This window comes from Poecile atricapillus, chromosome 11 (assembly GCF_030490865.1).
Source record: "Poecile atricapillus isolate bPoeAtr1 chromosome 11, bPoeAtr1.hap1, whole genome shotgun sequence".
NCBI classification, from domain to species: Eukaryota; Metazoa; Chordata; class Aves; order Passeriformes; family Paridae; genus Poecile; species Poecile atricapillus.
In genome coordinates this window covers 8,570,591-8,714,769 of record NC_081259.1, presented here as the reverse complement: position 1 = coordinate 8,714,769, position 144,179 = coordinate 8,570,591, and the positions used below count along the sequence as shown (strand labels likewise).

Here is a 144,179-nt window from a genome sequence, read left to right as displayed (position 1 = left end):
AATATTTCCCCTTTTTCCCCCCTTAAAAACCCCAAGTTGTGTCATCCCTTTGAGCCTCTCTTGCTCACAGCTTTTTCAGTCCTACATTTCACTATAATTTCTTGAGAGTATCACAACCTGCAGTGCCCAGGCAGCAGCACCTATGGGGAGTTTCAGAGATAGTGCTGCTGTCTCTGGAGCATGTAGTGCTCACTTCAACAAGTGAAACCCACATTCAACAAGTGCCTACCAGCTCCATTTACAGGCTGGAGGGACAAACTCCTCCAAAGCCAGTCACAAGACTAGATTACAGATCCTGAATGAATCCATGTCTAAACTCAGTATTAAGGAAATTTAATGCAGGCACTTTCACTTACAGACTTTCTTGCAATGCCTAGGATCTATCTGACTTTCTAAAAAGTGAGTTTTTAATTATGAGCAGAGAAACAATAGCTCATTTCAGCATGGGAAAGAATACAACCACTATTTTTCCATGCTCTGTAATTTAAAAATAGGTCAACTCATTAGCTTTAAAGCTTTCAAAAATACTAAAACTGAAATACAAGGCTCAATTTCTTTTTGTTTTTTAAGCCAGATCCAGAAATTGAAGAGTTTTAGACCAATGACTACTTTAAAATGATGAAAGAGGATAAAGTTTTTGAACTACAAATCTAATATAGCCAGAACAGATTGATTTAATAGTAAATTTTTAAACAGAAAGTAAATTTTTAAACATTGACTAGATTTGAAGCATTTAAATAAGACCAGAGCATTAACTGCACGCCAATTCAGAAATGCTGCAGGGCCTGTAATTTGTCACTCTGCACATATAGATCAGGATGACTTTTCTCACTTTTCTCCATCGTGTGCATGTTCAGAATGCAAACAGGGGCCAAAGTGCACCTGAACAGCCAATTGAGAGACTTCCTATATGTAATGTGAACCAGACAGAATCAATACATACTGCAAAAAATTTACTAGGAAAGGGCAATTTTTTACTCTGTACTTAAAAACATAACCCTGAGGTTGAGAATTACTCTCTTGACATTTTGTAAGTCAACAACAACAGAATTATGATTAGTGGGACCCTGACTCGCAGTGCTTCCCAATCACCTTGTGCAGGACCTGGGGAACACCTGGAGTGCATTCAGTATGAAACACAAGTTCATCAGTGCCAGTGCCCAACAGGCTTCAGGGCTGTGTTCTCTATGCCCAGACTAAAGTTCAGGCTCCTGCTGCCCAAACAAAACTGGAAAAAAACTGCTGGTTTAAGATCTTGGTAGGCAAGTCAGACAAAACCCAACTACTCTGAGCCATCTCATACTTCCAGTCACTTCACCTGAAAATAATTTGATTTTAAAATTGAATTTAAGCAAGTTGTTAGTAATCACTTTTCAAGTATTTATTTTACTGAGGGAGGGAGGGAGGGAGGAGAGGAAAATCAAGCTATTTAGCTTTCCAAGTATTTAACATAAAACCCAGAAGAGCTCCATCTGGCAACCAGCAGGATTTCTAAATAATCTAAATAGTATCTACATAAGAACCAGGCTGTCTATGGAGTGAGACAACTTCAACTTTTACAGCCACAAGAAGTCTTTATTAACATAAAAGGAAATTATAAAGAATTACGTTAGAGCAGGAACAAGAGCCTGGCAAGCTGACAAAAGACCCCAGGAATCTCTGCATTAATCTCAAAATGCTGCTTTTGACTTGTTGGAATAGAGCATCATACTCTGCGTGGTTTTAAAAAAACAAAATAAAAAACCCTTTTAGGTTCAAAGGACTCCAGTACAATAAAACCAGCTCTAGGAAAATATTCAGATTAATGAAAATCAATATGTAATTCCTTACTTTGCCACACAAAAAACAACCCTTAGCATTTGAACATAGTTTGGAAAACATTAGTATTTAATTAAAGTCACGGACAAGGCCCTTCATGTCCACAGATGTCTGTCTTCATTAAGAAGATGGTTCTGAGTAGTGCTGCTAATTATGTAAATTAAATAAACTTTTGAACTAGTCTTACATATAAAAAAGATGATAATTCTAATTCCCAAGTAAGTAAACACCTCAGAGTATACAGTATTTAATTTTCTGATTTATTAATATGAAGGATCCGGCCTTGCACTTCATACCTAGCCCATATACTTTTTGGATCATTTGTGAGTGATCCAAACCTGGTGGTGGTTTGGTGTCATATGGGAAATATTTAACTGGTCCTCAATGCCCTTGTCAAGTTGCCATTGGGATTTTCTGTCAGTTTCTTGGCAAAAAATCAAAGAGTGAAACAGTGGGCCCAAAAAAACACGTTATGGTGAGGATAGGGCAGCCTTGAAGCTCTGCGTTTTCCGCTATCCCTGGGCTACAGGAAGAGAATTTCTATCTTTATCATTACCCATCTGGCACCTTTCAGAGGCAGCAAGAACAAAGAAGTAAAATGTACTGGCCCCTACCATCTGCTTCTGCTTGTGAAGCCTGGAAAGAGCCCGATAGGGGAGAAAGCAAAGAAAGATAAAACCCAACCCCTCTGTTTCCCACCAAACTGTTCTGGCAGGTACACGTTGTGCCTGTACTCCTTACATATCTCAGGGCCACCCTGGAGACCTCTGGTTCCCTCCAGCAGCACAGCTGCTGAACACAGAGCATCCCAAACACTCCCAGCCCCACGTCCTCGCTCCCAGCCTTCTGACAGCCCCAAAAGAAAGGTTGTGCTGTCTGAGATTTGCTTTATTGGAACAGCCACTGTTTTATCTAGAATAGCAAAATTCCTGTGGGTTTAATAAGAGGTATTGCCCTACGGATTTTCTCTGGTCCCACCTCCTTTCCCATCAGCCACATCCCCGGTTACTGCAAGGCTGCATACACCATGTGTTGGCTGGACCCCTTCTGTCTCTGACAGAAGTTTGGCCAAAAAGAGCAGATTTTCTGCTACTTTGATCATTTCCTGTGGTAAAAAGTGAAGGGAATTATCTGACCCAGGGTCTTTTTTTTTCTTTCTTAGTTTTGAAAAATAACATGGCTTTACATTTGCAAGTTCCCTTAAATAGTGTACTTGCTTTCCAATAGCATTTTGCTGCTGGCTTACTGGTTGCCTTACAGAACTTACTTTTTTTAGAATCAGAAAACACATTGCTCTGATCTCAAACTCAAACTCAGCTGCTGTATTACATCAATAATGACCTTCCCTATGCTGAAGCAGCAACCACAAGATAGTATCAAATTTACAGACAATACAAAGGTGGCAGCTTCTTCCCTGTTAAAAAATGGTTACATTTAAAAAACAGCTTCTCTTGTGGTGGGAATATCGGGTTTTTGGCTACAAATGTGCATTGCATAATGTCTTTAGAAATAAGTTAACCATTTTATTAAGTGTACTGTTAGAGTAGTCTATGACATATGTGATATAAGCACCCTAAAACCTTTTTTCCCCTCAAGACTTCACATCACAAACCATCTCATGCTTGTGTAAGCCCATGGTGAAATAGTCACAGTACCTGCTGACCTAAATGGTGTGGAAGATTTGGGAACAGGGACCTAAGTATGGTGCCAAGTGATAATCACTGACCTTGATGGGCCCTGCAAGTGCACCCTGAAAACTCATCCATTTTGTATTTTTTCTGGCCCAGAGAGTACAAAGTAAACAAACAACATAGATCTACTTAACTGAACTAATGTCTTGTGTCAGAATCAATATTCTATAGGAATAAATTCCAAATAAATTATCACAATATACATTAAGTCTTTATAAATGTGGCACTACAGCATTTAAAATAGACACACTTAGTAGTGGCACTCCACTTTTTTCAGCTCAGAAGAATGCCATAATGTGCAAGTTGTGCTTGTTGGCAACAGAACTTTTTTTTTTTTTCAACTTTTCTGTGCTAATTACATGAGTAGCACAGATTTTGACAGATACACTGTTGAGCTGAGGCCAGGGTGCAGTGTGTGCCTCCCTTTGTGCGAGTTGTATTCTCAAAAAAAAATGACTGAACATTTTTAACTGTTAAAATTACTATTGTTTTAAATTTTACAGGAAGCTATTTTGGTGAATTTACTGTTTGTGTGTATGTATTTTTTTTTAATCAGCCTGTTAAAAAATCATGGCCTGGCTACATTTCCCACTTTATTTATAAAACTGAATTCTCCCAGAACTCACACAACTCAAAAGCAAAGGGAGACCTGGGGCAGTCTGGTTTCTTTCAGTATTAAAAAAAGAAGATATGTACTTATTTATATATGTATGCATGTACCTCACTTAAAAATATAATAAGAAAGGGGAGGAAGAATCTACAGTAACCTTGTTAAAACAAAAATTGCACTAAACCACTTCAAACAAGATCTTACCACAACAAAAATCAGCATTATCATCATTAATAATACAGTGCCTTTCATATGCAGAGGTAATAAGGAGGCTGTACCGTGATCCATGTAACCTCAATAACGTATAAATGAATCAAAAAGGATCTAATTAGTTCAGCAGCACCAAAAACTATTAAGTAGAAACATCAAAAGAGCCAGTGAGCCATTTCTTTTTGTCAGACGTGCTGCAGAGTTGCCCTTCAGAATTCTCTGGTTTGTATCGGGAAGGAGGAGGCGTCACCCATGGAGGTGACAGTGAGTGAGAAGAGCTGGAGCTGAAGGATGCTCCCTGTACCTGCACCCTGCAGCTCCCCAGCACCATCCCTGCACGTCCCACACGAAGCCCGGCCCATCCAGGATCCGTGCAAAGGAAGGGTGGAGCGGGTTCCTCTCCTCGTGTCTGGGGCTGGAGATAGCACATCCTGAACGCCTTGCGCTTGCTGCTGCCCCTTTTCCTCCTTCCCGCCGAGCCACGGAGCAAAAGGAGCAGCGCTCGCCTGGGAGGTGCCTCAGCTCCCACAGAGACACCCACGAGGGAGGAGATGCAAAGGAGAGCTGAGCAGATCCTGCAACCAGCACAGAGCCACAGGAGCTCCCTGGAGATGGCCTTGGCCTCCTCCGAGTCCCTCCGGACTCTACAGCTGCTCCTGCCGTACAGATGGGAAAATGTTTGAGTGTGCACACGTGAGAGCCTCTTAGGAAATACCTGTGGAGGCATCTCAGTCAAAATCAGAACACTGTGTGCATATATTTATTAAAAAACAGTGAGAGGACTTCTATACTTCACCACATAGCTGTGGGCACCCGTGTCTCAGCAGCACACACCGCATGGTGAGAGCATCACACCCCGCAGGAGCGTAGCCTGGGCTGATTATGGCAAAGAAAAGTCTTGTTCATACAATCCACTGAAGTCAGACAAGTTCCATTTAAATATAAACAAAATCTAACACAGAGGTCCACTTAAGGAGGTCCAGAGGTCCAATTAAGGAATCCTGACCCTGAAGATACGGATATAGCTTGTATCTCCTCCAACAGATGTATCTGTCCACTACCCAGTAATGTTTCACTCCACTTAAGTAAAAGCATCATATGCAAGAGAAACAATAATGCTATAAAACAAAGACTTTGACTACTCCAGGTCTATTCCATACCCAAAATCCCGAAGGCTTCCTTCTTCAAAGGAATAATGATCTCAGTATTTGTTAAAGTTTAAGCCACAGTAAGAACATTAAGGTGCTTCCTCCAATAGCTTTCAACATGGTTCGATCTGCAGATCTATAAAAAACCCCACAATTATGCAATGGAGCAAGACACAGAAACAAAACCTCCTTTCCTAAAGACTTGCTCTTCCATTTACCTTTAACAGAATATATAGAAGGCAACAGATCTCACAGGGCCACAAAGACCAGGCTGACAACATTCATCATTGCAACTCTGGGAACTACTGCAGTATGTACTAAGCTCCACTCACACCTCCCAAGGAATTCAACTGGAGGTCAGCTGCACCTCAGAAGTTAGCCATGATCTCCTGTAATCTACAACATCAAATTCAAACTGCTTTGGTAAAAATCTCTACTGAGGAGCTCCAACACAAACCTCTGAGGAATTAAAGCACCCACTCCAACAAACCTTCACAATCCCAAGAAGACAAATGGCACACACCGGGCTAACCAGCAAAGTTTTCCTAGAAATAACACTGAAACTCATAGACTTAACACACAGATAACTGACAATTATCTGCAAGAATTAAAATACAAAACCTTCTCAAAAGGTAACACTGAATGCTGATAAAGATAAAGCAAGCCAGGCTGTGCCCTGCTGCAGCCATCACCAGCGCTCTGCAGAGCAGTCCCAGTGCAATCCCAGTGCACAGCAATCCCAGTGTGTGCAACACTGCCCAGCTGTCCACAGATACAACTGCAGGAGCTCTGTCAGAGGCTCCTGAGGAGGAGGGGTAGTACTGGGAGAGGGACAGTATTTATGCAAATAACAGAACTGAATTGAAGCCTGTATGCTGCTGTCTAGAACTTAGTTACGTTTGTACCACCCATTCCCTGGAGGAAATGACATACAATACAAACAGGCCTAGTTGTTCAATTCTTCAAGTAGTAAGAGATTCACAGAAAAGCATCTGAGAAACATAACATTTTAATAGATGAAATAAATACTCCAGTACATGCAAGATAAAAACTGACATTGGAAAAAAATTAAAAATCACTTTTGTTATAGTGTAATTTTGTTTGTTTGTTTAAACACTCACAGTAGCTTTTCCCCCAGTTTGGAAATCAACACATGGAAAACATAATCACAACCTCCAGTCCTTCCACTCCTACACACCAAATGCACCTCTAACCTAACACTTGATGCAAAATAAAAAAAGTCATACAAAACAAAAACAAACAAAATAGTAGCTACATCCATCATCTATGTGTTGTTGGGTTTTTTCATTTTTTTAAATGAGTAAGAACTGAGGTAACCTTTTTCCTGCACAACCGAACAGCAAAATTTAGAAGGGAAATTTCGGAAGACAAGACAAGACAAACTTTAAAAACCGCACCCAGCGCGATTAAAGCTCTTTTTTTTCTCCTTTTTCTAAGATACCCCCACCTCCCCAAATATAAAAAACTTTGAAACAGTTTTACCACTTGTGTGAAGACCTTGTTGAATAAAGGAAAATTTATCTGCAGGTATTTGCTTAACTTTAAAGTAAAATAAAAAGAAGCCAAAACTGGCTACCTTTATTAGTACATATAGTTTGAATATGTTCTGCTTCTTCACCACATGAAATCAAAGGATTGGGCTCATCCAAGCAAATTCTTTGGTATACAAAAAAGGGGTGAGGAGGTGGGATATTATTTTCCTTTAGCAATGACTGGGATCTAAACAGAAGATGTGGGGGTTAATTCACAGAATTGGAGTTCACTGGCGGTAAAGTCCTGGGTGAAGATCTTTCTCTTAGTGCCTGAGATAGCAGGTTGCAACCATCCGAGACGGCGCAAGCTGAGTTCCTCAACCTTTCCCTGTAATCGCTCATTTTGGTGCTACTTTCGGGGTGTTGGGCTATATCCCTGAGGCATTGGGTCAGGAGCACACAAGCAGATACCACACTCATGGCTCCTCCTAGGATGGCAGTTTGCACAGCTTTGCCCTCTGGATTAATGGTGGCAGCTTTACCCAAAAACTGGGGCTCAGTGGCAAAGCCCACCAGAGCATAGACAGACTGCACCAAAGGTCCACTGAACAAGACGCACCGGTTCCTGGTCAGCTCGCTGGGCGAGGTCTTGACCTCCTTGACACAGGCCAAGAGGGCAGAGGCGCTGGTGCTCATACACTTGACACTGAGTTTGAACTGCTCCTTAGCAAATTTATCCTTGGATTTCTCACTGGCCAGCACGCAGGCGTCTGTTAGGAATTTCAAGTTCTTGGACATGTTCTGAGAAACCTCCAGCAGGAGCTGAGGGCTCATATCTGCCAAAGGGGTGGTCTTCAAGACCCCGCAGCCGTGCTCCACCTCATGCCTACATCGGGTCACCTTGTAGCGATCCACCAAGCCAGGCATGGCAGGCTGGGCCCCCGGAGTCTCCACTGCAGCCAGGTAGGCAGCGTGGGCAGAGCACTCGGTCAGGGAGACCACCAGCTCCCCCATCTCCATCAGGCTTTCTCCCACCTCCCCGAAGCGTCCCATGTTGAGCTGGCTCTGGACGTCATGGGTCAAGATGGAGAGTCCTTTGGTCCTGGCAATGATCGTGTCCCTGCACTTCTCGAAGGACTCACCGAAGACAGACAGACTCTCGGTGTTCACCGGCCTGGTCTCGCTCGACAGCAGAAGCAAATCGGCCACCAGTTGCATCTTGATCTTGCAGTGGTCGCAGATAGAGATGAGCTTCTTCCTCTGCAGGGAGCTGCTGCTGGGGATGCCGCCGGCGGAGACCTCGCTGCTGGACTTGCCGGAGCCACCGCTAGCCATAGCGCCGGGGGGGCACTCGCATGCCGCTCGCTACCCCGCTGCCGCCGCCTCCGCCGCCGCCCGAGCAGTCCCGACTGAGCCCGGCAGGATCGCTCTGCCTTTTCCGCAACATCATTCCATTAATCGCCGGGAGGCAAGAAAAGGCTCTGGGCGCCGGGGCTGCCGCTGCTGCGGGAGCGAGCTCGGCCGGGGCGCCCGCCCCGCTCCGGCGCCAGCCTCCGCTCCTACGGCGCTCCCGCGGCGGGGCGGCGCTCGCCGGGCGCCCCCGGGCCCCGGTCTGGCATCCTTTAGCTAAAAACACGGAATTTCTTTTTTTTTCCTTTCCTTTTCGCACGCTGGCTCCCCTTCCTTCCACCGCCTCGTCCGGCTCCCCGGCTGCGGGATCCTGCGCGAAGTTCCCTTTACCAGACGCAATAGCTCAGGGACGCGCCGCCGCCGCGCGGAGTTGGGGCAGGGGCGCAGCCCTCCAAGTTGCTACCGCGCCCCCGGCGCCTCCGCTCGGGGAGCGCCCGCCGGGCGCAGCTCGCAGGGGCCGGAGGGGCGGCGGCTGCGCACCATGTGCCGCCCCCGGCGCCCGCCGCGGCCCCGGCTCGCAGGAAGCGCCGCGGAGGGTGTGGCCCGCCCGCCCCGCACGGCCCCGCCGCGCACCCGCGGGGAGCCGGCCCGGGAGGGGAGAGGGGCACGGCGGGGAGCCGGGACGCGGGGGACCGCGGAGGGGAAGGGGGGGGAAAAAAAAAAAAAAAAAAGAAAAAAAGAAGAAAGAGAGGGGAAAAAAAAAAGCTCCACCGGATCCGGGTGCTGGGGCGGGCGGGTGGATCCGTTCCCCTTCCTTTGCCGCTGCCTCACTCCTTCCTGCCGCGATCATTCACGCGGCCGCTGCGCGCTCGCTCCCCGCCGCCGCGGTCCATCCCCTGCGCCCCGGGCCCTCCTCGCCGGCTCCCGCGGTGGCCGCCGCCGCACCAACTTAGGCTCTTCCCGCAAACAAGGGTGGTGGCCGCGGGCTGCAGCCGCGGATGCTGCGACCCGCCCGGCCTTGCGCTCCTCCTGCCATCTTCCCTGGCTGAGCCGCCAACTCCCAGGGAAGAAAAAAAAAAAAAAAAAGAAAAAAAAAAAAAAGAGGGCAAAAAAAAAGAAGAGGGGGAGGAAATCTTCGTTTAAATTCCCTTTCTCAGGCTTTCAGACAAACTACTGGGAAGCGGCGGCTGCGACGGCGCTGCCAGCCAGACGCTGCACGGCTCTGGGGGAGCTCCCCCGCCCCGCTGCCTTTGCTGTAACCTCACTTGAGCCTATCGAAATCTTTTGTGCGGTGTCACCGCCCTTCGTTTAAATCCTGCCCTCCCCCCGCCGCCGCTCCGCGCCCGCCGCCGCTCGCTCCTCCCAGGCGGAGGGGGAGCAGCGCCGGCACCGCCCGCCGCCGCCGCCGCTGCCCCGTCCCCGCCGGAGGGGCTCCGGCAATAAACCAACAGCGAGGGATGCCGGAGCGAGAGGCCGGTGGGAGGAAGGCGAGAGGCAGCCGGAGAGCGGCGGCCGGGGGAGCGCGGCCCGGGTGCGCTCGGATAGCGGAGAGCGAGGAGCCGCCCCAGCGCCGGGGCACGGGAGCCCGGGAGCCGCTCCCGCCCGGGCCCTGCCCCGGGATACCCGCCAGGTGAGTGCGGCGTTCCGCTCGGAGCTCCCGGCCCGCAGGGCAGCGCTGTGTCGGGCTGTCCCGGTCCGGGTGGCGGAACCCGTGGCTGTGCCAGCCCAGTGACAGAGGCCGGGGCAGCGGCTCGGGGCCCGCCGCTCCCATCCCGCGGTACGGCTGCCGCAGGAACCCGGCCCGGCCTCGGCAGCGCTGGAAACGCGGGACGGGCGATTGCTGCAGCTTTCTTTACACACAAATAGTGCTCCCAGCACTGGCCTTGACCCAGATTTTAAACCAATGAATACGAATTTGGTCCGTCGCTCTCCCGTTTCTGTCGCTGTTTTTGAACGCTGGTTACCGTTTATTTGACTTTATAGGAAGATGTAAACCTACTGACACTGCTGTGTAATGAGTGCTCTAGGAAGACTTTCTCTCATCTGTTTCCATTCTGCAGCACACCGAGAACTTTTTGAGACGATTCTTGTCCAAAGCAAGATGTTACGCTCAGTAAACCTAAGGCACACATCAGACTCTGTCCCATTGCACATCAATATAATTCTGGTTAATCAAAACCCATGTTGAAACCACATCTTACATTTGTTACATATTTTGTTGCAGCTTAAGCTGCAGCCAAATAATAACATTATTTTGCTCCTTTCAATCAGAATTCTAAGTCAGCTGCCTAATTCTAGGCATTTACAATGCATTTAGCAGGTTACAGAACTCTAGAAGTACATTTGTCCCAATTCACACTTAATACCCTGCTACATTCCTACTACTATAGAAGTGACCTTGAAATAAACAGAAATTGGACCAGATTCCTCACTTGAAATTGCAGGTCAGATCCAACGATGTCCTGGCACAAATAGAGCCCACCTAAGGGATTCCACACATCTAAAGAGCTTCAGACAAGTTTATTTGCACATATTCTCGGCCATTAGCTAAAAGAACCTTTGGCCTTCTACTTATAGAGGAGGATGTGAGCAGGATGAACACAGATGTGAAAGTGGGGGGGTAACAGGGTGTACGTATCTGGGGGGCAGGGGAAGGCTTGCCATAAAGCCAGGCTTGAGGAAAGGGGTAGATTCTGGTCTATGGGTGTGTCAAAAATATGGCAGTTCTCCACCCATCCCTCCTCACAAAAACAGTGTGAGGGAAATTCTGTTTACTTGAGTCAGATTATAGCAGTTTCAAGGAAGGTCATGATTTGGGCCTAAACAATTTTGGCTTACTGCCAGCAACTTGTTTTCAAAAGTATAAATAGAAATTATTTCAGAGTACTCTGAAAAATGAAAATCAGTGGGCAGGAGAAGCCAGCTGAACTGTATTTCAAAGTATTTCCAGATATGTCCTTAAATGAGGTGAGATAGTATGCAACAAGGAATGTCTCTCATAAATATTAACCTAGTTTATCTTTAATGAGGTTTGACTACATTTAATTAGTTTGAAAGATTTCATTTTAGAAAACGTAGGTCTCATTCCTGGCTAGAAGAGGTGTTACATGACCTAATAATCTTTTCCATTTTTAGATGCTGCTGCCTGCCATGATGCTCTGTGTGATTTGTACCATTCCCCAAGGACAAAGCAGAGCGATCCTTGGTTTGGACAGGTGCTGCAGTGCCTCCTCCACCAGTCTCCCTCCACAGAAACCCAGCTGGGCCTTAACCATGGCAGTTCCTACAAGGTGACAGGGCCACAAAGCTCTTAATAACTGCTACAATATAAAGCAAATAGTTTTCTAGCTCTTATAACACATCCACAAGAGTGATCCAGTCCTTCTCTGCCTTGGTATTAGCAAGAGGGAAAACTCCTAATTTTTGTCCTGTAGTAGGTGCTGCATGTGGACAGTGTCCAAGGAAGCCTTGCCAAATGCTGTTTTCCTCCCATAGTAGCCCTGGGTGTTTAGCTTTTCTACATATTAAATGATTGGGGAAGAGTGACTTGGCTTTTGCTTTTTGAAAAAAATAATGTGGAAAATACCACCGTCATTAGTCGTTTTTACCATGGAAGTGGCATTTCCTGGAGCAACTCCCTGTTAGATCCATACTGCAGGGCTGCTGCCTAGGTACACCTGGCCTAGCTGGATTCCCTCTCAGTCTGTGTTTCCATGAACATACAGTCTCATCCTAAAAGGCAGCCTTGGAGGTGGATTCTGTGGGGCTGGTAACCTGAGCAGAGCTGTCAGGAAGGTGTGTGCTTTAAGGTGCCAGTACATGCATCTCTGAGGAGGAAACTTGTACCCAGTGATGTTTGGGGTGGCTAGTTTCTTCATAAGTCTTCTGTGCCTCTCTTTCAAGGAGAATGTGTTCATACCCAAGTGTTTCACGGCTGCTGAGTGCAAAGGTGATCCACAGGACTTGGGCAGCTCACTGCCTTGGTATAAAAACTTGGAAGATGTGAAAATCAGGTGGCCATGCTTGGCTTTAAAAAGATTTCACTGACAGTCTGAATGAATTAACTCTCTGGGGTTCAAACCAGCAGGCATTGTCAGATACAAGGGATTAAAAGGCTTTTTAATGTGGCTTAGTAGTGTACAGAAGATTGGCTTACTTGTATGAGCTCTTCTTTTGTCACATTGATCTTTATTTTGCATTGTGCTTAGTACAACAGAAACTGGAGGCTGAAGTCTTCTTTCCTGAATCATCTGACAGGACTTGGCCCTTTTATTGCTTAGTAAAATATTTTTTTTTGTGAAGGAGGAATTGATTTTTGCCAGTGTAGCCACTGTTGAGTAATAGCTGAAGAATACCAAGTTGTAATAATTTCATGAGCACTGTATGTGGCCAGGTCGGTGAGAGGAAGTTACTATAGGGTGAGTTGTACTTCTTTATATTGCTTTCCTCTATAGATGTATCGATCTAACCTAATAGGGAGCTAGCTGATGAAGGAATAAAAGGCAATTCAGCGGTTCCCCTGTGTCACCTGTATGTGACTAAACCCATGAGGTGGTAATTATGGGAATGATAGCTCCAGTTCTGAGGGATGCAGCTGGTTTGCCAGGCTGTAAACTAAAAATTATAGGAGGATAAAGTTGGCAGTGACTGATGGAAGAAATACTTCAACACCAAGGCAGACTTTGCAGAAGAGTGTGGATGAAGATGAGCCTTCCTCTGTGCAGCAGTGTAAGTCACACAGAAGGAAAGGCAAGTGTGTTGACCAGCTTACTGCTCTTAAGTTCTATTTTGTCATAAATGTTTTAGTACTGAGTAAGTGTTTTGTGGTCAGTACTTACAGCCAATACTTCATGAGAGACTAAATCTGTGAGGTCTGGGTCTGTCTTGGGTCTGCAGAGGTATCCATGGTCGATGCACTGGGGGTGCAACCCGAGAACTGGTGTGCTTGGAGCCAAAAACACAGATCTGGAGGAACAGTTAACTAGGCACTCGAGACAGCAAAGTGCAAACGCAGTCACAAGGTTTTTTTTGTCTTTTGTCTATAAATAAATAGGTTTTAGAATAGTGTGTGGGCTTTCACATACAGGTTTAATTAACCTTGGTGTTCTGATGTGGTGGTTTGTGTTTGTTCTTTTTTTAATATGGTGTAGTCAAAAACACAGTATCAAAGGTAAGAACAAATTTATTACATAGACACCATTGACATAAATATCCCAGTAGTGGGATGCTGGTCAGTCCCTGTTTCTCAACTGAAAGGTAATACAGCAAAAGAGGTTTTCCTCTTGTCCTTTTATTCACCATTTATTGCACTGTTTTCACCACTTGCTGTCTATAATCAATTGGTTGTCCCCTGCTGTTACCATGGATATTTAATGCATTGACATGGAAAAGAGACAAATTTTTATGAAAAGGAAAATGCAGCTACAAAACTCTTCTTTCCCTGAATGGACAGTTGTGCCATATTTTATGTGACTACAGCCAATAATGGCTTTTTGCTTCTTGTTCTTGTCTGCCATCTACACACACAGACATCCCTCCTGCACCTCCAGTGTCATGAGGCTGGTGCCCAGGAGGTGCCTGTAGCTCCTCGTGTCCATTCTCCCTCCCTGGAGCAGGTGAGAAGGGCCAGAGGGAGATTTTGTAGCCTTGGAACTCAGAAGAATGGCAAGTACTGGCAAATGCTGTTGGTTGGAGTGGTCCAGCATAAACAGGAATCCAAGACCCTCCCTTAGACTTACGTCTGGGTTTTTTTGAGATCAAAGGAGAACATGGTATTTTGAACAAAATGTGCAAGGGCCCACCCTTCCTGAACTGCACTTCTGGTGGTATATGCTGTCCTGCAGCTGTAATACTCCACAGAACGGTTGGGTTTCTCCCCTCCCTGCCCTCTTTTAATATGTATCATGAGAGAAATTCAGTAGATGTTTTCACAGGAGTCTCTGATCCTACACTGCTCTCATTGTGCCTCTGTGTTCTGTGAGCAGGGCTGCTGATCAGTAACAATTTACATCTAGCACCTCTGATTCATCTGAAGTTCATGTAATGTATTACTTACACTAGATGGAGGTGCCAAAACTGACCTGTAAACCTAAAATGAAATTGGGACTACAAAACTAATTTCATTTAGATTGTGAAAATTAGACTATAAATGGAATTCCTGTGGGAACTGTGTATATCTTCTTTGACATTGTTTTAATGTAATTCTTTTCTTAATGGGGTAACTTTAAATTGCATAACCAGTACATAGTTTTAACTAGCACAGATTTGTAGCAAATCTTGCAGTAAGATGAGGAACATTCTGTGGTGTTTCTGAATTTAAGGATCACACTGTATAGCTTTAATGGAGTTGACTAGACAGTCAGGCATCAGACACCTTCCCCAACCCTGAGCAGAGAGGCAATGAATGACACAAAGCTGGGATGTCATTTGTCAAATATCTCTGTCCCGTCAGTAAATTTTAATTTATAAAATGCACATGGATGTACGTACAGGATAACACAAATTCAGGGTGAAGATTTGTTCTATGTTCAAAACTCGAGTCAGAATCTGAATTTTAAGGTTAGTACCTGGATCAGAACTCCATGTCCAAATCACAGTAGTTAATCCCTAATCTGGGAAAAATTTGAATTAAAGACCTAGTTTTTCAAATTGGATCCAGGAATTTAAGATCTGACTAGCTCCATGTCATTTTATGTTCTCTTAATTAATGTCAACACAAAATTTGTGTTCTCTTAATAGATGGCAAGTAAGTGTGCTTGTCTTATGCATGAAATTAAATTAAGGACTGAAATTATTCTAAATAATTCAAATGCTCATGCTCCAGATGACAGCATATTCTGCTTGCTGTGCTGCTTTTTTTCTTAGACATGTTCTTGTTTTTAAAGATAACATGTTCAGGTCTGATTCTTCAAGTTTAATTCTGCCTGTGAGCAAATTCAGAGGGTTGGATTAACACGTGCACTATCTGTGCATGAGAGCTCAGGCATTAGATTCTCTCTTCAGGGGAACATTTAAGGTACTTGAGATAATTTGACTAATGAAAACAATAATTTTGAATGTTTTACTGCAAATAACTCATAATATCCTGACATTCTGTAGAATGTATAATAGTGCTTTTAAACAGAGAAGAATATGCTGAATGCTGGGACATCTCTAATGGCTCTCTTACTCAACAAGTGTTCTGTACTGTTTAAAACAATATTGTCCTGGTCCTGCTCTAAGCCAGTAGGTGCAAAAGCCTTTCAGGTAGTATAAGAGTCAGATATCAATCATTTTTTATATCCAAAATCACTACTACAAGGCTGCCTTGCATAACACTTAATTCATCTAGGCCTCTGTTAAACATCCTTTTGTGTCAGTAAAGTTCTTGAAATGAATTGATTCTTCCAGACACAGCGAGTGCTGATTGCAGGCAGCCCTTGCATGTTCCTTCTCCCTTCTGCATGCTTAGGGCTGGTCTTCTGTCTGTCTGTATGTCCTTCCAAGAAGGCAGGCACTGCCTTTTCCATAATGAAGTCAAGCTCTTTGTTCTTTCTAAGGTTTCATTCCAAGGAATGTCAAAGAACAAACTTTAAAATTCTAGCATACTGTATTTGTAAATAAAAGTAAAATGTAACAGATAGGAATCCACTTTAAAATAGAAAATTGCACATAAAACTGTACCACCAGCAAAGACTTGAGAGAGCTGTTGGCAGTTAAAAATTCACAGTCTTCTCCCAACTCATAGAAAGAGTGGTATGGAAAATACATTTTGAACAAATATAGTCCTAAAAATAGGAAAAAAAAAGAGGATCTCAAACTTCATTAGCAGAAATTTAAACATCCTGAATTCTCTCATATTACAGCTTGACCTAGCCCTGCTCAATAATGAAAACAGTTTACAAGAGAAGGTAGATTTGCCTTTCTGATGGGTATAACTTTATAATTAAAGGTACTACTAATAAAACTTGAGTGTTGCAGAAGCAAAAATGACAATCACGGCTTGAGACCTTCCCTGGCATGACTATATGGGACTTTTAGCTACAAGGTAAAGCATTTACCACCTTACTCTTGCAATCTACAATGAAAGTAGCTATGTATTATTTAATACATTCTGTATTGCAGTCCTAATAGTGTTAGCTGCTAGGACTATAAAAACTGCTAAGAAATGTGAAAATGCTTAAGCTATAAAAAGCATATTGGCATGATTCAATAGATGCTCTGATCAAAACACAATGTGCTTCAATAAAAAGAAAATGCAATTTAATTTGCTCCTGTCAGTGGTATGTGCTGCATTGCGTTTGTTTCTTGCATGGGAAAGAGGAACAGCAGAGAACAGGGGCTGAACAGGTGTTTGTCCTGCAGCTGACCCCACAAGCAGCAGACTTGAACGAGTCTTCCCAGACACAGAATTTTGTCTGAGCAGAGGTAGTTACAAAGTCAGAACCAAGCATGAAAGCTACCTCCTTTTCAAATTAAAGCTTTTATTGGCATGACAAGGATATGTATAGTGTTGTTTGGTGCAGTTCTGGGTATACTGAACAACTTGTTCACCTACCAAAGGGAATCGGGTTACTTTTGAGATCTGTATCTGAACGTAGTATCAGATACTAAAGAAAGTAAATTGGCTTGGTTTGTTCTTATAAGAAAAAATAGAATTGAAGAAAATATTTCTTAGTAGAAATTCAGTGAAAATATTTTATGCTGCAAGTCCAGCATTCCAAGATAGAATCTTTATTTTCTTTTTCCAGTGAATGTATGCACGATCCAGTAATAACAAAAGTTAGCAGAAACCTATTTTAGTAAAACCTCATTAATCACAGCAATCTGATATAGTATACCTGATGTTCATTATATTTAATGAGAAATCACCGAGCAAATGTGCTCATTAGTGGCTCTGGTATTGGACAGCTCTGTGAGAAGTACTTGTCTAAAGCCTGTTTCAGTTATGTGCATTTAACAAGCTCCACGAATAGCTCTGGGCTGCTTCCTGTTCCTCAGGCACTGGCAGCGTGTCTGAAACGTTTTAAAACACATGGAGGCTGCAGCCCAGGCTGGTTGTTTATGGGGGTGCTGAAATCTTGGATCCCACATCCTCCTCTGCTATTTCTCATGGTACGTGTGCTTGGCGAGCTGCTGCTTCGTGTGCCGTGTCTCCCTGGTGTTCACCAGCTACATGGCCCTGCAGTGCCTGCTCCCTTCAAGAGTTATTCTGGGCTCTGGAGGGCCTCCCCAAACCCACGCCCCTGCCTCCTGACTGCTTTTGTTTTCAATTTGCACACCTTGCCCATAAAGGCAGCAGGTTCCTGGTTGATTACACATCCAGAACTGGATCATCTGGGGTTGAAACTAAATGATCTGTGAAGTGCCTTCCGACCCAAACCGCTCTAGGATTACAGGATTCTGTAACAGTAATAGAATTGGGGTTGAAGAGTTCTCTCAACAGAATTAGTTCCTCTGTTCTGAACTTGGTCTGCCTTCAATGCTGGAATGGAAAAGCAGCCTGACTGCAGTTAATATCTACCAGCAGCAGTAACAGTGATGCTTCCTTGAATTCTCAAGTTTAAACTTACTGGAATCCAAGGTGAGAGGTAGAACAGAACATTGTGCTGTTTGTAATTAAAATGCTACCACGAGGAAAAAAATGAAGACTGGAATGAAGTAAGACTGTGCTGACATCCATGCATGTAATTTGGTTTAGATAATGGAAAAACAGCCTGTACAAAGAAAAACCCGTATCTCTTATTTTTTTGTGGCGGTCACATGTTCTGGAATTGTATTTTAGTAACAACAGCATTAGTTTTAATAATTTTCTTTTAGAAACCTAATGTTGCTGAGACAGTAATCAAAATCAGAAGACTTATGCAATGGGCCCAGTCAGCAAACCCGGATACTTTCCATCCTGTTTCTTTAAAAAAAGCAACAAGAAACAACCACATAGTTTAGATCCCAGGCGCTGGGCCCAGCATTTATCGTTTTAACCTCTCAGTGCCCAGCGTTCACTCCCTGCCCGGGCCCTGCAGGACCGCACCGGGGGCTGCAGCGGGGCTTCGTGCGGGGACATCGGCAGCCGCTGGGGACCTGGCAGTGCCCGGCAGCTCCGGGGACCCGGCCCGGGCCTCGCCCAGCCCGGCCCGACCCATCCCGCCCCGCCGCCCTTCCAGCTCCTCCTCCCGGCTCCATCCGCTCCTCCCCGCCGCTCTTCCAGCTCCTCCTCCCGGCCCGATCCGTCCCTCCCCACCGCCCTTCCAGCTCCTCCTCCCGGCCCTATCGGTCTCGCCCCGCCGCCCTTCCAGCTCCTCCTCCCGGCCCTATCGGTCTCGCCCCGCCGCCCTTCCAGCTCCTCCTCCCGGCCCGGTCTCGCTGCCCCCGCCCATGAGGCGGCCGGGGCCGCCTTCCCGAGAGCAGAAGATGGCGGCGGCCGCGGGCTGGGCGCTGCTGGCCCTGGCGCTGTGTGTGAGCGCGGCGGCCGCGACCGGCGGCTCTGAGGGGAAGCGGCGGGAGGGGCCGCCCAAGAAAAAGGACATTCGGGACTACAATGACGCGGACATGGCCCGGCTGCTGGAGCAGTGGGAGGTGCGGGAGTCGCCGGGGCCGGCGGGGTCCGCTCGCACCACGCGGAGGGAACGCCGCGGCTGCCGGGGGGCGGCGGGGCCGGGCCGGGGCAGCTCCGCGGGCAGCGGCCGCTCTGCCCAGTGCTGGGAAGGCGGGGGATCCCCGGGCCTGGGCGGGAGGGATTCCCGAGCCTGCTGAAGGGTGGCCGGTGCCGTGTTCTTTCCTCCGAGGCTCTGGCTCCGGGTATAGGGGTTTCAAAGTCGGGGCGAGCGGCCCTCGGCCTGCGCTGCCCGGCTGGCCCTGTCCCGCCTTCCCAGAGCCCCAGCACCCAGCCTGGTGCTCGGTCCCTGCCAGCAGCCTCGTCTGGCTGAAAAGTCGGGTTTTTTCGAAGTATTGAGCCATACACATTATGTGACCGAGGGTGGATGCCAGGCGGAATATTCATTTCACGTTTACAGGGTAGATACGTTATTGTTTTAGTTTGGTGTGTCTTTCTTGTCTTTCCTCATAGTAACAACTTCTAATTCCAGCTCTCTCTTATCGCCTTCATCCTTATCAGCCCACTGCCTTAACTTTCCTTGGCGGTTTCCCATCACTCTGTTCTCCATGTGATTATCATGCCACTGTTAGGTTCTTTTCACTCTGTTATGTTCCATCATCTTCTGACAAATGCCAGAGAAGTCCTCACTGTCATTTATTTTTTCCCGTGAGGTTTTTCCCTGGAATATTTTGCAAAAATCCATAAAGGTAATAACAGAGAGAAAACTTCTGATCATGTAACACCAGTTGCAGCTGTAAGTCAAGATGGAAACTTGTGCTTTATATGTGAATTATAGATACAATAACAGGAAGTATGGATGCCTGCCTTGGCCCTGGTTGGCAGGTTATGGACTTATTCATCCCTTGGATTGTTACTGTGTGTATGCCTTTAGCAAGGGAGGTTCTTAGAAAATTGAGTTGAAATTTTAAATAAAATTAGTAAAAGGCTCAAAGTTCACTTTTCCTTTAGTGGTATCAGCCAAAGACCCAGCAGGCCCAGCTGCTAAAAAATCAAGGGTTAATATTGCCCAACTTGAACCAAATTTAGCCTTGTAGGAAAAAAAAAATCTTAAAAGGTGACCATCTCTTTTTAACGAGATGGCTGAAAGGGAGGCTCAAGTTAATGCTGTTGTAACTCTTGATTGTATATTCTACTCTAGCCCTAGTGGGCTTTTGAAGGTTTTTGCTTTTCAAAAAAGCTGGAGCAGGTCCCTGATTCAGCTTACAGTGTGATGCACAAATGCAGATGTGGCAGAGCAGCTGGGGAGTCGCTGCTCGGGCTGGGTGTAAAAGTGGCCAGTTCTTTTCCCCAGGATCGAGATTGACGAGCAGAGAGATGGCTTTCATCTTTGGATTGAGGATGTTTATTTTTCTTACCTATATTCATTCTCACACAGAGTAAGCACTTCTATGTACTTACCTAACAAGCTACAAATGGTGACCTGTCTCTGTCCACAAGGCCTTTTAAGCATAAACCATCCAATTATCAAATGCCAACTAATTTATTTTTACTTTTAACCCAATAACCAAACACCCATGTTCCGCACTGTGTACCTTTCTGTCCAATCGCCCGATACCACCCAAAACCATGAAGAAGAAGGAAGAAAGGCAAAGACAAGCCAATGCCTTAGAACCTCCATCTTGTCCCTCATTCACTACTATATCTCAAACTATAAAGTCTAAGATTTTCACCCAGTGACTTAACATAATTCTGTCTAACTCACGCATTCACATTCCCAGTTTCTCTACTTAGTTTTAGAAGCCTTCTCCATGGTCCAGTGTTCTCTCAAGTGTCTGAGCCTGTCAGCACAGATAAAGAGGCATTTTCAGTGCCTGGGGCTCCAGCAGCTGGGGGTGTCCCTGAGGAGATGCACACAGAGCAGAGCTCAACAATTAGGGGTTGTTTGGTCTCCTGGCATGGTCAGTTGCGGGGCCTTTTGCCCTGCACACAGGAAACATGAAAGGCTTGAGGGGGTGGTGGCCTGAGGGTGGAGAAGAAGGGGTATGAGTGCACTTGATGGAGTGGGATGAGAAACAAAGGGGCCACTGTTAATTCGGTAAGAGCAGGAGCTACGCTTGGGAATGAGGGCCACAGGGCATAGATCTGTACAGAATCAAATGTCATTACTTTCAACTGAATGAAATTATCCCAAATATTTTTTATTTCCGTGGCAATTAGACTAAAACCATTGGAGGATGGTGGTTGTGACATTCTTGGGTTCAGCCGCAAGCCAGAGCCTGTGGCTCCAGCAGCTTTCCCAGCAGGAGCAGCCACCTCTCTGTGCAGGAGCTCGTGCTGCCCCTTGCTCCCTGTGCATGACTGCCTGGTGATCCGGGAGAGTGATCTGCTGGAAAACAAGGATGGCAACGGGGCAAAGAGGCAGAGGTGCTTCAGCAGCTCACTTACAGCCTGGAGGAAGCCACCAAGGGATTTTCCTCATGGAAAGGGACTCTCCTGAAGCCTGGAGTCCTGGGGAGCTGGACACAGAACGGAGAATCTGGGCTGGAGGTGTCTGAAATGTCTGGTGCTTTAAATAGTTCATTACTGTTACAAGCTCAGGGTTTCTCAGGCTTGACTCTGACCATTGAATTGGCAAAGCGGTTAAGTGGCATATGTTACTAATGTTTTTAAAAATCAAAATGCAGTGCATTTATGAGAAATTTCTGAGAATGGGAGCTGAGGGGAGGAGCAAGTGAAGGAATATGCAGTTTTTCCTGTGTCTGTGTAACACTTTCCCTCTGGAACCTCATGTTACTGTTAAAGTGAGTGAGTCTCCTAGACTTTTCAAAGCAAAAGCTTACACTTTCCTTTCACTTTTTTACCTTTTAGGTAGCTTTAAGCACAGCTGCATGACATTTTGTACAGAAAATAAGAAAATAAATGCCATCTAGGGGAGCTCTTGGCATCTTCTGATAATATTCCCATTCAAACTGTAAGAATACAACTTCAGGAGCATTAAGTTGAATAGTTAAGAAAAAAAAGTAGGTAATACATGTTAGCAGCTCATTTGTTGTCACAAAACCTAAAGTCAGTTTCTGTATTTTACACAGAGTATTTGGAAATGTTTCTTTTTGCCTTTTTCTTTCAAAACTAAAATAAGTTTGCTTTGTTCTAGTTAAACCACACTTAAGTTTCAGTTTGCTCTTATTTGTGGAGAATGTTTTCAGTCAATCACATGAGATTTTGTATTTTTACTGTTCTTTATCAATTTGACCATTCTCAGGCTTTCTGTAAGATAAGTAATGTTCCCACTTAGTGATGGTAGGGACTTGGGCTGTCCTTCCCTCCCAGTTCACTCATTTCAGAAATTTCAAGGCGTGTGAACTACTTGAAAGCATGTTTCAGACTTGCAAAATTGAAACAAAGACATAATTAGTAAGGAAAAAAAGGATAAAGTTTAAGGCTCCTACAGCTTTTGTTCTGTGGTCCCTAAACTTTAAACTGTTGTCTGGAAGAAGCTGCAGAAGTGAGCTGGGGAAGGAACGTGGGTCACTTGTGTGAAACCTTAGCCTTTGAGGAGCGTGGGATGCTCCATGGGTGTGTAGGAGGATGCTGCTGGGTTTGTGTATAAGCATTTGCAGAGATGTGAGGGTGGTGCATTCTGAGAGCTGGAAAACAAGCTCAGCTCCTGACCTTGGAGGCCTCTGAAGGCGAATGTCTTTGCCTACTGCTCCAGGTCATGTTCCCAATGGTGTGATGCATTTTGAAATCACGACAGCACCTAAAATATCTGCCTTAATTCCTGCTCATTTAATGGTGCTTAGGTGGATGCCAGTGTAAAACTTCTGAGGGGTTTTATTCTGTTTTTAGTACTTTTTAATTCTACAGTACAAACACGTTACAGAAATCAGGTTCTGGCTTAATGTAAGTTGTCACCGTATTCAGCTCAGTTGTGAGTGGTTTTAAGGGGTTGTTTGATTGTGCTTTTCCAAATATTTAAATGGTTGTCAGCCTCAGCAGAAGCATCAAGAGGTTAATTTTTTTCTTTTTTGTAGGAGTGATTTACTCTGGGTGATTATGTTGTCAGGCTGTGAGTTACATCTGTGCATTAGAACCTTTAATCAAAGTCTTTCTGTGGCATAAGCACGCAGAAAATCTGAATTCTTGTGGGTTTAATTGTTTAAAGACACAAAGTAAGAAAACTTAAATTCTCAAGCAATCACATGATTCCCAGAAGTGAATTTTGACCTCTGAAAGCAATACCAGATAAATGATTTTTCATATATGTGTGCATGAGACTTTTTATTGCAACTTTCCCATTTCATCTCACATGCATAATAAATATTTGTGAAACTGTGAAGGAAAAAATACTATTTTATCAGTTTCATAGGTGGAATTGAAGTAGGCTGAAATATTTCTTGGTGTGAGATAAAATGAGATTCCACCTGTCAATATGAAAATGTGCATCATTTTCAGGGGAGGGTTATAAATTGAAAGAGGTGAAGTATCTTGAAACAACAGTCACTATTTTGGTTTCACAATCTCCATCATTCAGCTAAAAATATTTTATCAAAGCATAGTTATTCTCTAAAAAAAGAGGAATTAAAAAAACAAAATACCTAAAATATACTTGTGGAAGAGTTGAGTTTAAAGCTTCCTTGTCATTTTTAAAACAGAAAGATGATGACATTGAAGAGGGAGATCTCCCTGAACACAAGAGGCCTCCAGCACCAATAGATTTCTCAAAAATAGATCCAGGCAAGCCTGAAAGCATCCTGAAGCTGACAAAGAAGGGGAAGACTTTGATGATGTTTGTCACAGTGTCGGGAAATCCCACAGAAAAGGAGACAGAAGAAATCACCAGCTTGTGGCAGGGCAGTCTCTTCAACGCAAACTACGACGTGCAAAGGTGAGCTGTCATGCACAAAGATAAAGTTCTTGCCCTTGCAGAATCCTTTCTTTCTTCCTGAAAATCTTTTCAGCTGTTCATCCTTTGCTGTTCTCCACCTTTATCATTCATTACTATTTCTGTTTCTTTGTCAGTTGCGACAAAACTTTGGTGTGGTACAGAAACCTCTTCAATGCTTATGCATGATGTGTGTGTGTGTAGCCCAAATTTTATCTCACTAGGGTTCAGCTATGTATCAGTTCTAGCTGCAGTAGTTTGCCTCTGTGTGCTTGATAGAAAACATCACACTCTGAAGACTTGTCACCACAAAAGGCTTTCTGTTCCCCTGCTAAAAAATGTGACTCTTTTTCTCTCTGAGAGAGAGCATCTCTTTATAACAGAAGAATGTTGTGCTCATGTATTGAGTCTGAGAAAGGTTGCAATAAGTGTATAAAGCAAATTTAATCCTCATTAGTGGATTTTACATAGTGCCTAATGATTTCTAAGTTTGTTTCCTTATTCCTTGGTTACTTATTGATATACTTCATACATTTTATTCTTCAGTGTCCTAGAAGATTGTTCTCTTGTCCCCATCCCCAGGCAACAACTAGACCAGCTTCTTGCTGTTAAACATGTGCCTTAGTCATGTAGGCTCTCTGAGCAAATGCTGGAGTATTTGAAAAGCACAGAGTTAACTGAAAAAAATACGGATTTTTCCTCTAGGTTTATTGTTGGCTCCAATCGGGCCATCTTCATGCTGCGGGATGGTGGCTACGCCTGGGAGATCAAAGACTTCCTGATAAATCAGGAAAGGTGTGCAGATGTTACTCTGGAAGGTCAGGTTTATCCTGGCAAAGGAGCAGATGAAAATGAGAAAGTGAAAAACAAAACAAAACCTGAAAAAGCAAAGAAGAAAAAAGAGGCAGAGAAGAAATCTAACGGCGTCAAAGAGGACAACCGAGCAACCAACCAGAGAGAGGAGCTATGACAGCCACAGTGCCCAGACTGAACCCTGCTCTGCTGCTCCTTGAGGGGAACCTGCTGATGAGTCCTGGCTTTTGGGGAGGAAGGAAGCAGAGACTACTGAAGCTTAAATTTGTGTTGAAATTCACCAGTTTACTCATTGCTGTTGGCCATTTGTTTAGTTACAGGAATGGTAACGCTTCATGCTGGCAATTGACTGCTTTAGTTTGTAATTCTTTTATGCTTTTGTTGTTGTTTAAAACTAGCATACAAATCTGTGTGTTTAACATTGCAAACTTAATTTAAGTGGAAAAGAAGAATTATGGTCTCAGAATACACTGATGCTCATCTGTAATAGCTGTGTCCATCTTGGGTGTGTAAATCATGGATTCACAGCTTCTGTCAGAGAGCCAAGTGCAGTGTGAAAAGATTCTCTTGGAAGATGGTTTGATAGACACAGTTGGCACAAAACTGCCCAGAGTTACAAAGAATAGTGGGCCAAAGATGCCTGAAATTACAGGGTTTAGTACATGTTTGGTTAGACTGCCTTTTTCTTTAAAATAAACTCAACTCATTGTGTCCCAGGAAATCTGTGGCAGTGCTCAGGAGCATGATGGACCAGGTAGGAACTCTGCTAATGCGCTCCAGATCTGTACAGGAGGAACACTCTGTGCCCTTCAGAATTGAATGGAATTGTAGCACCTGCACCAGCAGTGTCAGGGTGAAAAGTGAAGACAAATCCAGGGCTTTCAGGTTGCTCCTGCTGCTAAAGGACTGTGCCTCTGTGCCTGTGGAAGCAGCTGTTCTGTGTCCCCCGTTACTCAGGAAGTGAGCTGGAAGAAAAAGCTTTAACTCTGAAGTTAATTTGGTTTACTGATTTAATGGTTTGTTTAAATATTTGAAAAAGCACTAGTTACAGCGCAGAGTTAAACTTGGAGTTAGACATATCACTTACTGATGCTGATCTGGATAGAGTTTGGTGGGTGTTTTTTCTTGGTACAGATGCCTGACTGACGTAGTTAACTGTAATGACCATTTGATTAGAATACAAGAAGTTGGACATATGGGAGCCAATACTTTGTGTAATTGGGAAGGGTTTAATATCACTCGGATTGTCTTCAGTCAGATGCTTTGCTTAGAATTGTTTCCCTTCTGCCTTACTACCAGTTAGGGACTAAAGGCACCGAGTAGTGTGGTCCACATCATTTTGCAGAGGATGAGCACAGTATCCACTGTCTTCATTCAATACTGGTATGGTGTTACTTTTTCTTTAAGGTGCTAAAATCCAAATATTGGATAAAAGGTCCTAATTGAACCATAATGGTTGATCTTGTGGAATACTTCGGTATCAAAAGTATGAAACTGTGACTGAGTCTTTGTTCTAAAATAAAAGATGTCTCTAAACTTACTGTTTTGAAGAGCAGTAAAGCCTTTTAAATAGATCTGCATTTGGTTATGTATTCAAGAGGCAGACCAGCTCATCTTTGGTTTCTCTATGTAAGGACTAAATGATGTTGATGAAGGTTCCAGTTGATTCATTTTATTTAATTTTAATTATATTTGTATGAATTTAGATTAAAGAAACCTTTGCAACTACATTAAACAGGCCTGTACCTGTTTGAGTGGAAAATTAAAATTTGTTTCTTCAGGATTAACTATTACTTTATATTCTACTACGAATGCAGATGTTCAGTGGAGTTGAGAACAGTCTCAGTAGATATTTGGATAGTTGAGATGTACAGTCCAATACTTGTGCATAACTAATTTATCATTTGGTCACATACTCCGGGTTAGCACCATCATTTGTAAACAATATTGTTTCTCATCTCAAGGGAAGACCAGAGGTCATATGAAACTATAAAAATGAAATATTAATGAGTTTTTGCTTTTCACAGTTATGGTATAGAGGTGACAATTCAAATTTTGATCAGAAAGACATGGAAGTGCAGTTTTATATTCCTCTTAATGTTATTTCCTTTTTGATCAGATTGGGTTTGAGACTATTGGAGAAACAATTACTACACTATATAGCCCAGCTTTTAAATATGGATATTTCAGTCATTCATAAATCTACATTTACAGTAGATTGGGGCTTTCTCCTTTGTAGTTAAAAGGAGCTTTGTTGAAATTGAACCAGCCAGTTGGCTTTTTTTTTTGGTTGGTTGGTTGTTTCTCAGTCAGTTGCCCATGCCAAATGCAGATATGTCTTGTGCCACATAGCTTAATCAAATTTCAAAGTGTTTGGGGGTCTTTTTGGTTGGTGGTTTGTTTTTTTTTTTTTTAGGTTTTTAATCTGTGTGGTGACTTGGCAGTTGTTTTCTTTGATATAAAACACAAAATGCCACCTTCACAAAATAAGTTTCTTTTAATCTTCCATTTTTCTTCTCCCTTTTTCATGCTTTACACTAACCAAATACTGAAATATACCAGTATATATGGGAGGAGCTGCTTTACCCCAGCCAATTTTTCTCAACAGTCAGAGTTCATTACTCAAGAATAACCTGAACTGCCTTTTAAATCTGGTAAAGTCTTTGAGACAGTTGCACTTGTCCTGGAATGGTGTTACATTACCAAATGTTTGGTGGTGATTTAAGAAGCCCAAATGCTATCACATACATGAATATATACATGTGTATATATATATATATATATATCTATCTCAAAATAAATATCCTCCAAAAGTTACAAAAGACCAGGAATGTTCTATGAGTGCCTCAGAAGATGGAGTCTCCTTTGGAGGCTTAGCAGGCTTTTAATAACAGATTTTTTAGTTCCACATACAGGACATTCAGATACCTCCTTTAAAACTAAATTCAATCAGTTGGGTGGTAATTATAGCTCTTACTATTTCCTTCTTTTTTCATTTCTATACAGAGGTACATGGAAAATCATCTGTTTTCATGACAGCGAAATGTCTGCTGCCTTTCTCCTCCCAGCATAGTGGTTTCTCTGTTCTAGTGCTATAACTTAACTTTTCTGAGCTACTGTTCAATTTTTAACCCAGCTCTCCTACTCAGAAAAAACAGTTTGTCAGTGATGCTACACAGGATGTGGTTGCACTTTGTGGAAAATTTACAATGGACAATCAACTTTTTATGTAATAAAATACTGGAAAAAATATTCTGGGTTTTGTTGATACGGGGTTTTTCTTTAAACTGTTCTGACACAAACTACAGCAGGATTTCTGATCTTAACTTAGAGTGGTCAAAGCATTTCTCTGAACAGTCAGGTCAGCCTTGATTTCCAAGAGAATACTTTACTGTCACTGTTCCTGAACCCTTTCAATTTTGTTCCAAAAAGAAAATTATAAAGTGCCATTTTGTAAAGATATGGAACAACTACTTTTATCTGATATTTGGCCACTGTTCTTGATGGGTTTCTGGTAAGGCTTATAAATTACTTCCATTCTTTTATCTGTGGCTCATTTCCTTTTTTAATCAGGAAGTAACACTGCCTTTTCCAGAGGCTTTTTCTTTTAATTGTATCAGATATTTATAGAAATTCAAAGAACCTGTTCCTGAATAGAGACGACGCCTGTTTTTAAAATGCCTAATTCATTGGTAGGTTACATTTTTCTTTTTTAAGATTGCCATCCTACAAGATCCATTGATACCCTGCTATTTGATAATTCTTACTCTGGGATAAAATGAACTATTTTTGAATATCACTATTTTTTATCTTTTATACTGTGCCCTTTTAACAGGACAAATCCCACTGAATTCAGGTAGTACAAATTTGCCAGGAAGGAAAAGAAGAAGGAAAATCACTCCACTTGGATTTTTGGATGATGGTATATTTTCTCCTGCAGTAGTTCGGTGGTGGAGGGGGTTGGACACAGGAGAGCTCTGTGCAGAGCAGTTTTGGATTAGCATTTAAAAAGCTGCTGTGACATGCAACAATCAGGCATTGCACAGTGCCAGCTTCAGCCAGGGACAGATGGGAAATGCTTTGTTCCTTTCCCCTGTGATGCTACTTAACAGAGCAGTGTTGATACTGGCTGGGTTATCAGTGCCATTATACCAATTGTTCCTGTGACAGGAAAACCTGATCTCTTAACCATCATTTAAATTAACAGTCATAGTGGTAATAATTAATTGTTTAAATGGTGTTATGTGTGTTATTATTACATAGACATTGGTATTTTGGGAGGGGAAAATGGGACAGTTAAAGGAGCTTCAGCCTCTTCCCTGTCTTATGGGCAAAGGCTACAACTCAGAAACAGAACCTTTTTTCTTTCTTACTCCAGAATTGTGTCTCCATTGCAGGGGGACAGAAGACACCCTTGTTTTTTACAGAAGAGCGACTGAAATGCTCTTATTCATGGAGTTAATAACCCAAACTTTTTTCCCTTAGATAATTTGCTGATACCTAAAAAAAAAACCCCAAAACCTGTGGGCCCATCTTTACTGCCTGCAACATCTGCTGCTCTTAAAGGTAATTTTCACTTGTGTCTGAACAGAGGCTAGACTTCTGTTGGCACCCTGCCCAATAATTCTGTGGGAAGCACTGACCAGAGCACTGAGTGCTCATTAAATCATTAATATTTAAATCAGCTCAGCTGCCTTAATTGGTGGCAGAGTTACATGTCATCAGAGCTTTGTGTGCATTGGGAAGAGGTGAACAGCAAGGCCCTGGAATTTGCTTGCAAGGTGCAAGGATTGAACAGCACCATGAGGGGACCTAGGTCTTGCTGTAATTTATATAAAGTTTTCTCTGTAGTGAGGAAGACTGAATCATACAGGAATAATTGTACTGCAAGGGTGTATTGAAAATAAGATCATGGTTGAGCACTTGCTGAGTCAATATAAAAATAAGCAAAAAGGTTTAGTAGGTATATTTATATGACCATTGCTATGATTTCTGAGATCATGCCTGCAGGCCATCTTGTATATTTGGGATTTTTTTTAACTTGTCCTTCCTGCAACTCCATTTCATTCAACTTCTTTTTGAAAAAAAAAAATTTAAAAAATTAGAAATTATTCAGTTTTCATCCTCTCATCTAAAATTATATTTCAGAAGTGTCAAAAATAGTTCATATTTGAAATTACGTGAGACTTTCATATGAGTATTTTATTATTCATCCTGCCAGTTGTATCTACAGCCATACCCTGTGCCTGGCCAACCCTTGATCATCAGCTGCTGTCTTTCAGGTGCTGTACAGCATGTTAATCACTGTGTGGACTTTAGATAATGGCACTTACAATAGGTTGGAGCTGCCAGGAGCTTAATGGAAGCACAGACATGCAAATGCTTTGGCATTTAAGACAGCACTTGAGCACAAGACCTTGAAAAAACATCTGTCTTGCCTTTAATGTGGGTACCAGGTAGTTTGTTATCAAATAATGAGCTGTATAACCTAATGAGGGCAAGACCACTTTACATCACCACTCCTCTCAGCCTCTGTTCCCACAAAATATTTAAGCCATATTTCTCAGCTCTCAGATAACCCAGCTAAGTAAGGCCTGAAATGTATTTCAGCCATGTTATTTCTGGCAGGAGTGATAAGCCAGGACAGTCTTACTTTCTGGGATGAGAAAATCAACTTTAGATTTGTAATCAGAGCAGGCTGTGTTCAAGAGAAGTAGCTGTAGCACTGGAATACTGGAGCTGGTCTACAGGAAAGCAAAAATAAATGAGCTGCATTCATTTCCTCAGGTGTTGCTATCAGCTGACAGGCCCTTTGCTTTCAGGTGAGGTATCTGTACTTTAAGAAACATTATCCTTTACTACTCATCCTACACTAACACGGGAGAGGAGATGGGGTTGTGGCGGGGCTGGTAATTTCATTGTGATCTCACATTACACCCTCTGGCAGAGGAAAAGAGAGACTTATTTGTAGGGGGATTCCTCCCGAGGAATTTCCTATTGAATCCTGTCACGGTTCCCTTATCACAGGCCCCTCACCGCGGCCCATCGTGCTGGGGCACTCCGGCCGAGCCTCACCCTCACAGGCTGCAAGGGCTGCAGCTCTCCCGGCTGTGGTGGAGTCGGGGTTACTCAGGGAGGACGAGCTGGGCTCAGCTCCGTTCCCGAGGGATCACCTCAGCCAGGAGCTCCCGAGGGTGATTTGTGAAGAAGCCACGCAAGAAGAAGGAAGGGTGTGGTTTGTTCACATCCCTGCTGTGGTCAGAAGGGGGGTACAGAACAGCCCCTGAGGGAGCTGCTGGCATCGCCCTTCCAGCCTGGAAAAGCCGGGACACCCCACAGGGGCTTCAGCTCCTGGCCGAGCTGAGGGACCGGCTGCTCTGAAAGTCCCCGAGGGCTGCATAAAAAACACTTAATTTGGAGACGCGGACAGGGTTTCCTGTGCTCCACAGGGCTGGGGAGAAGCAAAGCTCAGCGAAGCAGCGGGAGAAGGAGCTGTGGCGGCTCGGTTTGGCGCTGGATGCCCGCAGGGACGGGCGGGAATCCCGCGGCTCTGCCGGGCCGGGAGGCGCCGCCAGGGGGCGCGCGCGGACAGGGAACGGCCTGCTCCCGCTAAGAATTAATGTCATGTCATGTAATATCTTATCATTATAATATAATCTCATAATATATAATATAGTATAATATAGTATAATAACCTGTCGCTCTATTGGGAACGGCGAGAGGAACGACACAGACTCTCTTGTGAGTTGAACAGGAGAGTTCCTCCTCCAAGGTTTATTACCTCAGATCTTCTTTTATAGACCGATAGGTGAAAGTACAGAAAAGTAAAACTCTTATTGGTAAGTAAACTAACACATCACCATAACTGGTCAGTGGTGTACACCATCCCTCGACCTTCTCTTGCAAGAAAACAAGAAACTGACAAACAGCACCTGCAAGGCTGTCTTCTATCTCTGAGGATTGTTTTAATTCCTCCTTATGATTTCCCAGGCCACTTTCTCAGGCGAGACTGAGAAAGTTATGCGCCCTGCTTTTCCACAAGCACTGTGCTCCCCGCCTTTGCTCATAGTTAGCATCCATAATAACCTATATCTTTAATATATTTATTATATAATACATATAAATTATATTATAATGTGGCATTTCTGGACATGGTTTATCAGTGGACTTTGGAATGCTTGGTTATGGCTGTTGGACTCAATGGTCTTAGAGGTCTTTTCCAAGATAAATTATTCCATTCTCTTATAATATATTTTTTTAGTAATTTGTACTTTCTTTATAATATATAATCTAAATATTAAGATTTTATATTTTACTAAACATAATAAATTATATTTTTATGCTTTTTAATCTTAGGTAATAGATCCACTCAGCCATCCCTAGTCCCAAATACACAGATACACAAGTACACACTTGTACTTGTGCCAGCAAGGGCACAGCAGTGATGTCTGCCTGCTGGGAGGAGTTGAGGTGAAGGGAACCCTCTTCATATCTCCCTTTGAGCCCCTCAAGTCAGGTGCATTTCCAGTCTCCAGGCCTGCCACCCAATAGTGCCCCACCTGCCCCAAATACACAGGCCTTTCCCATAGCTCTAATATCCACCTTCCCATTCCCACCTCCTTCCCTTCCCGTCCCCCTCTCTCAGACCCTGCAGCTGTGAGCAGGCACTGAAAGGTGCTGTGGTCTATGTGGACCAGCCAACAAATGCAGACAGAGGCTGCTTGGCCCCTTGGGTTTTTTTGTCTTTTGAAATAAGTAGGGAGACAAAAATAAAATAAGAAATTTGCACTGAATATTTATTTTGATAAACATTGTGTACTCCAAACAACTACGTGCTATTTCAGTTGTAAGCCACAATCTTTTGGAAACAACGTCCCAAGAGCTCTTGTCATCATAAACCCGACAGTCAATGCACCACGACGGTCTGTGGACATAGAGAGCTTTCAAGTGCAAAGCAGATTATCAGGAAAGACACATTGCCAACCTCCTTAACAAACTGGACAATGCTCAGCTCCAGTAAAAATGCTTCATATGTCTGCAATTTAGTTGTCTTAGTGCCATTGTAATAAATTAATAGAAAATATATCTTTTTTCATTGGAAAGTCTATAAGAAAATGTACAAACATCTAACTCCGAAAAAGGACCAGCTGTTTCGGCGACAGGTAAAACAAGAAATTGAACAGAGGCAATAAAACCCAAACATCCGAACAAACAGAGACAAACAAACAAAATGCAATCCAAAAAACCCCACTCCACCAACGGCAACTGTGTAGGCAAACATGGAAACATCTGCAGTAATAAAACCTTTCCTAGAGGGAGGGTCACTGCAGCTTGTGCAGGGTGGGCAGAGGACGAGCAGCTGGGGAATTCACTGGTCAGAATGTGCACGAGCAGTTTCTGGAACAGTCAGAGACTAAACAGGAGTCCCGTGGCACAAAGCTCTGGCTGACTGGCGATGGCACCAGGCTCCCATCTGTCTCCAGAGGACACATGGATGGCTCCAGGCCATGCAGGGCAGTGGGAGCCCTGGGCACCTCCCCGGCGAGCCTGGCCCTGCACAGGGTCACAATGCTCTGCTCTCCCTCGGGCTGGCAGCCTGCAGTGATCCCCTACCCCATATTCACAGTGGGAGACCCTCCCCAGCTCCAAAAACTCCATATTCACAGTGGGAGACCCTCCCCAGCTCCAAAACAGGCCCCATGTGACAAGCTCGGCATCACAGGACAAGCTGCTTAAGTTTTCTCTCTTAATAAGGTGTTTTAGGAAAAGAAAAGAAAAGGATTTTTCCTAGAGCCAAGTCTTATGCTTTCACCCTGAGAATTCCCAAAACAGTAAAATCAGAAGCTACACTTCAGCACAAAGGCAGCATGCTCCTAGAGCTGAACAAAGCAGTCTAGGGGACAGACCCACCTGGTGGGATGCTCCTGGGAAGTTGCACACTTAGAGGGAGCAGGAGAGGGGAAACGGCCATGGCCAGTGGAGCACTGCAGAGGGCAACCCCAGCACTGGGGTTTGTACAAAGCCAAATCCCACTCCACACACATCCCAAGCCTCGCTTTCCTGCCCACCATCTGCTAAGTGCTCGTGAATGAAATAACCCAGCTTTGGTCCATCTCCTGGAAGCAGATGTGTTCCACCAACACTTCTGCAGTGGCACCACCACCACTGGTTCAGGGCAGAGAAAAGGTTTATACAACCCAAACTGACAGACCAAAGGGAATTCCTGTTTGTCTCTTCCCTTGACTTCATGGAGCTGGCACTGTTTTGGCTATCACCGGATGTCAGGTAAACATTTTGGATGATCATGGTTGAAACACTGGTGAGACTGACTCTTTCATGGAACAATTTGTGAAATCCCCAAACTATCACAAGAATCTCGGGGAATAAACAACTCACCTTATTTTCCTTTTACAAATGTTTCTCATTCACTCTGTAAACAGCACAAATGCCTAAGGAGCGAGCACTCATTACCAGATTCTCATTGGGAAGCAGAGAGGGAAAGTTCGGCTTTTTTTTTTTTTTTTTAAATACAATACATATGACATTCAGTGAATTCAAAACAACTCTGTAGTAAGTCTGAAAAGAATATTTCCAGTTTAAAAACCCAGGAGAGGCTTGAGGGGAATGCAATCTACAGTACTGTCTAAATTTTGTTCATGCTTGCTCTGATATTCAGAGCAAATTATCTAAACCAGCATATGCCCAGCCTTTGGAATGACACACAAAATCCTTGCTTTTTCGTTGAACTTCAAGGTAGCATTTTTCATACTGTGGGTAAAAAACAACTTAATTACATAAACCAAGTAGCCATCAGCAACTGGAATAATTTATGTGGCAGTGGGGACAGGCAGAGATAAAGTGGAGAAACAAATTCAAGTCTTACTGGCAAGATTGACATTTTTTGAAGAGCTTGTCATGATGTCTTTCACACTTCTCCCCTGCCCTTACAGTTCTTAGAACAGCCACAGCCTTCAGAAACGCCTTTGTGGTATTTCTGGGCAACTGACAGAAATATCACTGAGCACTAGAAGTGCTTTCAGTGTTTTAAAGGATAATGTTTAATTTCCCAGCTTCAAGAGATGCCCCATTAAAGACCTGATTCACTCTGATCTGCCTTCAGTACCCAGGTATTGGTTTGAAGCAGGGGGAAAGGAGGTACAAGACATCCACCTAGTGCATTGGGATTCTCATTTTAATTCTTCAGCCACCTGGAAAGAACTCATCCAGGTCTCCTGTAACTCTTACAGGAGGACCAAGACATAATCTTAAGCCAGAGGACAGGATCAGAAAGCATCCCACAGCAGAGCAGTCTGATCCTGTTCCCTCTGATGTCCTGGAAAAGGTGAGGGCAGCTCACCCTATTTGATGCTGAATAAAGTAAATCCCAGTATTCCTAGTCAAAAATTGGAAGCCTTGAATTGGGATGGCTTTAGCTGGTAACCATGAACTGATCCTGCATGTTATACAGAGAGAAAGGCTGAATGGGAAGGGCTGAGAAAATACATGTGCTAATTGACATTGCTCTCCTAGCCCACAGCTGCTTGTTGAAGGAATTTTTTTTATTTGCACAACCACTATTAAAACTCCTTGATCCATAGGAAAAACACAGTTTTCTGAGGAAGCAGAAATAGGTGGTTCCATCAGTCTCTGCTGGTATGTTTTGTCCACTCTTTCTGTCATTTCTTCCCCAGCTATGTGCCGTGGGCTGCATGTACAACACACACCCCAAAGAGCTTGATCAAACCTCGCAGAAGCTTTAGGAGAAATGCTTACTGTCCAGTTACAATTCCCAGCATCCAGGTAATCACTCAAATCCACTCTTTCTACCCCAGATTGTCAACCAGTCTTTGAACTGGCATTCCATGTCTACGTGAGCAGCTAGTTACGCTATGGAAAAGAAAAAGTCTTCAGACAACTTAGAGGCTGGTAGAAGCAACAATCCTTGATGGTCTTCAGATCAAGAACTCCCCTTCAAGAGGCAGCACTAACATCAGTCTGTCCCAGGAGCACTGACAAAAGCAGCACCTGGAGAAACAGCTCAGACCTTGCTCAGTATGGCGAGCGGTGCCTCAGCGCAGGAGCCAGCCTGGGCTGGCCAGCACAGAGCACACGCTGGCCACAGAGAAAGGCTTCTCTGTCACATGTGGCCACTCTAGCTACTTACAGTGAGATGTCTTTTTGAACAGCAACAACAACGAGAAAATGCTACACGGTGGCGCAGGCGGGCGAGGCCTGCGCAGAGCGGTCAGTAGTCTGTCCGTCCGTCTGTCTGTCCGTCCCATGGGGCAGTGCTGGCGGCCAGCAGGCACAGCAGGGTGTCCTCACAACTTCATTTTCTTCACCACAGGAATTGGAAGTGCTTGGTAGATTTTAGCTGAGTCCTCGTTCGTGACCAGCTTCACCCAGACGGGGCGGAAGCTGCCTTTGAAGCCGACAAAAGCCATTTTTTCTGCAAATCAGAGCAAATGCATTTGGTTTCTGGTGCAGGTCTGCACCAGAAACCCACCTGTGTGTATGGCTACACCTCCTGGAGGGGTGCAGGGCACAAGAGCCATGTGTATCACACACACACACACAGGTGGAATCATGACAAAGCTCACAGAGCTGGTTGCAGCAATGTGCATGTGGAGCTGTATTCTAATGCAATATGTGATGCTCTGAAATCAATGTGCTCTGTGCCATCAGTCAGAAGGTGTCAAGAGAAAACCTGCTAAAAGCAAGTTCAGATGAGTAAAATGTCTTGTTTTGGGGCATTTAGTGGGTGAAAAGGCTCACTATTTCTATTATTAAGAAGTAATTTTTTTATCTAAAATTAATCTGGAAAATCAAACCTCTGAATTATTTACTTCTAAGAAAAACTACCAGAGTGTTTTTTTCTATTTACAGTTTTAAATAGAGCATGTTACCCAAAGCTCCAGTGGATACAACCTTTCTAAAAAAATAAATTCCTGGTTCCAGTATGTTTGAGCACATGCTGATAGAAACAAGCAAGGCAAAGGTTAGAGGCAGGAAAAAGGTCCCTTTAGTGGAATAATGGGAGCTTAGAAGTGAGTTTATAAAAACTGGTTACCTTTTAACCTAAAACCCTCTCCTGCTCCAAGTTTCTCCAGTACTTTAGTCCACGGTCCTCTTGAAATAAATCTTCCTTTAGATGTCACCAGCACTATGGAGCTGAAGGAAACAAAGGGATGTGTAAAGGGATGAAGAGCCAGAACACATTCCTTGCTTGTTTGTCTTGCCTGTGTGTTCACACACCCATGAACTACAGTGGCTTCAGCTTTAATGTTTTTCAGTGCTTTCCAACAGTGTGAATACAGATTATTTTTCCAGTCATGCAAAACCCATTAAAAAAGAGACAGAAGCCCCTTTTTTTTTTTTTTTATTTTTAAGCATGGTTTTCTAGGATGATTTAAATATTCCAACCTGCAGTTCCATCCTGCTTTGCTCAGACAGACCCATCTTTTCCCTGGGATGCCCTTAGCAAGTCTCAAGTAATTTCTTGTTCTTTCAATAGCGGATTAAACCTGAAGAAATTCACTTCTCTGAGACTTTTGTTGGCCTCATGCTTTTCCTTTCAGTGTGCTTCTGTTTAAAAAGTAAGTTAATATTATTACTATTATTCCTGATCAGGAGCTGGATTTAGCCAGGACTGAGATTTTTGTGAAACAGGATGATGGCCTCTCTGAAAGGACTTCTTATTTTTTATATGGAAGAAAAGCGAGAAATTACCATGCTTCCCTGAAGTAACTATGTGATGTGATTTTTGAAACCTCTACAATTATTTAAGACAACAGAAACACATCTGAGTGCACCTGCATGGCACTCTGCCCAAGCTTCCCCCAAGCCTCTAGAGTAAATGCCAGAACAATATGCTGTTGATCTGCCCACAGCTATTTCAGATGATTTGTCAACAAGCACTCATATTTGTATTAACTATTACACATCAGATTTCAAATCCAAACAGATTTAATAACAATGAAATATATTCACTTCCCATGAGCACTCCACAAGCTAATGTGGGAACAACCCCTTTGGTTAATGGGTTTCTGATGTGGTTCCAATTCTCCTTCCTGCAGAAGAAGCCATTGTTCCCCAAGATGCAGGAACTTCTTTTGTCTACATACCACCTATTTCCAAAACACTGCATTCCTGGCTGCCCATACTCAAAATACAAAATAATCCAGCCTTTAGGTCTGGGCAGGGGAACATGCAAAGTGGAATGGATTTTTTTAGTGGAATTTCCCACAATTTGAGAAGACATACATCCAATAAAAAAAATGTAGGCTGTGTGCATCTGTATGGATCAATGCTTTGTGAAGTTAAGTCTGCAGTTTGTCTATAACCACAAAATAAATGTAGCTCTGCAGTTTATTGATCACATGCAGCCCTGCAAATTATCTGGGTCTCAATCAGTCCCTGAATCAGAATGTGCATCCTGCTGCTGCCTGCATGTCCTGCACATATTTGGGCTCTTTTGGTGTCATCAGACACAAAAATACATTGGATGCACTGCTCTGCTGTTGGGTGTCTGGCCCATGGTGGTGATAAAATCCAAGAAAAGATAGATGTTATGCAGCATGCTTGTATGTTGCACCTTAGTGAGAACAGATTATTTACTCACTGATCTTTGATGTTGTTGACATAATTCTCTATCTGTGCTGGGATTCCTTGTAGAATGGAGTTTTTGAATGTTACTCGATCAACAACTTTTCCATGGTGTCCATCAATCACAACCAGTTGGATACCCTCTTCAGTGAGGAAAAACCTCACACCATCAACCTGGGCAGGGGGAAAAATATTCTTGATCTCTCACAGTAACACAATTGCAAACAACCACCTGTAAGGAGCACTGATGGTCTTGAGTCATGGGACTGCTGTTTACTTCAGAGGGCAGAATTCCAGGTCTCTGAGGTCCTGTTATCCTGCCTAGTAGGAGAAGATACAGCCTTTTTTTCTTTTTTTTTTCCCCAAAATACAAAGCAGAAATGACCGGAATTTAACTCCCCATGGTAACTTTTGTAAGCAAGCTTTCCATGAAGATTTAGCACGTGGTGCAGAATTGCACCCCATTAAGTTAGTTGAGAGGATTTGCTCACCTCAATGTACGCAAAGTCATCCTTCAGGTGGAAGTACTGTTTCTTGTAAGTTTCTATTTTCACTTCAATTAGGTGGTCCTTGGTCTTCTGTTTGCAAAATGAAAAAAAACCAGATTTTCTAGTGAGAATGTCCATTACCTGAATGCTGCATTTTCAATGAAAACACTTCAAACCTGGAAATTCAATCAACAAAGTAGCTACATAATAAGTACTGACTTGCCAAATTAAATTGCTAATGAAACTGGGCACAATGGTAACCTTTCTGCTCATCCTGTCACCAGTTAAATTGTCTCACTGAATGGCAGAGTGATTCTTACTTTGCAGAACCGACACATAATTCTCCAAGGCTTTGCTGTGTATTCCTGTTTCAAGGGTGATGCGCAAAAAAACCCAAATAACAAATAAATACCCCACTTCCTCCCCCAGAACCAGACTGGATACAGGAGACTGTGTTATGCATTAGATAAATGAGAATAATTCAACTCTACTATTCAGTCCCCTGTCTGTCACTGATGTTCTTACAGCTTGGAGGAGCTGCAGGCTCCAAAATCACATTCACTGGACCAACCTGCCTCCAGCTCATCAGTTTTCACCTGTGCTTTCAAGAGCAGCATGTCACATCAGAGCCCCAAAAGACCAAGTATACAGCTTGCAATGTCTCTCTTCATGTTGCGTCTGCTTTATATTATTTCACCTTCCTGAACCATTTCAGAATATCAGGCACAGCATATACTGTCCCTGGCACAAAGTTTTTCTGTGTCTGCAGCCACAATATGTGCCAGATTAACAAGAGCAATGATTCTGTGATAAGAAACCAGCTGCTTTACCAGTTGTGCACTAGAGAGCTTCTTTGGCATTGGCACTTCCACTATTGGTGTCTCAATGTACTTGGGATAGGCTGTGGCTTCACAGTCGCTGACACCAGCTGTCTTTGGGATCACAGCTTTGATTCTTATTCGCTCACAGCCTTTTACAGAGCAGAAAGCAAATTTCTCCTTCTCATTTTGAGCTTTGAGTTTCAGAAACAGCAGCCTGCAGGCAGGAGAAACAAAAAACAAACAGCATCCTTCAAACTTTTTGTGCAAAAACATACTGAGTTTTGGTGGACTCCTTCCTATGACTTGCAATAATTTTCACTGCAGCTCTTGGTGCTGTATTTTATAGTGCCCAACACCCTACATGCAAATAAATAGGAACACTCATCTCAGAAATGGTTTAGGGAGCTCAAGGAAAGCACAACAAAGAAATCAGATAGCACCTGAATGCCTTCTGAGCTCTATTCTATATGCAGATTCATATATGTAGAAATACATGCTTTGTATTTTAGGTCTTTCTTTCTTTCTTTCCCATTATTTCAATCCTTTAAAATAACAGGCTTTACACTTCTTTCCTGTGCATTGTGTACACCCTGTCATGGTGTTTATAACTAGTTGTTGCTCAAAACAATAAGGGCTGTGCATGTCTTCAATTAAGTTTCATGGTCTGCACTTTGATTTGTCTCTCTTTTTTTCTTTTTCTTTTTTCTTTTCAAAGTTTTATTCACTTGGAAAAGCATTTCCCAGAGTAATTGGCAGTGCAGCAGAAGCTGTGAATGACTGGCAGGCCTGGGAGTCCCGGGAAAATTAAACACTGGTCACATTCCCAGAAATCCTTCCTTGTTTTGTTGGTATTCCCGCCAGTGGCATTAGCCAAACAGCTCACAATTCCAGCAGCATTCCCAAAGCAATGTCCAAAACAGCAAGGTCTGCTGTCTTACCCAGTGTCCTCATCCCAGTAGTAGTACCCTTTGGTAGGATATCTGTGCTCCAGTTTCTCCATTTGGGAGGTTCTGTAGAAGGTTCCAGTTTTGTACGTTTTCTTCAAGAGACGATTGTGGATGTCTGAGAGAATGGAAAATGTCGTCCCTTTAGGATAGCAAAACCCTACTTGGATCCAGTCATTCCTAAAAATAGCAAAGACTCACATTGTAACAAGTTATAACTATTATTTTCCTGGGCATGCTAGAAGCTGAACTAAATAATTTACAATAAGTTTTTCCTTGTCCAGTTAAAATTGTCATGGTTTAGAATGGATCTATGCAACATAAATTGGACATAACAACCGTGGGTTAGTTAAGCAATGTAGAGCAGACCTGCTCCTGACTTCTACACCTGTGACTTCCATGCACCAGGAATGAATTAGCTCTGAACTTCCAAAAATGAACTGTGTTATCTTACAGAGCTTCCTGGGGGAGGAAACAGGAACCTGAGATGGCTCGTGAAAAGATGAACTCAGTGGACTTCCTGTAACAGGCATGTTCATTCTGGAAGAGCTCCTGAGGTGATGACCTCACCCATTAAAAATGTGCCGTTACATGATTGTGCTGGAATGTTGGGATTCAGTTCACTCACTTGTTGAAGTTGATGAGCCATATGGCCAGCTCTTCAGGGGCTGTCTTGTCCCAGTGGATGGTGTAGCCTTTCCTCAGAGTTATAACTGGCTGATACTGCTGGTAATGAGTGCTTTTGCTCAAAGCCCCTTCCAAGTAGAGTGGGTGATTGTGGTAGTCATTTTTTATTATTTTCATTTTCAGGTTGGCTGGCTTGTAGGCTTGGATGTATATCTAGATGAGAAAAAAAACCAAAAAAACCAAAAACAAAAAGATCACCCGGGGTTTAATGAACTACAGTGAAAGGTTCAGATACTCAATAGATGTGAGGTGGTGCAAGTCCTGTGTGCTGGGCAGGGACCTGTGTGCTGTGCACTTATGTTCAATTCCTTAGGTTTCTATTTCAACAAAGCAAACTGCTTTCAGGAAAAAAAAAAAAAAAAAAAAAAAAGAAAAGCTAATTTCCTCATCCACTGAGTTCAAGTGCATGTGCCAGAGGCTGCAGCAGGGCTGAGATATTCCACAGCATCCTGCAACCCTCAGCAGCAGGACAGTATCTACCTCAGACATCTGACTTGTGCTGAACAAGGATCCTTCTGTCTGGGTTTCAGAAGCCTGAAACCCAGCTCAGTGGTTAGAAATTGGCTGTAGTGGCACTGCACACAAAAAAACCCCAACTGTTGCAAAACATAAGACAAAACCAGGCACTCTCAGCAGAGGAAAGTGAGGACTCTCATGGCTGCAGCACTCAGGGTTCCTGTGGGGGGAAGAATGGTTTGGTGGTCACACACAGGATGAAAGACCATGAAAGCTAAAGTCTAATTTTGACTCATCAGCACATTTCCCTTAACACTGTGGGCAACACTTCCCTCCATAAATCAGGGAAAAATAACTAGCCAATAGCCCATGGATTTATGAATATTAATCTGTGAATGCCTATGGAGCCCTCAGGAGGCTTCAGGCAGAAGTTGTCGGAGCTGTCAGCAGCCAAAGCCAAGGTTTCAGAAAATATACCACACATTTCTCATGTTCAAAGCCACCTGTGCAGACATGCTGATAAATAAACACTGAGCACTATGAAGAAAGTCCATTTCTACAGGTCAAGCTTTAAAGTGCCAAGAAATTTTAAATAAACCACAGGGATAATGATACTGCAAGGTAAGCAGCCTTACCTGTGCAAAGTGCCCGCTGCAGATGGAGCCTCTCCAGTCGGGCACGTCAATGCAGTCAGGGTGCTTGATTAACCAGTTATCTTCTTTGATCAGGTATGAGCCTGGATATTCTGACACAGAACCATCTACATCATGAAAAACCGATGTTTTGTCACCGTCCATATCCAGATCATTGAACCATGGGCCAGGTTCTCCAAAGAAGACTCTTGAAGTAATCTGAACAAAACAGTGGAACAAATTTACATCTCCAGAAAGGAATTAATCACTTAGAGTACAAGAAAAGGATGCCCTTGGTCACTACAGTGGCTCTAATTACCCATTTTGTGATTTAAAAGGTGTGTTTGACTTGTCAGGCAAAGCAGATACACATTTCCCTGCTGACCATGGGGGAAAGGCTAAAAAAACCCACAATTTCAGCCTCAGCAGTGGGAAGGTTTGTTATAAAATTCTGGAGGAAGGTTCAGGAGATGAGGCAATTTCACGAGAGCCACTTCACTCATTGTTTGCTAACACAGCTTCAAAGTTCCAAGCCACATTAAGTCAGCCAATGTGGGTAATACTCAGCCCTGGGAAATGGCTGCTCAAGCAACTTCTGACTGATATTTTTATCCAGCATAAATAAATGTCATGTCACCAGCCTGCCTCATGCAATGTGAGAGTGACCAACCATCACTTTTAGGGGAATTTTGCCTTTCCCATCATATTTAGCACTGGTCAGCACTTTTCCTGACCTGTAAGCAAGCCTGCTAATTTTTTGAAAATTAGGCAACACCAATCATTTCAGCCCAACCACTTTATTTATTTATTTGTTTGTAATGTTTGGCAGATGTATTTAACAGCTGCTAAAGGTGAAGCTCAGTGAAACAGTTAGCACGTATTTGTGCAGGCAAATACAAAAATAACTCAAAAGAACAGGCCCCAGGACGGGTTCAGACCAGCACCCAGAGGTTCATAGTGTAATTCAAAATTTGGCAAATCCTTTTGGCTGGACTCTGCTCTCATTTATGTCTGCAGAACTGGAGTCTGGAATTACCCTGGTGTGCAGGGCTGCAGAAGTATCCTGCATCAGCTCAGTTTCACTGGCTGTCCCCCAAAATCAGTATTTTTTGCTTCTAGGTCAGTCAGGCCTTTCAGAACAGACTTCTGTCTGTTGCTTTAATATTATACCACTGTTGAAAATAAAGGGGGGCAGATTCTTCACTTTCTGAGTCGTACAGAAATGGAAATTATTTTCACTTCGGTGTTGCTATTTTTCCTTTTTTTTTTTTTTTTTTTTTTTTTAACTGATGCCTGCATCTGTTTTTCTCCAAACCTGACAGACAACTGGATTTTCTTGTTATTGCACCCAACGCATTTCCTCTTTCTTTCTGTTGTTAGACTTCTGGCAAAGGCAATCAGCAAGACCTTACATTTTCTCCTTTTTGCCCACAACCCCAATTCCAAGGCTTAACTGGCTTTCTGGGAAAGGTGACTCACGGGGACGTCTTCGAAGCGGATGCCGGTGACGTTGTTGTTGGGGCAGCTCTGCCAGGCGTTGTTGAGGCGGAAGGCGAGGGCACTCGTGTGCCGCCCGTCCAGCGCCGCGAACTTGCGGAACGTGCAGTTCTGGATGTTGATGGGCCCATCGTAGAACTGAATCCCTCGGATGGGAAAATCCCTAAAATACATTCAGAGGAGACAGAGAGACTTGGTCATGACACGTTAGCATCAGGAGAAGGTGCATTCTAGACACGCACAGTCCCACAGTGCTTGTTTCGTGGCTGCTTTCATTTCTTGCAGCCCATAGGATGACTCCTAAGTTCCTGCTTTGGAAGAGAAGGGATTTCCTTTCTTTTCAGCTCTGTAAAGTCCTCTTATCCTTGCAAGTTCAGCTCAAGTTCTCTCATGTTGAACAGATCATCTTTATTTAGTCTGTACTTCCTCAGGGAAGGAAGTAACAGCAATGGCAAAGGACTGACCTAAAGATGAATAAATTCATGTTTGCCATCAGAAATGAGTTCTGCAGCAGTGAAACCTGAAACTCAGCAGAGCTGTGCAGACTCCTTGGGCTGAGTAAAGGCAGGGCTAAAAGAAGTCCCACCACATCTTTCAAAGGGATTTGGAGAGAAGCATTGCAGATCAACTGCAATAAAAAAACAATTGTTTTTGAAAACAAGGAAAGGTCCTATAATCATAGACCTAAGAAGGGTTGAAGGGGCAGATTAATTAGTCTTTATCAGCCTTTTCTGATATCATCTGCAAGGTAAAGCAGACACTTTTCACACCAATTAAAATAACAAGATGCTTAAGGTCTTTAAGAGGCTAAGATAAGACATTTCAAATTTCACTTATGATAAATAAATTTGATCCCTTCCTCATTTGACCCCTTAGAGAATTCCTGCCTCTTCCAGTGCATTTGTTCTGAGTTTCTGCATACCACATCCAATATGAAATACGTCCACATATTTATATATATATGTGCGTGTGTGTGTGTGTGTGTGTGTGTGTGTGTGTGTGTAAAGGATATTAGGAGAATCATAGCAGAATGGGTTTTCATTATTGGTATAGTTTATAATAAGTCTCCAGCATCACTGTTGACAGCAAAATTGAGGCCTGCAATATGGCAGAAAAGCACCAGCTGAGCTGTTTGCTTACTGTGGGGCTACTGTGTGAGTAACTGTTTTTAGGAAGCAAAAACACTGCACTTGCAAACCAATCCAAAGTACTAAGGTCTAGGAAGAGGCCACACATGAAGTTCACTGGCCATTTCAAAACTGCTTAACAAAGGCATCAAAGTCCTTTGCAGGAGCACCAGTAACAGCAGCACTGAGCACTCCCATGACAAGCCCAGGAAGGGGCTTCCATGAGCCTTCCTGGCAGCTGAGGGAGCTCAGCTCATTGCTCAGCACTGCTGATCACATGTACAGCGGTGCCCTGCTAGCACAGAGTGCTCTTGCTGTCCTCTCAAATCCCCTTGCAAAGGGGAGGGGGAAGGAAAGAGGAGCTTGATCTGTCTTGGCAGCCTGCAAGGATGTACCTGCCAGCAGCAGCTGCACAGTGAAGGCTCTGGGATTGGGAGACATGAAATGAAATCCTTTCTGTGTAATGGTTATTAAACTGAACAGCGCTGAGGAAAGCACACTGGGCTGGAGTTTGTGCTGGGAGCGGGAACCGTGAGTGCTTTGGTGTGCTGAGCTCAACTTACGGGCCGATGGGCAGGGTCCTCCCCCTGTGATCCAGACCTCCAGGCCCCCAGATCTCGTTGTCCATGGTCTCAGTGCCCAGGTTCCCACTCTCACCGACAAACAGGCTGTTCTTGATTTCCTGCTTCGAGCCGTCATCATGAGGGAAGGTCCCACCACTGAGGAGAAAGGGCTGGAGGTGAAAGGGCTGCTCACACCCAATGTGAGGTGAAAGGAGTGCTCACTCAGTGTGAGGTGAAAGGAGTGCTCACACCCGGTGTGAGGTGAAAGGAGTGCTCACACTCAGTGTGAGGTGAAAGGAGTGCTCACACCCGGTGTGAGGTGAAAGGAGTGCTCACACCCGGTGTGAGGTGAAAGGAGTGCTCACACTCAGTGTGAGGTGAAAGGAGTGCTCACACTCGGTGTGAGGTGAAAGGAGTGCTCACACTCGGTGTGAGGTGAAAGGAGTGCTCACACTCAGTGTGAGGTGAAAGGAGTGCTCACACCCGGTGTGAAGTGAAAGGAGTGCTCACACCCGGTGTGAGGTGAAAGGGCTGCTCACACTCAATGTGAGGTGAAAGGGCTGCTCACACTCAGTGTGAGGTGAAAGGAGTGCTCACACTCAGTGTGAGGTGAAAGGAGTGCTCACACCCGGTGTGAGGTGAAAGGAGTGCTCACACTCGGTGTGAGGTGAAAGGAGTGCTCACAGCCAGCCCCACCACTGTGCCGAGGCTGCCATAGCCTGTGCCACACTCACCTCGCCAAGGTCAGGCCGATGCCATTGTCAGCAAACCTGCCAAGAGAAGAGAGATGTGTTAGAAGAGATTTGGGGTTGCTTTGGTTTATCACGTCAAACTATAACAAGCAAACTAGGGGAGGAAAGCAGGGATTAATTACTGTACAGTGCTCAGGGGAAACTCGGGTTTTTCCAGACTTGTTCCCTGTCCAGTTTTAGAAGATCTCTTTTGGCACATCTTGCAGAATATGCAGATCACATGAAGCAGCAGACACACACCTGATTGCTCCCGCTGGGGTTAAGATGGGGATTGCTAGCCATAGTTTACTTGCCTGATAAAGCTTTTCTCTTTGTCTAATGATCACACACTTTTCTCTGGTAGATAAAAAATCATGCTTATCTCCCACTCTAACCAGCTCTTATTATTTAATGGTGCTTTGCCTTACACACTGTGCTTCCATGTCTTCATGCTTCACAAACTGCTTCCACAAAAGAGCTTTGCAATGGATAAAAAAAAAGCAGTTTGTTTTTTCTTTCCTCTACAGGAATACAGAAATCAGAGCTTCCTTATTAAAAATAAAAACAAAAAATTGAATATCTTTCTATTTTGCTGAAATTTCAAGGTAAGATAAATCACAGATGTTGGTACTTGACTCCTGCTTAGGGAAATGCTACAATTAACTGATAGTTTGAGTCAGTATTGATGGTGTCTTCACGCCGGCATCACTTCCCACGTCCGTCACTGGTGCTGGCAGTGGTTTGGGAGCAGATCCCCTCACTGTGCTGCTGTCTGTAGGTGGCAGCCCTTCCCACCCGATCGACCCCTGCCTCCCTGCAGGCCACATTAACGCTGGCCCTGTTAATGGCATACATAAGTCTTTCTGTAGCAATAGAAATGGAAATGGCTCTGGCTATAAAGACAATTACAGTTTGATGGCTGCTTCCTCCAATTCACACACGCTCAGAGATTTGCTGCTGGAAACTCATAAAGCATTTGGTGTTTTATCACCCTCCACACACTGCCTTTGCTCCATCAGCAATGCAAATGTCCCAGTGACCCGAGGGGGATCTGTGAGGACAACACTTGCTGGCCGTGGAGCGGGGTGGATTCCTGTGGGTCATTAACAAACACAAACTCTATTGCTCAATATGACATTTCTGAGTGTTGTGCTACAGCCCCATTCTCAGCAGGTCACCATTGCCAGCTTATCCCACTGGTTGCTTTGAGAGGTTTGGGTCACTCAAAGGCAAGGCAGCTCTAGCTGGGAATTGGAGCAGGTATCAGCGTGGCAGCCATTCCCACAGGGCTATCACAATATGCCCGTAAAGGGGCTTCTTCCTTTTTCTCCACTTCGTTAGGATTGATATTGGGAGCCTGGCTCAGAAACAGAAACTGCAGCAGATCATCTGTTTTCAAGTGCAAAACAAATATCTGCTCTGGCCAGTGCAGGAAATGGCCTTCAAAGAGTACAACCTGCACTTGCCCAGACTCTCTCCCTTGCTGTTGTGATGCATAGTTTTATGTCTGCTTCATCAGTACCTGCTTATTCAGCATTACATTGAACCACATAAAACTGATCTGTGACCAGGCTGAGCCAGGAAAGGAGGTGCACTTCACTGTTTTCTTTTCAAAGCACCTCATTTTTCATGTTAAAAAAAAAAAAAAAAAAATAGGTTTTAGTTTTAGTTTTTTGCTTCTGTGTGTCCCTGTGTGTGTGTATTGCGACCATTTATGAATGCTGGTCATAATCACATAGAGGAACAACCTGAGGGATCCTCGGCTCAGACAAAGCAGGTTTGTGTAAAATAATGCCTGTGGTGGCTTAGCATTTCATCTTCATTTCAATCTTGGCCATATGAAAGGTGCAAAGCGATATAAATAGTCTGAACCACAGCTATGCTTGCCATAAACACCAGGCTGAACTCTGAGAGTTGAAATAAGGCAAAACTCACTGGCAGTTGTCCAGCCACACATCTCCACCTCGCAGCCAGGCCCCGTGATCCTGATTCTTGTAGGCAATAAAACGCTCAATTATTGCAGGTTCCCTGGGCTTCAAAGGATCAGCATCCTTGTGTGGGCTGTACCTGCAAGCAGAAGGAGAGAGGAAAGGTTGCCTGCATGGTGCTGCTAAACCTCTGGTTTATGGGAACTCAGGAACAGCTTTGGGACCACAGTCCATCCACGTAGCGTGTCTGCTCAAGCTGTGATGGCCAGACCCAGCTGCCAAGGGAAGGAAGGTCCAGGCAAGGCAGTTCTAATGACCTGCTCCAAGTTTCCTTTCACCTTTCCGGTATTGTATTGCTGATATATTGCTGAAACCATGGAAAGTTTATTATTGCTCCCAAAAGTTCCAGATATTTTTTTAATCCCTGACTGCTATCCTTTAGCATGTTCCTGTTATTTAGATAAATATCCTTTTGTTTTCCCTTTTGAGCATTCTTATCTCCTAACTCTGGCTATACTGTGGCCATGAGTACCACTGCCAAATTTTTCTTGCTGTGGAAAGGAATTAAAGAATCTTGGAGAGGGGCTGAGAGTATGTCCTTCACTACTCCCACTACACAGGACACACGTACAAGATTTATTAACCCTGAAGTTCTCAGTATGATGAAATATTGGCCTGATTTGGTGAAAAAAAAACAGACAGAAGTAGAAACTGCAGCAAAGTGTGCCCTCAGCTGCTCCCTGACAGCTACTGCTTGGGCCACAGGATCTGAGCAAGGTGATGCTGAGCTTGGCTGTCACTTACCCTGTCCTGAGGCACCACGCTCCTTTCTGCTGTTGGAGGAGCATCCTCCATCACTCTACACTGCTTAGAAAACCTGACAGATGAGTATCCAACTCAGTGCCAGCAACGGATGGTCCAGAGATTAAAATTCATTCCTCGCCATGGATAGCGAGGCCAAGCTGTCAAATTGCTAACAGATATTCAATAGCACTTTGCTTTGCTTAATAAGCCATCATATCAATCTAAAACTGAGCATCAGGCTGATAGGGTTCCAATAAATGAATATTGCTTTGGCAGCCTCATCACTGTGAATTTACTTTCAGAGACAGATTTAGTATCAGCTCTTGTGAATTCCCCAGGCATTGTTAAGTACAGATATTTTGAGATTAATTCCAATTTCATTCACATCCATGATAACTGCAGGAACACTACAGGGTCCGGAATCTGACTTGGACATTTAATGCTGTAACTGAATGCAGAATAATCTCTCCAACTCTGTCACTGTCCAGCCTAGCTCACAATTTGCTCCAGCCAGCCCAACTTTAGTCATTTATTCAGTTCAGCCTTGACACATGAAAAGTGGTAAATGGAAGAAATTATCTGAGATGCAGTTTATGCTGGTGGCTAATCCCTGAGCACAACCAAGACTGCAGTATGAGTTGTTTGGCTTCCAAGGGCCATTCCTGCCCTTGTATGGCAAGGGAGAAATTGCCTTTTGTAACCACTAACTGCTCCTGTGGCAGCAGGCAGTTCCTCAAGGCACGTGTTCAGCTGCATGGAGAAGCAGCATCAGGCTCCCAAGAGCAGGCTTCCCTGCAGCTATTTTATATATATTATATATATTATCACATAAGTACTCCCTGTTCAAGCAGATTCTGAAAGAATTAACAAAATCAATAACATTCCCAAGAAATACTTAAATTTCTTATTCCTAAGAAACTTTTGCAGTAAATTCTACCCAGAGGGGCTGTTGACCAGGCAGTGAATTTTCTTATCTAAAAAATTCAAACATCAATGGAACACCCTAGAGCAGATGTAATATCCACGCCAGCTTAGCTCAGAGCTGAAGAACGAGGATGAAACCAGAAGGGTGTGGGTGTTGAGGGTCCCTTATAAAAGAGAATGAAGGGATGAAGTCAGAAATGGCAAAGTGTATCTAAGTGAAGACCTTTCCTCAAAAAGAGCCACCCCAAGGGCTTTGCAATGATTCTTGTGAACTGCCTTGGGGCAATTTCATAGCTTTCAGTCAGTGTTTTGGAGAAGTCTTTTCCAAATCAAACTATGCAAAACACTTTACCTCCCAGAAATCAGTGTCAGGATAGGTCTTTTGTCCTTGGCAGAGGCTGGGGTGGTTTTAACACCATTATCGATGATCATTCCAGCCTAAAGTAAAACAGAAATGCAGTTACCACAGTATTTATAAATTTTACAGCTCTTTTCATCTCCAGACTCTAGCTACAATTGTTCTAAGCCCAAGTCACCCACATGATGCTAAGAACAGCTTCTGTTAATAACAAGTGAAACAGAGGGCTGCCAGGACTACCCAGACTCGCATATAACCCCCAAAACTGCTGCAAATTTCCAAAGCTGCACTTTTCTCATAACTGCATGTATTCCCATGCACCTAAACCTTCTGCTTCACTCTAAAGCCCTCAGTAACACACAGCCCCACAACATGGCACGCTAAGGAGTAAATAAGCAGAGAAGGCGATTAGACACGCAGCAGTATTTACCCCTCTAGAAGCTGTTCAGTTAATTGCCAGCATTGGCAGCTGAGGTGTATAATTAGACAAGCTGCCAGCAGATGCTCCTGGAGGCAGTATTTCAGGAGCACAGAGGCAAGGCAGCAGCCTGAGCAGAGGGGAGAGGCGCTCTGGATGCCCAAGAGCCAAGCGGAGCAGGTGCTGGCTGGCTCCGAGCGCTCCCGTGCCAGCCCACGAGCTGCCTTATCTGCAGACACAAACAAGCGTGCAGGAGTGGAGTGGAGCAGAAAGCCCAGGCAGTAATAGCTTGCAGGCCCGGGGAGCTGAGCGAGGGGATGGTGTTTGTTCCAAGGGCAGCGTTCCCGTTGCGTGCAGACTCACCCGGTAGTTGGAATGCGCGCGGTTGTTGGAGAATTTCCCCATCGGCATGTGCTCGGAGTAGCCAGGGGAATACATGCCTGCCGAGGGGCCTGTCGGCACGTGGTGCAGGACAAACCAAAAGCCTGTTTCCTGAGAGAGACAAGGGACATCTGAGACTTTGCTGGTCTGCACTAGCCCCAGGAGAGCTCAGCAAAGCCACGAGACGAATGCCAGGAGATTTCAGGACAAATCACAGCCGTTGTGTGCAATGCTCTGAAGCAAAGAGCTTAACGCACATGAACATTGACATTCACCCTTCTGATCTTCAGGGTGCCTTAGGTTAAGTTTTGGCTTCAATACTGAAGCAGAAGTGAGACTTTCCAAACTTAAAAATCAAATAATTTTTATTTAGTTGCCTAAGTATGTATCAAGGAGTCCTAATATAGGTACTCAAGGTTTGGAAGCCTTGGAAAGCCCACATCTCTCTGCTTGAGGCTTGATTTTCTTGTTTTTATGTCTCAGGACAATAAGGGCTCCTGATGTGACCAAAAATGCCTGTGGAATTAGCGTTAGGGCTGACTGAAATTTCAGGACACCATTACTGTACTGCAATCAACAATATAATTGCCAAAAGCTTCTCTGTGACTCCACAGTCACATTTATTTAATTTATTCAGGCTGCACACTGTGGAATTTTGTTAAATCCAGTTCTAGAAACAGCAAGTGACAAGAAGTGTGGAGCAAAAGGAAAACCATTATTTTTATTGGTGACACCAACCACATTAATGTGTGTCTCAATCAAGCAGCTTCAAAAATGTCTGTGTCACAAAAGCAGGTTTTATTCCAGTGAGAGCCTCCCTTAGCCTTGCACGGCTGTCTCTGGCCTGAGCTGTTACCAAATAAGAAACTTGTGCACTCACTTCAGATCCAGCAGCTGCACAGTTTATAAGGTTGTTGTGTGGGTTGGCTATCCAGAAGGTGGATACAGCACTGCAGGTCAGGAAAACAAAGAATAACACAAAAATGACACTTTGAGCACACACCAGTCACCCATAAACTCCCCCAGTGCAGTCAAGGGCTGATACCTCCCCAGATAAGGAGTCCTGCCTAGGGGCAAGAGGAATGTGTTTTTTCTTTCTCTTCTCATACCTCATGTCCTCTGTGGTTTGACAGAGAACGTGGCCTTATCTTTTAAAACACCAAGTATTAAATGAGGAATTTCGACTGGGATTCCAAGCCTGCTATGAAGCTGTCAGATGTCAATCATGTTTTATGATAAGGTAAATATGTTGTTGCACATGTCACAGAACTTTGCCCCCACATAAGCCCTTGGGTTCATTAGAGACTCATTTAACCAAGGAACCCAATGAATTGCCTATTAAGGGCTTTCCAAGTGTACCCCTGTACCTGCCTTTTCCTGCTGCTGCTGTGATTGATTAACTTTATTTGCTCCCACCCTCCTGCACATTTCTTTTGGGACAAAAGCATTCCATTTGTCTAATGCACATAAAAGACACTTAATTGAAAGATTCCCATCAAAGAGGACAGATCAATCCATCCATCATTGTTCATCCTGTGACATACAGGACTCATTAACCAACAGGCACAGGAAACATCCAGCACTTACAGCCAGCAGACTGGCCCCTAAATTTGCTGGGTGAGATTTGCCCTTCTGCAGGATAGGAACCTATGGAACCTTTATGTCTATTTTACTCTTGGTATGAGGGACTTCACAGGGCTTTAGGCCAACTGATTTTGCTGATGCATTTCCGTTTGTCTGACTTTATCATGAAAACATAGCAAAATTTTTCTATTTTGGGCATGGGACTGGCCTAGAAATAAACAAATTTGGATTATTTATAGACCACCTCCTGCTGCGTAGGGAAGGGCAAGGACAGTGTATTTCCACAGTGACCTGCCTTTCATCCTAATCCCATTCTTCAGAGCCACAAGAATTGGGCAGGTTACGGTGTCATTTGGCACAATCCTGTTGTTTTAATTCCTAGCAGCAGCTCCCTGCCTGCCTCTCCCGAGCTGATGGAGCCACAGCTGGTGCTCATCCCCTGTCCCTGCTCTGGGATTAGTGTTGGTGTACTCGTGCACTTCCAGGCTGGATAAGCCCAGTGCTAAACAAGCTGAGCTGTTTTTCTGATCAGACCTTGAATTCTTTTATAAAGGAAGACAGGGCAGATCAAAGTACCATAACACTTTTCCATTAGGAAGGGCTCATTTGTGTAACAGTCTTCAAAATGACCCACAATATATGTCCCTATGCCTATTAAATGAATTATCAGTGGAAAATGAACACAATGGCTAAATAACCCTCATTTTAAAAACGGGGACATTAGGTGTACTTTATAAACAAACACAGATGTGAAAAATTGCATTAATTCCTCTCTCTCCCTTGCCAAACTAAAAAGTTAAAAATATCTTTGTTTGAACAAAACCTCAGTTTCTTCTGAGGACAAAATGGATGATACTGAAATCTTTTCAAAATCAGTTACTATTTCAGATGAGTACCAATGTCATATCATGGCCTGAACTCGGGAACTTTCTGCTGACCCATCAGGTTCAGGACTCCGCAAGGCAGGGCTGCACACTTTGAAAGAAAGATTTACAATATTTTAGGTGGGAGAATTATACCCTAGGTCTGTAGGCATCTGAATAGCACAAGGATAAAAACCGCAGGGAAACTGCTCTCCCAAATGTGGGAGAGCCCAGCCCAGACCCCTACAGATGTCTACTCAATCACATACATAGAATGCTGTCTGTTATGGCTAAATCCTGCAAGGAGAAGGAAGAGAAGAGAAGAGGAAGGCTCCCACTCACCTACAGTCCTGCCTGGGCTTAGGGATGTACCCTGGGTAAGCTCCCTCTGTGATCAGCTTGCACATCCTGCTGTCTCGGTCGGAGGGGAGCAGGGTGCTGGGTTTAACCAGCAGCCCAAGGCAATGGTCAAACGTGTTGCGCTCTTCTGGTCCATCCTCCGTGAAAAAACAATGGCCCAGAGCATCATAACCCACCACATCCTTCACCTGCATGAACAAAACAAAGGGCAGTGTTAACGTTTTATGCTTCAGCCACTGCACAATTAGAACAAACTTTAGTGTGATGGCACATAGGAGCCTCAGTACCCTTTTGAACTCAGGATCTATAACCAAAACCAAAAGCAAGATCCCTCTCAGCCCTTAAGAGCTTATAGTCTAAGCAATAACTCTAACACTTAATTAGAATTTGTCATCACCTAGGAAATGCTCATTCCATTCTTTTGTTTGCCTGTGAAATCGGAGACTGTCTTAGCATGAGGCTGGAAAAATCACAGAGTGGGAGATGAGGAGAGGAATTAGATGTTCAAGTCACATCTGGGCTCATTCATCTTCATGTGGAGTTACATGAGCAGCTACATAAAATGCAACACAAAAATGCAGCTGAGATGAAAAAATATTTTTCCAGGCTATCAGAGAGGTAGGAGGTTGTTTTCCAGACAGGCTGGCTTTTGACCTGATATTTTTTTTTCAAGTTGTTGACAGAAGATTTGCTTGACCCCGAGACAAATCAGCTGGTGTTAATCAATGCTGTTCTGGTTTTGGTTTGGATGTTGTTAACATCGGGACACTGTTGGTTGGACAGAACCACACCCCTCACTCACACTGCTGGAAGATCTGAGAGCAGGAATGTGAGTTTGAAGCCTAAGGATAGGACAAGATGGGAAGCAACAGCCCTTGGACACACAGAAAATCAGTTGTCAGTGCATATATCTGGCACATAGAAAATTAATTTCAGATCCCCATTGACAACGGAAAGGTCTGGATCTCCTGGGCTCTTTCCTTGCTATTCCCATCAGCCACCATCCAACAATCACCTTGGACTCAGGAAACCTCCCTAGCGAAGGTTAACCTGCCACAAATGTGTTCCTCGAAATGCTTCTGATGGAACAGCAACAGTCAGGGGACAAAGGACAGTATTAACCTGGAGAGAAGATCTGTTCATGATGCTGTCACTGAGAGACCAAGTGCTTGGGCATTCAAGTGCTTGAACTGCTTTTATAAACAGCCTTGAGACATCTTTGTCACCTTCATGCCTCATTCCTGGGGCAAGGAGCACCAATTTCAAATAAAATCCCAGGATTAGTGTTGAAATGATTACAAATATGTTTTCACATGAGAACAAACATGCTGATTGCCAAATCTATTACTGGCTTACAACCACGCAGACTTCTGTTATGTAGCATCCATGCTCCAGTGTAAATACTCAAATCTCTGAGCACAAGTCATCACAGTAAATTAAACACTGCTAAAATAATCTGCAAAATGGTACATTCCATTGAGCTACCTCATTGAAATTCACTGCTAACTTCCCCGGCCTAATAAAATGATAGATTTTGCAAGGTTTAGCCTTCTTTATTTAGGTGTAAAATATATGTACTAAACTGTATCCTCTCAGAAGAATGAACTATCCCAGCCTTGTTACGATAAAGGCTTACAGGACAGAACATTTCAGGAGTGAGCAACATTCAGAAGAAGGTTTCCAACATGTAGAAGGAGTCTTTTAACCACAGAGATGTCTGAATTCCACAGAAACTGCCACTGAATCCTATTAGCTTTCTCTCACAGGACAGTAATACCAAAAAGACACATAAGCAATGGTGTTGGGACAATTAGATGATGGAAGCATTTTCCCTAGAGAAATGTTTGCCACTTCAGCCATTTATCTTCCCAGCTGGCAACACTGCACCAGGACAGGGACATGGAAACTCGCAGTGACCAGACTCAGCTGGGGCAAAGCAGGGGAATGCTATCCCAGGGGATCACATCTCCCAGAACAGTGAGACAAAACAGGAGCAGGCTGAGAAAGGACTGTGCACTGGCAGAGAGGCTCAGAGCCAGCAGATGCCTGTTCTCCTAATTCATCCCTGAAAGCCCACAGAACAAGAGGGAGTTAGCAACCAGGAATCTGGTCCCTTAGGCATTTGTCATCCTCTCTTTGATTAATAATTTCCCCACAACCCATCTCTCAGTCTCCTCTAACTTGTTTCCTGTGTCTGTTTCCATGCACAAGCCCACTACTGAAATGCTTGGATAGCAAACGAGATGCCTGTTCCAAAATCATCCTTCTAATGTATTCAATTTTTCTTTGATTAAAACCTTGCTAATAGTCCATAATCTTACATTAACCATGGGTAATTTAGAGCCAGATAATGCCCTTCCTGGCAAAACAATTGCTGTGAAAAATAGCTGGCTTAGTAAATGCAGATACCACTGAAGCTGTTAGCACAACCTCTTATTCCATGAGGTGCAGGTCTCCCCTGAATCCTGCCAGACTATTTACTGACCCCCATTTAATTCCCTTCCCCAGTGGCTGCTTCTACTTTAGCCTTCACACTGGGATCCAATGGAGAGGGTGGGAATCAGAGCAAAGTTTCATCCCTGGGATTGCAGTGGTGTAACTAGGTGGTTTTTTGGACAATATATTGCAGAAACATTGGGTAACTATTGCATTTTAAAACAATAATTATGGTGAGAAACTCACTTTTAAAGATTTGTTTCCAGAAGGACCCACTGTGCCCCTCAGCTAACATAAATTTACATGCAAGTGCAGAATAACCCTTCAATGAGGTGAGCTAACATTGAGACAGCTACTCCTAACAGACTGTGCAGACCCCCAGATAAACACCTGTCATCAGAAAAAACAGGATACTCTTTTCTCCTAGACTTTTCAGTAGCTATGAGTATCCATGAAGTGACATGAGAAAAGTGGCAGCAAAGCAAGCAGGAGAGCCTGTATGTAAATTACCTGCCTGCTTTAATGACAGTAAAAAACAACTGATGCCCCTCTCCCATTTATTAAAACATTTGCACAGGTGCTCTACAACACTCATGCAAGAAGCACCTCTGAAACCAACAACTTAATGTTAAGGACATCATTAAGTGCTGTCCTATGCTGAAGTTAAAATGTCCAGTTAGAATTTTTATGGTTATTGCCAAAGTGTGTTTTGTGCAAAAATTCATTATCATTAAGGCAAATTTTCCCTCAGCAAAGTTCACTTTGGATCACCTTGACCTCTGAGGGAAAGAATGCTACCCGGGGAAAGACAGAGCTCATTGTATTTGCATGAATGGTGCTCTTGCACGTAGAAACAGGTGGTGCTGCCCAAGTAAAAAGATGATAAGCAACTGGGAAATGTAGATAATAACTGCTGTAGTCATCAGAGCCCACTGTGGGTGTCTTTGAATGTATGTGGGGGAGAAGGAAGAGGAAAGGAAGGAAATTAGAGTCAGAATGCAGATGAGGAGATTGTGGTGGGATCACCTGATGAATCAAGGCATGGAGCTGCTGACTGCAGATGTGTATCAGAGCCATGGAACAACACCTAAGTGATGCAACACTGGAGCACATTTTCTGTGATGTAACTGAACAAACTTGATCAGACTACTTTAGTTCACTGGGGCTTTCCTTTCAGCCATCAGAAATAATGATGAGGTTAAAAAAACAAGACAAAACGAGTATAGGTAGAGCTTCATATTCACACATTTTGATAAACTGAAATCAATAGGGGTTATATTTACTAACTAATATCCTAAATTTTAAGATTTCTCTTGGGTGCTTTGTCATGGAGGCAAAGTATGATCATTTAGGGCATTGTGGTTGTTCAATAACAGCAAGAGAATCAAGTTGCTTTCATCAGCTACATCAGCCTGTCCAGATTTCACTCTGCCATCTTGGCTGGAAAAGCCTGAGCACGTGGATTTCTACACCACAGATCTCCCATGGCACAGTTGATGCCCAGAGAAAGCACAAGAGAAAAAATTATTTCCAAATTCTCTGCATGAACCCATCCATCTGACTGATAAGAAAAATGCCAGGCTCTGGGCATTTGGTTTGGCAACAGGGAATGAAGATCTGACATTGGATCCAGAAGAGCTGCAGCTCATCAGCCTCTGTGCAGCCTCTGTGCAGCCTCTGTGCAGCCAGGGGATGTTTATGGTGCCACTGGTGACAGCCCATCACAGTGTGACAAATGAAACCTGCAATGCTGCCCTGCCACCCTGCACATTAATTGTGTATTAAGCCCCTCTGCTGGGCAAATACCTCATGACCCTGAATGACTTACATAATTTATACAGTAAAATGTCTCTTTAATCCAGAAGGCATGGTCATTTTGGTCGGTTTTCAAGATCATGTTATAAACTTAGAAGGACAGAGGCCAAACCCAAAACCTCAGATTCATAAATAGCAGATAAAAGCTGCTCTGCTTCTGAAACTGCAATTTAAGTGCCCTTTGTTCAGATTCTGTGGATTTTAATTATGCCTGGGACTCTCCCTTCCAACGCTGGCACTTCTAGAGGTATGAACTCCTAATGCACAGTGACCATCCAGGTTACACCTGCCAATGATATGTTTCCTCTTAAAATTCTGTTATATATAGCAGCAGGGCTCTTGACAGTACAAATTCTCCTCTTCAGGGCTTGGATACGCTTTTTCCTTTTGGAATACACTGCCATTTCACTGACTGGGTAAGAGTTCTTTGCCTAGAAAAGTCCTGCATCTTTAAGATTTCCTTCTTGAAGATCATCCAGTCCCCCTGGACACTTCTGCCCTTCAGGACCTGCCTTTCAAGGGACTCTGTCAAGCAGGTTCCCAAACAGGCCAAACTCTGCCCTCTGGAAATACAGGGCTGTTCTGCTGAACCCCTCCTTACTTCTCTAAGAATAGAAAACTGCTATAATTTTGTGATCACTGTGCCCAAGACAGCCTCTAACCATCCCATTACCCACAAGTCCTCCTCTGTTCACAAACAACAGGTCCAGCACCCTTACCCCAAAAACAAAGGCACCTCTAGATCTGGGGAGAATGTCAACATGTCCTTGACATCTCTGGTGTGCTGTAACTTGTCTGGTAACCACCAGTCATTCTAGAGATTTATCCTAAAAGACTTCTTGTTATGGAGTGCAACTCAAGCAAATCACTGTTCTGTGAGTGCTTAATGTTATGTATGGCGTTGCAAACCTAAACCTTTATTACAGGAAAGATGAGGCACACTTAAAGCTTCTGATTATCCTCTTTAAATAGAAAACTGTCTACAGAAAGATCCAACCACTCATTAGAGATGGGCTGGTCTGCAGACACTGCAGTACCCAGACAATGCTCTGCTCACTCCGAGTCACACACAGCCCCAGTGCCACAATGGCAGGTCGAGATACTCCTTATTTATCCAGGGTGGGAAGAGTCAGGCATTGGTTTTAACATCAAAACGCATAATTCTGCAATAATTAAGCTCTACTCATGCTATGAGGAAGTTTTTTTGCTGCTGCCATTATCTCTAAGGCAGACACTGGAACTTCTTACCAGTAAACCATTGGATCCATGGACTGTGACACAGCGGGAGAAGGTGTTGTGGATGGAGGTATCCTTCACATATGTTGGAGGGTTGTAGCCTCCTTTCTCATCCACATCTCCAGCCATATGGAAATGAATTGGGTAATGCCCCATTGTCTGCTGGCCCATGTATTTCAGTTCTAGACCTTCAATGTGGGTAGCCTTAAAATCAAGACCAATCTGGAGAACAAAAAACAACAGTCAAGAAGCGCACAAGAGAAACACTCTCCCACTTTTGAGGGCAAGGAGAGGGAACACAGGCATAGGAAGGGTTGCACTGTATCTGCTGGAAATATTTACTCTGTGGAGGGAAGTGTGTGGCTGCAGGGCGAGGGAGAGAGGGGCTTGGTGGCTAAACAGACCAGAACTGCTCTTCAATTTCCCCACTGCTGCCATAGACACATTTAACTTAATTTTAGAAGGATAGCAATTTATATTTATCATTGTCTGTGGGTTTCAGCCAGCTGGGTTCAAATCGAACTTCCTGGGCTAAGCACCACCAGAAATCTAGGGAAAACTGGGATTGGGACATGGAAACTTTATCTCAGGTGTGTTGATCATCAGCCTCACTGGCTGAGCAATGTCTGCAGGGGCATGAATGCACTTCAAAGCCGAAGCACAGGCAGCAGCCAGAGGGTGGATCTGCTGCGCTGTGGGGAGAGGTTCTTTGCTCAATGCCTGATGAGGAATTTTTCCCTTCCTGCATCTTGGCTTCCTTGTTATGTGAAGGTGTGACTGGGAGAAGGAAAGGACAAGCAAAGGGCTCCAGCCTTACCTTGATGTGTCCCCCAAAGGTGTCAAAATCGAAGAAGGAGCACAACTTGTTGCTGTACTCATAGCACTGCTGCTCCATCTCGCCCATCACCACGACGTTGCGGCTCAGCAGCCCCACTTCTGCCCTCATGTCGACACCATCGACGACCTCACCAACGTGCAGGTATGTGGCTTTCCCTAAAGGAACCAGATCCAGTTTCAGGATTACTCTGCCAATGCTGCTGGCTTCCCGTGGGCTTCCTGTGGTGGGGCTGGCTTGCTAATGAAAGGAGCGAGCGAGTCAGCACAAACTGTTGGCTGACACCTCAAAGGAGAGAAGGCTGGAGCACAGGTGACACCCAAGGTCTTGGTGAGACATTTGCAATGGAGGAAGTGGGATTTTTGGTCTTAGGTTGCTTCATTTTTCCAGGGAGTTAAACCAACAGTCTGTTAGACAAAACACATTTCCTACCTTGAAAAGGAACTGCGTACTTTGGGTTACAACAGTCTGTGTATGAACATCCAATCCAAAAATCCCTGATGATGCAGCTACTGAAAAGCCTAAATCACCAGGGTTAGCACAGCATGTCCCACAGTAAGACATGGGGAGCTGCTCAGACCCACAGCACTACTCTCAGGCAAGCATCAGATCCTGCTGACACCATGGCTGTTGATGCAAGCAAGGAGCAGAGTGGGCAGAAAGGCTCATGGGAATTGTGGCTTGGGACAATCACAGCTGCTCACCAAGTTTATGGGCTGTAAAACTTCCAACTCCCTGTCCTCCCAAACCTCTCCATTTTAGATCTATCCTCACATCTCCAATTTACCCCCAAGGCTTCCTCCTGCCCCGGTGTTAATGAGATCTTCCATCCTTTACCTCCCTTTTCCAAGCCATCTTGCTCATAACATCTTACACACACACCCTCCTCCATGGAAGGGTTAAAAGCACAGAAAACATTCCCTGGCCTGACCACAAAGAGGGGAAGTCCAGGCAGTGGGGATGTCTAGAAAGCAAAGCATCTCTTTGCTGTAATTTCATTCAAACATATTCCTACTACCTCCTTCCTTCCGCAGGTTTTTGTAGAAAAAAGTCAGCTGGGAAAAGGTTTATCTTACTGACTCCATTCTGTATTATTCCAGTAAAAATAAGTAATAAACTCTTTAAGTAAACACTGAACTTTAAGGAATGCTACACTTGCATGTATTTAATTTCCATGGAATCGTTCAAATCCTTAATTAGAAACAAATGGCAAGCCTGAAGCCTGGATATGGCTGCAGAGCACTTTATGCTTAAGCAGAAGTGCCAAGTCAAGGGGAGGATTTTGAACACTGAAACAATATTATTTTTAACCAAAACATGATGCTTTGAGTGTATAAAAAAAAATAAGCAAACACCATTCACTCCCTCTTCTCCTGAAGCTGGAAGCAGTGTAGTTTGATGGCAATATGGGATTTGGGAAGGATGAGTGCTCCACCCTTATCTGAGACTGCTGTGTTGTAGAATAGGGTTCACGCCACAATATGTGCCTTCTGCCTTGGCACCTCTGCCTTCAAAATCATCTGATCTTGTGGAAAACACTCTCTGTAACTAGAGGTGATGGCCAAAGAGCTGTACACTCATCTCAGAAGTGAAGGGCTGCAAGGGACCCTGGATTTGCACCCCACCCACTTCTGCCATTGTCTTCCCAGAGGGTCCTGGCATTACCCAGGCCGTGCTGTTGCCCTGCAGCCAGTGAGCCTCATCAGGTGTGTGGCCAAAACCAGACTGAACCCATCCAAAAACCAGCAGCTTTGCTTCCTTTATTCACATACACAAAAAGAGCCACTACAGTGAGTATCCTCCACATGAGGATTCTCCATGCTGGAGCCTAGAGTGAGTCTGTAAAGGAGCAAAATTTCTCCTCATGGAACTATTTTTAAGCTGATATTTTTCAGTTTTCCCCAGAGCTGACCTCTCCTTGATTTACTGAAATGCAGGAAGAATTTTAGATAATCATAAGAACATACTATTTGAAGGCACATCTCCAGGATTTGTGGCAGTGAAATTAGATAGGCAGTTTTGTTATTCCTGTGATGAGCTCTAGAATAATAAATGTCATGCTTGCATGTATTTAATTTAATTTAACACCAGTCCAGACATGCAAAACAGGGTAAGCACTGACAGGAATGTTAAATACGGACTAACCAGTTTCTAAATATAACTTCTTGGGTGCATGTTTTTCACTCCATGCTTTTGCTGATTTGACATGTTTGGAGATAAAAGGAGAGACGGAAAGCAATCCCCTTCCAAAGTAAAAGCGGATTTTGAATAATAGCTCCTTTAATAGAGTTTTGAAAAACAAACCACTTCTCAAGGCAGACAGAAATTTAAGCTCCTTTCAGCAAAGGGGCTGAAAGAAGCTTGTGGGAGACTGAGCCTGGCATGGGAGCCCTTGTGTGCTGTAAACGACTGCTGGGAACCAGCACTACAACCTCAGGCACTTCCCATGGGACCAGGAGCACTGTGAGGGGCATTTACAGACACGTGCCACTGCCAGGGAGCTGCCTGGGGCGTGTTTGGTGGTGGGCAGGAAAAAAAAAAACCACAAAAGAGTCTGCTCTGTGGTGAGTTCAGGGAGTTCACACGAGGATGGCAGCATCTCACTCTGCAGAGCTACAGGTTTGAAATTTGGCTGCTGCTCACAGCTGGCACATGGAGCCTTCCCAGAGAGCAGCCAGGATAGCTGAGACCCTGGGCACTGACCATGGGCAAGCCCCAGCCAGGGCTTTGCAAACGGGCACTGAAGTGGTTTGATACTAAAAAGGCAACCCTGTGCTTTGAAAGTGGGAGGAACGTGTTGCTCCTTCAGCAGCAAAGCCAGTGCTGTGATTTCCCAACCACTAAAAAGCCCTGAGGCCACTGATTCACCTTCTCATCCTCTGGGTTAGGGTTTGCTGCATCCCTCATGGACAGAGACCGCCCTGCCAGGCTTGTGCCATATTCTAATCTAAACCAAACACGGCCTTGCAGTGACACGGATCCCGCTCCCCACAGCAGCCCCGTGTGATGGAGCAGGAGAAGCTCCCTGCCTGTGTCATAGCGCTGCCTCCAGAGAGCACAACGGGAATTTACAGGGCAAACTTCCCTAATGTGTGGGCTTGCCTGGTGGAAGTCTTGATTCAGCAAAATATGAGCACATTTCCATGCTCGTTACTCAAGACAGTGACTACTGAAGTCAGCTGTTGGTAAAGACAAGGTAACTATTAAAAGGAAATATATATTAAAATAAACATAGATGATCCACTCATCAAGATCATGCTTATGTCAACAAAGCAATTCAAAGCAGGGTTCCTCCAAATGCTACAAAGGAAAACCTGCCACATGTGAACATAAAACCTGGGTCTTGGGCCTTATCAAACCTGGGAAGGGTGGGATTTTAAAACAATTTAAACTGCTGCAAATGCGGAAGGGTGCTCAGATCTGGTGAGCTAGATCTCTCAGAAAACCCTCCCAGGTACACCCATACATTCCTAAATCCCTTGGCTCCAAATGGCCCACACTGCTAAATCTCCCTTTGAGAAGTGAAACCAACACTAGAAGGTCTGGATTTGGTGAAGATAAAGTAAAGCTATAAAGTAAAGTTCTCCTGGAGTGGAGTATTTTTTTTCTCTAAAGAGTCTTTTCTCCTTTGGGCTCTCTAGGGTAAGACCCAGTGTCTCATTAAGATGTCTCATTTGATGTTTCCTAATCAAGATTTTAAGGGAAATGCTAAACACAATTTGTCTGTTCAACCCATGTGATCCATTGACAGTGAATCCTTCATGGCATCTTTAAAGTCAGTTCTACTCATTGCAGATGCCAGCCCAGATCTGACAGATTTATCATTTTTGCCAAGCACTTGTCATCACTGATGGTAATGCCCCTGTTGCTTATATTTAATAATAAACAAATGTTCACACCGGCATCTTTCAAATCCTCATTATTCTGAATTATCTTGATGGGGTTTGCTGTTGCAACACTGAGCCACAGGCCTGTAACGCAGCATGGTTTTGGTGAGCTGGCTGGATCCTTGAGCCTCACAGTATAACCTGATGTCCTAATCAACAAATATTCCTCCAATCCATAACTTTTACATGGAAAAATAAGTTTTCAGCAAATAGAGGTACAGCAATCAGGCACAAACTCCAGCCTTATGGACTTCTATGTAAACCTGATTGCGATTCTGACAGCTCAGCTCCCAGGCAATGTGCAAAGGTAGAAGGAGCTCTGGAAGACTGTCAGAAAGGACAGTTTCACATGATTTTCTGCCCTGCCCTCAAGCACCAGGGTTGCCTTAAAAGAAGAGTTCTGGGCAAGTTCCAGCCAAAATGATGCCAACTTCTAAACAGAACACCCTAAATCTCTGAAAATATCTGAATTTTGAAAGTGGACTAAATTCTCCCATCCTTACAGCACCAGATGAATGCTGACAGGCTGTGTCTACTACTTATTTATCCTTTTAATTCAAAGTTCTCTGCATGAACAAGATCACAGTAAACTCCTTATCTCTTTAATATTTGCAACCCAATAAGCAGGATTTTAAGAGATGTGTGCTTGAATTCATAGCTTCACCAGTATGTGGGATAATTGGAGTAATTATGCCAGGCACAAATCTTTTTTTCATCCTTTATCAAGAGCATATAGGAGCACAAAAGAGCATTTCATCATTTCTGTTCCATGGTGAAACTTATCAGCATTAGTAGAAACTTCATACAGAGCAACCCAGATGAAGATAAGACTTGTTTCCCAGGGAAACTAGACAAAATACTTGATCTTTCCTACTATCCAGTTCTATCATAACAACACAACCCTTCCTTCCTTCCTCCCTCCCTCCTCCCTCCCTTTGCCCTGCCCTCCCCAAAACCTTGTGAAGCTGGAAGATCAAACAGTTTTAATCTGTTCCCACAGTGTAAATAATCTAGGCACAAAAATGACAAGCAAAAAAAAAAACCAACAAACTAGAGTTAAACAAAGAAAGCAAGTGGAGGAAAAAGTTCCATTTAAGTGAGTGACCATTTGACTGGGAGCAGGACCTGCAGGTCTGGGTCCTCATGCAAACCACACTTACCCATAGGAGCCACAGTTTTCACATCAGGGCAGTTACTCCAGTAAAAGAGTGCAGAAGATCAGAGCCTGTGTGCCCTCCCTCACTTTCTACACTGAGGTTTGCAGATGTCCACAGTTAAATAACTAAATCCTCCTAGAACCTGATGGCAATTGAGTATTAACTCCCTTAAGTTCTTTTGAAAAGCTCTAATCGATCCATTTCTAGCCAGTAAAGAAAGTATGAGTTTCAGCAGGAAGTATCAAATATAAATAGGACATGAGCTAACTAATGAGTTTGACTTATTTGGCACAATATGCTAAACCATGTCTATTAAAATACTATTAAACGATGAGAGCATAAATTATATTAAACCTTGCCAAGTGGCTGCCACACCAAACTGGCTGCCCACAAAGCAGAGGTTTTCTGCCTTTTTTTATAACAAAGAGACTCTTAAGTAGTTCAGATCTGACATTTAGCTTTCATTTTAAAAATAAATAGAAAGGAAAAATGTAAAGATTAAAAGGGAAATAAATCATCATGGGTAGGAATGGTTTTATCATTTGTCTTTCACAGGGCACTGGAGTTCTCAGCTGCTGAACTAAACCTCTTAGGAAAATTAAGCCTTTTCACTTATTACAAATGACACCCCTCTGAGACCCTGTATATAAATGTATGTGTGGAAGACTTTTCTTAGGAGGAGGAAAGCAATCTTGCCTACCTCCATAGCAAAAGGCAGGCAGACATTAATGATGAATGTTCTTCTCCACCCAAAGAGAAGCCTGGCCCAGGGACAGGAGGCCAGGCTGTGCCAGGGCTGCTCACCTGTGCTACGACCAGGGGCCACCAGTGATCCTTGTTCTGGCTAATTACACGTCATGGCACAGGGCAGTGGATGGAGTTACACCATGGCCAGGCACCGAGCAGCTCAGGGACCTCCTGGCTCCTGGAGGCAGGGGACACCTCAGCCTTGACACGTTTTATTTCATCTAGACTGAACTTAGATTCAGGCAGATTATTTTGTTTTCTAGTGTGAATGTGTTTTTGTTACAAGAAAGTTGGAAGTGATTTTTATAACTGGACTAAATTTTGCCTTGATTTATATAATCAGTGAAATCCCATTGACGTCAGTGGAGTTGCCTGGATATAAGAAAGGAGAGACTTTGGCCCTGGTGTTCATGTCATTTGTGGTAATAAAAGGAATGTCCTAATTCTCCTAAAGAGCAATTGGAGACCAAGAGCACAATTGCTTTAACAAGTGTTTCCACTGCTTCTTTACTTGAAATTCACATGAATCTTTTTGTTGTTTTTAACCCATTATTTGTTTCCTTAAACTAACCTAGCTGTCACAATTGCAGAAGATGAATGTGACTACATGAATTCCACAGATCCATTAGATTATGGGAAGGCCAAGACTCCTATGCCATCTCTGTTTTTACTGGAGATCTTCCAAGACCATCTTCATGATGTGACTTGTATCATACCAGTCTGAGTCCAACAGCTCAAAAGTTGCTCAAGAAAAATATTCAGCTTGGAAATGTGTCTTCTTTGAAAGCACTAGACACTTGAAATCATAAGACTATGATACACTCAGACTGTGAATAACATTTTTCTTGGCCTAGTGCACATCTCCAACAATGAATGGCCAAAGCTCTGTGGGGAAGCAGCTGCTAAAGGAAGTATATTGGTACCTTCCAGAAGAAGTTGCATCAGAGATAGTGTTGAAGTGGTTCATTTCAGAGAACTGAGTGAACTCCCTGGTGCATTGTATGTTCCAAGTACCCTCATGGTTTCTCAGAAAGGTCTTACTGTAAATGCAGACAAGACCTCTGCCTAGAGCAACAGCCAGTGTGCAGGCAAAGATAAAGTCACAGGCATGATTTACCACCAGGGAGATGCTGCTTCTGAAAGACAGCCTCATCTACTACAGACTTTTATACTGTAAAGTAATGTTTGCTTTTGTAAATTACAGAAGAAAAATAATCCACATCTATTCAGATAAAGGGCAGTTCATGTGCTATTTCCATGCTCTGCTTATCAGTGTGCCAAAACAAGGTTCTAGAAGGGAAAGACAACTTCACAGACTCAAGTGAAGATTAAATTTCCCACTCTGGATTTCAGTTTTATGCTCGTGCTGGTAATAGTCTGTGCTTCATCATGGTTATGCTTCTTAATTGGATTCGGTGTCCAGAGGCCCTTCTACAGTCAATGGACTACAAAATCTATTAATCAAAATGAATTTATTTTGCTTTTGAGCTGGTCACCTACAAAAGAAAACTGCAGGAGCTCTACAAAGACTCCTCCTTCTGAGGCTGGCTCTGGCAGCACCCTACCTCTCCATCTCCCCAGTGCAGAGGCTCAGGACAGCTCAGAATGTTTGGTTAATACATCACCTCTAAGCAATACTCTCTGGAGACACAGTAAATGGGAATCAGTAGCTTCAGTAGTACAAAACAGTATTTCTAAAATGTAAGATTACAGTTCTTGTTATATAAAACTTAGGAAAGCAGCCAGATGGAAATTACTTCATAGCCTTACAGTCTCTCACAGTCTGCTCCTGCCCTAGCTCACTCTTCACATCAGCTGTGCTCATCTGCTTTCTAGGAAGTGGTATTTCAAATACAGTTATTGAAAATCTCAAATATATAACCTGTATCTGTTCCTCTTAAGTAAATTCACTCACTCAATAGTGTGCTTGGGGACAAAAATGGAGTCAGCTATGAAAAGATGAGGCAGAAATGAACCAAAATCAAGTTAGATGAAAGTTACGTATCCCAAAAGCATCTAACAACCAGCCATCAAATTCAGATGTCTTTTGACATTTTTCAATTCCTCTTGGAGTCACCTCAGTGCAAATGACAGAATTTGTGAACTGCAATGCCAGAGTGATAAGATGAAGCACCTCACCTGCTACCTTGACCTGGGTGGGCCTGCAGGTTCTGCAGGGCAGCACTTGGAACTCTTCTGCCTGGTACATGGAGTAGTCAGTGCTGGCCACCACCAGCCTGTCTCCAGGTTTCCAGGAGCTCACATCATCCACCAGGTTCAGGATGGTGCTGTTCACGTTGGTGTCAACAGTTACTGTGAGCTTTGGTTTCACTGAAAACCCAAAATGCAAGGGGGGAGAATTCAGTCAATCTTATCAGAAAGAACTTCTTCTGTTTTCTTCCCCCCACATCCCTCCTTGGAGTGCCACCAAAAATTATCATTTTCTCATGCAAAAAAGAAAAAAGAGTTAACTCCTCCAAACATGTTTATTACTGGCTTTGGCTTGGCAAGCAGGAAAACAGGAAAGTATTTTTCTTTAGTTGCAAGCAGGTGGATTTTCCACTAACCCCAGGATAAATCTAAATGTAGCTCTTAGTGGCTCATTCTCACCACACCCACTGAACAGCAGCTCTTGTGGGGCTGGGTGCTGTTGTTTACAGCAGCCAAGTGGTCTTTAACCCAATGATGTTTTTTTCCAGCAAAACAACAGTCTGCCACCCTTCTTTCCCTGCCAGCAGCAGAAATCCTAATGATCTGTCGAATGACCAGGTTAAGGACAGTGGTGTTGGAATGATTAATTACAAAATGAAGTTTAAGTTTCAAACCCTGTTGTCTTCACACATTCTGATTGACTAATCCTACGTCATCCCAAAATGTTTTTGCAAAAGACAGGGAATTTACAGGAAAGAACTTGTCAAATATTTCCCACAGCCTTACTGGGTATTTTAAAAACCACCCTGCTGCTTCTGTTAGTGCTCAGGAATTTTTTCCTGAGATAAATCTTCAGCTGTTCTATCTGAATTCGTATCCATGGCCCAGCCAAAGCTTTAGCTTGGAAAAATTACAGAAAATGTTCTGACACCAAGAAGGAGCCAGTCATGGGAGGACAGGATTTCTGCTGTTCTCTGTTCTGGCTTTCAGTGATGGGGCACATACCGGATTTGCCACACAGGAACCTCACTCTGTAGCTGCGGCAGCCCTCGCCCGTCTGGTCCTTGCCGTGGCACAGGAATTGGTAATCGTGGCCGCTCTTGTAGAAAACCTCCGTGGTTAAATCCACTCCATCGAGTGTCATTGCCTGCAACGAGGATGGAGACACAACTCAGGTATTGCTGAGAGGTGAAGGGATTTCACCAAAACCTCTGAGCCATCAGAAGAGGCGTGTGCTTTGTTTTGGGTGATGGCACCGCCGCTGCCTAACAAACCCCTGTGACTGTGCTCTCCAGCCGCATTTCCAGCTGCTGCTCTCACACAGCCACTGCTTAGGTGTCTTTCTCCTGTGTCTATACTGAGATCATGGGCTGTTCTGGGAGGAGTTTGTGAGCTTCACAAAGAGCTGTCTTGGTGCCCTAGATTTCCTCTTGCCGTTGCTTTGAGGGCAGATGGAAACATTGAACACGGATGCTTCCACCCAGATGAACTCATGGCTTCAAGGCTCTGCACTCATTCCATTGCTTGTGGCTAAGCTCTGTCTGAGCCTTGCAGAAGAAAGGGGGTAGGGGTTTTATTTCTCCATTGCACGGATCAGTCTCAAAAAAAAACCCTGAGGGTGCTGCAATACTGCTGCCTGTTGCAAAAGAAACAGGGAGAAGTGGCCTTTTCTCACAGGCAAGCACCAGCCTGTAGAGCTGCCTTGAGAAAAAAGGCTGTATCATGCCAAGAAGTGGTAAGATATGTAACCTCTCTGGTGTTCCTGCTGGGGCAACAATCTCAGGGTCATGTCAAATTTCACATTCTGTCTCTAGAGCTTGCATTTCTCTTGACCCTTTCACAAAAATGTGGTGCATTGCATCAGGCAATCCAAATTCCACATGCATTTTGGCAAGCACCAGGAGAAAAGCCATCTTTCAATGAAGGGTCTGATCCTGATTCTCCAACTCATACAGGCTTTCCTTATTAATGCATCCACCCTGTTCCTGTGTGTGGGATTAGCACTGCCAGCTGGAGGAATGTGCCTCTGGCTGTGCTGCTGTGCTTCTGTTATTATCATCATATCTTCAATTTTCTCCCATGTTCCAGAGCTGGGGCAGGCCAGCTGCTATAAATCAGCATAGCTTTTTAAAGCAATGAGCAGCACCAGATTACACTACCTGAGGATTTGCCCTAAGATCTGCAGGATAAACCGAGAAATGTCTCACTTTTAATATACGTGGGGAAATAAAAAAGAAAAAGTAACTTATTTCACAGAAGAGGAAAAGAAATGGTTTGTTTCTAGAGAAGAGGAATATCTTTCTTCATTCTGTTTAACATGTATTCTAGATTCTAACATTAATTGCAAGAAACATCTGACCCCTGTTTTGAACTAAGTTGTCACCTCTAATACACGTATATGGAAGCAGAAATGAATGTGGATATGGTAAGACCTGGAAGAAAATTATAGGGCAGTTTTTTCCTTTCTCTTCAAGAGAGATCCTTTATAACATCTAGCCCTGGAAACTTTCACTCATACAGTCAGAATTCCCATTTACTTCAATAGCCACATTCTTGTGAATAAGAACAGCTCCACTGGCTCAGAGAATGAAGGAACCTTAGGTTCAGCCTCACACAGATGTGAAGGATTTTGTCTTTTTCTAGGCAATAAAAAGTATATGGTGAACATATACAAAAAAATTACCCTCATTTCTTGCTGGGTTTTGTTTGGTTTTTTTTGTCCTTAAAGAAGATTTTTGCAGTGCCAGAAAAGGTATCTGAGTGTTCCTCAGCATGCTGGCCTAATGGCATAATTATAATGCTTAGCTCCAAACAGAATTCAAATCTCTTTCCACAGAGCTGAAACAATTAATCCCAAAAAATGGCTGAAGTATCACCAATATTTTTTGACAACCTGCTACAGCTAGTAGTTGCACTATCTTGTTACATTTTGTGATTAATTTTTTAGGTAGGGTCCATTCCAGGACCATTTAAAACCTTTGAAATTTTCATGTGCTTGCTCTTTTTAATCTTCCAGCAGGGAACCACATATTTCATGATAGCATCTGTGCTGTCCATGTCCCCATCTGTACACCTTTTCATGCCAGGAGCCAGAATTTACTGAAAGGAGCTCAATTCTGTCAGATTTGCCTCAGAACAATGTGAGACTGTACACAAGATCTTATTGGTTATGTATTAGAGTAGTAAAATAATTGGTGTACTTTTCTTGGAAGCAAAAATTACTGCCAAGCACAATTTTAGGGGTTCAGTGTCAGTCCAAAGAAGACTTGCCCCTCTAAAATGAGTGGCAAGCCTGCCCACCTGGATGTCAATGGGCTGCCTGCAGATTTTGTCAGGATGAGCAGCTTTGAAGTCAGACAGCTTCTCCATGTCCTTAGATCTTGCTTTGTCAGGCTTCTCAAACCACTCTGTCCATTCCACATCTGGAGACAAGTGCAAACAAGTACAGTCATTTGAAAGTCAAGCTTAATGAGAGCAGCAGAAATGCACGAAGCATAATATGATCTCAGATATCATTCACAAGTTTCTTCTCTGATGATCTGATTTGTGCCTCTTCCTGCCAGTCTGTCAGACACTTTTAATGATGGTGTGAAGTGCAACCAGCCAAGGGAGAGCAGAGTTATTAAAAGCTTCATAATTGGCATGTGCACTGTAAGCATTAATAATAGATACAGATTTTGGATCTGTGTCTGACTTAGCTGCCTTCTCTGATCTTCAGATCAAGTTGCACCAGTTACTGTGTGTTGTCTGAAACATGGACATGATGACTGTGCAGTGAAAAGAGGAAAGAGGTTGTGTGTGACCCCTGAGACTATAGGAGATGGAATTTCATACCCAATGCAGAAAAGAAAAAAGGATCCCAGTTATTCAGAGGGTTCTAGAGACAACTGGGGAAAGAATCTGTGAGTGTTCATTAATTGTGTTAGTGACGACATAAATAGCAGCTAGCAAGTCCAGTCTTCCCAAATGGAAAAGGCTTGTAGTAAAAAGGATGATTCATCCTGTTTGTCAGCTGTCTACCACCAAGTGAAATACCCCCCACATCCCTTACCTTGAACCCACTCGCTAGTTGAAGAGACATTAAAATATTCTCCATTCTCAGCTTGGAATAGTTTGGATACTTTGGCCACAGCTGACCCTTTGTGACCTGTTAAAAAAAGCCAAACATTGGTAAAATCATTTAAATCAATTTGTAAAGTCGTTGAATGCAATTGATAAGAGTAAGGACTGAAAATGTAATGGTCTGCGTGTCTATTTGCATATTTTGACTACATTATTTAAAATTAGCCCTGCACAACTTCCAGAAAAATTTATTAATCTTGCAATAAGGCTTCAGATGCTTTTGTAACTGCATGGATAGTGAAAAAGAAAAATCTTCAAAAACCAAGAGAGGATAAAGCCCACAATTATTTGTCATATATTGCTATTTTTATTTCATTTTTTAGCAAGTTGTGTTGTTCATGTCATGAGAAGACAGAGACTCAACAGTGTTCAGTTTGAAAGAAAATGGTTTCACAGGAGGATTAGTGGAAAGAAGAAATATATAGAGAGCATTCAATTAAATGTGTCAAACCATCAGTTGCTCATAGCTTCAGTGTAATGCAGAGGAAAGTAAAAACACCATTGACCAAATTAATCTCAGCTATAACTCCAGTAACTTCCAGCATATTGTGCATTAAATACCTTGATATTCAATGTGGTCTTCAACAGAAGAGGAGGGATTTCCTTTAATGGTAATAAAACTCCATGGGTGCCTGGAAAATGAAAACGAGAAATGATCAAGTTATGTCAAGTATGAGATGCATATTTCTTATAACCCAATGTTCTTAAATTGTCCTCTTTCAGAGGCTCCACATTCAAAACAGTCTGATTAGTGTCACAGGCAGCTTAGTCAAAATTAAAATTATCTTAACACTCTATATTTCTTCAGTAAATATATCAGAAGAGAAGGAATTTTGAAGACAAACCCCCACTTAAAACATGCCTGTAACAAGTGTGTTCGTTTTTTAAATGAGTGTTTAAAGAAACTTGTGTATGACAGACACAAGAAACACTGGCAACTCCTTGGGGAGCCTGAAAATAAATACTGTGTGGGGGGGGGGGGGGGGTACATGTGTGTGCACTGAAGAATATGAAAAGAAACCACTTCTGCTTAAATAAATTTAGCTCATACTGAAACTTTGTATGTGACAATTGTCTTTGGAATGACCCATGAGAATTTCTAATAGACAGACTGGCTGGCAAAGGACAATAAAAAATGCTTAGATAGTCTCTGCATATCTAGTTTCCTTCTTTGACCATTGAACAAGGATAAAGGTTTATGGCTCTGAATTGTCTATTCAAATCTGATCCCATGTCAGAATTCAGTTCATTACCATCTGATGGTTATTGATCAAGTAGGTTCAATAGCTATCAGCCATAGCTAATAACCTGGAGAATGACCACATGGATGAGAAAGCAATGGAGACAGGGACTAAAGTGCCTCCCAACCTTGAGGGTGAACCCAATTAGTAGGGGTCAGGGGGGAGTTTTTATCTTTAAAGTAGAAGTAGTTCAGGCATATCTGCTCTTAATGACTAAGATAATAATAAATATACTTTTAGGGTGGTAGGGAGACTGTCCTGATTTTAGCAAAAACTCCCATAGATTAGGTCATGTCTCTATAGTTACAAATATCTGGTCATTTCAATTGCATCAAGAGTCTTGCAGGTCACCTTCCATTGGTGTAAGTGAAGTTCCAAACTGTTCTGGGACTCCAGAATAAAACACACACAGACATTGACCAAGAGCCACTGAAACACACCCAAATCACAGGTGCTGCGAGCTGGGGTTTGCTGCTCTGGGGGCAGCAGGGGCAGGCTCAGGGTGAGCCCAGGCTGTGCCACAGCCCCAGTGGACACTGCTGCTCAAGGGGACACTGTCCCAGCAGCGTGTCCCCAGCCCCAGCGCTGGCCAGGCTCAGTGGAAGCTGCCAACAGCACTGCCTCGGGAGCCTGCCAGAGAGCCAGATGCTCCTGCTGGAAAATTCGCCTGCGCGCCAACTGCCGAAGGCTCTGACGGGCTGTGATCTCCATCCAGGGAGAGCAGGGGGATGGGAGCAGGAAGGACACTTTATCGCTCACCAGGCAAAATAGATTTGTGTTTTGATTTGTTATTATTATTATTTTGGTAAACCCAATTCAAAACAAATGACGAAAAATGATGATGCCTCAAAAATAATCTCAAAAATAGTTTAAAGAAGGAGGAGCTATTCACTTCTGCAACTCGAGGTTTGGTCCCATTTCATGTGTGAAAATACTTGTTTCTCTGAGTTATTTTACCACTAAAAATAGTTTTAGTAGTTCAACCCTGACACGTAAGGACACATGCAATCTGTTTAGGCTGTATGAAATGAAGTGACCAGGAAGTCCAGAACCAAACAGGAGATATTTGCGTGGAATTCCAAAGAGAACAACTATGTCATCAAGTGCAAAAATTTTCTTCATTTTCTCTTCATTTATTAGTAAAAAGTTTCTCTTCATTTATTAGTAAAAAGGGGGGGGTGGAAATGGCTCACACTGAAAGAGTAAACACACTTTTCAGAAGGAAAACAATAGGAGAGGAATGCAAGATTTTCCTTTCATTCCAAATGTTCTGGACTCAGCAAATAGGCAATTAAAAGAGATTCCAGGAGCACAGAAACATTTCTGAATAAATCAGCATTGTGCATTGGCTCTGCTACAGCAAGGGGGAGTTGCACAGCCTTACAATCTGGTTGAATATGGAGCAACTGGAGATGGACAGGAATTTGCCTGACCCCCACCAACACCCCAGCCAGAAACCAACACAATCTATGACTGAATAGCCTGACCCAAGTAGCAACTCACAAAATGCAAAGCAGAAATTTCCTAAGCCTGGGGTTTACACTCTTGTTCTCTCAGGGATGCCCGTTGCCATTATCAGGAGCTGAGAAGATTTGACAGCCAGGATTCAGCAGGACCAACCAGCAAACCCCAGTGCTGGGCTGTGAGTGGTGACAGGCATTAGAAAGAAACATCCATCTGCTTTCCTCACTCAGAGCCTGCCTTGGCCACAGAGGATAAAATGTGTACACACTTTCTCATTCCAAATGTTTTTTTCTAAGATACTAAAAAAAAAAATTTCAAAAGCACCTGTCAAGTGTATACATCCTTATTCATAGTTACAGATACATCTGAAACGTAAACCACTATGTCTAAATCTTGTTACACTGAAGTGGAAGTTCAATTTGCTTTAGAGGAAAAGCTTGGACACACCTAAAGCTGCCTGTGTTCCACTGTACCATCAAACTGCTTTTCGAAGTCTGGCCCCAGCTGCCATCCAGACAATGTGTTTTTTTGAGAATTGATGAATTTAAACTCTGAGAAAACTCCTAGAAATATGTTATTTTAAATAATGCACCAGATATTTTTCCACACACCAGTATGCTGCAATTCGTTGACCAGTGCTGACCAATTACTACCTTGTTATTTATTCACATGTAATTAATGGAATGCAATTTTGTGGGTTTTCTGATAACAGCATGGCAAGGATTAGCCTTTTGACTGCAAACAATGCTGAAAGTCACACTTCATGGATGAATTTCTGCAGTATTTCCATTATAAACATTGATGGAAAAATGATGAGAAGCTTGCATTAAAACACCACAGCAGCCTAAAAAATTAAGTGCAATTTACTTTTATAAATATATGCAAAAAACATCAATTCCTTCCTGCAGCACAGCTGGGGGGAAAAGAACTGTAAATGTTCAAAAATCATGTTCTGTTCCCCTAATTCCAGCATTTGAAAAAAATCCCAGCAGGCTACTGGGCTCTAATATGGGGTCTAGAATTGGGAACAAGAGCTGCACTGATGGAGATAGCCTGGTTTTGGAGACCATTTTTGCCCTCCTTGCTGATTTTTTGAAATGTGTTGTCTGGTGCCCAGGAGCCCCTGTAACATTTGACACAACCTCTTCATCAACCACCCCAGATCTTGTTCCATCTGTGTATGCCCAGCTGACAGATGTCTCTTTCCACAAACTGCTGTATTGAAGCACTTCTCCCTACAAGGCAGATTTTGTGTGTGTGTGTGTGTGTGTGTGTTCTGCAGACACCCTCTTAGTGCCTCATAAAAAAACCCTACATAAATTCAGATAAACACAAAAAATATAATGGCTACAGTTGGGTAAATAGCAAGTATTCTCAACAGTGTGTGTGCCAACACAGACACTGTTTTGGCCACAGAAGTATTTACAGTCCACACTATAAATCCATGTTTGCTAAATTTCTGTGCTGCACAAGTCCCCAGACCTGTACTGGACAAGCTGAGGAATGTGCTGTATGTGTTTCTGTATGTGTAGCCAGGGCTACACAGCAATTATTGTACCCTCCTTAATGCTCAGCCCATCTAATCCTCTGTGTGTGTATAAATATGCTTCTTAAATCTTTGGGGTATGGCTTGAAAATAAATTGGAATAAGCAACCTGTGGGAACAATATCTTGAAAAACCATCTTTTTTAATGTGAATCATATGCTATTCCTCAATCTGCTAATAAAAATACCCAATATAGACTCTGAGTGCATCTGAAACTATCTAATTAACTGCTAAAACTCCACATTGAGAAGTTTTCCTCTTTTTTTATTTTTTTTTCCCATGTGAAAGAACTTTGTGACTTTGAAAGAGTGGAACTATTTGGACATCTCGGGAACATAATAAAGCCTCTGTGCTGGGAGAACTGGCAGGACTGGCACATACCTAAACCCAAGGTGGAGGAAATGCTTGCTGCCCAGTTTGGTCATTGCTTTCCTGGCCAAGTCATCCAAGTTTCTGGATCCTTCATCATTCACTGCCACCGACAGGATCATGCCATTTGTAACTCTACCCAAATATTGAGCCAGGCGGATACTTTCCTCTTTTGCTCTGTAGGTATCAAACCTGAAACGATAAAAAACTCCAGTAAACACTGACTGCAGTGATCACATCTTTATGTACTGAAAAGCAAGAACTGTAAAGAAAGTACTCTTTTGTATTGTTCACTGTAATGTTATCCTATTGCAAAAGCACTTGTCTGGCAGGGTGTGTTAGGGGGTTCTGTTAAGCCAAATTGATTTGACTCTGGTTGACAAACTGCAAGGTACAGCACTGCTCACTCTGTGGTTTTGGAGAATGATGGCCTAGGAGGAATTGTACAGACGTGCAATAACACCCATTTGAACAAGATGCTAAAATGAGTGTGTTTGAACTTGCTGACATGCTGTCCCCAAGCTGTTCCCAAAGATCCTCACATCTGGGCAGTCAAAAGGTCACTCACCGATCTGAATGGACAACTGCTCCCGTCTTTGGGTCAATAACATGGACAATGACCCCCCGGTGGCCCCAGCTCCTTTCAAAGTAATATCCACCTTCTTCCATGCCACCAGGATGAAGAGTCTTGTTTAAGAAAGTCCAGGACAGCTTTTTCTTTCCATGGATCTCAAGAGTGCCACCTTTGCTGACTCCAAGGTACTTCTGTCCAAAGTAAGGATTTGGCTGGCTGCCGTCACCCGCTCTAAAGCAGGAAGGGAGGAAAGAGACCAGGTTTGGGTTTGTATCTGAGTCAAGGAACCTCTTGAGAAGTCTCATGATTTGCAGTGCATTTCTTTCAGGTACTCCAAGAATCAGGAGCTACCCACGTTGTACAGAAAATAAATTATTTTTTAAAATAGTAGCAGCTACCAAAGACCAAAAGCAATCTGGAACACAGCTTATACATGCTATATTCATTATATCCAGGCCAGAGGAGGCCTGGAGCCCAGACTGAATGCCACATCTGTGTTTTTGAATTCTGGAGGCAGGCAAGACCTTAACCAGGAGCTAAGAGGTCTAGTGGTTGTTAAATATGAATTTAGCATCCTTGAAATTTTAAGATTTCCTGTACCAATCTGCAAGACATAAACGTTATTAACCTTCAGCCCACAACTCCCATACAGAAAGAAAGGATGTTTAGGAAGGAGAATTTTCAGACAAAAATAATTCCTCAGGTTTTAAGCCTATTCTGGAAAATCAGTTTGAGTTGTGGTAAGGGGCATGCTAATTCTCTGGCATGCCTGAACACCCCAGTGTTCATGTGTCACTAGAAGAGAAAAAAACCCAAACCTGCATCAGTTTTTGCGGGCCATTTAAACTGTTTAAAAAGTTACTGAACTTTCCACAGAGCACTGATGATAAGTGATGAGAAGATGTAATTTTAAGGAACATTTTCACCCCCTGGAAAGAGGAAAGTGGAAGAGAGATGCTAGAAGCTTCTAAGGTAGTATTTTATCATGCATACATACCGCCCATATAAGATGATAACCACGTTGCCTTGGTAAGGGCACAGCTCACTGCCAATATGCAACTCTCCATCATTTTCAATGAGTATATGTCTTGTACGCAGAATGATGGGCTGCACATCGTCTTTGATGACCAGTTTCCCTAAGTAGAGAAGGTCATGACATTTGCTTTATCACACAGAGGCTCATGTGAGGTTGTGGTATGGTTGTGCTAAGCCAAATGCTGGGCTGTCATCTCAGTTTTTGAAAAATTCCATTCATAGACCCCAAAACAGCTCTCAATACAAGTCCTGAAAAACATTGGGGTTTATTCTGTCCAGTTCTTGAAGAGTGCAATTAAGGTTTGCATGGAAGAGGACCCATTCAAAACTGAGACAGAAATTTAGAGTTAAGATGAATAAAAGCTATTCATGCCAGCAACACTACGGCTCTGTCCTTGGAGACGAAGAGGGACAGAGGGACAGAGCATTTGTCCTGTCCTGAGGCCTGATAACACAGCTACTTCAGGGCCAGTGTTTCTTGGTAAAAAAATGTTTTTGAAGCAAATTGCAGAAGTAGAACTGATCATTACACTGAGCTGCTTGTGTGAATTCTCTGAGAGGACAGAAAACAAGCTGGTTACAACAGCTAAAGAATCTCAGCACCTCAGCAACCACCCAGCCTTGTTCCGAGGTAAAGCTGTGTTTGCCCAGTAGCCACCCACTTCTCAGCAAGAAGATCTCTCAGCATGATCCACAGTGATTTAAAGTCTGTGATTTACAGTCCCAGTGGAGAGCAGGCTGCAGCCAGCCTTGCCAGCAGCATGTTTTACCTCCATCAGTGATGTGGATAGAGTGGACAGTCGCAGAAGAAGAGAGAAGCAGCTTCCTGCCATTGCGGATCTCAACGCGGTTTTCTTCGTTGTGACCCGGGCTCCAGATTTCTAACTCAGGATCTCTGTCAGGACATGTGACAGCTGCTTCTGCTGGGCAAAGATGGAGAGTGAGGACAGTCAGTGTCTGTTTGGTGTGAGACAGAAAGCTCTGCACCTGGGCATCTTTAGAGGACCATTCAGCATCCCCCCTTGGCTGAGTCCCTGGAACACAGCAGTACCTCAGTGCAGCAGGGTACATGTAGGTCACAACCAAAAGAAAACAAACAACAGCTTAAGCTGCATGGTTTTCTGTTTTCTGGAAGAATGGAAAAACCCAATGCAAAGGAGTCTTGCAGGGGATGCAGTTTCTAGAAAACTACTGGAAAGGGACTTTAACTGAGCCCTTCCTGCAGTGACATTTAGCTCTGTTCATACCATCTAAACACAAAGCCCAGAAGATGTGTTGATAAAAGGATAATACAACTACCATCCTTAAAAATGCCCCCAAAACACCTGCTTCATTTAATATAAAGGTGTTAAAATATGTTTGCATTATTTATTTTCACTGGAGGTAGAAAGAAAAAGAGATCAAACTAGCATGGAAACACCAAGCACCAAGCAATCCAGTAGCAGGGAGCAACAGGAGCCTCACAAGTGTGTCTGGGTTTGTGAGCTTTCCCAGGCAGAAACAAGAAGGATTCATTCACTTAGGGATCACACATCTCCAGTCTCTGCACACAAATTCAGTGATGGGCTGCCATGACGTGTTAGTCTGAACAGCTCTCATACCACATCCAAGAGTCTCATGTTGCAACTATTTGTTTAAGATAAAATATTTCCCTGATACAACCTCAGCTGATATGTGAGCCTCGTGTCTTACTCTAATCAACAAGACTGTGAGTGTCTCACGTGTGATGCATATTTTCTGAGGGTAGAACCCTTTCTAATCCTAGGAAGCTGAGGTCAGTGGAAGTTTGAACAATGAGTCCTTTGCCTTCAGAAAGGGCTGGGAGTTCTCACCAGCTTTCCAATTTCTATCCCTTAAAACAAAAATACCATGGAGAAAACAACAGGAGCAACAAATCAATGACCATGGGCATGGGACAAACACCTTGACCTCAGCAGGGCTATGTCCCTGGAACTTGGTATAATAAAGCTGGGTGGGCTTTGCCCCACAGTACTGATGCCTCCAGGTAATGGAAAGGACAATGATGTCAATCCAAGCAAGGAAACATTTCCTGGTACTGGTGCAGACGACAGGCAGTTGTTTTTTGCTGCCACTGAACTTGAAGGACATCTGTAATTCCTCAGCAAAAGAAATAAAATCTGTCCATCTGCATTCAGTTTCCCCTCACATTCCTCCACCAGCTTCATCTCTTAATCAAACAATAGAATTGGACCAGCCATGGTTTTAAAGTCTCCAGAGCCCAAATAAATACCAATTTTCAAGGTGAGCGAGGGATGTTTCCTGTGGGCTGCATAGACCTCGTCTCTCTGCAAACTTTTCCCATATATGTGAAGTAAATCAGAGAGGGCAAATAATCTACCAAGCAGCAAGTCAGACAAAGATAAACATCCAGGACCTGATTTTGGTACCAGTGTGCCAGCTGGAAGCTGGAATTTTATTAGTAATGTCAGAGGCACTCTCTCCAATTTACAGTAATTGAGAAAAATAAGGAGGTGTTTCTGGGTTCCTACTAGAAGCCACACAGAATTAATAAAAGTTAGAAAAGATAAAATATTTCAGACAGGGAATGGGGCTTGCATTGTAAACAGATGTTCAAATATAACTGCAATATACACTGACAACATTTTTTTTTAAAGAGCTGTTTTTTCCCTGAGAATAAGGATAATAGAAAAATTTGCTCGTGATGAGTAGTGATATAAAACCAAAAGAATCAAATGTAAAGGTATAATTTATCAATGATAATTAATCACTTTAAATGTAAAGGATAAAAGTCTTGTTAATTCTTCCATTTATTCAAATATGGTACTATGCAAGGAGCTTCCTGCAGTCTTGAAAGATGACTTGTGCCCCCAGATAGATTATTTTAAAACAGAGAGGCAAACAGGGAAGCCTAAGGGGAAATGAAAAGGTATTTAGGCTGGTGTTTGGGATGACAAACAACAAAAGCCAGCAAACCAGAAAGAGAGGACTTAAATTCCCAGTTTCATTAACCAATTTGTAACAGGAACTTTGCACATCACCAGCATCTGCTGTGCCAATGACACCATCAGGCTGAGCATCTTCTGCCAGCTGGTCCAGTTACCTTGACAGCTTGGTTATTACTTTCATTGTGATGTTTAAAATAAAAGTGCAAATTCTACCCAGCACAAGGAATTAACTGAATGTTTGCTTCTTGACCAAAAGGGCCTGGGCATGACAATGGGAGGTTGCTTCATGCAGCTGCAGTGTTTGGGGTAAGACATATGGTCTCTTTGTTTCAAACAAGAAACCTCCAAATTAGCCCTATATAGAATATGTAAATCAAGCTCCCCTTTCCACCTTCCCTAAACTGCTTTGTAAAAGAACTCCTTGGAAGAGACAAAACCCAAGGGACAGGGATGTCCCAGGCAGAGCTTTTTGCTCTCCACATCTGGGCTTGAGGAACGGAGGGAAATGCTCGCCTTCACCTCCCTCAGCCACAGCTATTAGGACCTGAGGTTTCTTTTCCTATTTCTTTGGGGCAGTTTGTTGTGTTTGTGTTTGGTTTAAGAATGTGTGGCAGAGTCTGAGGGATTGCTGAGGGTGCTTTCACCTGCTCAGAAATTTCAGTCTTTGCCACTCCAGCTGCCCTTGATGGGGAATATTGTCACACCAGAAAACTGCTTTTCTCCTGAGTTTTTTTTCACTCTGTCCTTCACTCTTTTTATACAGAGAGTGAAAAGCTAGTCAATTTAAACCTATTAAAAATAGCATTACAAACCATACCCTTTTTCCCCATGGCAAGAAAACTTACCTGTGCTTACTGAAGAGACTACAAACAGAAAAAACCCCAAACTTCCAGCCAGATACTTGGAGGTAGGTAGAGCCATTCTTCAGGATTTTGAGTTCTCTGTATGGATAGCTGTGAAAAAAGAATATCAAGAAAATGTCACTTTTTTTTTTTTTTCCCCAGCTCATTCACAATACAAAAAAAAAACCAAAAAACAAAGGGAGGTGAAATCCAGCTTTATGCCAGACCACATCCACTCCCGTACAGCTCAGTGGCTGAAAACACCTCTGCACTGATTCAGGACCAGGCTGAACAGAGCAAGGAGCCATGGGCAGCTCCTCACCCTTTGTTTGGTTTAGGATAAACCCACTCGGGAATCCAAATAGACACTCAGAACGCAGCCACCAGCTGCAACCAAAAACGCCTTAGGAATGTGGCATAAACACATCCAGTGTCAGGACTCTCTAGGGCTGCATATTCACATGTGCTAAAAAGTAATGAAACACAACGGAGAAGGCATTTGCAGAGTGACAAATTTTCACGGAGTAACCTTCCTGTGGCACCTCTCCCCCCAAAATACCCACAGGTTTTCAGCAGTGGTGTTTTGTGTAACCCCAGATAAACCGTGCTCACACTTCCAGCCTGAAGCATGCAGTTTCTTAGATTTCAGATCTAAGAAAATATTGTCTATTTAGTGTGCCAGCTCAGAATTTTCTTGCAAAACCAAAAGCTGCTTTTAAAACCAGTCCACCTAATGTTGTTTTTGTTTCTTCCATAGCCAACCCCCAGCAAAAACAAACAAGCAGTGTCATGAAAGTCAAAGTTAGAATTAATGTGATTCTCTCTGGTCTCCAGTGATTGATTCTGCAGCTCTGCCCCAGGCTCATGACAATTTATTGACGTGTATTCACAGGGAGGTAAGGATACCCACTTCTGTATTCATAAGGCACTGTTTAAAATTCACATGTAGTCCTTGGAGTCTTTAGGTTTTATCATATAAGCCAATGTCTGGGAAATATAAAAAACCTTTATTTGTAGCTGTCATGTCACATCCCACTGATGAAACAGGATAAATATATGCATCACACAGTTTAGTTCAACACAAAAAAATAAGCAGTGAAAAACAATTCCAGGGTACCCCAATTTCTTTAAGGCAAAAACATTTGTTATTTTTCATGTCACTTGTTAATATAAGCAAAACAACAATAACAAAAACACAAGAAAAATAATGGAAGAAGCCAGGATTTATTCTGAAGCAAATTTTGTAGTGTATATGTAAAACACATTTGTACTGTTTGTAAAGGTGATACAGCTACAGTTCAACAATAAGTTCAAAAGACATGTAATCCAATGATTGCATTAAAAATAACACTAGGACTAGATTTTACAGGAAATATTTTGCCATGGAAATGTTTGTTTGCTTTGGTATAGTGTATTTGACATCCCTGAGCTCTGGAAACCTCATAGACTCAGGGCTTGGTAGGGTCTATCAGGTGCTGAAATGCTGTTACAGAGCAGTGGAAGAGAGGAATGCACTTAGCAACGCTATAACTTTGAATGATATACATTATCAGAGAGCAGTGCCGTGGCCATGGAATGTGTGCCAGAGCCAGGCTGCACGTGTCTGACATTTTAACTGCATTAACCATCAACATCGGATAAGCCAGAACTCTTTCAAAGAAACATTATTAGAGGTATGCCCAAAGTACAGCAGTCACCATTAAAATGCCAAGATTTATTAGTGATTATTACACAGCCTGATCTGCAGACCCAGTCATTAGGCTCTGCTGCAATGATTGAGGAAGAACTAAACAAGAGGTAATACCACAGGATGGTTATTGCAGATAAACAGAATTTCTCAGTGTGGACACAACTGTGTGTTAGCGCTCCATAAAGCCAGATTCCAACTGGTGAGGTTTAGGTCATAAAATACATTCAGATGGTATAAGAGTTCACAGGAATAAAAGGAAGGGACTGGTTTCTTTGACAGTGGCATTTGCTTTCTTATTGCTTTGTAGGTAGCAAAGAAATGTCTTTGTTCTGGCCCATTAAAAGCTCAGAGTATCTCTGTTCTTACCTCTGACACTAGCCTGTAGCAAACTGATAGGAGTCTACATCAAGCAATTTCTTAGCCTTTGCTTTCTTTAGAGCCAAGAACTGTACTTACCATCAGGTTGTGCAAAATGGCTTCTGGTTTTATATCCCGTGTTGCTCACCGGGGACTGCTTCCCTGATTGCATCCCTCTTCATCAGCAGAGATCAAAACAAGCAGTCAGACACTGGGAAGACATGTCATTTTTGGAGGCATCAGCTGTGTGCCAGGACTCCGATGTTTTCGCAGTGTCTGATCTGCCACAGTCCAAAGAATATCCTGCTTATTTTGTGACTGAGGGAGGGTGTTTGATTCGGCTCACACCGAGCCCGAGTTCATCGCTGTGTTAGTATGAACTGGCACTTGGGTTGGAAAGGCTGGGAGCCAAGAGGGCCAAGAGGATCTGACTCCTCTGATTCAGCTCTGACTAACACCAGGCTGGAAAAATGCTGCTCGGAGGATAATCTCAGGAATTTTCCTTCAAACCCTCTCAATTAAGCATCTTTCCCAAATACCGGGCGCAAGCAGTGGCACGTCTGGTTTGATTGTTCAGAGTGAGAGGAGGAAGAGATGGTGACTGCTGATGGCTGCGTGGTGCTGGAGCGGGCTCAGGAGCAGTTCTGTGCTGCCAGGCAGCGCTTCCTCGGCTCAGCGCTGGGAGCCGCGTGGGGATACAGCCACACGCCGCATCCTTGAACGGGCGCCACGCAGCTGACTCCAGCTCTGATGTAACCACCAGAGTCAACAAATCTCCCTGCAGATTCGGGCACTCAGAGCACAAGGGCCGTGCGAGTGGCCGCCTGAGCCTATCGTCTCCAGCCTTTCTCAAATACCATCTGGGACTTCTCTCTTGGGTGAGAAAAGCTTTTATATCTAGCCATTAAAAGCTGCCTGGCAATGGCAAGTGGGACTCATATCCTTGGCTCTGGCAAGGCAGACACTCTGAAATGATTCCCAGCTGCTGAACCTTTCCAAAAAGTGAACAATAGCAGCAGACAATGCTAAAAGTAGATGCAGGAAACCATTAGTCCTCAGCTGGCTGCTCCCGCAGGTGTCAGCAGCGATGCTGTACTAGAAAGCACACTGCAGAGGGGAATCCCTATCCACCGCCCTTCCCACGGTTCCAGTGCTGGTGGCAATGCACTGCAGACAGTTCTGAGAACAAAACTGTGAAGAAATGCTCTGAGGAAGCTGGATTGTCACAGGTATCGTGGTGGGGTCAGAGCGGAGCTTTCCAGAGAGACACCGCCAGCCGTTCCCACACACCGTGACTCGCCCCCTTGCACAACCCTGGACCAGCCACCCAAACCTGGAAACAACGTTTTTAAAAGTTACTTGCAATACTGGGTGTTTGGGAGTGCTTTTTAAGACTGGCTTGACACTCTTTGGAGCATGTACCTTCAGATCTGCTGCAGACAGCTCCTTTCAGTATGTCAAGCGAGGCATAATGGGATCATTCACAACCCATTAAAAATGGGGCAAGAACTGGAAAAAAGCAGCAGCTACCTGATTTCTCCTGGAAAAGATGCCAAACAAGGGCAGCAAACCATGTGGCTTCTGTTGCTGCCACTGCCCAGTGAAAGAGACCACCAACCTGCATGGGGACAAAGCAGGGATCCAGCACCATCCCCAGAGAGCAGGGAAAGCTCACAGGGAAAAGGCACCTTCTAGCCTGATGGGGAGTGAGCTCTCAGCAGACACTAAATTGCCCAGGTGCTTGGGATGACCTGTGAGTAAAACTTCTGCTCTCCAGGAGCCTTCTCTGCAAGGGAGACGCTCTCAGAAGCACTGATGGGTCAGTGCCAGGGCTGTGCAAGCTCAGACCCTCCCAAAGCCTCCGCAGATGCTGAGGTTGCAGCAGTTTGATACCGAGGTCTGAAGCCCTGCTGCATCTTTCCTCATGCATATGCAGGGAGGCCAACATGGATTTGGAAGCTGATCCTAAGAGAGGGAGGAGCTGTTTAATTAACGCCTCTGCTCCCTTCTTGCTGACGCTGCATGGCAGCAGGTCCCCTCACCCTGCTCACGGAATTTTGCATTTTTCCCGGCTGGGAAGATGGATTTGAGGCGCACGTTTGCTTTTCTGACGCGAGACCATGCCAGCCCTTGCTACAGTGACATACAGAGGGGATTTTCACACACCCAGCCACAGGCACAGCTAAAGCCTTCAGAAAATAAACACACGAATTTCTGGGGATTGCTAATGGAAATGCTGCTCAGTCCCAGTGCATGGCAGCGGCATAGCTGCCTCTGCTCCACATCTTTTCCTTGTGCTTGCCACCCACACATCAGCTGCTCGTTTTTACTAGCAAGAGGAGGAGGATTAAACTCAGGAACAGACTTTAATTCTCAATGAATCAATACTGGAGTCAAAAGCAACATTCTGCCTGTTTTCCCAGTGAACCTTGGTTTCTTATAAATCTATCTAATAACTTTCCCAACAAGAAGGTTCTGCTCACATATTCTGTATAAACATCACTGCAAATTCCTTGGTTCCTGATGTCCACAAAAATAGATTCTGAATGAGGAGCAGGAGTTAGAGGAAATTTTTAGAGGAAAATTTAGAGGAAAATTCCAGGAGAAATGAATAAATTAAAGAAAACTAAGGTGTTTTCTGATTTGTTGTAATATCAGCAAATTATTTTGAGGCAGAAATAAAAGGGGAAAAGTAGGGGTTTTAAAGCTATACTTTTTTGAAGAAAACTTTTTTTCCAGAGGCTTACAGACTTTGAAGAGGAAAGGAAGCAATTTTTGGCTCTGTTTAAACAAAATCATTTGCAATTCCCATCACTCCGCCCATCTGAGGCTGACTGACTCCCAATTTCACATGCTTTTGGAGTGCTCAGCATTTCACTGAATTAAACCCTCCTCCATCACATGAAGTTTTCAAAGCACCAAAGTAGTGAGAAGCTGAGCCCCGTTTGCTGAGGCTCAGGGTGCGCTGACTCTGCTGTGCCTGCTGCCAGCCAAGCTCGCGCTTCCAGGGGATGCCAGAGCCACTGCAGGAATGCTCTGGGGCTGGCCAGAATGGCCACACACCCTGAAGACATGGGATGTGCTGGACATACCTGGATTAGCTGCAAGTCCACGAGGACACGTGCAGTCCCTGTGGACCCCAGCATGCAGGTGGATATCCTCAGGAAACCCCCAGCAGGAATGGGGCAGCTCCCTTCAAACACAACCCCACGCAGCACTTACCCCACAGCTTCATGCACACAGGCTCCTGGTTCAGGCCAAGTTAGCAGCAGCCTTTGAAAACATCCCCTTGATTGTCCCAGCAGTCCCTGCAGGACCTGTACCCTCTGCAGAGCGTCCCTGGTTAAAGGGCTCTTTTCCCTCCCAAGGTAAGGAAAGTGAGTGCTGTGGCTGAAGAGGATCACAGCATCCTGAATCCTCTTCAAACTGCTGCTTTTAACTACCCAAATAACTGCATCAGGATGTAAATATTTTTCTTTTTGCTTTTGTGGTACTTCACTGTTTGCATCTGGCTCGCCACTCCTCCACGCCTTCCTCTCCAGGACATTTGCCATTTGCTCTCCTTCTAGGGCGGGAGGAGGAAAAGAGATTTTTCAGAGGTTTAGGCACATTCCACTCTCTCTTTCACCAGGTTCTTCCTTTGCCAATTGTTTAGTCTCAGCCTGGGGTTAGGGCTCTGCAAAGTTTTATTGGGATCCAGGGTCTGGACATGTCACAGATTATCAAATAAATCTCCAAGAAGCTAAAAGCTTGCTCTGTAAGTACTTGTGCCAGTATTGGGCTTAGGCTTATGAGCCAAAAACATCTTGCTTTTTTTCCCCTGTACAACATCAGAAACCATAACAATTAGGTATTAATTGAAGTTCAAAAGGATTTGAGGGATCTCCCTAGAGGGTCAGTTCCAGCTGCTCACACTACTGTAGCAATTCTCATCCCCATGATGCATTTCCCATGCATCATGACTTCTCTTACCTTTACTGAGCAGCATCACTGATTTCTTCAACCTTCTGGCACACCAGGACCTCTTCCCTGGACAAACCCAACTCTCACGTCTCCTACCTGGTGTGGGGATGGAGCCACGGCCTCCTTTTCTGCCTGTAAACCTTCTGGGTGTCCTCTCACACCACATCCAGGGACCATGGGGAGAATGGGTCTGATGGAGGCAAGTGTCCCACCCAAGGCATTCAGTCCCTGCTCAGAGGCACAATGTCAGCTGGCCGGCGCGTGGATGCCAGAGCGACTCACTCACCAGGGAGCAAAAGTCTGGCCAACAAAACACTAACCTTTGCCTGTAGCAACTTGTTTGGCCATTTCTGAGAATTCCAAAGAAATGACATGACACCAGTTACAAAACCTTCACCTACCTGTTGGAACAGCCCATGTTATTCAATGACAGAGATGATCTGAAATCACCTGTCCCTTCCCTGTTGTCACCAAGCAGCATCATGATCAAACCCAAGTGACTCTTTCATCATTTCAGGGTCACTTTATGCTTAACTGCAGACAGTGAGGTCATCAGTTTTTTCTCACTTTGCATATAAATCTCTGCTTTTGTCTTTACTTCAACCAGCTGCAGCATAAACATAAAGCAAAGAGAATTAGCCACTAATACTGACAATATTTCAATCCTCAATGGGAGCAGAAAGTCGATACAAATATTGCCTGAAAGGAACACAAGCCTTTACCCTAAGCAGTACATACTTTATCCTGGGCTTTACTCCTCTAGGTCTTTAATTAAATGTTCACATCAGTCAGACAAACATCATTTGACTAGTCATTAGCTTCAGACAGAAACACATTTATAACTCCTTGTGGTGCTCTGTGCACAGTTCGATTACAAGACACAGTCACAAGATCACTGCACACTGACCAAGCAGATGTTGCTGAGTTCACCTAAGATGCCATAACAGATGGACACTTTTTTAGAAAGCAGATATTAATGAATAAAAGCAGGAATGAAGGGATAATTCCCTACCTTTGCTTAAGTTCATGTTTCCTTGGAATTGCTAAACTGCCACACCAAATTTCATTTGTGGTCCCACGGTTACCACAGAGCAGCTCTTGCCTTTAAAACTTAACCTTTTGATACCAAATCACAGATATGTTGAAACACTTCTCCCAGGGAAGGGCAGCCCACAGACTGCTCCTGTTCTGCTCTGTAAGGCACTGCTTGAAAAAGAAAGCTCTGCCACAGAGGGTAAGGTGTGAATGTATTTATTGGTTATAAAATATACAGGTGAACACCATCAGTTTGGTACAATCTTGTAAGAACAGCAGGTTTTGGTGGTGGTGGTGCTGGGCTCTGCCTGGCTGGTGCTCCCCAGCAGTGCTAACCCCGGGGCGCCCCAGCCTTCGCAGGGATGTGCTCCAAGAAAGTCTGAGATAAAGCAAATTTCAGTGGCTCAGCAGTATTATTGGGTCACTGATATTTTTTTCAGCTTTGAGGGAACATAATGCTGTAGAGAAGCAGCTTTCGGATAATTAGCACGATTAAAGACTTTAATCCAGGATGGTTTGACTTGTCCTTTATAGCCAAGCATGGCAAAACTCCCTGAAAAACAGACACAAGGGGTGAAATAACCCTCTGGGCATGGCAGTTCACTTACCAGCAGCACAACTTGGGATCCCTCCACACATCAGCCCTTCTTTTATTTCCTGAATTAAAATAACAGAACACATAGGAGAGAGAAAAAGGGATACAAGTGGGAATAAGCCTCACTGAAACTGCAAACTTGCTGCATCATGGGTCTGCTGGTATTTCAACAAGCTAAGCCAGGTACCCAGATATCATCAGGAATATAATTTTATTCTTTATTTTTAAATAATACTGGTACTTTCTCTTATTTGACTACCTGAAAATGGTTAGACACTTTGAATCCTTCTTTTAATAGTTTACATCTGTGTCATCCTGTTATGCCTTAACTATCCCTCCTGTCAACTCTGCTCTGGTCCTCTGCTGTCCCAAAGTACAAAGGCATTATGTATTCTTCTATTTTAATAATAATGTCTTGTGTTTATATTATGCTTTTCATTGCAAAGTCTCCCAAGGCTATTTGCAGCTGGCTGGATCGAGACTATTCTTGTAAACACTTTTAATTTAAATAAGGTTTTGCAAAACCAGGAAACAAGACCCTAAATCCTGATCCCACTGGGGTCAAGAGGATTGGGGTTATTTTGCATTATCCCTGGCAGAAGCAATGTGTGCTTGGGAGAAATGCTGCAGCCCGCCCTGAAACGCTGCCCCCCAGCACGGAGCAGTCCTGGAGCTGTGAAGTCAAATATCCCAAATACCTGAACCAGCAGGAGGAAGCTCATGGAGCAGAGCATAATTACCCAGACTGGAAATCAGGACAGGCACACGGGTGAACACCCTTGCCCTTAGGAAAGGCAAAACAGGGGCAGCTTGTGATCAGCCAGCAGCAGCTCAGTCCCACTGCCAGCCACCAGCATCCCAGCGACGTGGCAGGGCCAGGACAAGACCCCCAGAGTGTCCCCAGGATGCTGCTGGCCCTCCCTGCCTGCTGCTTTTTGTGCCCCTGGAACAGTCGAGGCAGGAGGCTGAGCCGAGCTCACAAAGAGGATGGCACAGGTGGTTCAGGGAACAAAGTTTGGCAAAACAAACAAAAAAAGATTCCTTTTTAATAAAAAAATTCCTTTCAAAAGTATTCAGGGCTTTGATGTAAGAATGAAACAATAAAGTTTAAGGACAAAAACAGAAAAGAAAACCTCAAACTTTTGCTTTTCAAAGGATGAAAGAAGAAGCAGTTTCTCAGGAATCAAACATGCACTGAAATGAAATCACTGCCTCTGCTGTAAAGAATATGTTGTCTTCCCCTGCAATGGTCATAGCAATGAGCTTTGAAACTTCAACCAGAAATTGATATGCATTTCAATAAAGCAGTGGGGGAAAAGTCCCCAGCCCCCTGTAACCCACTCCCACTCCTTCATCCCAAAAAATATGGAAATACAGTCAATTTTCCATCTGAACTCTGCGTGAGGGCCTGAAATCTGCATCCAGTTAGGTGGCTGTTTTCTTAATTTCCTTATCACTCACATTATTCATCCAAGCCTGGACTCAATATCCTCTAGTTTTCCAGTAGGAAACCCAGCATGGATTTTCTGGACCAATAATACCAGTGGATTTCTTGCAGCAATGCAAGGTAAAATTGTAATAAGGACTCTCCCAAACTGTTGATTTCACCATCCTTCTATCCAAAACAATAAACACCTCTTATTTCTCTGCAAACTGTTTTCTTTTTCATCAGCTTTTAAGGTTATGATTGTTTTTCCTCACAAAGCAGTGGAACTTTAGAGGTGGAATGTTTACCAAATGATTCTCCTTTTTTTTTTTTCCTTATTTTGTTAGGAAAAGAAAAGCTCCCTTTAGAATGAAAAATTTGCAGCATGGAACTTCTCACTGGCAAAAGTGGAGTTGAAATCCTGAAATAGCTCTCCTATTTCTCACCATCCCTAAGCCAAGAGATTTTCACTGGGTTACACTGGCATATTGTGGTGGGAAATATCTTGATAAGCACTGTGTAACTGCATGTATATTTTTGGATGGGATACACACCAGTGATTCTGCTGTGTTTTCTGACCTAATTAAAAGCCAAAGAAATATGAAAAACAATAAAAATACAAATAAACATGATAGAATAAATAGATTTACCTCCCTTGTGGAAGATAATAGGCTTTGCTGAACCAAACCTGACAAAAACAGACATTTCAGAGCTGCCCAGCATGTCTGTGATATTTCTAGAGCACACAAGGACAAGTGATCTGAAAAGAAGAACAGTAATTACTGCATGATTGCAAAATATTGCTTCATTAAGGATCTTCAAGACCTTTAAGCTCTAATTCAGAAAAGTATGTAGGAGCATGCTTGACTTTAAGAACATCTAAATCCCCTTAATTTCAATCCCATGTAAGCTTTTCCAAGAAATGGTCCTAGATTAAACCTGTGCTACTCATGGAATCAAAACAAGCCCAAATGACTGTGAGTGCATCTCTCCCTTATGGGAGAGCTACACTCACTTGCTGTGCAGTGCTCAGACCCTGAAGCCATGCACATCCTAGCTCTGATTTTCAATCAGTCTTCAATCTGCCTTTGGTCCTCACAGATGTCCTTTCAGCCCCCAGTGAGTTGTACCCACAATTGCAGGCACAATTTAGCTGAATGCCTCATTGTAAAATCCTACCAGGAAAACAGACTGAATGCACAGACATTGCATGGATATATGTCACCTCGTGCACAGCTGATACATGTACACACTCATGTGCAGAAATGCAGATGCAATAACTCAGGAGTGTTCAAATCTTTGGTCATGAACTGCTCAGAAATGCCTTGGACTGAAAGTCTGTTTTCTGGTTACTTGACCTGCTTCTACCAGCAGCCAAGAATATATCTATCCATCTCTGTTGTTCCATGTTTTTGTGGCAACCCATAAAACCACAAGGAATGTGGGGCAGACACAAACAGAGATGGTGCAGACCATTGCCAGGACCCACGCTAGGCAGGAGAGCCAGCAGGCAGGCAGGACTAGTCACTGGCTCACCCAAGAGAAGTCCCACTGGAAAATCTGGCACACCTGTCTTTTTCATCTGTCACAAGAGGCAAAACAATCAGTAAGAATAAACAGAAATGGACTTGTTTCCAAAATGGAAAACTGAATCACTGGCTGCCAGGAAGTGGCTGGACATGGGGATGGGTGCATAGGATTGCAAGTGCCATTGCAAGGACCTTATCTACTCCATGCTGGAAAATGACTGGCTTATTTAGAAGAAATTGCCAGTTTTCTAGAAAGCCTGTCTCTGTCTACTCTAATCCTGGGAGAGAAATGGCTGATATTTGTACATGTTTAATTTGTGTCAGATTTCTTCAGAGCACAGGTTTAGTTATGAAATTACATGATTTTCCTTTCTTTGTCTATCAGGTTGCTACACGATGTGGAGTCTCAGCAGTTTTCTTACCTCTCATTTATGGATGTTTGAACATACTCAGTTATTGCAGGGGCAGTTTTCACTGGTAACTGTGTCAAAGACTGCTCCTGAACATGCATCCAGCACCATGAAGAATATCCCAGTGCTGGTGAACAGGAACACTGTGCCATTTATCTGCAACAAAAAAAGCAGAGGTAAGTTATGGAGGCAGGCTGAGGAGACCTAGAGAATGATCCTGCTCCCCCATAAGGGAGTTACAAGCAAGGAAAATATCTACATTTTAAAAAAACCCTATAATTTTAAATGTATCGTTGGTACAGATGAAGTGACATCATTGATTGTTGGTCAGTGGAAGGAGGAAGCAAAACCCCTTCTCAAAGGGGTAAAAAACCATGAGCAATGAGGTCATCAGCATCTTCTGTGGATTAGTAAAACACATATAGGAAGCCAAGAATCCTGAGAGTAAAATGCTTAGTTCAGCCTTAATGCAGTTTCCTTTCATGTGGGTGAAATTACTGTCACTGGGCAAAGCAGATTTGCCCATGGAGCAAGGGAGAGGTGCTGAGACAGCAGATGGGGGAATAGAAATGACACATGCACTTTTTATTTCTGTTTTTTGTTTTGTTCTCCCTGAAAATTTAAATATCCAAACCAAACTCTTCCTTCTTGGAAGGCCTGTCCCAGTGCCCCAAAGATGTTGTAGAAGTAGCTTTTTCTCTTCTCCTTTCCCAGAGCTCCTACCCCAGGTTACACATCTGAAGATGTGCCATGGTATTTACTTTTAGAAAGCCAAAAGCTCTCTGAGCAGGCTGGCACTGGTGTATCCTCCCAACATCTTGGACAGCCCATCCTGAGAGAACAGAACCTCCACCAAGGGGAACAACAGCACAGCAAGGTCAGGTTGTCAGAACACAGAACCCAGGATGCACAAGCCTGCAATGTGCACAGCTTCCCAAAGCCTGCAGGCACCAAGGAAGCTCACATCCCATCAATCTGAAACATGTATGTCTCCAGGGAATATAAGGCCAGGCTAAGTGTGGGAGCCAAGTGTTAAAAAGTGACTTCTGCAAGATGTCAGAGGATGCTGGATGCAGTATGGGGTCAAGAGTATGGGAATCATGGATGTCCAGGCCATGGGTGGGCAAAGGGGAGTGAGAAGGAGCAAACACAGAAAAAATCTTTTGCCTGTTCTGGCTGTCTTAACATCCTAAGTGTGGGAGGTGTGTGAAAGTCTGGGTGCAAGCACAGCACAGAGCAACGACCCCAGCAAACAGACCTTCAGGTGAGCCACTCAGCCTTTGGGGAGGCTTGGATCAGAAATTCAAAACATCTACAACTTTTCATTCAGCAAAACAAGAACATGCCCTTCTTCATCGTCCAAATTTTTTGTGCCTTTCAAGATTCAGGGTAAGAACCCCCTTTAGGCATTAACCTTTACCATTTACCTATACCAGCCTTTACTGCAGCTAAGACTGCATGTGTTGAAATTAAAACTTCCTTAGAAAAACAACACTTTGCATTAAAGCCTTAGAAAAGACAAAGAAGCTTTGAGGATACCACACCTGTCCCACGAGTGCTGCGCACACACAGTGCCTGTGCCTCACCACGGGGAGCATGCTGCCTCCTCCAGCACCTGCTTGCTAATGGCTCTGAATAAATTTTTGACGATGCAGCCGAGATTAGCAAGAAATCTTGGCTGCTCATATTCCTTAAGGATGCTGTACCAGCTTTGCTTGGCATTTGTTAGCGTTAATTATAATTCAGTAGCACGCAGGCATGTGAGCCTGGGCAGTCTCCTTGTAAGAATTATTTCAGTCACTCTTCTCTGTCCAGACAGATATATAAGGGATGTGCAGGGACAATCTGACAGTTCCAAACTTCTTTATTAGTGAAATATAGTTATTTTTATCTTTTAGTGCAATGCCAGCAAAGAAAATGAGAAAAACAAACTTGTTTTTTCTCCCACATCCTTTGTAAACAATGGCTTCTAGTTTGCTTTTTCCTCCCCTTCCTCTGCATTAGAGCAGTGGTGTTAATTCTCTTTCTGAGGTGATAAAAGATCTTTTTTTTCCCTAAGAGCTCAAATCCTCATCTGAATAGAATACAAACTCCCAGTGACTTTAATTGAGTTAATTGTAAGGAAGAACAATGTACTTACCTCTTCCAAGGGAACTTCCCATTTCCTTCTGCCAAGGCTCGGCAAGATTCTGCAGTAACTTTCCTTGGAGATAAAGTTTCCCTTATTTAACCACAATTTCATATGCAGTAAAACACAAAATACCTTAATGAATGCAGATATAAAGTGGTTTTGTATGTCTGCCCTGCCAAGAGACTGGATCTGGATCCCCATATACTCAAGTGAGAGTGTGCTGGTGATAGCAACCTGCAATTACACCAGAGGCAACCTTAAAAATTGGCTTGCTAACTGGTTTTTATCAGCAAAATGACACTGGGTATCAATGCCCAGATATACATGATCCCAAGAGCAAGAATCCTTTACTCAAATTGTGATCCTGATTCACATTTAAGTGTACATTATTGTTGCAATGTTGCAATACAGTTTGAAGGATCCTCTGGAAAACACTCTGGCTTGAAGTAAGTTGAGTATGGATTTCATATATTTTGCCTGGCTATAAAATCAAGTGCAGCTCTGTATGAGCCTGAAACAGTTCTGCAGGATTTAGAGTGGGGTGAATTTACAGTAAATGAGCGGAAAATCTGGCTCTAGTTTTTCAGCTATTCCTGTTAACCAGAATTGCTTCCTGGTTTGAAACACAACAGCAATGTCCTCCTTTGGAATTCAAAGCTAATCCAAAATAAGCCCTCCCAAGAGTCCTTTTGTTCTGGTTTAAAAGGCAGAAATGGGGGGAGAGGTGCCATGAACGTGCACCCACATGCTTCTAGCTGAGCATTATCTTTGAGGCAATATTTGAAGCACAGCACAAAAGACTGCAGAAAATCAGAGCAAAACCCTTCTCTCTGCACAGGTTAGGTGATGCTCGGCAGGTTCATGTGTGGGAATTCCCTACAGCTCCTCCTTACCTGACTGCATGCACCCTGTGTAACACAGGAGCCTGTTCCACCCTTCAGAGGTGGTACCTGTGGAGCCCCACACACCCAACAGTGGGGCACGGAAATGGGCATGGGGTGCTGGGACATGGACATGGGGTGCTGGGACAGGAACACTGGGTGCTGGGACATGGACATGGGGTGATGGGGCATGGGGTGCTGGGGCAGGAACACTGGGTGCTGGGACATGGACATGGGGTGCTGGGACATGGGCATGGGGTGATGGGACATGGACATGAACTTGGGGTGCTGGGACATGGACACAGGGTGCTGGGACATGGACATGGGGTGCTGGGACATGGACACAGGGTGCTGGGCAGCCACTGGCCTCTCTGAGAAGAGGTCAGGGCCACAGCTCCAGGGGTGCCCTGGCCACACATGTGCCATGATTTTAATCCATTCACAGCCTTGCTGGGAGCAGTAATTGTCCTCTCCAAGCTCCACAGGCTCACAGGTACCTACAAATGGGAGCCAACGGAGGGATCAGGGGGCTCATGTGCTTAGAGGATAAACTGGGTACAGGCTGGAGGTGCACTTGCTAAATTGCACTATCCCTCACATTTCCCAGCATCACAAACCAGCTCTAACAGTTAAACATGGCACATCCATTGCCAAATCCTGCAAGATTACAGGCTGAGCTGCCCTCTCCTCGTGGTGTGATGAGACCTGCAGCACTTGCAGCCCACATCCCCAAGCAAGAAGCACATGAGGCACACCCCACCCCGGCCCCAAGCAGCCCTGCTGCCCCAGGCATGGTGCCACCCCACCTGAGGAGGAGCAGTTAATTGTTAATGAATTAATGAGAACCCCACCTGAGGAGGAGCAGTTAATTGTTAATGAGTTAATGAGAAGCCCACCTGAGGAGGAGCAGCAGCTGTGCTTAGGCTGCTGTGCAGGGGCAAACAGGTTTGCTTGCAGTTAACAGCACCAGCTCACTTCTTTGCAGAGCTCAGCCCAAAGCATGCATGACAGAAGCTCCAAGGCAGCCAGGTCTTCTGGCCTTTGCAGTTCATTTTTATTTCTAACTGTTCCAAGTATGTTTTCAATCCTGTCCATTCTGCAGTTCAGGCTGAGGAAATTATATAAACAGCTCAGTTCAGCTCCGGGATCAAAAAGACACATGAGATTTACAGGGGTTCTTCATTCTATTTCTTTTAAAACTAAATATTTGTTTCTATTTGTCTGGAAGAAAGAATGAGTAAGCTTGGTTCCCTTCCAAGGATCCAGCATGTGGGGTTAAAAAAAGAAGGGGAAACATCCCACTCATTATGAAATAGTCTAAAAAACAACAACAGGAAAAGAAATAAAGCCAATCCCATAACTTCTGGACCCTGAAAGGCTAAAAAAATAACTGCTGAACTAAACAGAGAACCAAAATGCTGATACTGCCAGAATTCAGTTAGGTTAGACCCATCAGTCTGCATGTGCCAGGTCCAGATGGCTGCTGGCAGCTCAGGCTCTTCCCCACAGACCCACACGTGTGACCATTTTTCCAGCTATTTAGTAGTAAACAACCTGTTTACAGAATTTGGGCAACCTTTTTTTTATTATTTTTTTTTTTTAAAAAGGAGGATTAATTACCAAATTACTGTTTCACAATTCCTGTGATGAGAGAGACCTGGCCATCATCAAGGAGCCTGGTGAGCAGGGAAGGCATTCCGGGATTCGATTGCTCATGTGTTATGGTTGAATGAATAAATATATCCCATCTTATTTTCAAATCTGGCATTTGTGGATTGATTCCTGAAGCAGCTACTTAGTCAGGTGAAGCATCATGGGACTGATGGTTAAACCACAAAACACTTTTTTCCTGCCTAACTATTTTAGCTGACTGAGAAACACGGTTTCGTAATATGTTTTTTTAACCAAAGGTGTCCTCAAGTCTCACTAAGACAGGGCAGGAGTTTGAGGAGTCTTCATGCCTCCAAAATAAGAGATGTGCTTTGGTGCAAACCTTTTTTTCACAGAATTTGATTTTTAGAATGGGATTATTTTAGAAATCTCTTTTAGTGGGCATATGAAGAGGGTGAAGCTTCACAAACTGTCTCAGTGTTGGTCACAAGAGGGATCTTTCTCGTGGCCCTTTGGGGTACAATGGGTTTAAACAAATATTTACACTGTGCCCACACCTGCAGCAGGGACGCACAAGGAGCCCAGTCCAGCCTAGAAATCAGCTCTTTTCTGAGCAGCACTGCAAATCTCTGCTTGGGTACCAACACAGATTGCCCCAGGTACTCCAGCCAGGAAACCCATTTGGGCCTGGAATCACTGAGGAGAGCATGCAAGGTAGACAGAGCTGGACTTTAGCTGTGAGAAGGAGAAAGGAGGTGCTGGGGTGAGAACAAGACCCCGAGGGGTTGCTGCCCAGCCAGGCTCACCCTGGAGCTCTGCCAGCTCCGCAGAGAGCACCAGCCCTGCAGGGAACTGTGCTGGACACTGTGCACTGCCCTGTCCCTCGCTGGCATCTCTGGCACCACCTGGAAAAAGCTTCCCTGGGATAGCAGAGGGCGACACGCAGCCAGTCTCCCCTGTCGGCAAAAAGGGCAGGCGGGGGCAAAGGGAAAAAATGCACTCAAGGGCTTGAGTACAAGAGAGATGGTCTGCAGCCAAGAGTACAGTCTTCAGGGGAAAACAAAGAAATGTCCTTTGAGGTTCTCTTACTGCTCTAAAAAACCACAACAAATCCTCAAAGCCAAAGAAAATCAGATTTTTTTGCTTTGTCTGGAAACAACGACTGCTTATTACGAAGGTCTGATCCAGGGACCCCGGCTGACCTCCGAGGACTTTGAGTCAGGTGCCAGGATGGCTTAAAAGCAGGGATTTTCTCTTCCTTGCCCCATAAGGCTGAGGTGCAGCCAGTCACATACCCACCCGTGTCTCCTGAGGCAGCTGGCTCACCCGGAGCTGCTGCAGGACAGGGAACCAGCATCCAGCCCACATTGCACCGGGGGCACACATTCAGGAATTAGAAAGTAATCTCTGACTTGAACCAGAGCCACAGTCTAAAGAGACCTGCTTCCTCTACTTTACAGAGAAGTTTATTATTATGGTTTCCATTAAAATCTCCCTCTCCTTGGCTGTTTCTTCAATGGCAGTTTAGAATAACTAAGGATAAAGTTAAATTGTCTTTTAACTCCTGTTTCCCCAAATTTCAGCATACATATTTACAAAAAAAATGCCCCTATATCTTTCCTTCATCCTGTGATTCCCATTGCAGCCCTCTTTCAGGGAAAAAAAGGCTCCAAACTAGAAACCCTTGGCACAAGCCTTAGAGCCAAAGCTGCAGATACAGTAGAATTCTTATACTGATAGAAAGGATTACCCACAAAAGACCCCAACACCCATTCCTGTCTGTGAGAGGCACTTGTGCTGTGCAAAGCAGAAAGCCACATGAAGTTTACACTTCAAAAGACAATTTAAACATCAAGATAATTAGCTTTTTGGGGTTTTTTTCCTTCCTCCTCTCTTAAGTGGCTCAGCATGTAACACCAAGATGGCTGAACCACGGTTTGCTTTCCTTGTGTCACCAAAACTTTCCAGGATTTAAATGTATTCCTTGAACCACCTGCATTCCTGGTAAAAATGCAAAATATAAATTTGGCTTAGAGAAAGAAAGCACCGCCTTCATCATCTTTCTCTCTGCATTCTACAAAGCTCAGGAAGTCAAAACTTTTCCAAAGGATTCCCTGAAGTGACCCACCAGCCATCCCTGTCTGCAGAGCAATAAATGAGTGGAAACCACTTCATTTTGGTGAAATCAGGGGATCTGCAAGCCTGGACCTTTACTTTGCTTTACACATGGACAACAATAAAGGAAAACTATTTTGGCCTTGCTCTGTTTTTTTCATTAAAACAAAACAAAGCTATTGACAGGATGGAAGAGGGGACAGGCTGTTCTAAAATAATAAATCAAAGCCACACAAAGACCCATCAGCTTAAGCCAGATACTGCCCTCTAGATTTTAACCAACTCCAGCTGTGTCATAACACAGGACAGCTCAAAAATGGACATATTTTCAGATGATCTGGCCTCCGACTAGAGGAAATGAAAGAAATGCACCAGAGCCATATTCGTGGAATATTTTTAGGATGGAGTCCCAAGACATTTGGCTCTTTCATAAGGGTGATTTGCATTGCATTAGCACATTTCATCCCCTGAAGTCACCATCACAAAAAAGAGCTTGTCACTCCCCCAGATGCTGGGAACCAACTTTGGTGCTGTGCTACACTGACTGCCACCTCCCTGAGCAATGAGAAAAGCATTAGAAAAGGAAACTAGAGGGTGAAAGAATTTAAAAATATAATAATAATAATAATAAACCACAGCTGTGACCATCTTGAGTTGCCAGGTCATTTGGGAATAGGAGTGCCACAGTCTAGGGTGCAAGTGAGCAGGCTGAATGAAGCAATGAAATAAATTACACCAGGATTGAAAAGATCAAATGAAGAGCACCTACTTTGGAGTTTGTGGAGGAAAAGATGGAAATAAGTACTTTCCCACAACAAAGGGCTTGGGAAGAGTTGTGAGAAGCAAAGGTGTTAAAACTTATCCTCTATGTAAATATTGGAAAGATTAAGGGGGTTATTTTCTCTTTAAATTAGTGGTATTTAACAGTCTCCTATTTAGTTCTGCACTTGAGTTCTGTTTCTTCAGCTTGTACAAAACTCACAGTAAACCCTCCAAAACACCTGTCAGTGTGGCTGAGCTGGGCTGCAGCACCTCCAGGAAAACAAAGGAAGAGATGTGAGCACAGCTGCAGGATGGTCCCTGGGACTGCCTTGCAGCTGGGCAGGGGCTGTGGGCTGCATGCCTGTGCTCCAGCCAGTGCCAGAACTGAGGGAGAGGTGCAGCCTCAGGGAACAAGCAGGAATCAGGCATGGGCTGTCTGGGGCATGGAGTTCAAAATAAAACAGATGTGTGTGTATCTTCCCCAGCCGCTGCCCCGGCCACCAAGGAGCTCCCAAGGGCAGGAAGCCTTCTTCTCTTTCAGGGTGCTCAATAAACTGTGGCTCCTGCTTCATTTCTCTGCTTAAACATCTCAATTCTGTATTATTTTGCAGCTGCTACTCTGAGGTGAATATTTGCAGGTAGAATAAGAAAAATTTGAGCCAGCCTAAGCATCTTGTAGATGAGCCCTAGTTTTGGCACTCAGCACTCGCACATCAGGATTGCCACAGGTGTTTGTGGGCACACACAGCACTGGCAAGGAATAAAAACAATGAATTCATGGTAGATCCCAAAATACAAATTCAAAGTCATTTTAGAGCCCTACCTGAAGGCTGGGGGAACATACATAGCTTTAGATGCTTTTATTCTTAACAACCAGCACAAACGTAGGAAACAAATGCATTTAAAATGTAGATAGAAGTCAGACTTGATAAATAAAATGCAAGTGGAGCAATACATAGGACCACTTTTTTGTCTTCTATTTTAATTCTTAGGAATTTATTGCAAGAGAAACAAATGAAAATATTCTTAGGTAGAAAATCTTACTTTCCAGTTTAAATAAAATTCATACTAATATGTGTAGAAAACTACCTTGAGCTGTTTAAGGTATTTGCACTCCAAAACTAAGTAATTATGTTCACAACCTTTTCTGGTGAAAAGGTTCATTTCACTTTATAAATAAGGAACATTCTTCTTTCTTTTTCTTTATTTGTGTTCCTAATCAGGCCAATTGTTTTTTGTTTTTACCATAAACTTTGGTCTTTGAAAGAGGAAAGCTTAATACACACTAGCAAAAAGTCCATGTTTAGTGGGTCCCAACTGTTCCAAACATTACTTTGAAAATTTTTGAGGATCTGCTGACACCAGACTGTATAAAACCTGACATTTCTGTCCCTCTGTTACTGTCATTCAACAATCCCCACGGTGCATTTCATGCATTTTTACCATTGTGTTTATCCTGCTTGTTTTCTTTTGGAAATGACTGGATGAAACAAACCCAAGAAGTCTTTGGGTTTTTTTTTCACCAAGATATTGCCATTTGCAGTTCTGGCTTTTTCAGATAAAGCAAAAACATCATACAAAGTGTTAAAAAAGTGTTCTGTTTTGGCAATGAGCAGGCTTTCTGGGATAAGCAAAAGCCTAAAAAGGACAAGGGAAAGGCAAAAGAGCAGGCAAGAGGTTTCTTGTTCTTGAACATGTGGCAGATAGAGATCTGCACGTACACACATCCATAGCTCATTTACAACCCTCAGAGCACACCTCCAGTTCAACCCTGAACTCTCAGAAGCAAACTCAGAGAAATGTGATCAATGAGGCAAAGGAGGAGAGACTTCTGTGAGTGGTGGGATGTAAAGCCAGTCACGTAACTTGGAGATGAGATTTGGCTGGAATAAACATACAAAAAGTGCATGTCTGGGGCTCTGACTGCCTGGGAGAGGATGAATAACACTTGTTCAATATTGTGAGCAACACACAATATTGGCTACATCAGGTGGAGTGTGAGTCCTGGGCAAATGAGTATCATCTAGTGCTGGGGTTTCTGGTTATCCTGGATGTCAATCCTGGCTGTATTTTAGTAAAGGGAACCTCTAAGCTGATGAATATTTTTCTCGAAAACAGCCCTACCATGTTTATTGACACGGTGTGTCACATAGCTGCTGAACATGGAAGGGCACAGTCCAAATCCTGACCTCACTGATGAAAATCTGGGGTAAACTAAAGAGAGAATGCCATAGAGTACAACTGAAAATTACATATTTTTTTCCTTGGGCTTGAAAAAACAAGAGAGTTCCATCTAGTGAGTCAGTCTCCCCCAACTGTTATTATTCCTATTTAAAAACAACCCCTCTGACATTTTGGTCAACATCTACGTGAGCTGAACTTTCAAAGGCATTGAGAGAACTGGGAATTTAAAACTTTCCTGTTCATAATATGGGAACCAAGCAGAAATCCCCACATGCTGCTTTGGTAAGTTTGTCTCTTACAGACTGAAGTTTAAACTTCAAAGGACCATAAAAACTCATAGCCCCTATTTATCCTCCAACCCATCCCAAGAATAAATCATGGGAATCATTGCTCTCAGTCAGGATACAGCTGCTTTTTCTCTCAAAAAGCTTCTCCCAACCTCCCAACGACTTGCCCAGCACTTGGCTGAATCTCCTCTGGCACAAAACCTGCTTCCAGCACAGGCCACCTCATCTTCAGTCAGCAGCACTGGTGAGGAAAGAGGAATGAGAAATGCCCACACATCTCACTGCTGCGGAGAAGAGCAGAGAAAGGGCTGAAGAGGATCTATCTCTGCCACTTTCTCCCAGTTCAAGCTGTTTTCCTTGAACCCCCATTCCCCACCAGATCCCTGCAGCTGTTGCTCACTCTTTTCTTAGATTTTGGCTTTTTTTTTAAGTTTTCTGCCATCGGCTCAAGTCCAGCAAACACACCCAGCCCCCACAATGACAAACACGGATATTGAGTGAACATCCAGCCAATTTTCTCAGGGCCTTGTTACTGAGGGCAGACTCTTCTGGCCTGAAAAAATGCTTTTTCAGGGATTGTCACAAGTCAGGTGTGTGTTTAGCTAACTAGAATCAGGTGTATTGGGATTTAAATGCCTTTCCTAAATATTGCTATTTAGGAAATGCCATTAAAAATTCAAAAGCATAGGCCATATCTTAATATAAATTAAAATCTTTTATCCATATCTCCTTAGGCAAAAAGAATTACTTTTGGTTTTGTGAAGCTCAACAAATTACAGGAGGGATCCTGCCCTGAGGTACAGATCTGCTGATCCTCATGAAACCAAGGTCTGACTCAGACAGCATTTGGCTTGCAGACAAATATATTCAAGCAAAAATAAGAACTTCCTGCATTTGAACACAGTACATAATTTTATCATCTCTTTTCCCACCCTACATGTTTCAGGGAGGAATCACATGCCAGTTCAGTTCCTATGTTTTTAATGTCTTTCCAAGTTCTCTATCACAGATTATTGTCTTTTGTGTTTTCCTGCTGCTGTGCCTCAGATGCACATCAGGTCAGGAGATGCTCCCTCAAGGACCCCCAAGCCCCACTCCCTGGGCCAGGAGAAGGGTAAAAGCAGGGAAATCCCCTCAGGTTTCTTATGGCAGGCTGCAAAGTGCCAAGCAGCCTGCTGTGCCACAGCCATCTGGGACCATCTGATGCTCAGATCGCTGGAATTCCTGCTGCAGTGTGATCATCTCAGGAAGGATGTGCCTCCTCAGAGTCACCTTGTTAATCCCAGCTGCAGAGGACAGAGACCAGAGGCAAGGAGGGGAAACTTCAGGGCTTTGGGTTCCCTCAGACACGGCAATGCCAGCGCTGGCTTCACCCAGCTGTACTAAGTGGTGCAATCTTCAACCTGGTGTTCTGGAAAGTGTTTTAGCCTCTTTCCAATTATTAAAAAAAAAAAAAAAAAGCATATAAATCTTGTGGCTTTCATCCATGGGTTGATCTGTGGGTAGTTTAAGGGATTTAAATAGAAGGGGATTCAAATATATCTGCTGACTTCTGTGTTGTGTGGATGATTAACTCTGAATCACAGATGTTATCAGGAGGGACAGGCTATGAAACCCAGGTAGCACTTTACTTTATTATTATTGGAAGTTGTGGTGGTGTTCCTTGTATTGCATCCAGACCCAGGGGATGGAGGGGTCAGAACTCATGCACATGCAACGAGAAAGCATTCACAGCCTTAAACTGTGAGATCCACTTTGAAACACTATTTGTACCTTCCTGAGCATTTATCAATCCGGGAAGCAAGAGGAAAAGCTCATTTGGAACTAATCTGAAGAAGAAACAATTTAGGAAATATCTCTAAACTGGGCAAGACTGCAACAAGCACATTCTAGCCTTGTCTTGTTATCTTTGTTTTCCTCCAGACCTTATCACCACTAAGGAATTTAATCGCAAAAATGACAAGCAGCTGAAAGTATGAATCAGACTGGCATTGAATAATAAGCCATAGGAAAAAAATCTACCTACACAACCTTGGCAAATACAAACATAATGAGTCCCCCAGAGTCTGAGTGCAGACTTGGGCTGTGTAAGTTTCCCTGCACTGAAATCTCCACCGTTGCATGAGTTGCAGCCTCTTGGAGGTTTTATGTCACCCAAGGTCAAAAGAGTCCAGATTTTTTTAAAAAGTTTAGGCACAAGCTCATTTTGGGCTCTTGAATTTTCAGATAATTAAGATTGTTCACTGGTGAAGATGATAACAAGCCTCTGCACAGGTCTTCAGCCCATGAAACAGAGAAGCTGGGCAGTGAACCTGTGCCCATCCCTGCACAAACACCACAGCAGGAGAAAGGCTGAACACATGCCTGAGCACTCACATGGGCATTTACCCTTTTGTTTGCTGTTGACAATAAATTCGGCCCTCCCCTCCCTGATTTTTTTATAAGACTTTCATAAGGATCCAACTGCTTCACCAAGGTGCCAAAGAACACTGTACACCTCAGTGTACACCTTCAGGCACATTTCCCTGAACTCTCCCTGTCAAACCACAGCAGAGAGCCCTAACAAGGGAAAACCCTTCCCTCTGAGCCTTAGCAGACCATGTCTAAAGGTATTTCCCTGTTCTCATTAAAGCAAGGAATGCTTAATCTAACTGCCACTGCTTTCAGGCTGCCTCAACAACATGACTTATTACACTATACTTCAGATATGTGCTTTGAGGAGATATAATTCTTATCTGTAGATGTGCTGATAGCACAAGGAAGCCTGGCTAACTTACTGAACAGCCCTGTGCCTTTGATAATAGTATTTGCCTTTGCTTAGAAAATTTGTACAGGCACAAAGCCTGGGTCATTAAATTGAAGGATTAAATTTCTGCCTTTGATTACTGTATGAAGTGCCAATCTTTGTACTGTTCTCCAGCTCCCAAAAGAAGGCATTTACTAGCAACCAAATAATGTTTTCCATCCTCTTCTGGATTAGCAGCCTCTCCTTCATCTTGTAACAAGCCTGATGTTCTCTATGGACCATTGTACTTCAGGACAGTAATTCTGAGGAAAGCCCTTAACTAAGTCTTACAGAAAATTCTCACATTTTTGTGAAGCAGAAAAAAAATATACCAACACCCCCCCCCCCCCCCAAAAAAATAACCCCCAAAACCCCACAGCAAACATTGCCCCCCCAAAAAAACAAAAACTTGAAGCCAAATCAACCAAGCAAACAAAAGGAAAGGAAAAATACAAACAGCTTGGAGAGGCTGAAGGTCATGGAAACCACTCCAACAAAGAGACATGACCCATGGAGAAGAGATCTGAGGGTATATAAAGGTTTTGCACACTTCTGCTGCCCTGAAAGAAACCCTCAGCAGGTCTGGACTGATTCTGGAGCACACTTTATTCCTAGGCATTAAAATTCCAGTCTGTGCTCTCCTGTTCACTTGCCAGAACATTCAGAGTTACTTGCCCTGCACTACCCCTTTCCAGAAGCATCAATACCCATCCTCCTGCTCATCCTCACAGGGAAACTCCCAGGCATTAAACAGACACTTCTTATCTACAGCTTAATCAGGCATTTCTGCTGAGCCTGCAATGTTCCCCAGCAGCCTGGAAACACAACCTGCGGGTCTCCACCACGGCTTTATGTTTGCCCATCAGTCAGTGAGAAACACAAATTCCCCTGACAGATGCAAACCAGTCCATCTCTCCCTGGGAGCGAGGCTGGCAGGCGTGGAGCAGCCTCTGCAGCACATGGCAGCATGTGGAGACTTGGGAATTCTGTCTGCTGCAGCCACCTAGCTTGATGGAAGCAAAGAAACTGAGGGATTACTCTAAACTTGGTTTGAATCAGGGGGAGGAAGGCACAAGTGCTGCAGCAAGACAGAAAGAAAAGAGCACAGCAGAAAGATAAAGATCTGCTGGGTGGCTGTGCTGTGACTGGTGTCCTCCTGCGCTGGGCAAACCCACCCGAGCTGTGCCTCTGAGCTCACAGGACAGGACTCACAGCTCCCAGCACTGCCAGTTTCAGCTGAGTCATATGAATTCATCCCAACCAGCTCTGCCCACCCCAGGAATCTGGGTGTTCCGGCCTTCCAACAGATGTCTGGACTGGCACAAGGTCTGCTGGGTCTTTCTACAGCACCTCAGAGGCAGGGAAAGCGTTAACCATGCGAGTATTCAACATTAATGCTATCCAAATCCTGGTACACATCTCCCTGTCACGTTCTTTATTTCCCCTCTGACCTTCCTTTAGCCAGCCCAGTGCAGATCACGGGAAGCTGAGGGCAGCCTGCAAAGGCAGCATCCCAGATATAGCCATCCATCAGCTTACTGTAACAGCACTGAAAACACTTCAGCTCTTCACTCAGCTTCTTTCTGAAAGTATTAACCCTAGAAGATTGCTATTAAAGTTCATCCAAACGTAATTTGGTTTGCATCTCGTGCTTGGCACGGATATTACTATACTAAAAGATCATTTTTTGGAGGTTATGTAGTATTTTGAATTTTAAAAGAACAGATAAAACATAAAGCCATTTGAGACAGGTAAAAGTCTGTTTTTCTATCTCTGATTACTCTGGGCTCCACAATCTGAGATTTCTTTCATTCCAGAAATCATTGGAATACAATGCTTAGGAGAGGTCATACGTGAAATTGCTTAGGCAGGCACTTATTTTTCTTCAAACTCCTAAAACCTAAAACTCCTGAATTCCTTCACCCTTCCATGGGAATCTTATTTCTCCACGTTTTTCCATGCAGTCTGGAGATTTCACTCTTGCATCAGCCTTAAGTCTCACACTAGTGAACATCCAGCATACTTGAGGTTTAGACAGAGCAGCCACATAATTCATTCCCAATTCTTTTTTAGCAAGATGCTCTAAACAAAATGAAGTAAAATTGTGATTTCCCCTTGTTACAGTAGATTTCTTTCTTGCTTATGATTCTTCAAAACAGATACCTTGCCAACTGTTTCTGGATCAGAAAACTCTACAAACCCTTGCCCAGTTCAAATAACTGGTTTCGTACAAGACAAAAGGAACCACAACCACATTGTGGCTTTCAATAGTAAAATGTAGTTAAATAGATGCTTGAACAAGAGCTAAAGTTAAAGCTGAACTTTACCAAAGCCCTGGTGCTGCCTTCAAATTTAAATTCATGCTTGAAGATTGTGGGCCAAGGCTTTGGCAAGTGTGAGCTGGCCATCAGTGGCTTTGTAGAAGATTTAGCTCTGCAATTGCAAGGAGAGAGCTCACCATTTAAGAGAGATAATAATTGTAAAACTCAGGTTGTCCATGAGCAGCTAGTAGGTTTTCCTCTCCCTTTAAGTGTACAAAGATATATTAATACAGATATATAAAGCAGTGGTTTAAATCTGGTAATTCCCCTGTGACAGGAGTGTCCAAACCCTCATCATGCACCTACTCAGTCATGGCCCTACAGCTACCACATCTTTAAAGCAGGAGGCCCAGGTGTGTGTCACCCCCTGGAATGGGCAAGTATGAAGAGGAAACAGTGCTCTTCTCAGCTGCATTCCCATGGCCCTTCATAATGGGGTCCAAGGAAAAGATCTTTAGATTTTTTCAGCTTCAGAGTTCAGGGGAACTAAATAGAGCTCAAGCTTTGGCCAAAACTATCCTACCCAAACCCATTGCAGGGACACTCTGCTGGAGGAGCAGTGGATGGGCGTGGGGTTTGGTGGATGATACTGGAGGGACTTGGGTGCCCTCCAGATTTACCAGCAGAACGTGCTGCTTCACATCCCCAGTGCCTTTGCCTTCTTTCATGCCAACTATCTCAATCCTGCTTTGGAAACCTGAGCCTCTGCTGTGTGTAATCGGGTCAGGTTTCACTTGCAAACCTCTGTTTTTTTACCACAGTGTGATTTTAACAACAACTGAGGACTCAGACAAACTGCAGAAGCCAAGGTGATGCCCAGGCTTTCTTGTGGTGCTCATGCCTTGCAGCATCTCCTCTGTGCAATGCACACCCCTGATGAGCTGGCTGGGTTGCAGGACTCTCTCCTAACAATGGAACCAGTGCAAAGCACAAGGAACCTCACTAAAGTAAGAACAGCACTAAAAGCCATAAATGAAATCAAGCAAAATGAAGAAGATTGCAAGGGGAAAAGCAGCATCTATAATGGATATACCCTGTCTTTATACAATGCTAAGAAAACATGGGAATAAATGCAGCACAGCCTGCAATTTTGCTGTGCTGAGACCTAACATTTTAAAACTTTAGTTAGAAAGATGCAATAATTCCAGTGCTGTTTGGATTACAGAAGATGCAAAGTTTGGTGCACATTCTGATGTATTTCTGCACTTTATATATATGGGAGATAAATTATGTGTGCAGTGACTAGTACAAATAAATGAACCAGAGCCAGAGCTCTTCTGGAGGGATTTCAGGGACAGCAGGCCAGGACTTATTTGGATTCTATTTCAAAACTTTCTGGAAAGAGAAACCTCTCTGTACATCAAAAAAGCTGGAACAGAGTGAAAGCAGAAGCATCTCTTTGCATCAGTTAATGTTAACCTTTAAAACCTTGCTTCCACACTCTCAGAAATTGGTGAGACCTTCGAAAGGTCACTCATGAATATTTTGGGAAAATGATAAAACTCCAGACCTTTGGAAAACAGAAGATTTTCTATAAGCATAGGGCAGTACCTGTTGAAGTTGCTGGGGTCCAGGATGACATCTTCAGGTGCTCTGCCATTCCACTGGAGGGTATAATCCTGCTCAAGCATGACAACAGGCTGGCACTGCTGGAACGCGGCTCCCGTCACGCCTCGCAGCCGCACGGGATGGGGAGGGAATGCTGCTCTGCCAATGGACAAGGTCAGGTTCCTGGGGAATCTGGCCTGGATATAAAGCTGAGGGTGAAAGGAAAATGACAAATATATCCATTAAACCAGCCAGGCACAGCCGTAACATGTGCATTTGATCATCGTTGCCTGTAAATGGTTTTTGCCAATGAAGAGTTCAGAACATTTGGAAAGTCACTGAAACGTTTCCAGTTCAAATAAAAAGGTAAACCAGAAATAGCATCTGCAGCCATCCATGGGGACACCATGATATGAGATGTACAGTGCCATAAAAATGTTCACTATTCAAAATCTTTGGGGAGAAGGGTAATCAAGGAAGCATCACAAAGTAACTCTTTTTTTATGAATTCAAATAACTGCGCTTTAAAAACAGGCTTATTCCATTGAAAATACAGAAAACTGAAGTTATTTCAATGGGCTTTGGACTAGGTCCAGTTATCTAATAGAATCCACATCTTTGCTCTCAAGTAGCAGACTAGGCTGAAATTCTGGGGGCTAAAACTTGATGTCCTGCCTATATGACCTTGTAGACTAAATCCAAGGCTTCAGCAAAGCTCTTTGTGCAGGAGATGCCTCTGACCTGTAGCTCAACTCTACAGACCAATTACAAAACCACACTCCAGCTGTGTGCTTTTTCTGCCCCACCATCACTCAAACAAAGGCAAATTCGTGTGGCAAACATTAGCTTTAGGGCTGAATGCAGGATGCTCCCCTGCTTTCCACCATGTGAAGTTCCAGTGCAAAAGGAGGATGCAAAGCTAATCATACAAATCTGCCTCTGCACGCAGGGCTGTTTCAGGCAGCTTGTCATGTTCCCTGAAGGGTTTCAGATGCACAAAGGACAGATGAGGACATCTATAATCCTGCTGCCTTCATTCCCCTGCAGTGTAGAATAATGCTCTGCATCAAGAACTTAAAACATCCAACACAGAAATCCATGGTAGCTCAAAAATGTCTGAGCTTTTACATGAGCATCCATCCATCAAAATTATTTTTAAACTCTATTTGTGTCTTTGAGGCTGATCTAAATGGAAGCAGTAGTTTCTTACCAGATTTTAATTTTGCAAAGATACAAGTGCAGTCAAGACTGGCAGAGAGGTTGAGACTCCCTCTATCAGGATATCTGCCTGTTAATGCAGGGCACTCACATCTCCAGATCTGCTTATCCTCCTCTTGTCTACACAAACTGAAAGCTCTGCAAAACCACACTATCTCTCATTGGTTTGTATGTGGGCTTATTTTAGTTAGGGATTCTAGTGAGTTCAGCCTCTAGTTCCAGTTTCATGCTGAGAAGGATCTTGCAGTTGTGCCTCCTCCTGGTGTTGATTTTGAGCTCCTAAGCATCTCCAATAGATGGACCACATTTGCCTATCCCTCCTCTAACCCCTGGATCCAGCAGCTTCATGCTGAATGCTTAAATTAAACATTTGAGTCTCATGCCAAAGGAACAGTCCAAAAGTGGTTGTGAAAGTTTCTTAGATATTCAGTTCACTCCTCCTTTCACACCATTACACTTCAGTGATGAGAAGCTATTCTGAGTGCTATCTGCAGATACTGGAAGATTAAAGTGGATCCCAGAATGACATAAACTTTTCCTGATGGCTGAAACTATTGATCAAGTAATTCACTCCAAATCTCTGGACAGTAACCTATTTGCTAATTCTTGATGGATCAAGAAAGACTAAATTATTTGTACAGTCTGATAAAAAAGTGTTTTTTGTCTATGAAACCTATTTTGTGTTCACATTCAAACCATGATTGGAAAGCCAATAACACACAACACAATAACCCTCATTTCAATCTCACTTGGCCCCATCAGGATGGGGTGGTGCCAGGGTCAGAGCAGAGAATCCATCAGGTACATCCAGACCTGAAATCCCATCAGTGTACTAATTGTTCTCAATCCAAACAGCATTTTCTAATAAAAGCCAGTTGGAATGAACACTTATATTGCACTTACTATGAAATGAAATGCACCAATGAAAAGCCAAGAAAGGAAGGAGATGCATTCAATGAGTCCCAAAGATTCCTAGATTACAGTTACCAAGAACAAAAGCTTCCTATGTGCTTTAAGCTATTTGTGTAAAGATTAATAAAAAAAAAGAGAGTGAGAATGACAGATCTATACATGGTTTAAGTTGCTTGTTATTACTAATGAGCTAAAAGAAGTGCTGGAATAGTTTACAGAATATCTCAGTAAGATGATGAGGAGAAGGGTCAGAGATTTGTTGGTAGCATTTTCCTCCAGGTGTGTAGGGACAAAGTCACAGGTCTGACATTAAGGATAATGATCAAAGCTGTTTGGAGAATGAAATGGTGATAACTAGAACAAGGAAAAATGCCACATATGCATTATAGAAACATTTGTAAAATTACTTGTAAATGATTTGTAATCATTTGGTCTCCTGCAATGACAGTGGCCACTGAGTGAATGCTCTCCAGAACTGCAAGACAGCAAGAATGTGGTTTTCAGTCCTATAGAAATACAATAGCATATCTGACAGATCTTTAAACATGTTTCTTATTGAAGGAGCTTACAGCCCTGGTCAAGAAGTCCCAATCCTGTATGAAGAGACTGATTTTCCCATGTGGAACATCACCAAGTTAACAGGAATGAAAAATTCATCCACTTTCTAGGATGAAATTCCCGTCTTACTTAGAACCACCTCCATAATTTTTGGTAACTTCTATCAAAATCTTAAAAAGAAAATGGGTCACAAAGAGACTTTAAAATAAGAGAAGTGGTGACAGATTCATGTGGTAGGAGAAGAAGAGCTGGTTAAAACATTATAAAATGTGAGCCTTCTAATTGCTTGGGTGGTGTAATGGACACAGTTGTCATTTTAGCTGCTTGACACTTCATGCTGAAGAGATGTGTCAGATTCCCCCACACTTACATGGCAATTTTCCCAAGTAGATTGTGAAACTGAGAAGATAAGTTCTTTACAATTCAAGGGGATCTGCTATTCAACTGGAGAGTGAGTATGAAGATAAGCAACATGCCAAGCATTGGAAATTACAATCTTGATTTCTGGGAAAAGGTTTTCTTGCTTTCTTGTTTCGTTACTCTTTCTTTTGTCTTGTCATGCTGTCAGCTGTCATGTTGGGGCAAAAAACCTTAAAAATCAAAATATCAAAACATACTTTCTCCCTTTCTGGTTGACTGACTGTTAAAAAATGTTAATATCTTAGGGAGAAACATTTTCTTGATGAAATTTCCAAGCAGAGGCTTTAAAATTCTTGCTGAAAGAAAAAAATGTAGCTTGCTTTCTCTAAGACATGCTAGGATGTCACTGTCATCCGGAAAACTACTTTGATTTTCAACTGGTGTACATCAGAGATCCAAACTGAGCCTCTTTATCGAAATACAGACACCATGAGCTGAAAAGCATCTCACAGGCTGTTCCTTCTTCCCAGTCTGTGAGGTGCTGATAATCCTCAAGCACCACAGATATCCTGGGACTGTCCAGTTTTCCTGTGTCTAGAAAGCCACTGCTTGCTGCCTCCTGCATCTCTGGCTTGCCCTACATTTAAAAGCATCGGTACCAAAGGCAGCCACAGAGGCACCGAGTCCACAGAACCGGCCAAGGATGTGAAACCCAGGGATGAAGGAGCAGAATTGCAAACATTCATCACAAGAACAGCGTTAACAAAAGTGGAATAATTTCTGTTCCAGCCAACAACGGTGGTGAAGGAGTGACTAAGTGAACTGGTGTAAAATCAACAGCATTTCCTAGAGTATTTTAGAGATGCAAGGCATCGCTTTTTTTTAATTCAAAACTGACACTAATTTGGCTGTGTGGCACTCTCTCATGACTGTCTAACACATTTTTAAGCTTATAAAAGAAAACAGCACATACTGCCAAAAATTCTGCTTGTTTTAATAAAGACTAATACCAAAAAAGAGAAGTTTCACAGCCTCCCCTGATGAGTTGCTGTGAAGTCTGCAGGCAAACAGTAAATGCACAGCTTCAGCTGCCCAGTGGGAACCAAGGCACCTGTCTTATAATTTATATAAAAATTGGAAAAGGTTTAGGAATCTCATTTGCATTGTAACAAGTACTGCAGGTGTCAAGGAGTCTCCAGTGCCACTGGAAATCTCACACACCTACATGGAGCCTCTCCCTACATTTTTCTTTCTTTATTGGCCTTTGCAACAGCTGATGGTTGATGGGACACCAAGGCCCTTGGTACCCCAGTGATGCAGTCTGAGTGACTCAGAGACTGCCAGAAGATGTGGTGCTCCTGTGTTTTCCCTGTGAGTTTCCCTCTATTTAGTGTTCCTCCTCGAAGCCTTGCTTTGTTTACATTACAACATGAGAGTTTCAGCTGTCATTAAAGAGCAAAGGGGTTGGTCTTGTTTGGACAACAACAACCCTGCAGACTCCAGAATCAAAAGGGCAGGACTAAAGGACCTGATGGTTGTTGCTTAGTGAATTTCATGATTTTTAAGGTTTTTTGCCCCAACATGACAGCCCCAGAACCATGAGGCATTATTAGTGCTCCCTGCTGAAGGAAGCCCTTGGACACCACAGGGAGAAGGAGATTTGATGCTACTTGGAGGCACTGAGGAGGAAGGGTCATGAACCAACCACAGAGGGTGGGAACATCAGCCTGGGCTGCCAGATTAAAACACCCTCAGGAAAGCCCATCCCCAGGATTTTTGGATCTAGAAATACTGCCAGAGGAATTGTTTTTCCCCAGGCATTTCTTTTCTTGGGTAAATTACATCCATGAGAAGAGGAGCATGAAATGGGAATGAAAGAAACCAAGCAGAAAGGAATTAACTGTACTCTAGGCACTTAACTCAGAAAGGATTTGCCTGCAATGTTAGCTGAAGGACTTGGATCTCAGTTTTCCATGCCAAGTAGCCCATCCCTAGACTGACTATCTTGGGCTCCATTCAGCACTAACATAGGAGTCACTATTTCCTTCAGCTGAAAGGATATTTTCACCTGCTTGCACTAGAGGAGAATACAAGTTCTTGTCTACCAGAGCTACATGAAAAGGAACAGAAAAACAGATTTTGTAATAAGGTTGTTAAGATCAAAGCAAACCATCTTTCTCCATAACCGGATTCGCTCTTTTGGGCTTTTGATCTGAAGTATGACACCCAGAATTTAGCAGACAAACAAGTCATCAGTTAGTCAGGGTACTGAGAATCAGAGTGAGGCTGAAATATTCTAACAGAGGATATTTCTAATCCTCTTCAAATTAATCAAACCCTGCAGCACGAGACCAATTTCTTCTACCCTGCACATACATATATTTCCCTCCCCAAAACCCGTAAAGTGAAGCATTTAATATGACCTTTACTCATCCTGCTGGATGCTTATTAGTTGAAAAATGTTGGTAAGTAATGGATCCCAGAGAAGTAAATGTTTATGCTTGCCTAAACCTAGCCAAGGAAATTTTCTATGGTGGAAAAACTGTCTCACCATGTAGAGTGCCATAACCAGGATGATATTAATAGAAATAAAAATATAAATGCCTACTTGTTTGCAACTCTGAATTTAACTGTTAGGTTGCCAGAGCAGGGACGATTATTTCTCTAGAGACACAGAGCCAAACTAAGTGCCAAGGACAAAACCCTGTTTCAAAGGGACTATTTCATAGGAGCCCAATCCTGTTTCTGCCCAGCCAAAACACACCAGAGATTTTAATTCCAGCATTTAGATACTTAAATAGCAACTCCTGCTCTCTGCTGTGCAACTAAAGCAAATGCATCCAAATTATTTTAGCTTAAGGAGACATGCATGCTCTGTGTTTGACTGTGGCATTCACTGCTGGCAAGGTTTAAGGCCATCTCTCAGCCTGTGATTTCTACATTGAAACAAGAAATAGCTGTGAGTTTGCATCTCAACCACCCATTTCACCATCCTGAACATAAGTGGGATGTACTAGAGAAGTAATGTGTTCCATTACTGAAATTTGATTCACCAGAACAATCCACTAGAGCCCCATGAGAGAGTGGACAAATGCCTGGAATAAGAAAACACCAAACTTTCTCCCAACCGGATTTCAACTTGTAGCAAAATTATACCAAATTTCTTGTTCACCCTTTGTGTGAGTAGTGCTGAGCAGCTTCCCTGCCTCCCCCCTCAGCAGAATATCTGGAGCAGGCTGGGCTGCCCCGTTACCTGTGCGAGTTTCCCGGGACAGATCACCCATTCCAGCAGGGGACAGGGAGGGAGCCGGGATGGGGCAGCAGGGAGATGTCTGCTCTGCCCCTGAAGGTCTGTCCCTGTCACCCAGCCATCCACAGCACGGAAGATGGACATTTTCACTGTCATTGTTTCCAAACCACTGGCCCAGTCTGCCAAAAAACACCTCCAGTCCAACCTAGAGGAGAAAATAAGGTGAAGAATCACTGCTTAGCTCAAAGTAAGGATTTGCTTTGCGGTGTTTTGACAGTGATACAGCTGGAACTAGAAAGCTCTGTTGTGTGAGCAGAGCTTTGTTTTGCCTCTTCTATTTAGAAAAAAGGCCAGCCATGTTGGTTCTCCTTCTCATTTCTTAATCCCGGGAGATATTTCCACAAAAATTAGACTTTTGGTTCTCTGAAATGCATCCACACCACCACGTGTTGCTTGAAATCACACAGCAATAAACTCAAAGGTGGCAAAAGAAGAGGATGACTGAAAGTGTAGGAAAATACTGGATGATTATGAAATTTACTGAGGAATATCACAGCTGTTAATAAAGAAAAGAAAAAAAACAAACTTAGTTATCTGGGGAATTTTCTCATATCTTTTCAATGTCCATTTTAAGTGGTTCTCTCAGTGCCATTTTTTTCTAATCGTTCTTCCTAAATCCCCATAAAAGTTCTAAAAGTTTTAAATTCTCAGAATTGGCTCTCATGCACATTCTAATATATCCCACCATCTATTTTTTTTGGGGGGGGGAAGAGAAATAACAGGAAGAAGCATTATCATCATTGTGCATAGCTCTGCTCTCAAGATTTTCTCAGTAGCTAAGTAAAAATATCTGTCCTGATATGAAAATACGTCCAAACAAGGAAACTGCAGATGTGCAGCAAAAATAAGCATGGAATATTTTAATGTCTGCAGATGAAATTATTACAGGGTGTGAAGATTAAGTTCTGAAGTAATCAAGAAAATAATTACTCCAGGTCAAGCACTCTGAATGAATCCGGCAGCAGCATGTATAAAAGCAGACAGCATAAATAACAACAGGATCATGGTGACCCAAAGAACTGTAATTTGTTCCATTTAGCCCAACTAATTTTAATTGGACTGTGCACATGAATAAGAATTAGGGTCAGCAGGATTCAGCTGAAAGTTTATTTAGGGCTTTAAAGACTTTATTTTAACAATAATAAACAGAACAGCTTAGGAGAATAGGAGGGTTATTGTGACTCTGAGTTGGATTGGAAGTCCATCGCCTCAAAAAACCCAAACTCTGCAGCAACAACTACTTGCAGAATAAAAGTCTTTATTCCTTTAAAATGAAATTAAAGCCTAGAACCATTTTCTGCCACCTTCTTCTCTAAGTATGAATTTCATAAACAAATACTTGAAGCAGTCTCCTTTAAAGGAGGCTCAAATACTTGGACATTTAAGGTGCTTTTCTGGGTTTTTTAAATCTTTTTTTGCTGCACCATGGGAAGTTTTTCCCCAAAAGGCTACGTGGCCTTGGCCGAGGAGGATTCCAAAAGCTGAGGTTTTTTTAACTGGAGTTTTAATTTATAAAAGATGAGATATTAAAAAATAAAAACACTGTGCACAGCTCAAACCTCCATTACAAATAGTTTGTGATGGCACTTCTGGAGTTGCATATGAAAACAGGCACTTCACTGGGGAGGAGAACAAAGTCAGCTGCACTTCAAACCAAACCAAGGCACAGCCAGTTCATCTTACACTAGATCAACACTGTCAGTGTTTCCATCCAGCAGCAGACAGTTTTGGTGCTAATTATATTCTTATCTCTAACATTCTCCTCTAAAAAGTCTGAAAGTCAGAATTAAAGTGGAAATGTTAATGAGCAGTGCCACTTCTTGTATAAGCCTCAAGGTGACCTTACTTTGGTACACTGTGGGATAGGAGTGCAACTGAGTTTGCAATTCCAGCTGTGGCAGTGTATGTTATTTTCTAAGTGAACACACAGGAACAAAGACTCTGCTCCTCAGGTTTGTTCACATGGAGCCAGGAATGAGCTAGAAGAAGGTGCAGAGACAGGTCATGTCTGGATACCACACTATTATTCAGACACCTAATTGTCACTAGGTGTGGACTGCCTCTGAGTGAGACATAAAGGTTACTTGAGTTACCTGTCTTAAGCCTGACAGAATTCTGTTTGTAATCTCTTAAGAATGTGCTAACTCAACCTGTCCAAAGGCAGCACACCTAACACACCTGCAGGGAACCCTGACAACTGCACTTTCCATATTAAAAAAATAATAAGGTGATGAAATCATTGCAATAATTAGTAGCTTCTCGTAACATTCAAGTTACAAGCACAAGCTGCCAACAAAAGACATCTCACTCTATCGCTGTTATTGTTCTAATAAAACCATTTTCATCCAGTGGGAATCCTCCTCTCTTTTACCACCCACGGTCTCTGTCCCCATGGCTTTTCCTCTGCTGGAGTGATGCAAACCCTCACCCTGCCACGTTCCCTCTGGTCAGGAGTCTCTCTGGGGTTGCAACTGGCTTTTTTTCTGCTCTCTATTTCAGGAAATAACAGACTTCAACTCACTGTCTGCTTTTCTTTTTCCCATCATGAGCTGTTTGCAAATGTGTGCTTTGACGCAGAAACCCAGCACTAAAACAACACAGGCTAAACATAGCAAAGTCAACGTTAGGAAGGGCCCATCTCTGAGCTAGGCTGGACTGCAAGCCCAGGGGAGCTGCTTGTCCATAGCCAGGGGTCAGTTCTGGCCCCTGTGAGCTCTTCTGGGGACCACAAACCCACCCCACACAGACCACTGGGATTTCTTTGGCAGAAGCAGTTCCTGAGATGTGCTGGAGCTGGCACAGGTAGGAGTGGGACGGGATGGAATCCTCACTAAGCTCCTGGCTGCAGGGACAAAATGCACAGAGGGACTTTTAGCAGTGGATGTGAGCTGGGACAGTTTGGGAGCCTCCTGCACCTGTTGCAGGTGGCCTTGCTCCTGCTCCTCCCCTCACCCTGTGCCTCAGAGGGACAGAGGGGGGAATGGGTGGCTGTTTTATGACTAAAAAGAGATATGTCAGGTCTGCTTAGGAAGTGATGCACCAGGGTGTGGACTTGGTTCTGGGCTGGGGCATTGCTCTGAGCTCTCCAGGTCCTGCTGACTGACAGAGATACAGGAGACCACAGCCATCAGTCCTCCCTCAGCTGGGTACAGCCAACTACTGCTTCCACTGCTTTGAAATAACTGTTTAAAAGCACCCATCTCAAAACAAACAAACAAGCCCAGCAATATTGCAATGGGTAAATGCATAGATAATATGTGAGATTCAGTTTTGTCAGTGGAAAGACAACTAGAATCCTTTGTGTGGAGTGTCTAGGTTTTCTGTTCTGCTTCACCGTTAGCTTTATGCTGGAATTAAACAAGACCTGACTGGCTTTATTATTTTGTTGTCTAAGCAATCTGCTGATTAGTCTGATTAATTATACAATTATCCTTCAGCATGACTAATAGTTTTGTCATCATCGTGTAACTTGCAGTAATTTCTTCTTAAAGAACAACAGTAAAATGATTGTACTTTAGGGAATTAGTACTTAGCCATCCTTTAAAAACTAATAAAATGAAGCCTGGAGATGGAAAATTAATTTAAATGGTTGACAGGCTCTATCTTAATTAGGCAAAGATATATTACCCCATATAGCAATGAGCAACAACAGAAAATAAACTATCTGTGGTCCTACAAGTATAAAATCAGATGTAGCACATCTGGGTTCAATCCAGATAAAATAGAATCAAAGTGAAAGTTGCTGGGATGCAGGTGCTTACAAACATACATGGTTTCTAAACTGGCAAAGCACCAGCTTCAGAAGTTGATATTTTCTTGGAAATATACAAATAATAAATAATTATTGAGATCATGTCATTAGGGTTTGCTTGGGTTAGGGTTTTTGGTGGTTTTTTTTTTGTAATATCCTTACACTACACTGGTCTAATTTGCTCTGCAGAACTATTTAGGAAATCTTCTGACCACTTTTTCTTTGAAAACATTAGATCCTAAAGGTTTTGCAGTACTGAACTGCCTCTCAAATAGATAATTCTGCATATTTAGCAGGCTCATTGGCCTCAGATGTTGTGGCTGTATTAAAGAGTTGCATTTTCAGCCATTCAAGGTTTAATCAACCCTTTGCCAATGTGTGTAGATATCACCTGTCTGAAGACATTCTGGTAAATGCTCCTACAGCCATTACTGGAGGAAATTTTCCAGTCTTTTCCACTCCACTGATCAAATGTTTTTTCTCTAAGCTCCCTTACCCAGTCCCATATTGATTTTCTTGTTAATGTTCCCCATGACCATCTTATAACCATTTCCTCGAGGGAACACATGAAGAAGGTACAGCAAATAACCCTTATTCTTGTTCCAAAGGTCCATAAAGCATCTAAGGCAATTAAGATCTCCTCAGCAAAATGCACAGAGACCATGTTTTTTACTTAGAATAGCAGTCAAGTGACTGCAATCAACATCCTCCTTTCATGAAATACCCCCTGGTTGTTGGTCTAAAGTGTACCAGAGAGGGGACAGATAAACTCTGTGCTTGCCAGAGGGAGTGATATTGGTCAATCTCAGAGCAATGGAAATTTTCCTCAAAATAAAGCCAAACCTCAAGCCAAAGTTACTACAGTTCATGGACATCCTAACAACTATAGACCTTGTTTGAAAAAGCTAAGGAGAGGTCACAATTCCTGGGAGAGAGCCAGGTGGAATCCATCATTTCCCAAGCCAAGTGTCCAGAGTCATGATCTCTGCAGGAATCCAGGACAAGACTGGAATTGCTCAGCATTCTACAGCTTCTGCCAAGGCAGATTTACAGAGCCCCATTCTGTTGTTACAGTTCAAGGGAAGTCCCTGTTGTGCTCAACAGGAATTTCACAGCTGATCTCAGAAACTGGGTCATGGTTTTGCTTCTCAGTGCATTTGCTATTTCTGTAGAATTGCTTTGCAGCTTCCTGGCTCCTGATATCTCGTGTGTGACCCTCTCAGCCTCTGAGGCCAGGTCCTGACCAGATCTTCATCAGCTGACAATGCAGCACCACCTTAGAGTTGTGTTCTGGGTGTTGTAAGTAGAAGGTGAAACCTTTCTCCAATGCAGATTTCTTTATGTATGCCTGCCCTGGCATAAGATACCATCACATTTTACTTGCTTATAACCTTCTGCTAAGAAGAAAAGGGTTTCAAAATTAATTGATGGTATGCACACACCTCTGCTTGGAAATTCTGCTCTAGGATGTATCTCTCACTGCTGCTAAAAACTTCAAAACCTTCCACATCTAGCAGCAAACATTTCTGCTTCTCTCACTTACACTTTTGTCCATCAGGATCTGTGACACATTGCTCCAGGGGCTGATCTGCCAAGGGCTTTTCCTGAAGAACCTGATGGCACTTGAGTATCTGTCAACAGTCAGGGTGAACTTCCTGAAAGTGCATCTTGCCATCCTGACAGACCCATCATAAATCTGGAATCCACGGATAGGGAATGTCATAGGAGATTTAAACACAAACACAGTCCTGTGTAAAAAGCTTGGGAAAACTCCATGTCTTCTGACAGCATAGAAAGGTATCAACAAGTCGCCAGACCACCTTTTCTTTCCCAAAAATGGGATCTGAAAACTCAGCATATGTGAAAGATGAAATTCTGCTGAACATCCTCTTCAGGATGAGACTCAAAAGCCAAAAACAATCCTCATAATCTTGCCTAAAACTTATAAGCCTGGTTGAAGCAGTTCAGAGCCCCTGTCTCCAGCCACCCAGGAAATCACCACCACAAGAAGGACACAAAGGACTGTGTGGAGCAGCACTGCCATCAGGGTCCCTGCTCAGGACAGATGGGTTTCTCAGGAAAACATCAGCATGACTGGAAAGAATGATAGCAGTCAGACTTCCTGGAGGCAAGTGTCTCCTTGGAAGCAAGTGCCAAAAGGACAGAAAGCAGATGCTTTGCCATGCTCCTCCCCAAGAGTACATTTCTTAACAACATGATTAGAGCTTACCCGAGCTGCAAAGGAGGCTTTTTGCAGTTTCAATTTAAATAGCAACACCAATAATAACTGAGGATAGCACTGATTATCCTTGCTGTCCTACAGAGATCCCATTCCTGTTGTCACTTATGGTCGAGTCATGTATAGCCAGAGCTGTGCGCATCACATGTCTAATTACTACTGCTTATTACTTTTTTATACTTCATGGAAGGTTTAATAATTGTTAAGCCTCGCCAAAAACATATCTTGAAATACAATTTAGGCTTAGGGCAGCACAATTTACAGTGAGGATGTGCGTAGGCACTGTGGTTGCTAGAGAGGAGGCTGTGCTGCTGAAAACAGAAAATAACACATAGTTACCAAAAATAAAAAAGATGCTACCATGAAAAATGTTTTCTCTTTTTCAAACTGGCTGTGTTTGCCCAGCTGTGGCACAGGAGGGAGGGTGTCATGGTGTGTGGGAGCTGCACCCTCACCTTGATGTTGCACCACTGAAGCACCACACAAAAGCCATTTGGCCTAAGTCAGAGTCTCTAATCCATTCTCCACTGACTAATAAACTAAGGAGAAAACTAAATCAAGCATGTTCAGTCAAGAATGCTCTCAAGCTGTTGGCCTGAAGAGAAAGTTTATTTGGATGCTTATTATTTCTGGCCTGAACAATAATTTAAGCACCTGGTATAAATTACTCATTGGTAGCCACATTAATTCCTGGGGCTTTTCTTCTACCTTAAGCTAACGCCAAGAAGAAATGGCAGAAGAATAACTCACTTGTTTCTGGGCAGTGTTCTGTGTTCTCCATTTGCCCCTTTTCCCCAGTAGCTGTTTTGGCCTCTCTGGGAGCCAAAGTTGCTGCTTTCTCCAACAAAAAATGGAGCGTGTAACCTCCAGGCTGGAGCTGTCATCTGTCGGGAAAGTCCCATCTCTGCAAGCAAAGAAACACCAGGTAAATATGGAGCACAGCTCAGCAATTAATTAACACTTTTAATTTCACCACAGACACAGTAGAATTTGTGCCCTTAATGTGGAAAAAGGTGCATGCACTGCTATAACAGCGTGCTCTAAGGCATGTTCAGAAACCAGCAAGTTAGTGACAAGGTAGCTTTGAGCATCAGGACCTCCCGTTCAGCAGGAAATATTCCGCACTTATGATGCATTCCCCAGGCGTGCTGAGGCAAAGAGAATGAAAGGATAAATTGCCCCTTGTATTTATAGCTTCCCAGGGAAGACTTGATGTGGTCCAGAGGGGAAATGTGAGATTTTCTTCTGTCTTACACTAATTAGCAGGGGAGTGTCTCAGCTTCCATTCTTCAGCATGTTACACTGGGGAAAAAAATGGGAAGGAGCCCCATTTGAAGAAATTACCTTGCCAGAGTGAGTCCAATTCCACTGTCTAAAAACCTGGAACAGAGGAAATACAATGGTGTAAATGATGAGGAATGTCTGCAGTGAATTTGGCCTGCAGATCTATTCATGCCTGTTGTGGGGGGAATGGTATAACAGTAACCCACCCTGAGCTGCAGAAAATAATGTCACTACTCCTGGCCCAGGCCCCATGGTCATTATTTTTAAGAGCAATAAGACCATCAATCATGGCAGGAACTCGTGGCTTTTCAGGATCAGCATCTTGAACCTGAAGAAAAAAATCTTAGTTAATGCAGCACAAAAGACACTGGAATCAACTTCAGACAGAGGTAGTAATGCCCAGCAGATTTTATTTTTGGCTTCCACTTATGGGCGTGGTGAGTCTAAAGAGGTGATATGCCCTGAATCAGAGTCAGGCTATTAGTCTGATTTCACTTTTGAGCTTTGGTGTAAAGCAGAAAACAAGAAGAATTAATAAGGATGAAATTCTGGTCCAGGTGAAGTGAGCAGGTGATTTCTCATTAGACACCAATGGGCCCACAGCTACTCCTTAATTCAGTGTGATTTAGAGGCATAGAAAACATTTTTCCCAAGTCACTCAGATCCTTTTGTAGATGTCCTTACAGGGCCAATTGAGAATCTCTCAGTTGATGCTAGAAAATCAATTAGACACTTTCAAGAATCTCATTCAGCAAAGATAACAGAGTAATTGGAGCTGCTCTCCTTGCATGCACAGACCAAACCCCCATATGCTTCTGTGTCTGCTGAAAGAGAAGCTGCCAAAAGCAAAATAATTCTCCATGGGAACTGGGTGCATCTCATACTCGCAGGCTATTTCTTGCCACACTGGCTGTTAATGGTAGATTTGTGCCGTGTTTGGGGAAAAAAAAAATCACCTTTCTGCTTTTTCTGAGTCTACCCTCACCTCCCACTTCTCCCAGCTGGGGTACAAAGGAACCTGTCTCCTTGGTGGCCAAGGGGGTGACCTGGGCAGGGAAGTGACACACAGTCATCCTTTCAGCCTTGTGGGATCACCATATTGATAGGGTATGATGGAGGAGAGAAAAAGCCATGGCTTGATCAGGAGCAACAGCTGATTTCTCTCAGCTTCCTCACACAGACCCACAGGGCTGCAGTGAGGGAGAAAATGGCCTTGATGTACCTGCTTCCACACTGTGAAAGGAAGCTCACACACTTCAAAGCAGCTGACAAAAACCTTAGAAGCTATTTATTTTCCTCAGTAATCCCACACTAGTCTCAGCAGCCTCTTACATCACCTTTCAGATGTAAGTTCTTCTAAGTAATTAGTAATAAATGTTTGAGTTTACAAACCCACTAATGCACTAATGGGATCTGGATCCCCTTCCACATGCTTCACTGCTTAGTCCTCACAACTCCAAGTGCATGGGTGTCCTTTTTTGGCCAGCAATAACACAAACAATCCGGTGCACAGCTATGGAATAGTTGCCTCTGCACATCAGAGAAATTTTGTGTTTTTTTCAGATGCTCCAGCCATAATGAGGCATTAATGATCTGCTAAATGCAATGCAGAGGCCAAGATGCAGTACAGCCATCCAAAACACGGAGCCATGCAGCATGTGCTTACCTGGCATTGCTGACAGTGAGATACTCCCTGAGATCTTCAGCACTGGCTCTCCCTGCCTTTACTCCTTTTCCAAACAAAGCAGCCCGGAAATGCCTCCAATTACTTTAACAGATCGCTCAACAGGGCCAGAGATCCCGGGTTTTCTCAATGAATGTGGGCAGCCGGTGCACAGGCACAGGAGCACCAGCAGCCAGGGCTCTCCTCCCTTTCGGTGTCTCCTGGCACTGCTCAGTGTGACATTAGCGCAGGATGGAGCACGCTGGAGCCAGGACACAGCCTGCCCTGCCATATGTTATACATCAGCATCTTGGGCTCTCTTCTGACCCAAAGCAAGCCTCTGAACTCCCACTCTCTCTCCCTCACTAAAAGCAATAAGGGGCCCTGCCAAGCTCTTGATAACTTTTTGGAAAAAGAGCGTTGTTAAGAATTAAAGCTTTAAATAACGGGTGACGAGTCCCCCGACAGCCAGAAGAGAACACGAGCTGCTGCAGCCAACTTACAGGCTTTGGGCTAGAGCAGCAGCTGCCATGGACCAAGATGTAAAATATACAAAGCACAGAGAACAAAACCAACCTAGAACATTGAGAAATAAATTAAAAACGCTTTTTATACCTTACAGGTTATGTTTTCATGTCAACTATATATTTGGGGGAAAGTGTTTTTCTTGGAACTACCCTTGACTTTTTGGTCTCATTTTCCAGAGGTGATAAGCAGTCGTTGGAACAAATTACTTGTTCTCATCCCTTTATATCCTGGCATCAATGTGGCTGACAGCAGTGCCAGGGGTCCTGCCTGTCTGTCCTTAAATCTCACTTAGAAGTAGGTGACCTGATAGCCTGGGCACATTCCCTCTAACACAGCCACCCAACTGAAGCTCCTGGAATGGGACCTCCACTCCTCAGCTCCCTCTTTAATATTTAGAACAAACTGGACCCCCAAAAGTTCATTGTGTCTTGATACTTGAAAAGACCTTTATGAAAATGTGAAACACCCACAGCCATCACAGAGCAGCACACACAGTCAATGCTGTGCTAATATATTGACAGGAACATAAAAACCATCCACATGCCTTGAAATTGGAGTGGGCTCTGCTGTAAAACACTCCCAAGGGGTGTGTTCAGCCTGTCCCTCGGGATATCTTCCCTCAGACTGTCCGGTGGGGACCTGCTGGAAGAGGCACCAAATCCTAAAAGACAAAGGGAGGCCTGAGAATTGGGGCACTGTGATCAAGGATACAGGTCACATCTGGCTTTCACAATGTGCTGGCCAGATTTCTCACCTGAGCCTGCCCTAAATGTGGGTCCTGGGGCACAAATAGCAGCCCATAACTCCTACACCTCCCAGTTTATCCTTTGGAATCCACATGCGGTGCCCAGGGCACACAAAAGGGTTTTAAAATGCATTGATTGTGGGTGAAACCCAGGTGGTTTATTAGAAAACAGCCAGGTGTGTACAGATATATGAAACACAAACATGTTTTGGGTAAACATAAGAGATAATAATAAGGAGAGAGTTTGTATTCATGTATAGAAATATAAAATTTTATTGAGCATTTAACTATCGGCTACTAATAAAAATCAGTATTTTCTAAGAGATATGACACACCATTTCCAGGCACAATTGTGAGAGAAATCAGTGGAGAAGTGTAGGCAAATACTTGTTCTTAACAAAGGTTGCAGAAATACATATCTGAATTTTACGTCTTACTAAAAAACTAATGCTCTTGACATCAATAAATAAGAGGCAAAACATAGTTCTGCCATTAAATGGTTTTACCTGAGCACCAGCTGCTGCATTCTCTGTTAAGTTGTTGTTTGGATTTGCAATCCAGAACGTGCTGACAGCCCTGAAAAATCAAAATCAAAATGATGCTAAGCAGTTACCAAACAGGAAGGGATACATTTTCATAGCACTGCTCTGGACTTGAGCCACAACTCTCCTATTGACTTTAAAACTCCACACAACCTTTTAATGACACTCTTCAAGGAAAATAAACCATCTAGTAATGTCAGACATGGTCATTTATGGAGCCACATGCTGAACCTATTGTAAATTATATGTGAACGTTAACACAAAATCTGTGCTCTGTTCAATGCAGCTGAAGGAAATCCAGGGGTTGGAGTTTTTTTTAAGTTAAGAAGCTTTGGAAAATTTCTGAGAAGTTAAACTTCTGGTCTGTTTTCTGCAACTTTAGGGGCAATGGCAGGAGTTAGGGTGTTCTCTATGAATTTATGAAGCTTCTACATGAAAAAACAAAGCAAATATCCTTGCAAGCTGAAAATGGCCCATTAAGAAGAAGATTAAGAGGACATGATGTTTGTCCCAGTAAAGAGTTTTTCTTCAGAGGGAGGATCAGTAGTGGTACACACAGGAGCCAGATATAGCTATAAAAACATTGTCATCTGTTCTTACTTCATTGGATAACATCTTTTGCAAGTGATAAAGATCATGTATAAAAACACTGCTAACCTTCTATCACTGTCAGAGGTGCCTCCCTCAGTCCTGGAGCTGACTCAAACTACAGGCAGTGTGCATAACTGTGGACTGATCCTAAAACTACTTAAAGGAAGATTACAGGCATAATTAAGGGAAAATTGCAAAACACTGGTTTTAAAAATACCCTCAGCTCTCAGAGAGCATGTTTGAATCAGTGTCATAGAGTAAATATCTACATAAAGATGGATAAAGATAAGTGTGTCTTGCATGGTAAACCAACAAATCAGCATGGTTAATCCAGAAATTGTTACGATCGCAACATTTCCAAAATTAAATAAGCTAGTCTTTAAAATGCACCATGCAAAGTAATTTATATTAGTGAGATTCACATTCTTTCTCCTCCATTCTCAGAAGGTGCAGGGCCACATCTTTCCTGTAATGATCATCTTGGGTAGAGATGGTATTTTACTATTTCAGTCTATTTAATATTAATTGACATGCTCAGGGATATTGCATTAAACCCTGATTTGACCAAAAGGACTTAGCACAAGCTTCCTTTGATGTACAGCCTCATGAAGATAAATTCAGAAATCCTTCTTTTAAATGTAAATACTAAATTAGGCTAGTTAAAATACCAGCTATTTGTTACTAAATCTTACAGAAACCTTAACTTTGTACTCAAATGATCCCTGTCAGCATTTATATTCCCTCTTCAGGCATACAAAATTCCTGTTGACGTCAGTTATGTCTGTGCAAGACTGCAAGATTAACTAATATTAACCTACTTGGTTATTTTTGTATACAGAGGGATACTTGAAAGAAATCCATTTCGTGGAATCATATCCTGTAATTTCCCCTTGATGGGCTGCAACTGTACAGAACATCTGGAGTCACAAACAGTATAGTCCCCATAGGTATAGCTCTGCTGGATCTCATTGTTTCCCTGGCAGTCACCCCTCAAACTTGTCATCTGCTGCTCTTGTTTCTGCCTCAATGAGGGGTCCAAAAGAGAGTTAAAAATGAGGCACAACACCAGCAGTACCCAGCTCCCACTGACTGAGTGCTGGAAATCCACTGGGACCCTACACGTGGGTACAGCACCTCGGAGTGAGCCACAGGGAGGGTAATAGAGACCCTGAACATGTCCCTCCCTCCCAGCTGAGTGGTGGAAACACAAATAGGAAATGGATTTAGACAAAAAGGCAAGTGTCCCTGCCAGCCTGCTAAGATCAGTAAGCCTGGCTACTTCCATGCTCCCAAATGATGGGCAGAAGCTGTGCTAAGGAGGCCACAGAAGACTAGATTTGGACAGAAAACTGCAAGAACAAACTGCTCATTGTTTTAAATAGCATTTCAGTTGTAGAGTTTCATTCTCCTGCATTTAGCTGCAGTTTGGCTAATTGTGCTTCAGAAGGCTGCATGAAAAGTCAGACTTGTATCCAAAACCAGATTTTAGTTTCAATTAATATGATTTGTCCCAGCTTCAGGCTTGCATGGCAGCCCTGAAAAGTCACACACAAAACTATAGTGATCATTCTCGTGACCAGGACTAATGTGAGTTAAAGATCACTTACATTTGCACTCAGAGATAAGGGTCCATGCCACCAGAACAAAACCCCAATAACTGATCAATTCCAGCATAGCACTGACAGAAAACCCAAGCCTGGAAAGGCACCCACCTGCAGTACTGTCACACTGGCATTTTACTGTATGTGCTGGCATGAAACACTGTCCCCAGCACAGGCTGCAGCCTTGCTGCTGTGGCCAACACCAGATGATTAAGATGCCTCCAAACACTGAATTATACATAGTTCAGCAACACAATATACGTGACCTTTATGCACCTCGGCGTCAGACATGAAAGGGACCTGCAGTCTGCACACGCCTGACATGTGCCCAGCACCCAGCACATCCCAGCCTCCCGAGGAACCCCAGCTGCTGCTGCCTCACAGAGCACCACAAGCCTGGCTCAGAGCAGCAGATGGAGAAGGGGACAGCAGACAGCTCTGCATGACCCACACAGAGTGGGGCACAAACCATCCTGGCAATGTATGTCTAAAATTACATCCTCTAAAACCTCAGGATAAGAGGGGAAACCTTCTCCCTGGTTTAATCTGCTTCAGGGGCTGGAATTTCATGATCTGATGCTGAAGCAGGTACCTGTCTGTGTTATTTAGCTGCCTTGCTCTGACACACATGCTGCTCTCTGGAACTGCAAGTCATTTTAAATTCTTTTTAATCAAGGCTTTTTATTGCATTTAACTGTTCTTCATTTTAATGACTGTGGATCAAAGCCACATGATTCTTTCAAAGAATCACATATTTAATCTTTTCTGTAAAATCTTCTCACTGATTCGAGTACTCAAAGCCCTCAGGGTGACATGACCAGGGCTGGCTCTCACTTGGATTCTTGATTGCACCATTGCACCCCACACATCCAGATAAATCCTTGAGTACCTCCCTCCTGATAAAGAGCAAGACCATACACCATTCTTCTAAGGACCATTATTAGCATAAGGCTTTATTTTTCATCCCAGACACATTACTTGAATTCCAGAGGTTTAATACCCAAGAGGAAGAAAGAAAGCAAAAGTACATCCACACATACTGTACAAGTCTCCTGTCAACCTAAGCACTCTGTACACAGAATTAGGCTCTACAGACAGAGAAAATCACAAATATAAGAAGGCAATCAAACACTGTGAGTGATCTGAACAATATAAATCAAGTTGAGGATGCATGAAGAGTGCTCTTGTGTTGTACAGGTCTTGTATTGTATTTTCATGAATATATTTTTTCTGTGAAAGGGGACCCTTTCACACATGGAGCACATCTCTATTTTGTGTCTTACACAGCTTTTTCAGCCCTCACAGGACTGAGAAAAAGGAAAAACACAGGAGGTCAGGGAGTGCTGCCTGAGCATCCACCCAGTGAATGAGGAAATGCCCACAGACACCAAAATATCACTCAGGGTCCTGCAGAGCACAAGCAATTGGACACGTTGGGACTGGAGCAGGAATCTCTCTTTTCCAGCTGGGACATGTATGGCTTTTGTTGTGACCTTTTTTTTTAAGTTCCTCTTCACAATGCCCTCGTGAGGATCTAGGTCAAAGCCAAGTTCCTGAGGACTTTCCTGGCACTGAAGTGACCATTTGGGTCTGTTCTGCTCATATTTCATTCCCTTTGTCACATGAACATATTTTGGGTTATATTTCACTTTGCCCTGACTTGAACAAGCCCTGTCTTTTTTATCACATTGCAAATTAAAGGTCCATTGCTTCAGTTGGCTCCATTTATAATTCACTGCTTTAATTAAATTAAATGAAAGTTCCCATTATTACAAACTGTCCAGAATTACCATGACAAAGATTTCCCTATATCTGATCACGCTATATCTGATCTGATAATATTAATTAGGCTGTGCTGAGGGAACCTGACATTTATTTCAAACAGCTGCACTACCAGAGGAACAGTCCTAACTCAAACAGGGGAGAAGTCGGGACATTTCTTGGGGAAAAGATGCCTTATTTCAATACTCTGATTTCTCTTTGCATCACAAATTGTTCTTGCTATTTAGCCCTGACTAAGCAAAGAACTGAATTTGTTACTAATAAAATAAGTCTCCTACCAGAACGCCATGGGCTCCAGGTATGACAACAAACCCAGGGAAGCAGTGGTGACAGCCAGGTTATTGAGGTACATTGGGTGTTCTTATCTTCCTCTCTCATCCACATCCTCAGCCAGCTGAAAATGCACAGGGTAACTGCCCAGGATTTGCTGCCCCGTGTTTTTCCAGTTCCACTCCTGACATGTGAACAGAGCTAAAATTCTTTAGGATCTGTTGAGACAAATGTAGATCCCGGTAAGGTGTTACAACAGAAACACGCACAAAAAGAAAAACAGGTTTGGTGTTTTTTTCTCTCTCATTAGGCAATATTTTTTCAGAGTGAAACATGGTCTGGTCCCAGGAGGAAGTGTGAGCTCGGTGTTTCCACCCACAGCAGCTCAGGACCTGCAGAGCCCAGCGGCTGCACACCTACGGGCACGGGGTGCCAAGGAGCAGCTGCCAAACAGCATGTGCAGTGTTTAGCAATAGCAGTGACAGACACACCGCTCCTGCCAACTGCAGAAAGGGGGAGCGTTTGCCACCAGGCTCTATTTCCTGGCAGCTTCTACTGCAGAGTGATTTTAGCCCAGACCTGCACAGCTCCCGTTTCCACCGCCTGCTACAGCAGCAACTTTACACAAAGCCCCTGCAACAGCAAGACTGTGCCTCCACCCAGAAGGTGTGAGACAGCTGAGAGGAGGCCAAGCACAACAGGGTGAGACCCAGCACTGCTCTGAGCCAGGGAGGGAGCAGGTTTGATCTGCAGGATCCTCAGTATCTTCAGTGACATCTCATGAGCTAACTTCACACGGGTCCCACTGACAGCAATGCTGCTAAGGAATCCCCTCAAAGGACATCCCCTAGAAGGGCACGTTTTTATAGACACAGTGAAAAAAATGTCTTGTTCAAGTCTAATTTTGCAAGACAGGCTAACAAATTTCCCCCTTTTTCATAGACAAATATACTTTTTCCCACACACACAATGGTAATTTGATGCTTTATATCACTTGTTTACAAACTAGGAAAGGAACTATCTGAAACCACCTACAGGCAAACACATTAAAAATTACTTTAATGTGCCCTCCAAATGCATCAAAAGAGAAAAACTGGCATTGATATCGCCCATAACAGGAGTCTTCCATTTCTCCTTGAATAAGTCTACTTCTGGTCAGAAAATCAACCTCTGCCCTCCTATCAACACCATCTATGACTTCTCAAGTGGGCTGCCTGTGGAAACCAGAAAACTTTTTATTCAGGATGAACACAACATCTTTATTATTGAATTGTTCTGGGCAAGTGCACACCTTTCTTTTAAGCAACCACCAAGTCTGGGTACATGCCAGATGCTGGTATCTGATCCCAGAGGCTGCTACAAAGGACTGCTGCCTCTGGTAAAACTTTCAAGCCCCAAAATAAAACTAGGGCCTTCAGCTCTCATATGTGCCCTTGTGTTTATGGGATAAAAACTACTTAAAAAGACAAGTAAATGTAGAATGTAAAAGACAAGACAATGCAAATATTTACTACAAATGAGTACCCTGATAAAAAATATTTCATACCATCAATTTTCACTTGATTGTTTTTTCTGGGACAAGGAAGGAGATTAAACTCTTCAGCCTGATGCATAATCTGTACTGGCAGTGATGATACCAGGTCACCAGGTAACCAACTTGTAGCCTCATCCACCAGATGAGGAATTATTCCTTTGGACACTTCCACTTTAAATCCATTATAAGGCACGCCTGAAAAATGAAGCAATCAATTATTTTTATTGTTGCACGTGGCAGAATCATGCAATTAGATGAAGAGCATACTGATTTAATTTTGATCTAGATAACCCTGTGCATGATGGAAGTGCTCTAGCCGTTAAATATGCCAGTGCTAGCTCTAAAACACTAAAACGTTACTTTGAAAGGGCACTTCTGTTAGCTTGGTCAACATCCACGAGCCAAAGACCACGGTATGATTATCATTGTTCAGGTTCACAGCAGCCAGGAAAAGCAGAGCAAAGCAACAGAAGGTGAGCAATTCTCGGGGAAGACTGAACCTTTTATCCATCCACCGAAAGCAGTGAAACTGGTGCCTTGTGTGAGGAAATCTCTTTGGGCTATGGCTAACCCTCTTGTTCCATTCCCGTGGTACTCCTGCTTATCCTCTGCTGAGGAAAGCTGATCCCCTCCGAGGATCCCCACCAGCGCCCAGGACTGCCTGAAGGAGACAGGGAAGGAGCAAACCGGTGATATTCCGAGCCCTCCACCCCGCGGAGAACTTAGACAGGAGGGAGGGCGCGGCATGGACAACTCCCCTCCCTCTGCCACGGGTGACCCGGTGCATATTCCTCCCCGGGTCCCCTCCGCATCCCTCCCGGGTCCCCGCCGCATCCCCCCCGCATCCCCCCCGGGTCCCCGCCGCCCCCCGCCCGCGGGCCCGGCCAAGCCCCGCTCCGCCCCTCGGTCGGGACGAGCCCCCGGCGGCGCGGAGCTGTCCATGGTGGCTCCGCTCCCGCCCCCGCCTCACCTGTAGCGCCGGCGGACGATGGAGCTGCAGCCCAGGCGCTCCCGCAGCTGCGTCTCCGGCGTGAGGCTGCGGGCGGCTGAGTGCCCAGGGCGGCCGTCACCACACCGGGGATGTGCCGGGGCTGCCGGGGGCTGCCGGGCCAGGAGGGCGCTGAGCCGCTGGCCCTCGGCCGGCCGCAGGTGGGTTTGGAAGCGCCTCCGCCGCAGCCGCGCCGTCCAGGAGGCGCAGACGGAGCCCGCGGCTGCCCCAGCGCCTCTCGGAGGAGTCGAGGCCGTGGCGGAGCCGGCCGGGATGAGCGTCCCGTCCAGGAGGGTCCAGGAGCGGCGCCGCTGGCCTCGTGGCTCCAGGATTCCGCCGCGACTCACGCCCACGAACTTCTGCCCGAAGGCCTCGGGGGCTCGCCCATACAGCGCGATGGTGGCCCGAGAGCCGCGGGGGCAGCGCTCCGAGCCCGTCTGCAGCTCCGAGCCCGTCTGCAGCTCCGAGCCCATGTGCAGCTCCGAGCCCATGTGCAGCTCCGAGCCGTCGCGGCTGAGGATGTCGCGGGCCCCAGGGCGATGGGCGGCCCGTGGGGGCGGTCGGCGAGCACCAGCTGCCCTGGGTGGCGAGGGGAGCGGAGGGGCCGGGGGCGCGCTCCGCCGGGAGATGCCAGCGGGCACGGCCGGGACATCCCCCGCAGCAGCCGGGCTCCGGGACGGGCGGCCCCGCTACCTCCGTGGCGGATGCCGAGGGAGTGGAGGGCGGCGGAGCCCTCGGGGCGCAGGGCCCAGCCCGGCGGCTGTCGGAGCCGGGTCGCCACGGGGCGAGGTGCAGGGCCCTGCAAGAAACGGGCGGCGGCAGCGGCGGCGGGGTCGGCGGGACGAGGGGGCGAGGAGGGCGCAGTACCGACCTGATGCTCCGGCCCATCGCTGCTCCGGGACGCGTCCCGCGGCGGCACAGCGACAGGGAGAGCCTCCGGCTCCGGCGCGAAGGGCAGCAGGAGCCGCGGCTCCCCGGGGCCGGTCCCGGGCGGTCCCGCAGCCGATACCTGCGGCCCGGGCCGCCCCCGCCCGCAACACGTGCGCCGCGACTTTGCACGGAGCCGGCAAAAGGCACATTTTGCTTTGGATGTTTGGATGGTTTCGTTGGGTTTTTTTTTTTCTTTTCCTTTTCCCCCTTCAGTTAACGTCGCGACGGCGAAAGCAGAACCCCCGTCCCCGCTCCACACACCCCCGCAGGCGGCGAGCACCAGAGCGGCGGCGCGGACAGAGGGAGCCGGCGCGGAGCAAACCCAGCGGCTGCTCGACGAGCGGCACCGGCGGCTTCCAAACTTCGCTGCAGACACTTACCTGTCCCGACAGCGCCGACCGTGGACTCTGGCCGCAGCCTCTCGGAGCTGCCGGGCACCTGGCGGGGCAGGCAGGGCAGGGGCAGGCAGGCGCAGGCAGCTCCCGCTCCGCCGCTCCGGCTGCCTCCCCTCCGCCTCCCTTTTTATATCCATCTCCCAACCGCTGGCGGTGCCCGCACTGTTTACAGCGGCTGAGCCGCTGGCTCCTCCCAGCCGGGGACGTTCCCTCCAGCCTGGACGTATATCTACGAGCGGCGCTCTGATGCTCCGCTGCCCGCACGGAAAGGTCTGCCCCGGCTCCGAGCTCCGGGGACAGCGGGCTCCTTTGGCGAGCTCCCCGCGGGGCTCTGCAGACCCGCTGAGCCCCCGGCGGGGCTCAACAGCCCCATGCAAAGGATGCGGCCGGGTGCCAGCTGTCTCTCCAAGGGCAGAGGGTTGAGGCACCCCAGCCCCCAGCTCCCGATGTCCTGCACCGGGGCTTGGCATGTCTTAGCCCTTCTTAGGAGGCGGCTGACCCCTCTGGTACCTTCCCGCGGTGGTGTTTCACCCTGTACTGTCGTGTGTCTGGCAGATCTATGTATGACACTGCAACCCAGCAGCTGCAAAGGCTCCCCTGACAGTGGGTGAGCAGAGAGATATTTGCCACTTCATCCCCCATCAACCTGTACTCAGAGTCTGCAGTGAGAGGAAGAGGCTCAGAAACTGCTCTGACAAGACAAACACAAAAACCCCCATGTGCTGGGACTGTTTTCCTGGCTCGGAAGGTTCTCAGTGACATGGCACTGCCTGTCACACCATCACATCTATCACACCTGTCACTCATCATCACACACCGGTTTGTTTTCCGTGAACCCCAACATCACATTTTTCCATAGATTCTGAAATACAGCACAACTGAGCTTCTGGATGACACATAAATACAGGTATCTGCTTTACTGCATCCACAGCCTCTCTCCCCCAGGGTCATAATTCCTCATCTCCATTCCAGAGCCAACATCCTGAGAGGACAAGCCAGAAGTGGGTAGGCAATGGTTCCAGGCGCTACTCCTGCCCAGGGCCAAAGCCAAAGAGGTGCAGAGCCACAGGTGCTGTCGGACTCAGAGACATTTGTGTGCCATCATCTGGTCAAACTGTTCCAATCTGTCACCTCTGAAATTTATTCTGGTGCAGGATTTCTTCTGACAGAGTGCACAAAGACGCTATAGTCATGTTAATAAGGAGCAAGTGCTGTCAGACAAAATATGGGAACAGACTGGAAGCAGAGGGGGTGGGTGAGGGGCACAGCCATGCCCCATGCTCCAGGCAGCAGTGCTGGTGAGGGAGCAACCTTCACTTATGCTTAACAAAACCCATCCACTCTCTTACACCCTGTCCTGGGACCCAGAGAGTTGCTGAATCTGAAGATAAGCATCCAGCCCAGGAAAACAAATCCAGATAACACTCCCTTGTTTCAATACTCCATAAATACAGGGAAATGCTAGAGCTGCCACCTTTGCTACCAGCTGTTCATCTGTCATTTAGTGCTGGCACTTCTATTCCTGTCTCAAATAGCTTTTGTCATTTTCCTTCCAAAAAAGCAGCATTAGTCAGCGTTGTGCCTCCTCCTTATCTGAATATGACACATATGAATGCAGGTCATGGGAACGCAGAGCTGTTACCAGAAGTATAGGAGGCTTCACTCAGGTTTTTAAAGAAAAATTTATCTACTCCTGGAAGTTTCAGACAAGACAAGACAAATAAGAGTACTTTGTCTTAAAACACTAAAAAACATTTTTTGTCTTAAAACACTTACAACTAAATTCTCTGAGCTCAGTGTTTGTAGAAGTGCAAAATTTGAAGTGAACCTGAGCCTTTTAAATCTGCCAGGACCCTAGAAATCTCATACAGTTATTTAAAGTATTTACTTAATGCAAAAGATTTCACAAAGTTGCAAGCTAAATAAAAGACATCAATAATTTAACATAGTAATAGTAGAGGTAAATGTAAAGCACTTGGTTAGTGTTAAGCTTTGTGCAGGCCTTACAGAACAATCAACAAAGCCAAAGTCACTCCTGCTTACCTGGGACTTTTCCTGAAAAAGCAACCAAAACCTTGAAGGTGTGAGTACTGTTTAAATCCATTAAAGGCATTTTCTCTTTCATAGCCAGAAATAGACTGGTTTGATTCTTTTTCTTTTCTTTTCTTTTTGAGAGAGAACTACTCTCAGGTGAAAGACTTCGGTGTCATTTCACCCCGTATTAAGTTTTCACTGGCCTAAGGAAGAAAATTTCAGACTGAAAGGGACTCAATATATCACACTATTTTCTAGAGCTGTCTCTTTTTAAAGTAAACATAGAAGCACTGGTTTCTATCTGCAGAGTGGTGTTTGGAAGCTAAACTCTTTCCCTTTCACTCTTTAGATTTCATTTTTCCAAGCTGATTTCTGTTTTGCAGCAGCACCGGGATGAAGTTTACACCACAGCCTCTGTTACAGGATGCGTGAGAACACTCCCCAGCAACCTCACACCTGCAAATGAGAATTCATGACTAACGCTCACTGCCTCCAACATACGCCTGGTGTAACTCTTCCTCACAAAAATAACCAACCCGAGCCCTCCTCCGAGTGCTGCTGTGGGTTATAAACTGCAGTTCACCCTTCTAACAAACAAAAATGGGACATTTTCTGTAATGGGCTGCCAGGGACGAGACAACCTCGATGGTCCCGTGTCTTGGCACGTCGCAGTGACTGTGATGCTTTGCCTACAAACACAGCTGTAGCGCTCGATACCAAATATCGACGGCTGAGATTCCCACAGTAAGGCAAGGGCAGAGAAGCAATAATCTGAGAGAGTGGCCTGCGGCAGCTGACTCGCAGGGCACAGACAGGCCTGTCCAGGGACCCAGCTCTCACAGGAGTGCAGGGAGGTTCCTCCCCTGGGATTTCTTCCCGGGCACACTCCCTCGCTGGGCGGTTTCCTGTTTCCTTCGAGAAAGGAAGGAGGAAGGGAGACAGCATCCCCCGAACAGTGCCCCGTTCCCACGGACTACCGGAGGCACTGCGGGACAGCTCCGGCCGTGGGGGCCCGGCGGGCTCGCCCCAGGGCCAGCACCAGCTCAGACCACGAAGGTGCCAGCCCGGAGCTCCCAGGGACACGGACGGGACATGGACGGGACACGGAGGGACACGGGTGGGACAAAGAGGGACACGGAGGGACACGGGGGTGCGAGCCGTTCCTGCAGAGCCGCGGGTGGCCGGGAGGCGGCGCCCTTGCACAGCCGCTGTCCTGCGGCCCGGCCAGAGCCCAGCGATCCTGGAGCCTTCACTGATCCTGGAGCCTTCACTGATCCTGGAGCCTTCACTGATCCTGGAGCCTTCACTGATCCTGGAGCCTTCACTGATCCTGGAGCCTTCACTGATCCTGGAGCCTTCACTGATCCTGGAGCCTTCACTGATCCTGCCCATCCTTCACTGATCCGGGAGCCTTCACTGATCCTGCCCATCCTGCACTGATCCTGGAGCCTTCACTGATCCTGGAGCCTTCACTGATCCTGGGGCCTTCACTGATCCTGGAGCCTTCACTGATCCTGGAGCCTTCACTGATCCTGGAGCCTTCACTGATCCTGCCCATCCTTCACTGATCCTGGAGCCTTCACTGATCCTGGGGCCTTCACTGATCCTGGAGCCTTCACTGATCCTGCCCATCCTTCACTGATCCTGCCCATCCTTCACTGATCCTGGGGCCTTCACTGATCCTGGGGCCTTCACTGATCCTGGAGCCTTCACTGATCCTGGAGCCTTCACTGATCCTGGAGCCTTCACTGATCCTGGGGCCTTCACTGATCCTGGAGCCTTCACTGATCCTGGAGCCTTCACTGATCCTGCCCATCCTTCACTGATCCTGGAGTCTTCACTGATCCTGGAGCCTTCACTGATCCTGGAGCCTTCACTGATCCTGGAGCCTTCACTGATCCTGTCCATCCTTCACTGATCCTGGAGCCTTCACTGATCCTGCCCATCCTTCACTGACCCTGCCCACCCTCCGCTGACCCTGCCCACCCTCCAGCGGTCCTGCCGAGCGATGAGTGTCCTGATCCTGGCTGTCTCTCAGCCCGAGCGCTGAGTGCGGTTCCTGGCACGGTGCAGGCCCCCCCCATGCCAGCGATGCCCACCCCTCAGCTGCCCCACCATTCCTGTCAGCCAGCACCAGAGAGCGTTTGAGACACCAAACCCACACCTCCTCCTTGTGTACCTACCTGTTAGCTCCTCTTTAGGCTTTAATGGCATTTTTCTTGGTTTAATAATTTGCTTCTGGAGCAGGGAGAAGGCCTTGGACTGCTGGGCTTGAGACAGCACTCCCAGATTCCCGAGGAGCCGGAGCATCCTGTACAGCAAGAACAGCTTCACCTTGTGCTGGATCACCCTGAGGACACTGATGTGAATTTTGGGCAGGTTGGCTTGTTGATCCCAGCTACAAAATCAAGAGGTATTCCAGGCCAAGCTAGGCCCAAAGGTATCCATTTAAATATATCTGAAGAGTTTAAGGAATACTTTACAGGACAAATACTTCTCCTGTGGCTTGTGGCCCAGGTTCTGACTTAGCAAACCTCTCCTGTGATAACTCAAGAGAGAGCTGCTTTGGAACAGGCTGGAGGGTTTGTAAGAGCCCACAGTCCCAGGAAGGGTTTTCTTACTGTGCAACAGTCTTTCATAATCCATGTCCCACAGAGAACTTCTGGGATTTGGCCTATGTTCTGAAATAATTATAAATACAGTGAACGTATTAAACATAAACAGCAAAGAATCCCCAGTTTGTTTCCTCAAAATATATGTGTACGTAACTACATTTATGGATGTTCTGCTGCAGCCCTGGCTACAGATCACTGCACCACTTTGACAAACACTGAATGTTTCAACAGGCCAAATCAAGAGATTTATGATAGATAGGTCTTAGGTACTAAAATGTAATAATAGTTATATATATTTTTTAATTTAAATTATTCGTTTCTTTAATGCTCAGGAAAACTATCTTCATTATTCATACAAATACCCAAAGACTGCACAGATTCCCCACCTCCCCAAAAAATAACTAACCCAATCACCAAAAGAAAATTTACTATTCCATATTAATTTTCTGAAAAACATTTTAAAAAGTTGTTGAAGTTGTTATTCTTGTTAAAGACTTCTTTATACTTGATTAAGGAAGAAAACTTTCATACTCCTGCTGAGCCATTTGCACTTTGGGTCCAGCCCCAGGGTCCAGCACAGACTCTATTTTTCCAACAGATATAAGCTGGGTTTAAAGGTTCTGTTCTGCTTTCTAGCTGCTCTTTGCCTGCTGATTAAAGCCATTACTCTGGTGTAACCAGGTGAAGTTGCTGCTCAAAGGCCACAGCAACTTCATCCTTTTGATAAAAAAGTGCTGGTAAGGGACAACTGGGGCTCTATGGAGTTTAAATTTTCTTCTAAGGCAGTGCCCCTATCCAGCTCTCCTTCCTCCAGGCTGAGCCCAAAGGTTCAATTTACACTATGGGAATGGATCAATAAAGCAATTACATGCAACATAAGTAGGCCAGGACTTCACAATAAGTAGGGCTGCAAACACAAAAGAAAGCTCTGATAATTAAAAGGGACAAGGAACCCAAAACTCAGCGGCATATTGCCAAGATTGTTTGAAATGGTGAATGTTTTAATGTAACAGCATACTGCTGAAAGCTGGAGGTCATGTCCTGGGAGCCCTGGAATGTGCCTGAAGCCTTCTCTTTAATTTCTAAGGAGAGAACAAAAATTTTTAGGCTGTTTTTCTATTTCCTGGAGGGGCATCCCAGATCAACATGTTTGAGAAACTTTAGGTTTGTTATTTGCTTTATTCAAGATTAAAGTTATCAACTTCAAGTAGTTGTGACTTAGGGTGCAGGGGATTGCTTGCCTATTGTAATTGTACTAGTTAAGCATTCCACTAATACATTGGAATTTCATGTATCAAAATGCACATTCATGGCTATAACTCATCCTTGGAATATAACATTGTATTACTTAGCTTAGTCCTAGCAGTTATATTTTACAGATGGTCCACACAGAGGAGGACGTTTGGCACCGCTGCCATCCCACTGGTCCTGGTCTGAGCCAAAGGGAAAGGGTTTTGGGGCAGATCCAAAGCATTCTTAATGGCACTGCTACAGCAGAGTGACTTGAAATGTAAGTGATGTTAAATCTTTTAGCAGGTCTGCAAGTTCCAAGAACAAACTGCCATGAAAAACGTTATTTAGGATAAGCAAAACTATGGATCAATGTCTCCTTCGTTTAAAGCAACTCTTAAACTAATAAGGCCTAGAAATAAAAGGAGAAAATAAACGAAAGACCCACTGTGTGCAGTCACCTCCAGAGGCACAGCAAACCAAGCCTCCTATGTTTGCCTGGAAGTCCAAGCACAATCCGGAGGTGTGTGCTCCTTCCACTGCTTCTCCCGACAGAGCGAGGCTCCAGCCTGATATATCACTGTCCTGACAGAGGATCCAGCAGCTCTGCTCTCCGCATCTCCCGGGACAGCCCCAGCTGGGACCGAGGGGCTGCAGCAGCGCCTTCCCCCCCGCCTGCCCACCACCATCAGCATCCTCACCATGGCCAGGAGCAGCAGCAGGAGGCTCCACTGAGCCCCCTCATGGTTTTACTCCAGAGATGGGATGCAATCCCAGCCCCGCAGTGCTGGGCGCTGAGGAAACTCAGATCAAAGCAGCTTTACCCTTATGGGAACGAGAAGGTAATTTATAATTGACCTACTAATGGTATAGGGGTCTTCTTGGAGTTTCTTTTTTTTCAGACAGCAGGCATGCTACCCTTACACTTCCTGCAATATTCATTGGATTACTGCAGAAACTCATCTGCAAAACCAGACATTGGCAGAGCCAAAGGAGCAGGGCTCACTCTCCTGCTGCAAGGACCAGCTCCTGCTTTTTACTGCTGTACCAAAGCTATGAGATGCAAGTACAAGCTCCTGCTTTGAAATTCACACCCATCTGACCTCAGTATTACCACTGGACTTGGAAAGCAACAGACCCAGCAGGGAGTTTCTGTGCCTGGACCTCATTCCCAACAGTGGAGTGCCCAACCTCAAAGAGCCAGCCCACCCTTACCCAGTGCTGGAGCACAAGCGACTGCATCTGAGCTGAATGGCGGAGCTGAAATGTTTGGAGAGTTCCACATAGAAGGACATACAGAAATGAGTTAAATGGGCTTAACTGGTATCATTAGTTTGCTTTCACAAGAATAGACCTGGGGAAGAAAGCATTTTCCGAGTGAGAACAATCAAGTTTTGCGGCTGAACGAATAACCAGAGGAAGCAAGTACGTTGGGTCTCTACTTCTATGTTTAGCACCATTTAGAAAAAGCAAATGCGATACAGAGTTTATAGATGTGTACAATGCTAAGCATAAATACAGGTTTGGGTATTTAGAGTTCCAGGGTCAGCACCCCAAGCAGAGCTAGCACAGGTTACAGGAGTGACATGGAAGAACGAGGAACAAAACCGCAGCAGAGGTGACACAGGTAACAGGCCTCCATGTGAGCACAAGTTAAATGTGTAACAGTTACATAAATTTTAAAAGAATACATAACAGTCTCCTTGGAAAATGACACCTTTGAAGCTGTAACAAATATTCTCCTCTGGTTTTTCAAAAATACAAACACGAGACGACTACTGATAGTAAACAGATTTTCCACTTCTTACCTTCCTGCAAACAAACTGTACATCACCTGTGGCTGCACTACATGAACAGAAATGGTCAGTCACACAGGAAAAATGGACAGAGCATCCCCATCAACAACCAAATGTTAGTGATCACTCACACCTTTGGGAGACCCGTTGCATAATTTATCCAGGCACACAGAGCCATTTTTACAGTGACACCTTGATAGCTCTAAAATATGCATAACAAGTTCTTCTAAAGGCCCACATTATACATTTAAATTACAGCATGTTAGCAGTTTGCTGGAACAGACTATTTTATAAGCCCAAAATTTGTTTTTCATAACCTCACATCACCCCCTTTCCTATAATTTAAAAATGAAAATATTAAAAAAAAAATTAAAATATTAAATTTTTTTTCTTTAAATTAATGAGGACCTGAAATTCACTGTCATGAATGAAACTGCATCTTCATGACTTGGCCATATTTTTTCAACTAATAGTTCCAAGGTTGACCAACACTGTTTTGAAGTGCTTGAAACTTTGATACAAGTTTACAATACAAAGCAGCTCACTATTAGCATTTATTTTGTGCAGAGCATACATCAGAAAATTATAAAAAATTCAGAATTCATTTAAGAACTATTGTATGAGAATAGGGCTACAAGGAAAATTATTTAAGGGAACAAACAGGTAAACAAATTATTGAATTAAAAGAGAAAGAAGATTCCTATCAGTAGATCAATGATACGTCATTAACATTTTAATTAAGAGCAAAACATCTGCGTTAGTTTAATGCAGAGGAACTTCGCAAACCAAATCAGACAATGCAGAAGCCAGAGGACTGAGGCCCCTCTGAGAATTAGTTAAGCAGGAATTCAGGCAAATGAAAGATAGTACAAGTGGAAATCCACGTTCAGCCAGGACATCGTGAACTGCGGCTGCAACTGCAGAGACCCTGGGACATAAATAACAATGTTGAATTCAAATTCAGGGTTCTCATTAACAGAGGAATACTGGCAAAAAACAAAGCAAATGCAAAGACAAGTCACAAAGTGACTTCAGGAGTTGGAAATGTAGTAATCAAAAATCAATTTATAGGGAAAAGGTTAGAAATATCAGTTTGTTAAAGCAAAAGGGTAGCTACAGAGGGTCATGAGGAGACGAAATGTTGCAGGCTGAGGTTTCAGAGCAACACAAAGTTCAATGTGGGTACCAGAAAACCAGAGCTAATTAGGTAAAAATCCCCCAAGCCACTACATGGACAGGCTGACCCTTTCAACACTACCTTGAACACCTGTACCACACACAGCAGCTTGGTTTCCACAGGGCTACAGTCTCAGCAAGAACACGTGTAGGAATGGAAGAAAACCACTGTGGATTTATGAAGGTACAATAAATACATATATAAAATCAGACAAGTATCTGATTATTATTTAAAATACAGGAGGGAAGTGCTGAGCTTGAGGTGGTGATTAGGCAAAACCTGACAATTTTGTCTAGCAGAGTCACCAAGAGAATTGCTGGGGGCCCTGCTGCTTGGGACAGCTAAAAGTCATGACTAGACAACACTGATGCCCAGATCTAGTCTAAGGA

At 44.0% G+C, this 144,179-nt stretch overlaps 3 protein-coding genes and 1 pseudogene across 5 annotated transcripts; 1 reads left to right on the top strand and 3 right to left on the bottom strand.

Moving 5' to 3' along the window:
- Nucleotides 1-6,468: 6,468 nt before the first annotated feature.
- TLNRD1 (talin rod domain containing 1) lies at nt 6,469-8,312 on the bottom strand. Its single transcript, XM_058846502.1, has one exon. It carries the CDS (start codon nt 8,303-8,305, stop codon nt 7,238-7,240), a length of 1,068 nt encoding a protein of 355 aa, XP_058702485.1. The 5' UTR covers nt 8,306-8,312; the 3' UTR covers nt 6,469-7,237.
- A 3,304-nt stretch (nt 8,313-11,616) lies between these two features.
- Nucleotides 11,617-24,854, top strand: MESD (mesoderm development LRP chaperone). 2 transcript variants are annotated; one of them, XM_058846504.1, is made up of 3 exons: nt 11,617-13,048; nt 23,510-23,742; nt 24,445-24,854. In XM_058846504.1, exons 1-3 carry the CDS (start codon nt 12,971-12,973, stop codon nt 24,707-24,709), a joined length of 576 nt encoding a protein of 191 aa, XP_058702487.1. In that variant the 5' UTR covers nt 11,617-12,970; the 3' UTR covers nt 24,710-24,854. The 2 variants fall into 2 exon arrangements, with proteins under 2 accessions (XP_058702487.1, XP_058702486.1); XM_058846503.1 differs by lacking the exon at nt 11,617-13,048 and adding an exon at nt 18,662-18,874.
- A 9,416-nt stretch (nt 24,855-34,270) lies between these two features.
- CEMIP (cell migration inducing hyaluronidase 1) lies at nt 34,271-135,043 on the bottom strand. Of its 2 annotated transcripts, none has more exons than XM_058847106.1 (29): nt 134,924-135,043; nt 82,111-82,218; nt 79,109-79,261; nt 78,301-78,439; nt 77,298-77,534; nt 76,742-76,921; nt 72,671-72,741; nt 72,039-72,134; nt 71,288-71,409; nt 68,993-69,134; nt 67,976-68,167; nt 60,028-60,203; nt 59,223-59,432; nt 53,706-53,911; nt 51,797-51,866; nt 50,899-51,027; nt 50,112-50,197; nt 48,039-48,170; nt 46,107-46,142; nt 45,373-45,528; nt 43,665-43,845; nt 42,189-42,404; nt 41,039-41,250; nt 40,405-40,590; nt 39,476-39,680; nt 38,649-38,735; nt 38,174-38,331; nt 36,623-36,723; nt 34,271-36,001 (listed from the first exon to the last, which is right to left on the bottom strand). In XM_058847106.1, the coding sequence occupies exons 2-29, from the start codon at nt 82,184-82,186 to the stop codon at nt 35,874-35,876; spliced, it is 4,083 nt and encodes a 1,360-aa protein (XP_058703089.1). In that variant the 5' UTR covers nt 82,187-82,218; nt 134,924-135,043; the 3' UTR covers nt 34,271-35,873. The 2 variants fall into 2 exon arrangements, with proteins under 2 accessions (XP_058703089.1, XP_058703090.1); XM_058847107.1 differs by having other exon boundaries at nt 79,109-79,258.
- LOC131583181 (cell surface hyaluronidase-like) lies at nt 89,364-134,104 on the bottom strand (annotated as a pseudogene).
- Nucleotides 135,044-144,179: the final 9,136 nt, after the last annotated feature.

What these genes read in the sequence shown, in the direction of transcription:
- TLNRD1 (XM_058846502.1), bottom strand. Translation starts at nt 8,305, where the DNA reads ATGGCTAGCGGTGGCTCCGGCAAGTCCAGCAGCGAGGTCTCCGCCGGC.
- MESD (XM_058846503.1), top strand. Translation starts at nt 18,674, where the DNA reads ATGAGGCGGCCGGGGCCGCCTTCCCGAGAGCAGAAGATGGCGGCGGCC. An exon ending in GGCTGCTGGAGCAGTGGGAG is followed by an intron (nt 18,875 to 23,509) that starts GTGCGGGAGTCG and finishes TTTTTAAAACAG; the next exon opens with AAAGATGATGACATTGAAGA. An exon ending in GCAAACTACGACGTGCAAAG is followed by an intron (nt 23,743 to 24,444) that starts GTGAGCTGTCAT and finishes TTTTTCCTCTAG; the next exon opens with GTTTATTGTTGGCTCCAATC.
- CEMIP (XM_058847106.1), bottom strand. Translation starts at nt 82,186, where the DNA reads ATGGCTCTACCTACCTCCAAGTATCTGGCTGGAAGTTTGGGGTTTTTT. An exon ending in GTTCCTGTGTGGCAAATCCG is followed by an intron (nt 68,168 to 68,992) that starts GTATGTGCCCCA and finishes TTGGGTTTTCAG; the next exon opens with TGAAACCAAAGCTCACAGTA. An exon ending in AGGACCCTGCCCATCGGCCC is followed by an intron (nt 43,846 to 45,372) that starts GTAAGTTGAGCT and finishes AATGTATTTTAG; the next exon opens with GGATTTTCCCATCCGAGGGA.